Genomic DNA, 144,179 nt, shown 5'->3' with positions numbered 1-144,179 from the left:
CAGCAGTGAGTATCAAAACTACACCTTTAAGGGCAATGTAGCACCAACAGTTAAAAACCTCTTAAAAGGAGTCAAGCACCACCATTAAAGTGGCATTAAAGATAGAGAAAGTTGAAATACAAGACTTTGGAGAAATGCATATCAATTGCTGTGTAAAAGATGAAGGATGAAGACAATAGTTACAAACTCAGCACAGCAAATGAGAGATGTCGCAAACGAGAGAGTGCAAATGAGCATGTTCACAAGGTAATATGCAAATTGGATAATTTGTAATCATATCAGATTAGTAACTCAACACCAAAAAGCCACCTACAGTAAACAAAATAATCCCAAAAACATATCACTAAATAAGATAGCACCAGTTACCACAGGATACCTCCTAATCCACACATGCATGCTATCCTTTTTTTTTTTACATAAATGCCCCTTGGATTGATATTTTGAAATGCAATGACATTCATACATTTTTTAAGTGTGGTTTGTTTACACTGCACACAAATCGAGTCTGGTTTTCAAATCCAGTCTTTAGGACTGACTGTCATTTCGCAAGTGATGGATTCTGAACAACAGCTGCTATACTAATGATGTAAGCATCAGCACAATGATAAGAGACTCTCATACCAGGACAAAACTGGACATTTGCTGAACTCTGCTTACATTCATCATGTCACGGCTGTGCTGAACTCACAAGATGTACGAAGGAACATAAGCGGCAGAGACATTTTACCCATTCATGCATATACTTTGTCCAATACAGCTGACTCATGCAGTCTTTCAGTATTTGCTACATAGCGGATGTCATATGAAATATCATGTGGAATAAAATAAAATATAAAAAAATGAAAAAATCTTGTGCATACATGTCACATTCTGAGTCATAGAAAAAAAACTTGAAATATGCATTCCATTAAAAAAAATGATTTCAAATCTAATTTCATGCATTTTATTATTATTGTATTTATTTTCTGCTGCTGCTGCTCAGTCTGTAAGGAAACAAACAGATCTGACGGTTAAAGAAAAAAAAAAAAAAAAAAAAAAAAAAAAAAAAAAAAGTATTTTTGTGTCCAAACACTTTTTGTTGTCAGTGTCTTTTGAATCTGTGGACTTGATATTTCTATTTATTTAGAGTTATGAAAAAGCCTACAGACGGTGAAAGGCCAGTGTTTAGGGCACAGAGCCTGCAGGTTTGTGTGAGTGAGCTGACAGAGAAACCATGAAAGAGAGAAGAGAAAAGAGGTGGGTGAACATGGACTTTTCCTCTAAAAGGTAACAGCAGTAGGTGTATGACTAAAGTGGCAGGGGGTGAGTGAGCAAAGGTCGACAGTATGTTCAGGGGCGTCACGTCTCCTGAAGAACCAAGTCAAGTTTGTTTGCCAGCCTTGTGAGGCGAGAGCTTTCAGCAAGATCAAAGACATGTGAGAGAATACTTGTAGAGCAGAACACTAACATCTCCTTGAGGAGTAAGTGTGGAGTAATCATCGGGGAGTGGCTGAGAAGCACGACTTCATCCAGATAATTGCCCAGTGGACCTGAATGAGGGCACAAAACTACAATATTTTAGCTTAGAAAGGTGGGCTGGTAATTGAAAAGAGAGAATCAAAAGTTCAGATGAGTGTGAGACGAGTAAACCAGTGTTCTCTCGTGACTAGAAGGGCGTGAATGCAGTGAAGAATCTGTAAAGTAATTGAAGTCTCTGTGAGTGGCTGAAGATGAAGCTCTCAACCTGGGCTGTGAGTGATTCTATTGAGACATCCAATAACGTGACCTGTGATCAGATCACTAGCACGCAGAAAGGATGTCTGGACAATGGTTGAGAGATAACAAGAGAACAACGAATACATACTGTGTTTTGAGCAGTTAATTAAATAAATACATTTCTTGGAACAAAAAAAGTATGTTTTTTTTTGATTGACAGCTTCAAATGCATCTTTTGTCCAACAAGGAGACAAAAGAAAAGGCAACTGCTACAAATCACGCTTACCGTTTAATCACTAGCAGTACTAATTAGTTATTTTAAAGGCAGATGTGAGTCTTTTTGGCACATTTTTCTTTTTTTTCACTTACCAAGAAAAATTACTTTTCATTAAAAATACCAAAACATTTTAAGCAAAAACGTTAGCAAATAAAGCTAAACTAGCGTGTTCAAAAATGATAAACAGAGGTTTTTGATATCAACAGCACATCACTATGTTAAATGATATGAGAAACCTGAAAAACTCATCTTCATCTTATCAAATGCAGTGATCATTGTTTTTAAGAGGTTGAATCACTTTTCAAACAAAGAGAATTCATTTAAAAAGAATAATTGTATTGATTCATGGAGTGCTCATTTGAATTAAACACTCAATATGTGATGGGGGTTTTGTTTTCTCAGAACATCAAAAGATTTAGAAGAGCTTCTTTCATTTTCTGGAAGACATGCTTAAAATTAGTAATCAATTGTGTGTTGTGCCTTCTCTCAATCTAAACTTCTGAACAATCTTGAACAGTGTAGGAAAATTCCAAAAGCGCTAACATTTGGATTCTGCTGTTTTTATTCTCTAGGCTAATTAAAAATAATATTTATATAATATTATGTTGTCTTGAACACACTTTGGAGGATAACGTTATTTGACTCAAGGCAAAACATTCAAGATTAAAACTAAATTCTGTCCTCATTTATTCATCCCAATGGCTTTTCAAACCTTTACGATTTTCTGTCTTCAGTGGAATGAGCACTGAATTTTACTGCCATGCTCCAAAATGCCACAAGAGCATAGTTTTTGTGGTGCAAGATAAAAGTTGCTACGGTGAGCTTCCTTGAGATGGCCTTGCCCTGGTCAGAGATACAGTACGTGGGGTATTTTATCTCAATCTAGCGTGAGTCCGCGTAGTACGAGTGGGGTTAATAGAGTTCACTTTAATGATACATGCAATTCCAGCTGAAAAGGCACCGTGTCACATTCTGCAGGAAAAAAAATACATTATGCAGTTTATTGACTAAAACCAAAGCAAGATACATGTCACAAATTTAAAAGGATGAGCAGGCAAGGAAAGTGTAGTGTCAGTTTCACTTTACATTAAGAATGTTTAAAGCATCATTGGCATGCTTTTGGACCGAAAGAAACTTTTCCGCCTTCTAAAATGATTTGTTTTGGCTAAATTATGAAGCTGTTAAGCATGCATACTTATAAATATATATAGAGAGAGATAAGATGGTGGACGAAAGACAGGGAAGGCCTATAAAGATAAAGATATATTATATAATAATGTATTTCACTCATTGACAAATATTGTAATACCCTATATGTGTGTGCTATGCATTTTTGTTATTGTTAAAGTAATATATATTTAATTATTAAAGATTAGCAACATGTTAACATTTGTGTTTGTGCACAGAGTTGCCAGATAGGTAGAGTGTTAAAAATGGGGCACTTATGAGGTTCCACGACAGTGGACTATGAAGACAGCAGGCGATGTGATGTTTTGGAACAGAGCTGGCCTGAGATGGATGATTTAATTGGTGGAAAAAAACATTAACAATTAGCATTAAAATTACTCTTTAGGTGTCTATCTAGTAATTACACAAGAAGGCAAAACATAGTTTGCTCAAGTTGGCTAATGAGGTCAGAAATCTCAGCAAGACCACCCTGCTACCCCAAATTTGTCATGGAAATTAAAAAACACGAAGCAACATTCGGTTTCTGCCAACCGAATCAGGTTCAAGAAATTAGAGCATTAAATGACTTGATTAAGTTCATTCCAATACTCCGTGTGGGATGGCAGCTATCAAATTGATTCTGCCGACACAGAACATTAAACATCATGCATAACAAGCAATGGGTTTGATGTGTTGCATTAGCATTTAATTACTTCTGATTACAATAAAACAGAAACATTGCGACCAAAATGATTTCTCAGGACATTTTTCTAAACCTTTTCAGTTTTCCTATTAAATACACCGGTAGAGAAAAAAACATGGACTAAGAGGTAACTCACTTACCCATCGACGTGTAGACGACGTAGCAGAAACCGTGTAAAATTGATCATCCCATCTGTGTGGCACACCCTCAGGAATAGCACTTCTCTATCAGTGTCGCTGGCAGGCTGCAAGTGTTAAAATATGTGTGCCCAGAAGAGCATTCCATATGGTGTGTGTATATTGACAGAACTGTGACCTTAAACAGATGTGTCAGTTTTTCAGGTGTGCATGCTGGGTGGGTGGCAGTTTTCCATGACAATGCAAGCACAAGAACAGCAGTTTGTTAAATCTGAAACAATCACTGGCGTGCAACTGGTTTTGCTAAAGGACCCAGATTTTAAGATTCAACACAGAACAAAAGTTTTTCTTACAAAAGTGACAAAATCAAACATTAGGTTCAGTAATGGAACTTTGAACTGTATAGGCCCAACAACAATAGTTCAGCCAAATGTATGCTATAATTTACTAACCTTCAGCCATCAAAGATATAGATGAGTTTGTTTCTTCATCGGAACAGACTTGGAGAAATTTAGCAATACATCACTTGCTGACCAATGGATCCTCTGCAGTAAACGGGTGCCGTCAGAATGAGAATCCAAACAGCTGATAAAAACATTACAACATTCCACAAGGATTTTGAATAAATTATGGACTTTCTCATGGGGGAAGTGTTATTATGGATTATGGACACTGTTTAAAGTTAAAACGCCTTGATGGATTTGTTTCTTACAAACATGTAGTGTTTCGCTTCACAAGTCATTAAAGGGTTAGTTCACCCAACAATGAAAATTCGGTCATTAATTACTCACCCTCATGTCGTTCCAAACCCATAAGACCCTTGTTCATCTTCAGAACAAAAATTAAGATATTTTCGGTGGAATCTGAGAGCTCTCTGACCCTCCATAGACAGTAAGGATGTTACCACGATCAACGCACAGAAACGTACCAAGGACATCAGAAAAAACAGTCCATATAATGAGCGTTGCGCTCATTACGTTGATTACGTTCTGGGGTACTCTTCAAAATGACGGAAGCCGGTAACTCAGGGAGAAGAATTGCTGAATAAATTATGTTATTATTGTTTTCTTTGCACACAAAAAGTATTCAGAATCAGAATGAGCTTTATTGGCCAGGTATGTTTACACATACGAGGGATTTGTTATAGAAGCTCCACAGTGCGACAGGACACAGATAAAATAATAATATACAAATAGGCAATGTACAAAACAGCAAAAACACAATATATAATATAGACAATTATGTGTGTGCAGGTCTGATGTGTGTAAATTTGAAATAAAAAAATAAGTATGTGTGGTGAATAAATAATGTACCCTCGTAAAATTACGGTTGAACCCCTGATGTCACATGGACTATTTTACCAATCTCCTTGCAACGTTTCTGTGCATTGATTGTGGCAACATCCTTGCTGTCTATGGAGGTTCAGAAAGCGCTCAGATTCCATCAAAAATATCTTAATTTGTGTTCTGAAGATGAACGAAGGTCTTACGGGTTTGGAAAGACACGAGGGTGAGTAATTAATGACAGAATTTTCATTTTTGGGTGAACTAACCCTTTAACTGATAGACTGGAGTCGTGTGGCTTGCTTGTGGATTACTGTGATGTTTTTGTCAGCCATTTAGACTCTCGTTCTGGCGGCACCCATTCACTGCAGACAATCCATTGGTAAGCAATACTGAATTCCTTCAAATCATATATATTTGTTTAATTTTAACTTATTAATAAACAACAGAATTGTTATATACCAAATGAAAAAAAAAAAAAAAAAGGGAGTTCTCATATTTCAGTGTAAATTCATGGGATTTTTTTTTTTTGTTTGTAAATTTTATCATCTGCCAGGTGACATTTTTAAGTCTGATCATATAAAAGTAATAGTACATTACTCTTAATAAGTCACATAGTTAATACTTTGGTTTAGTGGTTCAAGTCCCTAATCCTATGAGCAGCAGTACTAGTAATTCAACCCACCACTAATAATACTGAATGATCATAACATTCACCACAGGGAGCATTTTGCCAACATTTACGGCTTGTGTATCAGTGATCTAGCATTTTGGTTCATGACTGCAGTATATTTTCCAGTAGACTAATGCTGTAAATTATGAAGCTTGTCAGTCTTGATTTAGTGCATTATCTCCATTTCTAACATAAGCATGTTAAAAAATTCATAGGGCAAACTGACTGCATATGACACTTTATTGATATTATACTGTGAAAGCTCACAACAGCGTGACTAGTATACTAATTTCTTGTAGATGTTTTTTTATTTAATTTAATTTTTTTTTTTTTAGTTCTTGACTGCATTAGGTATATGATGCTAACCACAGGATTAAAATGAGGAAGGGTTACATATGGTTATGGCCAATATTTGCCATAAAGGCCAAAAGCAACCCTGAGAAAATGTGTAGAGCTAAATTTACATAAAGCAGGGTGAAGACAAACAACACTGAATCCAATTCAGGAGAACTGTTTAAGAGAATAATCCTGCTTTTATGTAAACAAATAGCCATTTAATGTGCAATTGACCATTTTAATTGTTTCAATTTTTTTTTTTTTATAAATATATAAAAATACTACAAAAAAAAAAAAAAAAAAAAAAAAAAAAAACTTCATCTACAAATTATGTGTGATTGAATATTAAATGGTAAAAATATCTGAGCATATGTAAAACTCTAAGCTCTAATTTAACAGTGGCACACCAAGGCAAAGGTTTACCTCATGAATATTAATTACATTAGATTAGATTACCTGACTGGACAGCCTTTAAAAGCTGAACTGTTTTTAACTTGACACAGCATGTTAAATCCATAGTGCTCATTACCTGCAAAACAACCAAATACATTTATCTAGTGCATGTTTACATAGGATACATTCTTGTGCTGTTATTTAATTTGTCTATGTGAAAGACCCCTAGGAAGATTGCCTAGCATGTCAGTGCAGGCTAATTAATATTCATGAGCTCAACCAAACCGCCTACCTTTGGCTCCCCCACACTGAATCTCCTTCGAACACCATGGTTGTACCAAGGAAAATATGATTTCCATTCTCACCTACACTATATGCAGCCATACTGACAGCTGTCCACAGCACACACAAATTTCTCAAGAATTTAAAAGACTTTCTGAAGTAGCAGCTAACCTGCTCAAAGGCTTTTAATCCAGACCCATTGCATGCTTAAAACAAGCTTTACAGTTTGATACATCCACCATGAGAAGTCAGATAGGAGACACTGTGATGTGGATTCTACAGATCCATTGTGTATTCTGCGCACAAGTGTTGAGCATTGTGAACAGGTGTGAAGTACTCCGGGCTTCACAGCATAATTTGTCTCAATGACACATCTGTCATCCGCAGCTCTTTATTGAGGTGTGTCCGTTATACCTCAGAGTGCATCCAACAATTTTCCTAAAATCAGAGACAGAATCTGGAACCAGTTATGTGTGACGAAAACATGGGAGATAGATTAATAGCTCATTGAGAAATGAAGAAAATGGAAAATTAATGAGAGCACATACAGTTTTGTGCTGGGCCAAAAAAAGAAAAACAAATCTAATCAGCATTTCATATCTAAACATCTTTACAACAACATACATTTACTTGATTTTTATATATTTTAAAAAGGAATTAAAAAAAATGCAACCATAGCATAAAAATAAAACTATAAATATGCACTATCCAAAGTTTGGGGTAAGTAAGATTTTTTAAAGAAATTAATACTTTTATTTATCAAGGACAAATTACATTTATCAAAACATAATAAATGCTGTTCTTTTGAACTTTCTCATCAAATAATAATTAAAAATGTATCCCAGTTTCCACAAAAGTATTAAGCAGCACAACTGTTTCAAGATTTATAATCATGTTTCTTGGGAACCAAATAATATTATAGTCATCATCATAATTATTTTATTACAGTCTTTTGGCAGGTTTTATGAAGTCAGTTTTAAGACTTTTAAAGGGGTCATATGAGGTTGCTAAAAATAACATAATTGTGTATTTGGTGTAATGCAGTGTTTACGCGGCTCAAAAAAAAAAAATATATATATATATATATATATATATATATATATATATATATATATATTTTCCACATACTGTACATTATTGTTGCTCCTCTATGCTCCGACTTTCTGAAATGCGTCGATTTTTTAAAAAGATCATCGTTCTGAGAAGCGAAGTGTGCTCTGATTGACCAGCTTGTGAGTCAGAAGCACCAAACTATCCTTGCGACGTTGGAATTGCCCCACCCTTATAGTGTTCACAGCCATTCATTGTGTTCACATTGTAGGCTACTCTCTCCCAGGATCAGGAAACAGTCCTCCGTAAAATGCACTGCACACACTCGAAAATTTGAGTTGTACTGTTCTGGAACAGTGTTGTAAATATAACTTAACCTCTGATTTCTAGTTGTGTACTCATTTGGAAGGCCAAACTTTCGCTTTCATTATGAAACACACAGCCTCTCCACGACATGGCGGCGGCGGCAACAACAATACTACAGCAAGAGTTTGTTTTTGTTCCCCATTTGACAAATATTAGGACTTGTTTTAAGCATAAATTTAAAACAAAAAAAAGTTTCTTCTGCTTCTTTGAAAAGACTTTATGTTCAATTTGCATGTCAAGTACATGTATCTTGATTTAAGAATGTTTAGATATTTGTAATATTTATATAAAATTTATGTATTTGTAAACAAACACAAATAACAAAGACATTCATTTTGCAGTAACTACAACATTACCATGACTTTATGAATTCTGTGCTGATTTTTAAGATCGTTTTGGCCTTCCAGTAATGGTTTAAATACAAATACATATGAACTACCAAGAACCAATGTGTGCATGAAAACATAGCAAAGCCTGAGACCTACAGAGGGAATCGTACTGTATTTGAAAAATGAGGTAGCTTATATCACCTGTTGGGGATCACGGATAATGCCTTCAATTTGTGCTGTATCCAAGTTTTAAAAGAAGTAATGGAAATGACATTGATGCTGTCCTTAGATCAAATAGCCGTTCATCATATAACACTCTCCGGTGTGTTCCTCAACTTTTTCGAAATTAGGTGCATTCTGCCCTTTCTATATATTAGGAGGGGTTCCATATTTAAATCTTGTAATTAAAGTACAATTAAGGTCCACTAATAAAACCTCATCCGATTCCTTGATGATCGGCGAAGTCAATTACTTCGTATCTATGCATTTTATTTTCTCATTACAATTTCCAGCGCTCCCCTATTTGCCACTTTTAAATTAAAGCAAGCACTCAGTGCAACAAGCTCGGGTTTAATCAAGTGGAAACCTCCAAAGCCCCTCTGACTCTGCGGCATGCAATCAAATCCAGCCTCTCAACCTATCACCAGAAGCCCGAGCCTCATCAGGATCAGCCACACTGTGGCATATCTACATTACAGCGGGCGGAAATATCGGCGACTTGCTGAAAAGGCCCTCGCTGTGACTAATGTCCAAAAGTGAGCTGAAATCTTGCCTGACTTTCAGAAGAAGATGAGGTGGAGGAGAGGAGATGACCTCTCGACATTGTTTGAAAGCTATAATAACTTAAATGATGGCAGGCTGAAGTCTCATTGAATGAGTTATGGCTGGCAAAGAATAACATCTGTGGCGGGATGTCAGCTGTCAGCTGTCAAGAGATGAAAGCTTTCAGACGAAGCTTGCAGCATTTGCCAATATGCCACAGTATCCTGCAGCCCCAGGACAGAGTGAGGGTAACGGGGTGTCTCGAGCAGATGTCATGCTTGAACACAGCCTCCGTAACACATTATGATGTGAGACGAGGGAGGGAAAATGCTGGAGGATGCGAGCCAGACATGTTCTTGTAGAACATATCGCTTTTCCCAAAGGTATGGTAATCCCATACTCACAGGAGAGTCTGCAGGTCATAAAAATCGCTAAATGTGATCATGTTATGTATACACATTGGGATGCAAAAACACCAACTCTCCACATGCACATGTGATTAAAAGTGAGAGATAGCCTAATGATCTTCAGATAATCCTAGTCATAACCAAAACTTCTTTATTACTTAATACTGATGTTTTTGCAGCAGTTTTTCTTCAAGGGTTTCTATCTTTTGAAAGTACAAAGCTAAAAGGTGCACTAATTTATTATTGCTTATTCATCTTCCTAAACAAAAAAAATGCAATGTCATTAGGCTCTCTGTTGCCCCCATCAGCTCACCATGTCATAGCAGGTAGGCTGCTGGCTACTGTTCTAAGGAAAATAAGTTTGAATTAAGTTAATCTGAAGTTTTGCCGCTATTTATGGAATTTTCTGTCTTTCCGTGTTTTCACTGGAGTACGGTAGGATGCGTTATTATGCATCTTCTGAAAGAGTATTGAATGTCTGGATCAAGATACGGCAAAGAAGCAGAAACAAGTGATCCGTATGCAAGCAGATGCATATGTAAAATAGCACGATCATCAAACATTAATCATTATATAAATCAAAACTGCTTAACGTTACAGAATGAAATGTCGATCCAGGAAGTGGTATAGGATCGTGCAAGCTTTGGATGTGTTGATAAGAGCGATCTATTCCATCTATGTTTTAATTATCAATCTGAATCTGATCCGGATGTAGCCTAGTTCTTGCTTTTTTTATTAAAAATATTGAAGTGTTGATAAAAACCAAATGAATGAAGCTAGAATTCCATTTAAAGCAGTGGCTCTGTTCTTTATTTTAACATATTGCATACTGAAATATTCATACAAAAAAATATTCTGGGGGCTATGAAAATATTGTGAAAATGATCAAAAATACTAGTGGTGGTTGGTGGTGGCTAAATATATTTTCTGCCAATATATTTTTGGCCATTTTTGTATATTTTTGAAAATATATGTTTTATGAAAATATATTTTGCACTATAAATTTCAATCCAATAAAAGCATTCATGTCACATTTGAAGAAAAACAAAGAACTTAATTTACAATGTTCAAATATAGGTATACTGTACACTCTTTGGAAAAATAAAAAAAAAATAAAGTTCTTAATAGGCATCTATGGTTCATTGAATAACCTTTATCTTCCATTGAGGTCTTTGTTAAATGATCGTATGCTTCCTATAATCATAATTTGTTTGAAAATGAATAACTGGCACTAGTGTCCATTTCAGCTGAAAGTGGCAGTGAAATTAACGTATAGGTATGTTTGAGTAAATATCATCTCATGTTCTCTGTATGTAAATCTTTTTGAAATGTACCTTTGATGTGAGTGATATCTTGTGTGTATACCTGAGCTGTATCCTGAATTAAGTTTTTCCTTGAGTCTCATTTAAAAGATTCATCTGTAACTCTAAAGTCACAGTTGATATGTATTTCACAACACCCCTTTAATGACTTGTATTTGTGGCTTATGTAATGTCAGTATTCAGCAAAATTTCTGAATAGCAGATGGAGGACAAGCCCAATAAGACAGCACACATTCAATATAACACGCTTGTATACACTGACAAGTGAACATCAGATCAATATGACTGCAGACTTCAATCCAGACATTAATTGCGCCTTACATGAGACTCACAAAGACATATTGCAACAGCATCAAAATATCAGCTCTCCAACAGCAAAATGAAAAAGGGAAAGGACGTGAGGCCAAGTATGGTGTCCCATACTTGGAATTTGTGCTCTGCATTTAACCCATCCAAGTGCACAGACAGCAGTGAGAAGTAAACAAACATCCGGATCAGTGGGCAGTTGGGGGTTCAGTGCCTTGCTCAAGAGTCTCACCCCAGTTGTTGGACTGAGGGTGGAGAGAGCGCTGGACATTCACTCCCCACACCTACAAACCCTGCCAGACCTGAGACTCGAAGCCGCAACCTTTGGGTTTCAAGTTCAACTCTCTAAGAAACGTAATCAACTGCCCCTTGAAGAGAATATTTTTTATATATATATATATATATATATATACACACTTATATATGTTCCTAATCCTAGAGTGAGACTGGCTAGAGTTGCAGTTTTTATACAAAAGACATTCTTGCCCAAAGCATTCTTCATATTTGTTTCAGCTCTGGCACTGGAAATCAGTAATAGCATAGCAAGGTCGGTATTATCTAAAGGTTGAGAGGAGGTCAGGATGTGCACTACACTCTGTCTGAAACTACAAAGCATGTTGCCAATGCTATTTTTATGGAAGAAAATAACGGATTTTTAATTGTGAAGAGTCATTGCCTGGAGAGTTCTGTTCAAAAGGGGGCAAGCTGCTGAGGTCAGTTTTATTAGACGCAGAATACACAATGTGTTAATTTCAAGTGAGCGGTTTGCATGAAAAGGTCAAGGCAGTGTTCCTCTCATATTGCGCATTAATCTGTACGCTCTTGAATGTGAACAAGGAATATTTAAATTTTAAGGAGAGTGTGCCAGTGTTGGCAAACTATTCAAAATGTGTAGCTAGCGATGATACCAACTATGCCACAAATTAGTTGATGTTAGCTGAAAGCTAGCATTTTAGAGGAATACAAATACAAGCTAGAAAAAGCTAGCATTTAAAAAAAAAAAAAAAAAAAAAAAATTACTATACACTACAAACTACATGGAAGTGTGTGTGTGTGTGTATATATAAAATTTGTTGATAATTGATGAATTTTGCAACATCAATATTTTTATTGAACTGAATTGAATCAACATTGCAGCAGTGTTGTTCAGCTCATCAGTTCAAAGAACTTTGCTCAAATCCAGTGTTATTTCAGTATTATTTATAGGCAGCGGCTATTTGCATTAAGTGCAAATAGCATTTTTTCTTAGCGATATGCCATTTACACAGTGCAAATAGCTATAGATTCTATTTACACTGTTAAAATAGTCAATATTTTCTGCTATTTATACTAATTGCAAATAGTGGCAATTATCTGCACCCGAGTATTGTAGTACATTACAAAACAGTACACAATAATATCGTATTGAGTGCAAATTATTTTACTTCAAATTGTTAAATGGATGCCATCTTATTGGGACAATAAAGCCCTCCCTACACCTACCCTTACCCTACCCAATACTTTTCAACTTTTTGATTATTTCCTTCATTTTTATTGTAAATAAATGCCTTTCCGATGCGATATGAGATTTGTAACGGAAGAAAACAAGTTCGGCAAAAGGCGGGCTTGAACTCAAGTCGATCGCATCAATTAGCACGCGCCTTACCATCTCTGCCACTGAAAGTTTGATTTTAAAAAAAAAGGTATACAAAACGAGTGTCTTTTTTAGTGTTGACTAACCCAATCACGTGTTGGTTGGTGGAGTTAGTGTAAATAGCCTTTGCCAACAAGGCGAGCTATTTGCACTTAGTGTAAATAGACACTCCGTTATGGGCAATACTATTATCATTATAAAATATTTTGAGTTTATTTTAATTTTAGGTGGTTTTAGTAATTTTGCTATGCACTTCTTGGTTAGATTTTTGTTTTTTAAGTTTACCTTTATTTACCTTTTAGTACTTCAAAGTAAACATTTTCTGGTAACAATCTCTGGGACACTTTATTTCTGTCTTCAGTAGAGCTGTTCATTTAAGAACTAACTTTACACAGTTATTGAACAGGACTGAACTGACTGGAACTGAATAATGAAAATAATGCTTTGTTACCGCTGTAGAATTTGGATTTCTCTCATTTGTGAAGTTTGCATCGTTTCTTTCCTGTTGACTAACGATGCTTTGAAACAATCTCTATTGTATAAAGCACTATACAAATTATAAAGGTCTTGTTTTCACAAAATGCTGGCATAGAAATTATTACTTTATAATAATAATATTAATATTTGCTATGTTGCAACAATACCTCTAGTATGTACAGAAAGTCCTTCGAAAGTAGTGTCCTGAATCCAACATCTTCAATGGACTCAAGCTCCTTTCTAGGGCTTCTATAGATGGACGATTCTTAAGGGCCAGACCGGAGTATTCCTTCAGAAAAAAACCTTTGGAAGTGTCTCTCACGAGTCTGGCATCAGGTTCACTCTCCCATATAGAATCAACTGCAGAAATGTTTGATGCAAGCAGACATCCTGGTGCATAATTTAGTGATCTGATACAAAACGTCCAGCTTGTTAGGGGTCTGGTGTGTATACAACAAAGCGCACGACGAAGTAGCTTCTTTTAATAATCCAATGACTGAAAAGGACACAACCAAACGTAAATCCAAAATAATAGCAGACAAAGGAACATGGGAGAACACAGGCTTAAAATACTAAACATAATCAGGGAGGAACAGAAAACAGGTGTGTAACTAATTAATCAAAAACCATGGAAACAAACGAGGCAGGAAGACGGAGACATAGAAACTAAACTAAAACAGATCATACATGTAACACAGCTATTCCTTCTCACCAGTTTTCTCCCCACTCCAACTCACCAGACGAATTAATACGTTCATGATCTTCTCAAACCAAAACTAATATCAATATGCACAACATATAAGACTAGAGTAAATCATCTTACATCTTGATTACATTTTAATTATTTTTTTCAAATTTTTTATTCATAATAATATTTCACAGTATTACTGTGTTTACTCATTTTAATCAAATAAATATAGCCATGATGAGCATCGGAGACTTCTTTCAAGATTTTAAAAAAGAACTGTGCCACTCTTCCTACAGAACAATTTGCAGAAACATTTCTTGGCCTAACATTTAATTCAGATGCCTGTTTTATCATCGTAATGATTTCCAAGATCACACAACTTGATAAGCACTCATGCTTTATAAACCCGTCTGGGAGGAAACATCCTCTGGTCCAATGAAAGAGGAAGACTTGAGGTGTGTTCTTCCAGCTGACATTAATATTCCATATTAAACACTTCAAAATCAGTGCTAGATATCAGACGCCTTTTTAACACCTCTGAGAGATGTACTGGATAGGGACCTAAGCCTTCCGACCAAGAAACATGAAAAATACTGCCTGGCAGAAAATGGAAGGATTTAGCAAGGATTTGAAAATGAATCTTTGGTTCTGTTATCAGGCAGGATCAGCCGCAGCAGAGAGATGGAGAATCTCATCCTTCCCCTGTAACATGAGCCCTCACATTCTCTTAGCTCTTCTCTAGATCTGACGACACACGTGTCTACTCAGCAGTGTGTAGGGAACGTGTTCTGCAGAGCAGTGAGCCTGAAGAAATATATTGATCTGAAGAGAGGGGAATAAAACAGAGGAGTCCATCCACTAATTAGCTCCAATTAAATTCCTTTATTTCTCTGACATGTACATTTTAAACTATCTCTCTATTACTAGTATTATTTATATACTATTATCATTATTAATATTTCAAACTAGCTTTTATTTTTTTATATTTTGAGTTTTTATTTTAATTTTAGGTTGTTTTTTTGTATTTTGAGACCAGTGACCATCAGAAAGCAGGGTGGTGATGTTTATGTAACATTTTCATTATTTTGTTTGATGGTTTTGTCTCATATTGTATGAAATATATACAGCCTCTGTATTTGAACTGTGATTTGCTTGACAGGTTTGATGTAAGGGCAGCAGACATAAAGACAAGGCTAGAGTTTACATAGGCTTACATAACCTTTCTCATCAAATATCCACTATTAGCATGCACCAATAATCTCCAACAATATAACATGATGTGCCATCTAGAGTGTAATCACTAACATTAGAAAATTGCAGAATCATATCACTCAGTACACCGTCATTATCCTGATTAAAATGATGGTGCAATTTATGTGAGCTGTGAATGTCCTCTTGAGCCCTGTTAAATTGTATTGTTGTATTTTTACGGCAGTGGTTTTACCCCAGCTTTGAATCTACAAGGTCGAGCAATAGGTATGAAATGTTGTCAAAATTCAGTATGATTACAAATATCAGAGCAACACTGGCCTCATAACATAACCTTCTTGTTTCGTTGGAGTGTCTATCACAGGCTAAAAAACAAACAAACAAACATGTAGACCTTCACCAATGTTCATAAACAACATAACTTCATAAGCATCTGCAGGCATATACTTCTGGCTGGATACCAAACAGAGTCTTATCCTTGTGTTATTGTGGGCCAAGTAAGAATTAATAAATCAGACAAACCCATTTGGAGACCCCAAAGCTGGAAAGGAACTAAATTGGATCTTCAGTGAGATAAGAATGACCAGCTATCTAAAACAGCACCTTAAAAAGATTACCAGAGGTGCTCTTTTTGGGTGAGTAACTGGAGAAATTTGTAGTTCAAGTTGTGTTTTCTTGGCCACAGATCACAGTCTGTTAAAGTTTCTAATAAGAAAAAGATAGCATCCATTACATACAAACCAATCAGCCTAACAAGAAGACAAACACTGCAAAGAGACTGATGTAATATCAATACTGCAGTTCTCTGAGGTCAATTACAAATGATAATCACAATGGAAGAGTGAGTTTGTGTTATAAGAGATGTGAACTTTGCATGATTATTACGACACAGGTACAGCAGTGCCATGGATGACAACAGAAATTTGTAAATCTCTGACTGCTGAATATCATTGACCAATCAGGATTAAAGGGTTGCTCCACCCCAAAATGAAAATGTTGTCATTAATCGCTTACCCTCATGTTGTTCCAAACCCGTAAAAGCTTTGTTCTTAGGAACACAATTTAAGATATTTTGGATGAAATCCGGTAGGCTTGTGACTGTCGTTACAGTTGAACCACTGATGGCAGATGGACTATTTTGGCGATGTCTTACTTTTCTGGGCTTTGACAGTGGTATTTACTTGGCAGTCAATGGGACAGTCACAAGCCTCCCGGATTTCATCCAAAATATCTTAAATTGTGTTCCGAAGACGAACAAAGCTTTTACGGGTTTGGAACGACATGAGGGTAAGTGATTAATGACAAAATTTTCATTTTGGAGTGGAGTAACCCTTTAAAGCAATAGTTCACCCAAAAAATTTAAATAAACAAACAGTCTTTTTTTTTTTTTTTTTATTAACATTACATAATTTGCCCAACAATGGATCCTCTGCAGTGAATGGGTACCGTCAGAATGAGTGAGAATAATGTCTTGCAAAGTCAAAACCTGCGTGTTTGTAAGAAACAAATTCATCATTAAGGCATATTAAATATAGATTGTTGCATCTAGCCAAAACATGAGTCCATAACCCATAATAAGTAATTATCAGCATAGTAATTATCTACATCTTGAATTACCTAAGAATAGGAACATTTTCAGGAAATTTTCATTTCTGGGTGAATTATTGCTTTACGCATTCTAGAGAGTTATAATAAAACAACAATAATGGAGTTAGAATTAAAATGTGCATTCAAGTTCATGTTTTGAATGTTGTGCGTTGTTTAGTAAAATAATTATAAATGTGGAAATAAACAATAATTTTAACATTTAAATTATAAATATACTTATTTACTGATAAATATAAATATTTAGTAATGTACATAACGTTTGACACCTGCCCTGATGGCAGATTCCGTGAGTTTTACAAACAATATTAATATCCTTGATGTTTCAGTAAGCTTTTATGATAATGGGGGTGGTAAATAATGAATTAAATATTCATTTATGTATACATAAGGTCCTGCGTCTTTGTCTAGAACAATTTGACTCAATATTACACCATGCTGGATGCTTGTGAAGTGCTATAATAGTATACCAATCAGCACACTACTCATATATCAATGTAATCTTTCAGTTTTATATGTCACCCTAACCTTGAGCAAAAAAAAAAAAAAGCTTGAGTTCTGCCTTTGAATGAAAGTTTAACATCCTTGATTTCTTCTGAGCTTTCACACATTTGCCCTTGCATATGTTCAGCTCTTTCGTGCCTGTGGCTTTCGCACTAAAAACTGTGCGGTTCCCATTTGATGAAGAAAGTAAAAGGGTAGCCTAGTCCCTCATACAACTTCACCTGACAGGGTTTAATCCCTGCAACCAAGCCTTTTTTTTCACCCCTCAACTGGCATTTCCCTTCTGCACCTGACTCTCTGACTTGAAATGGAATTTCGTCTCGTCAGCCTTGAATGTATAATACAAAGGGATACCTTTGTCCTCTCTGTAAGTGCTGGGTAATGAACTGTATGGAATGCAATCTGGCACTAACTAAAAACCTCTTTTCAGCCCCATTTTAGAAGAACAGCACTTTAGACTGAAGAGCATGACTGGCTCCCAACCCACTATTTTTTTTTTATCTTCTTTACACCGAGAAATACTTACCAACATGAACTTCACTATAGGCGCTCATAGAAACATTCACAATTCTCATGAGGACATTTGAACAATCATCTGGTCTTGAGACTATTCCAATTATGTCCGCTCCTTCATAAAAGCCATTTTTGATAAATATTATACAATGGCTCAAGTAAAGGAGAAATAATTATTTGCTTGTGTCTTTTCAGAGTTTTCATGCCAAGTATGCCAAACGTTTTAATCAAAAAATCCTTTTATTCAACTTTTTTTGAGTTTTACTTTAGCTTTTAATGCTAAAATGATGACACATGAAATGACATTTCTTGCATTTACAGGTGAAAAAAATGGTAGGCCTTGACTGGATTGTGAAATATATGTGCTTGGAGAGGAGGGGCTTAAAAATATTAGGCCTTATATGTCACCCAAAAAGGAAAGTCGTTTCAGAGGTGAACCAAAATTACATTTTGATGAAATATTACTGCACAAAGGTGAATATTTTCAACTTTAATCGTATACACTAATAGGTTATTAGTAATCTTCTGATCATGGTTACCAAGCTAAAGAGATGAGGCTCTTTGAGCACAAGGCTTCATCCACCGAATATAGGCTGAAACAGGACTGCTAGGAGAAGGAAAGGACAGAGAGGGCCCTCCCTGATGAGTGATGCATGATTCTTCTTTGACAACCTGCTGATTACCCTCCCAGGGAACAAGCACATAAATCTAAAGCAACTGCCTGGAAGAGCAGATCAAGTGTTCTTATACTGCCCCCTTGTGGTTGCAATAAATACTTCTGGGCAATGGTTTGCATGGTTGGCATTCATTGAATATGTGTTGAACAATTGTTGAATTGCTAATTCAGTGCCTTAATTTGAACTGATGTGGGAAAGAGGATGCACAATTTAAATTAAATTTAAAGAATTTAAAATAGAATGGATATGTTCAACAGCTATAGTTAATGTTTTGTTGTTTTTTTACATTAAACTAATAATAACAATGGTTAATTTTATTCAAATTACAACTCATGAATTTACCAATATCCAAATCTTAAATTCTGATTTGCTCCCAACCTCGGTAAGGAAGGACACAAGCCTCAACCAAACCTAACTAATCTAATCCCATCAGTAAAGCCATATTTATTTAATCCCGGTTTGCCACATTACAACGGTAAATCAGATTCATCACACAAATATGGAAATGGTCAGTTATGGTCTTGTATAATATTGAAGACTGCAACTCAAATAAACAGAACTAACCTTCATTTATAGCGTGGAAACGAATTTTAACATTTAAACGGAAAATGTGGGGACTTGGGATTTCGTTAACCAGTCCCAGATGTGCTCGAGCAGCCCTGTCCAAACCAAAAGCTGCTGGAATGCATACAGTAGATGGTTGCAGAGAGGTTCTGCAGCACAGTGCAGTTCAGCTGAGGTTGAGAAGATTGTTAAGGGGGTTTCCTGAGGTGGCCCTACCTAAATGCTGAAAGGTCAAACATGATTCTGGAAGTGACCAGGCACAGGAGTGCTGTGAGCAGTTCACCAGAAGGGAGCGATATGACGCTGTAGATGTTCACGTGTTGGCCCTTTTTGCCATCATACTTGGAACAAAATTGTCCTCCATAATGTCTGACTGACTGCCCAGCCTTTAAGGGTTTGGGTTAAGGGTTCAATCAATTTGCGAGGGAACTTTTGCCAGTGGGTTTTTGCCATTTCTATCTAGGCCAACCAAATGAGACGGGGGCAATGAGCACTTCTAATAGTGCTTTAGTACTTGCTTTCGTTTGTTTGTTCTAATTTAGCTTTTTAAAGTACACCAGGCTTGTACAGAGCAAATCCGCCTTGATGTGAGAGATAAAAAAAACATGGTGAGTTTGGAAACAGAACAGAGGAACATTTACATGTCTAAATTTAACAATCTTGCACATTGATTATATATGTCATCTCTTTTTAATGAGGGCGGTTTAACACACACGCACACAAGCACGATCCCACAGATATACAAATATACCAATGCACACACACATTCTGACTCAGTAATAACCACCTTATAAATCTGACTGAGGTTGAGCATTCAGATGTCTTGGCCAAGGACACAATCCTAGCATAGACATTCATTTGACCCATGTGCTGATTAAAAGATTCATACTCTCCAATCTGGGGTGTCCTACCAAACTAAACATGCCCGCCCATTTTCATTAACTTCCAGAGGCCTATCAAAACACATTTGTGGCCAAAATATACTTAAAGGAGAGGAGAATTAAATCAAACTGCCTTCTTTCCATGGTCTTTATGAAAGAGAATCTGGAACTAAATTTGGTGGGTGATTTATCTTATTGGCTCCTAAAAATGTCGGCAGCCATATAGTGAACACTCTCTGTTTCCCTTTTTCTCTCCTTTTTTCCACTCTTATGCATTCAACAGGTGTTGTTTTGCTGACCTAGAATCCATTACAGCCCTTTACATTGCGACTTTCATCACACACACACAGAGAGAAGTGTATATTTGCAACCACTCATTTGTGGCTCGTGGCTATATCTGAAGCTTTTGGCACCAAGCAATAATATTTGATGCCTGTTATTTTGAGGTTAAATGTCAAAATTCGTTCAGTTAAATTGAGAACACGTTAAAAAAAGTTTAAATCCACTCTCGCAAATGTGCCATAAACATTAGTAAACTGTCCAAAGAACAAAAATAAAAACAACAACAACTACTTCGTTGGAATTTTGGGACAAATTTCAAACGATTATTTCCGCTGTTATTATTTGCTAAAGGTTAATATGCACTGTGTCTACTGACACCTAGAAGTGTGAACGCAGAATCATGCAAAAACAGAAACATTTTAGTTATCAATGCAATTTTAGAAATGTTATTTGTAGTCATTCTCAAATTTTCTCTCTTTTTTCTATGAGCAAAAATAATATATTTTTATTTAAAAATCTGGGGACTGTAAGATTTGTCTGTAAATTTTTGAAATTATGCTCACCAAGGCTGCATTTATTTTATTATAAATACAGTAATATTTAAAGTAATAATGTGAAGTATTATTAAAATTTAAAATAAGCATTGTATACTTGAATATATTTTACAGTGTCATTTATTCCTGTGATGGTAAAGCTGAATTTCCAGCAGTAATTACTCCAGCCTTCAGTGTCAGAAATCACTCTAATATGCAGATTTTCTGCTCAAGAAAATTATTATTATTTATTTTAGCAATGTTGTGCTGCTGTTAAACAACAATCATTTGAAATAGAAATCTTGTGGATTTACTGCTATTATTATTATTATTATACAGGCATTCAAATCCAAATCAATGCTCAACAAGCATTTCATAAAAATTACAAAACCTTTCAACAGAATTTCCAACTACGTTTTAATTTAGATTCGTTTTCAATCTACCCTTTGCCCTGTGAACTTTTTCGATAACTTCAATAAAGAACTCAGTTTCTCTCACATTCAATATTTCATGGGTCAAACTGAAGCTTCACTCTGTTTCAGCCAAGTCCAACACACGCACACACACACCTCATAGATGAATGTACTGCACCTGGTCTCCATCATCCAAAACCGACACAAAAGGCCAGATGACGCGTATCCTTTTAAGGGGTCATGTTTTAAGATATCTTTCCACCCTCTGCTTTTTTCCCTCCGCTTGTACATGTGGAGAGGTGCTCTAACACTTATGAAAAAAGTGGCAGTTAAGTGTTTGGGAGACAAAAACGGTTGTTGCATTTGAAGGGGTGGGTGGGGGGAGTTAGGAGTCTATTCACAGTAGGTGCGGTGTGAAAAGTGGAATGAGCAAGAAAAGAGAATGAGAGAGAGTTAGCTGAGGTAAATGGAGCGGCGGTTCTGTGAGGCTTAAACGTTATCTCTTTGGAATTATTCATGTATGCATGGTGAGAGACGCGAGGTGGAGAGCTGTGGCGTCAAGTATTCAGTTGATTACAGGAAACAGAAGTGGATGCGCTAAAGAAGGACCGCACTCCACAAACTTCTTTTAGTCTCTATTTGTTATGCTCACTTAATTTGTCTCCCAGTAAACTCCATGTATCTCTTCATGCTGCTCAATGCATGGTGCTGGGAACTTTCCTGATTCCCAGGAAACATATACAGATAAAATATATATAATTCATTTGAGCTGTGGCTTAGTTCATGCATTTGCTTTGACATTTCCTGTCCTCTATCTACTGTACCTATCAGTGATAAAAACGGTGTACAAATATAAAAAATATAAAAGCCTGCATGTGTTAACTCAAAATGTGACCCTGGACCACAAAAGCAGTCTTAAGTCACTGGGGCATATTTGTAGCAATAGCCAAAAATGCATTGTATGGGTCAAAAATATAGATTTTTTTTTTATGCCAAAAATCATTAGGACATTAAGTAAAGATCATGTTCCATGAAAATATTTTGTAAATTTCCCACTGTAAATATATCAAAACTTAATTTTTTGATTAATATGCATTGCTAAGAACTTCATTTCGACTAATTTAAAGGCGATTTTTTGCACCCTCAGATTCCAGATTTTCAAATAGTTGTATCTCGGCCGAATAATCATACATCAAACCATACAAACCATACATCAATGGAAAACTTATTTATTCAGCTTTCAGATGATGTATAAATCTCAATTTCGAACTGGATTTATGACTGGTTCTGTGGTCCAGGGTCACAAATTGTGTTGATATGCCACTGCTAGGCACAAATCTAGATGTGACACCAAAACCTTAGAAACCATAGAAATTGCTTTGATAACCTAACAGCAATAAGCTTTCTAAAGTTAATCAAAATTGAACACAATCTATAAGGGTGTAATGAATTTAAACGGACGGACGGACGGACGGATGGATGGACGGATGGATGGACGGATGGATGGACGGATGGATGGATGGATGGATGGATGGATGGATGGATCTACGGCATTAATTGATGGCTTTTAGTGATAATTTAAAAAGTAAAATATTCACTAAAACTAAACACTAAAAATTCATAAAACTTTAAAAGTAGCACACACAAATATCAGCTCTAAAATGTCATGCACTTCATGTCACTATGGCATATATTTGATCTGTATTAGATGTCTCACATCTCTCAAATAGGGAAACTATCTGTGTGACTTAAAATATATTTGGTCGAGCTGAATGCTAACTGTCGCTTCTGGGCTTTTCTGAAAATCTTCTGATACCTCCTTAAGTAAACAACATGTAATTCCAGAACATCACCCTGTGGCTAACCATTTCCCATGTGTTTTATTTTGTTTGTTAGTCTTTAATATTCAGCATATAAATTATATCATTATAGGTTAGACCCTGAAGCTACTGGGGAGTGATACTCAAGCCATGTACTTATTGGCTGGATGCTTCTTCCTACTTCTGTTCAGACATGCTTCCATTTCCTACTCAGATCTGAATCTGTGTATTCAACCACATTCTTTTCTCTCCAAAACCTGTGAAATTCCAGCATTCCACACAGTCATTTCTTTCCATCTCTATCTGTCTCTCCAGGATTGTTCATGCCAGTTTTAACACTGCAGAACAACTTTAGCCATACCTTAACTACCTCCTATGGTTTTATGAGGTGAAATGTGTGCTTTGCAACTCTGAAATCAGTCTTACATTATTATTTAAGGCAGAAATATTGTGTGTTCAATACAGGATAAGCTCATTTTGCATAATGTTGATTACCATTAACATTTTAAAAATATAATAATATATAACATAAAAATGTCCACTTGTTTTCAACCCTACATTTCTTAAAATCTGGGTTACAGTGGTGCATCTCAAATGGAAGCTACTAAAGCCAATCTGTAAAAATAAAATTATTATACTTCAGCCCGAAGACATTAACTTTACAACTGTATAGCCATGACAATGCAATGCCATAAACCTAAAATGACTGTAAAAATGGCAAGAACAACTGTATAGTTCAAAATAATGCTTAGCACACAAATATACATTTATAAATTTCATATTTCTGCTTTCACATCCAACAAAAATGTCCCCATTCTCTTCCATTGTTAAAGCCTCACCATAACATTTGTTTTTTTCCAAAAGTAGAGACACTTTAAAATTAATTTTTGTTGTAATTGTTCACAAAGAGCTTGATTGACAGGCGATCTGACCTGATCAGAGAAAATCTGTCATGTCCGGTACTGTATGGCTTGCAGCAATTAAATTAAATACTGAGTGTTAAATAATAAAATAATATGTTAAAACGTGTGCTCTTATCATACTGTGGACAAAATCCCGTGAACTTTGCCCCGATCAGGAGCTGTATATGCACATGTGCGCTCATCTGTTTTCAATGCAGGTTAACCGCGACGCTTCATGTCCCACTCATTAAACTATGACAGGTCCTTTACTGCAAAAAGACGGTCACCACGACACTCTAAAGCAGGGATAGGCAACTTCGGTGTCCTGAAGAGTTTAGCTCCAACCCTAATCAAACACACCTGAAGAAGCTCATGAATGTCTTCTTCAAGATCACTAGAAAGTTACAGGCAGGTGTGTTTGATTAGGGTTGGAACTAAACTCTGCAGGACACCGGCCCTCCAGGACCGAAGTTGCCTATCCCTGCTCTAAAGTGATGAAACTATGGCGCTATGTACTTTTTAAAACCATTTTATTAAAAAGTTTTTTTATTAAATTTTAGTTTTATTTAATTTGTGTTATTTTAATGTTTCAACAAACTAAATGGAAATTAAATACTATATATTGAATTAATAAATGCGTTTGTATGCATATATATATATATATGTGTGTGTGTGTGTATATATATATATATATATATGTATGTGTGTGTGTGGTTGTACATACACATGTGTAGTTGTTTTTTGGTGTTTGGCTTAATGTTATGTTAGAATCATACTCTTACACCTTTTGTTCTTTATTTTGAATTGTTTTTAGCTTTATTTAATTTATTTTTTTTTTCTTTTTAATATTACGTTTTGACATTTTTGTTGTATGCATTTGTCATTTTTATTTCTTTATTTTTAACAAGTGTATAGGTAGTATTTATACCCCTGGTTTCACAGACAAGGCTTAAGCCTAGTCCTAGACTAAAATGTAAGTCTTAGCTGTTTCAGCTGAAATAAAATGTTTTTTCTAAGCATGTTTATAAAAAATTACTTAAATGTCCTAATTGAACTATGCCCTTAATCCTGGTTTAGTCTAAGACCCGTCTGTGAAACCGGGCCATAAAGTTTTAGCTTTTAGTTTTGGATCAGTTTTTAGTTGTTTTAATACTACAATTGATTGCTTCTGTTGTCCTCATTTGTAAGTCGCTTTGGATAAAGCGTCTGCTAAATGACTAAATAATAATAATAATTTTCATAGGTTTCACGTGATATTGTTGGCTCAGAATATGTAAATACGCATGCCCAGTAGCTGCAGCTGTATCCCTTCCAGCAAATCAGATAGAAGATTAGATTAATTTAGGTGGACTTAAACTTGAAAAATGGTGTGTTCTACGGTTGAAATAAAGCACTTTCTGATGTTTATGTATGTTCATTTCGTGCTTTATGTAAATATGAAAAGACGATCGGTTCACGTGTTTGAACTGAGGCAATACAGTGATCTGTCACGACACACTGAAGAGCCACAAAACGGTATTTACTGATTGAATTTCTTTAAAAATGACTCGATTTAAAAACTGAGGCCTTGTTTCATATCAGTAGTAACCTACTCTGTCTTCTCTGTCGCTGTGTTGTTGTCAGTTTCCTCTTTGCTCTGCGATGTATTTTTCACTGTGTGAGAACTGAGAACATGTGTGTTGTTTGTTGGTCTTGGTAACAGTAACTAAGTGTGGGCGGGTTTTGCGAACGGTTAATTTAGCTTAGATTGTAACACAACATCAACACAACATCTTTAACTAAAGGATTTATCCACCTAGCAGAGAGTCTGGGCAAAGACATGACATCCAGCCCACATTTACAGGATTCAGTTGTGTTCCTTTTGTTACTCTTTATCTACATCACAACACAGACTTGTTTCCGAATCCTCCCGCTGTCATTTCGCAATTAACGTTACAGTTCTCAAGATTCCTCAACGCTAGCCGATATGATTCATCAGGAATACTTAGGCAGACTTTCAATGTTAAATCATTTATATCTATTTAGAAAGGAAAAGCTTTGTCAGGATAAGCCTGGCTACCGCAAGCCACCTAGACAAATAAGAGGACATCTTTCTACCAGATGTGTGTTCATTTCCCCATTTTGACATTATTGTTGTTTCATTTTGAGCCTAACTGACAGGTCTTGCTCATTCAATTGCATCTTAACGTTCAATTATTTGGTGCCGGAATGTCTCAGGCCTGCTTCTTTTTGCTGATTTTCACATTTAGTCATATCGAGCCGCCTGGCGGATGGCATATTAGCTGTATAATTTTGTGGTCTGTGGACTGATGGATTGAGTTATCTGATATCTCCAGAAAAGAGAGAGAATTTTCAGGTCAATAAATGTTTATTTTGAGAAACATCCAGATGGGATGAGAATAGAGAATGGTTGTGATGGAAAAGGATGATAGAGTGATCTTTGTTATTGAGAACGCTCGGTCTACGTCTCCTCGCTTCACCTCTCTCATATCTCTCTGGTTTCCATCATCCTACACCTCTCGCCTGCTTAGCTTACTGTTTCTGCTTCTGTCTCCCTCTCAGATTAATGTTTTATCTGCTAACTCGTTTCATAGACTTGTAAATCTTCTATAGACATTGTCAGACCCTCAGAGGAAAGTGCACTCTTTGAACGTGGTCCGCCTGCTTGTTCGGCAGTGCGACTGCTGACTTTATGAGACAGAAATATTTGCAGCGCATGATGGTGAGAGACAGAGAGACTCCTGTAGGTTATGATTTTGGTTACCCCGTCAATACCTTCTTGGTAACATCATGTAAGAAGCCAGGAGGTTGGAAACGATCTAGTTAGAAACTGTTAAATGCATTAACTGTTCAAATCTACTGCACTGGCTATGTTGACCTCTGCGCCACTCATTTGCGTCCAAGCTAACCACCAACTCCTCATTGCTCTTTTGTTGGAGAGGGAAAGTCCCCTCAATGATCTTTCAGTATGGCCTCAATGTTATCTGAAGTTTCTAATTAGTCTCAATGTAGTCCAGAGAGACGTTGGCGTAAAACAGACTTGGCTTGAATGTCTCTAAATGGCCTTTCAACATCAGAACACCAAAGCTTCTTTTAGTAAGCTTCTTTTTATTCTAAAACCTCTACAAAGGTTTCTTATACTTATTTGAGTAGAATGTAAAGAATGCAGCTGGTCTCACCAAACTTTATATGTTTCCAGCTATGCATGTTACGTGCATGGGCTGCACAGCTGTAAACGGACCCTAAACTTTCATCAGCTGCTTGGTTTCACAGTCATTGGGTCCAAGAGCTTTGTGGCAACTTCTGAGCAGGAGCGCCATGAGTCATTTAGCCCAGCTTTACCTCAATCTTGTAATTCTCAGGTCACTTTAGTTTAGGTTTTTGATGTGGACTTTAAAGGATGGATTTTTTTTCAAAGTCCAAGTCATTGTAATACTGTTCCATGATATGCAGTCTCTAATAGGATCCTAAAAAAATTATAATAATAAAATAATAAAAAATAAAACAAAAACACTTCAGATACAGTGGATTTCACTGGGCTTATTATTATTATTTCCTTTATTTTACCAGGAATTGCCCCATTGAGATATAGATCTCTTCTACCAGGGAGTCCTCGCCAAAATGGCAGCACAGAGAGTTTCACATACAGATATTAGACACACATAGAACAAGAAAAATAGTAAAGATAAAAAAAAACAAAAAAAAAAAACAGGGTGGTTATATTAAAAATATATGCCTGAAATCTTTTTTTTTTTTTAATAAAATGAGGAAAAAAGTGGTAGTGTTTTGGGGGAAAAAAAAAAATTATGAAAGTGAAGATAACAATAATGAAATTAATTAAATTACAGATAACAATTTGTAGCATTAGTTAATGCAACTAACAGTCTAAACAATTTTGTAGCATTTATCTAAAGGTTCATAATCTAACATTTATTTTAGTACATATAGCAATATATTTTTAACATTTTCAATTATTTAATATTTATATATGATGAAAATTTACTTAAGTTACTTAACAATTATATGATGAATGCACACAAATATTACGAAATTGACATTAACAGATCAAAATAAGATAATAAAAATAGTTTGTTAATTATACTTAATTAGCTAACTAATATTGATGTAACGTGTTACCAAATTTTTTCGGATTTGAATTAGGATTAGGATAATGAAGAAACCATAGGAGGAATAGGGCATAGGATAATAGTGTTAAAGAAAACCAAAGCCTTAACCTACATAAAAAAAATAACTTGCCTAAATATGATTACTAAGATAGAGCTCCTGATATTAAATGAACAAATGCTTCTTTAGGATTAGTTTTACTGTGGTCAAATGTTCAAGGTCAGTTTACTGCAGTTGGCTCAGTGAGGTGGACAGCTGCTCGACTGTGTTTTCACTCACCCTGTGTTCTGAGGTTAATCTGAGGGAAAACAGGACCTAGAAACATTCAACCAATACCTGTGCTCTGTCAGTATCTATCTGGTCCTTCAATTCAGCCTAACATTGTTCAAATGCAACCCCTGCGTGGAACAGAACACATGCTTTTATAAAAAGTGTCATCACCATACTCAAACAGGCGTGGAATGCCTTGCATTAGACTTTAACACAAGCATCTGTAAAGGGTTGTCACCTCAGGCTGCTGATTATAAATGGCACTTTTTCAAAATGGAAAGTGTGATCAAAAGGAACAGGGAAGCCCACGTGTTTACATTTAAAACATAGAGTCCGGCTAGTGTGTCACTGGCCCCTTGTTGTACAAGAGAGCCATCCAGCTGTTTCGGATCAGTCTGTATCACTCATTCTCTTTTGAAGGACACAGAGTTCTCTTCATGCTGAGGAGCTGCGTTTCAGTGCATTTGTTTTGGGTAAAGAGCGTAGGCTTTTTCTCTTTGCTTATGTAGTCATCCTGAAGATGAAGTGGGTGACATGTATAATAAAGTTTTATGACTCACCGTAGTAGTGGGAGATCCTTATTTTATCTTAAACAAAACTATGTAATAATTAATATGAAAAGGTTCAAAGAGCTGCAGTTATTCAAGTGAAATTGTATCAATTGCGCTGATTTATACTCTTACGCAGGGCATGGATGTGTAGCGCTGTGGATATTTCTCATGAGACGAGGGAGGTTTTCATACTTAACAAAACACAAGAACTTTCCCTATTGACCACAATGATTATGATTATAGGCCTCGTTTTTATTCTATGAAGTGTTAATAAAATCTTATTCCATGCATGCAACAGCAAGAATTATAAACTTTGGCACATGAAATGTTCTGAAGGTTTTTGTTACAGACATGAATGAAACCTCAAATAAAGAGGCTGGTTAAGGAGAGATATGATATAACTTTTTTATAAGAGATTGTATTTCACCCACTGGATGAAAAAACAGGCAAAATATCTCATAATCTTACAATAGCAGTGGGACCTGAGTCATATTTAGACACCACAGATACAAACTCCTATGAATTGGGCCAAAAAGTAAGCAATCATGCATGAAAAACCTTAGCATCTTTGTAACCAGTTTTGAAAAGGGAAGCCCCATAATGTAAACAAATTAAATATCTACTTCACAAATTAATATTGTATTGTTAAAACTGTACTTTTAGTTCCATTTAATGCATTCCAGTTATAATTCTAATCAACAGGATTTCCTCTAAAATCATGCAGAAAACATCTGCAGATTATGTGGTGATGGGTGAGAAATCTGTGCCACCTGTCTGATTAAACCATCTGCGACGAGCTTCAACCTGACAGACTTCTTGTCTTCTCAATCTCCGAGCTCCCTGATACAACCCTGATCCCTGAGCATGTCCCCGTTCCCCCGCATGCATTCCTGCATCTGTGTGCTTTTGTATGTGTGTGCTGCATTAAATATGAAGATAGGACGTTTGATTTCTGCACAAAGAACAAGAGATCACTGATGCTTCTCATAACTCAGGCCTGATGGGGACCGACGATAACGTCTTCTCATTCCTGGACGTCTTCCCAAAGCTCACTCTGAATTCTTCCACATGTCTGCTGCTCCGCTTTTTGGCTTGGCGGCATTTTTATTTTCTTTTGTTGCATTTTTCTAGGATTACATTCTATGATAGCATCACTGTCATCAATTCATATAAGCCTTATGACCAGAGTTTGTTTTTGAGGTCATTTAAATCGACAAAATCACCACTAAATTAGAAAAAAAAAAATACATTTATTATTAAACATCATCCAAAAGGCAAAAATCCAATATTTTATCATCTACACAACTCTCCTCAACAAGCCACATATGTTTGGGTATTATCCATACAAGTACCATAAACGGTGCAGGAAGTTCTTAGTTTAGTAGTGCCTTAGTTTAACATTTAGAACAAACCTCTTGTAAGCAACAAAAATAGTGATACTTGCCTCAGCAAACAACTATAATAAACATACAAAATATGGTGGCCATAATGCCTCTTACACTGAAACTCTCCATAAAAATACCACACTTAAAGTTTACATTCCACTATGCATGCTATCTCTCTGTCTTCACTTTAGTTTACATATCCCATGGTTGTTCCAGATGTTGCAAATGATTAGAAGTATGCATTCTGATAAATGACTTAAAAAGCATATGTGTTGAAAGCTTTCATCAGTGACACACATCATTACAGATGATGTCTACAACTGTGTCAACATCAAGTCATTCTCCATGGGATGCCGTAAACAGAAACAGCTAACTGCTGTGGAAAGTTTTACAAATGCAGTTGCTTTCATTTGTTAGTAATTTGCTATCAAAACAATGGTGTCACAGCGCATTAATAAATTTCCTGTCACATCGAACATCACTGTGTGTTACAGAATGTCAGAATACTCATGTTAACGTTTTAACTCTCAGTAGTTAAACCACAAAGTCAAAACATGGGCCAAAATAAGAACTATTTATCATCTAAAGGAATTAAAAATCCTCCACAAATCGTTAATCGTGGGTGGAAAGTGTTGCATGAAATAAAGAAGCTGTCTTGGGACATTTGCAAGCACACATTACTCTGCAGAAAAGGGTGCCTGGCATCTGCCACGTATTTAAATATTCCAGGCTTGTTTAAGACACAAATAATGATAATCGGACCACCCCGTAGTTTGGCGTGCTCTGTTTGTTGATATGCCTGATGCGGGACAGACTAAATGTCCTTACCAGATTTGGAAGGAGGCCACTTTGTTTGAAATGTCCTGATATGTTTGTCTGCTGCTGAAATGTATGTTAAAGATATGCTACTCTTTTCATATGGGGGAGGAGAAGTGTGATAAATTATATGAGAAATATTCAATAAACATTCTCTTTCTACTTACTTATATTTAACTTTATACGACTTTCCTGACTGAAGCTAACCAATCATACATTTATAATTTTTATTTCTTGTGCTGTTAATAGAAGGTTGGAGGAGATTTATAAGCCAAAAGAGAAGAAAAAGGCACTGAAAAATCACAATTTACAGTAAATGGCTATGTCATTAGAACATAAATTGCTTAGCCTCTTCTGGAATTGGTTTAAGATGCACGTGTAATTTGAGACCATGTGGTACCTCAGCCTTAACCAAGACGTTTCAACTGCCTCTTTTGAAAATGTTCACTTTGGTGGTAAATGATGATGGCTCCCTTTTTCTCTCTTCCTTCCACTGACAACTTTGATGGTCTATTATATTTAATAAACAGTTTTAGTGCTGAAATAAATCAATTTCAGGAGTGCCTAATCCTCAGCTCAAGCTGACTGTAAAGCCACAAGTTCTGGAGAAAAGTTTGAGACATCTAGTAATGGAACACATATGTCACAAGGAGAGGGCCTGTGGGAACCTTGTATCTTCCAATGTATAACTTCAGATGGTGGGGCTTTAAAAACAAACATTCAAAGTGTCTTAGATGTGAAGGAAGCCTCAAACAGACATCCCCTAGAAAAAAAGTAAAAAAAATAATTGAAACCAATTGGTCTTGAGATGGCATATGGTAATACCATGGAAATTAGTACCATATTCATAAATTAATGCATTATTATGCTCATTCAATTAACAAAATATATGCCAATTAAATAAATTAATAGAATACAGTTACATAATGTCTGTATTTGAATCTTGGTTCCAGGAGCAGACTGGGACAAAATTTCAGGCCAGGAAATCTCACACTCGTCCAGGTCATCCCATACACCCACAACAAATTCTGAAACATGACTAGTTTAAATCCTTAGGCTGGGGATATGCAGAATAATTTAAAGTTCTCTCCTGAACTGCATCTTCACTTACATTTTCCTTTTCAGTCTCTTCATTTCCCCTGATATCTCTATGTCTCTATGTATTTACCTATACTCCACCTGGGCACTTCCACTCCATTCTTGACTCTCTTGCATTGATTATTTAGATTGAATCCATTTGGCGGAGGCACGGAGCCAGTCATGTTACCAGTCACAACTAACCGATTCATGATTTATTAGAGATTTATTATCGAATGGCGAATTTGGAAATAATCACTTTAGCAGGATGAAGTCAGCTAAAATGGGCTATCAGATAAAATGGGCCAAATAAGGTTGTAGCGTCATATCTCTTAATTTTTTTACACACAATCACAATAACTGATCTTGCATTGTTGCTTCAACACTTGTTGACGTGTAACAATAATTTAGATTGGTTGGAGTTTTTTAAGGCGGGCAGGGCAGAGTGTTAGAGTAAGAAATTGTTAGGTAAGTGACCCTGACATAGTGAATTTCATTCACCACTAATACTAAAGCAATTATAAGTAAGCTTACCAACAAAGCAAATGTTTATGAACAATGTTTTGACATGCTCTTTCAAATAAAAAAAGTTTAATTTTGAAAAAGGTCTGGTTAAGCTAAAATGGGCCGCAATTTTCAGCTAAAATGGGCTGCATACACACACACACATTTCCACAGAAATTGAGGGTGAAAATAGGTTTATAGGCCTATATATGTCTCCATCCAAAATCTTAACAGTCTTTTAAAATATATATATAAAAAATATATAAATTATATCTGCAAAGACTGCCTTTGAAGGGAATGCAGCAAAAGATCTAACTGGCCTGACTAGGTGCAATGTAAAGACTGACAGAATACCGGAAATGTTAAAGTGTTTTTGTGTTTTGCTTTTTGTCAAAGATGTCCTAATCTTTAACAAAACGTTTGACAAATATTTGACAAGCATACACACATACATGTACACAAAAGACACCAATGCACAAAAACACACACCTATATAACATGATCAGTTTATTTTTAATTGCATTGTTTAATGAAATATTCCTTCAACTTTCTATTTAATGAAATACATTTATGGTGTTGTTGGTATGGCACACTAAAGACAATAGTGTCAATTTATGGTTAAAAATAAAATGATTTCAGCTGAAATTACCTGGCCCATTTTACCTGAATGTTGTGGCATGGCTCAAGAAGGTACCTGCTGATACTCTAACTCTTATAATTTTAAAACAATTATACTTTTTCACATTTAAAAAATATTTATATATTTAAGAGACCCATGCTAATTTATAAAACAATATCATTAGATCTCATGCATAGCTTGAGCCTGCTTGCTTCCCTTGCATGCTAGGGTACTGTGATCCATGTATGTTTCTATCTGTATCCAGGAAACTCATGAGTTTGGTCATATTCTGTTTCAGGCCTGTTGTATATACAGTAAGCATTGGGATTTCTGATTAACCATTCATCTCCTCACAGCCACCATTATGTTCCAGCTGCAAGTCTGAACTCATGTGGCAAGGACAGTTTACAAACTATTGGGTCAGAGGTTTACTCCTCACTGCCGCTTGGTTTAGCTGGAAAAACCCAAAGCTTCTTCTGGCACTTAGCTCAATCGACAGCAGAGTCACTTTGAAGAGTCTCAGTAGTTGCTCAGTACAGAGAGTGTATGATAAATACAGCAGGAAGGTCATCCAGACTTACTATATGATCATTTTTGGGACTTTCCTTTGTTACTGCTGAATGGCATCTTCCTCAGCTCATGATTACAGAAAACCAATAGAGTACAAACAAAATTTAGTATAACAATCTGTACTCAATGATGCCAATGGTTTCTATGATCTACTCACAATGCTTTCGAGAAACATAGCACAGGGTGATTGCTTGTATTATAAATAGCTGTTTTTTCTGGGTAGATCTGCAGATACTTGCAGAACTAGTTAAAGTTTCGAATAGAATGCAATATATTTGACTTATATCTGTTCCTTCACCAAGAGATTATATATTTCTTCTGTAATTAAACATATAGAAATTATATGTGAGCACAGCCACTTCCTGAACTGGCCTCATCATCCTCCCAAATGCCTTAATGATTTGACTGCTCTGTTTTGTATGGTTGGTTTTGCATTACTAAGCAACCATGGAAATGTTAAGTTATTGCTGGGGAGCATCCAGGAGGTTAATGAGAAAGGGGTTGACCACTGGGCTTTGCGATCTTTCCTGCTTATCCTTTGTGGTTTACTGTCAAATGTCTTTAGCATGCTAAAAATGGTGGAGGAGTGGGAATAAGATAATACTACTGCCAAACTGGAAGACACTAAAGATTTTCCTTCTACTGTACCAATCCTGGATAAATTATGATTCTAATTGGAAAGTTGTGCTGTAACAGAAAAAAAAGGCAAATTACAGATAGACAAGCCTAATTGGAAAATAATAAGTTAACCTTCCTGGAATCAAAGCTACAAAAACCAAGATTAACTACTACATAGAGCCCTGGCCAAATGTTTGCTTACCAAATGTGTAATCCATAAAAACACAGCTGGTCCTGCTTAAACATTTTGGGCTCTCGGAAGTGTCCTAAAAAAGGGTATTCCTTTTTAATCTGGAAAATATTTTTCTATCTGTTTGTACAGAATACAAAGAGGCTGCAGTCAGCATCCATGTAATTTTTGGACAAGCGTGCGACAATATGGAGAGTCAGTCGGCCATTATTGTAAAGTAAACCCCAAAAGGGTGCTCTTATTATACAGTCACTTAAATAAATGAACAAATAAATGAATGGACATGTCTACTGCTTTTGGGTTTACAGGTTTTAAAGGGTTAGTTCACCCAAAAAATGCCTCATGTCGTTCCAACCTTCGTTCATCTTCGGAACACAAATTAAGATATTTTTTATAAAATCATAGAGCTCTCAGACCCTGCATAGCCTGCAAGGTTACTACCATGATCAAGGTCCAGAAACGTAGCAAAGACATCGGTAAAATAGTCCATGTGCTGCTTACATTAACATGCACATGCGTCAGCACTAGCATGCATCATTTACATGAAGCGTAAGTAAGTGCATGCGTCATGATACTCTCTTCACAATGGTGGCATGCCACAGCATAAGGGATGAGGAAGAGAAGAATTGTTGAATTGTTATTTTTGTTTTCTTTGCGCACAAAAAGTATTCTCATAGCTTCGTAAAATTACGGTTGAACTCCTGATGTCACTATTTTATCGATGTCCTTCCTTGCTACGTTTCTTGACCTTGATCGTGGTAGTAACCTCGCTGTCTATGGGAGGGTCAAAGAGCTCTTGAATTTTATCAAAAATATCTTAATTTGTGTTCTGAAGATGAACAAAGGTCTTACGGGTTTGGAACGACATGAGGGTGAGTTATTTTCATTTTTGGGTGAACTATCTCTTTAAAGGGAAAGTCAAAAAAGTGTCATCATTTACTTTGCCTCAAATTGTTTTTAAACATATATGGACTTATATCTCCTGTAAAAGAAAAAAAAAAAAAAAAGATAATTTGAAGACCCCCTTTCACTGTATGTACTTATTATATATTTAAAAAAATATATTTCTGTTCTTGTGTTTCACAGAAGAAACATTCATGCAAGTTTGGAATTACATAAAGGGTAATTGATGACAGAATTTTCATATTTGGCTAAACTATTCCTAAATTTGACTGTTTTAGAATTTAGAATTTAGAGTTCCAAATAAAAAAAATGGAAATGTTACTCATAACTTCAATAGCAGATGGATAAATGGATGCATAATAAGGGATCAATGTAAGTAGAATTTCCCCCACTATAGAATCATAGTTCATTGTTATGGCCCACTGCATACAGCAAAAAACACTTATTTACACTCATTGACCATATGATCCCTTCTTTCAGCAGTGAGTCAAGAATGTATTGTGATCTGCCATGTTAACTGATTAGTGCAGCTTTTATCCTGTTACTAAACTCCAAGCCTTTGATGTTTCATGCCCCAGATATTATGTCCCTAACCCCTGACATAAATGCTTTAGCTGGGAGCTCAGCTGTTTTGCTTTTATTTTTATTGTCATCGTGAGGAAGACTTTAATTGAAGATTCATTAAAACCGGAAAACAGTGGTATTTAATTCTTAAATTACTTATTGTGGTCTCCATTTTACGTGCAGACAGTACAATATTTCGCAATATCACGCCCTACGACTTAATTAGAGATCTTAAAAAGCCTTTTTTATCTCTTAATTAGTCTTATTTAATCACTTGCGTTCACTCACAGCTGATGCTGTAGCAATTTTAATCCACCGCAGATGTTATGCTTGAGTTACTTTACCATATGTTGGTATGTTTACATTTAAAAGCATATGAGGCACATTAGTGGACAGAACTGTACGGGAGGAAAGCTTCCTGTAAGTATGAACACACTAAACCTGTCTGTTTTTAGTAAAACGTTTTTAACCTCATGTCACAGAATTATTAGTTTGTATTGCTACAATTTAGCCTTACGATAAACATTTTATAGCCGTTCACCTCAAAGCACCTGGCAGGAATGGCATTTCGCTACTCACTAAAATGAGTAAATAAAACTAGAAAATAAGACGTCAAGCAGGGAGGACATGCTTACATGCTGTTAATGTTTCCTGTTTATGTGGTCTGGAAAGGATGAACCACTTTCTATGAGCCCATATGCTCACCAGTGATTTGTAAAAGGTTATGAGATGTCTGGCACATATGATCAGAATATTAGTGTACTAGTGCATGCCAAGTCCATATGTCAGTCTGATTATCTGGAGGGGACATGAAGCTGTGTGACAGTATCATACTTACAGACAAGTGGAAAGTTCAGATAGGCCTACAGGTGAAATCGTCTCGGTTACGTATGTAACCCCGGTTCCCTGAAGGGAACGAGACGCTGCGTCGAAGCGCTAGGGGAACGCCCACAGCGTGACCGCGCTCTGAATCAAAGTGTAACGTGTCCAATGGAAGGGCGAGACGTCATAGGCGGGTGACGTCACTGACCGGAAAGCATATAAGCACGTGCGGTGGAGCCGGCGTTTGCTTCCAGGAATGAAGCAACCGCCCGCAGGGATACAGGAAGTATGGCTTCGAGACGCAGCGTCTCGTTCCCTTCAGGGAACCGGGGTTACATACGTAACCGAGACGTTCCCTTCCAGGAACTCGAGCTGCGTCGAAGCGCTAGGGGAACGAGATGCCCACGCCTCCAGACTTCCAAAATACCTGCCCTGTGTGTATCACTGGGAGCACAGCGAGGGCGAGAAAGAAGAGCCGGGAGTGGCCGTAAGATCAAGGTGATAGAACCGAACAAAGGTGAGGGGCGTGGACCAACCCGCAGCATTGCAGATATCCTGCATCGAAACCCCTGCCAGAAAGGCCTTGGAGGCCGCCATACTCCTAGTTGAATGGGCCTTAAGCCCCAGAGGTGAAGGGATGCCTGAAGATTCATAGGCCAAGTATCCACAATCCACCTGCTAAGGGTCTGCCTAGAAGCAGGCAGACCCCGCTTAGGAGGACCGAAGCAAACTAGCAATTGGTCCGTCCTTCTCCACAGGGCAGCTCTGTGGACGTATGCGTCCAGTGCTCGCACTGGACACACACAGTTATGCTTTCGCTGGTCAGGCTCCCGAAAGGGAGGAGGACTGAGGGCCTGCAGCACGACAGGCCGTGGTATAGAAGAGTGGATCTAGGAAATAACCCGCTCGAGGGTAGAAAAACACTTTGGCCAGACCAGGGGCAAAGACGAGATAAGAAGGGGCCATGAAGGGCCTACAAATGCCCACTCTCTTAAGAGACCACAGCCAGGTCCCCGTAGGGACACGTCGTACAGGAGGCCTCAGCCTCAGCGCACCGTGGAGGAAACATGTAACCAGGGGGTGTCGACCCACTGTAAGGCCACCGAGAAGGGCATGGTAGGCCGATAAAGCCGCCACGTAACCTTCAGGGTGGAGTGAGTTACCCCTGCGGAGAAACGGGCCTGCAGGACCTGCAGCACTGTACCAAACGGGCAGTTAACTGGGTCAAGGTGGCGGTCTCCGCACCAAGAAGTTAAATATTTTCACTTCAGGGCATACAGTTTCCTCGTAGAGGGAGCTCTGGATTGGAAGATGGTCTCAGTACCCTCGGTTGAGAGACCGGAAGCTATGAGCTGCGCCCCCTCAGAGGCCAGAACTTCCACACGTAATGCGCGCGTCGCCTCGGCAACGTGCGCTGCAACAGCGAGCACTCACTCAGAGGGGGAAGAACCGCACACGCGGGCTTCCACGAGCGAGAGCGCTAGATCTGGGGAATGCAGGAGGAGATAGGGCGAACCCGTCTCCAACCTGTTCACCAGATCCCTGTTGCCATCCAGAATTCCCGGGAGCAGAACAACCGGGGAAAAACCGTACAGACGAAGCCTCGGCCAGGTCTGTACCAAGCGTCCAGTCCAAAGGAGCTGGAGGAACTAGAGGGGCATAGCGCTGACTCTCGAGTCGCACAGCCAAAAACCTCCATATCTGCTTCACCACCTCGGGGTGAAGCATCCATTCCCCAGGCCTCGGCCCCTGCCTCGACAGGATGTCTGCTCCCACATTGAGATACCCAGGGATATCGATGGCTCTGAGCGAGCGAAGTTTGCCCTGGGACCACACAAGGATCTGGTGCGCCAGCTTGTACAAGGGGCGCGAACGCAGACCTCCCTGGTGGTTGATGTAAGAGACCACCGCTGTGCTGTCGGTGCGCACCAACACATGGTGATCTCTTAGGTCCGGGAGAAAGTGCTTGAGTGCACGAAACACGGCCAACATTTCCAAACAATTGATATGCCACGTTAGATGGCGACCGCTCCACAGACCGCGGGCAGGGTGGCCACTCATGACCGCTCCCCAACCAGTGAGGGATGCGTCCGTCGCTAGCATTACGCGGCGACAAGAGGCTCCCAGCACCGGGCCCTGAGACAAGAACCAAGCTTGGCTCCACATGTCTAAGGCACGTAGGCATCGCCGCGTGACCTTGATCATGCGAAGCGGGTTTCCCCTCGGGGAGAACCCCTTGGTCTTGAGCCACCACTGTAGAGGAGGCCAAAAGTAATCACTTTGGACGCAGCTACCATGAGCCCCAGCAGTTTCTGAAAAGACGCAGATCTACCATCCTTCCTTGGAACAATGAAGTACCGGCTGTAGAACCCGGACTCTCTTCCATGAGGAGGGACCACCTCGATGGCCTCCTTCCTCAACAGATTGTCTACTTCCTGTTCCATGATCAGAGCCTGCTGGGGGCCCACGCACGTGGGAATCACCCCGTTGAAAGGCGGTGGCGGAGCGCCGAACTGAATACAAAAGGCCTTTCTCTACAGTACGCAGGACCCAATGAGATCCATTTGGCAGTAGTTTCCACGCTGCCTAAATGGTCTACTAAGGGAACCAGTCTCTCGAGACTGGCCTCTGATGTACCCAGAGCTGCTGGCACGGCCCTGAAGCGGAAGACCGGCAGGAGACGGCCGAACCAGGAGCTCTAGGGACCCCCGCAGGGGTGGCGAGCTTCTCAGCGCCGCTACACTTCGGGGCGGAAGAAACTGAGAACATCGCTCGCTGGAGCCAGCTGCACCCTGGAACTCTGGCAGGGTTGGCAGACTGCTCTCCCGAGGGCACTGGGGGAGACGGACACCCGATCTGCCCCAGAGGGGTCTGCCCTCGTAAGTCCTGGGCACAGCACCAGGACTGCCTCAGCCTCAGCCTCCTAATGAACGACGGTCCTCAGACCCGCGTCATTCCAAGGCAGGACCCAAAGAGACACATCGGCAGTAGTTCCCACGCTGCCCGATGGTCTCCTAAGGGAACCAGTCTCTCGAGACTGGCCTCTGGCGTGCCTAGAGCTGCTGGCTCGGTGCCCTGAAGCGGAGGACCGGCAGGAGACGGCCGAACCAGAAGCTCTAGAGACCCCCGCAGGGGTGGCGAGCTTCTCAGCTCCGCTACACTTCGGGCCGGAAGAACTGAGAACATTGCTCGCTGGAGCCAGCTGCGCCCTGGAACTCTGGCAGGGTTGGCAGACTGATCTCCCACGCCCGTAGGCTTCTTGGCCGAGAACCCCCTTAGACTTAAGAACGGTCCGCAGATCCGGCTTAGCCTTAGAGGTCCCCGACCCAGAGCGTTAGCCGCCACGGCCCCACCTCGGTGGGGTGCGAGTAGCCACGCTCTGTTTTGCACCTCTCTAAAGAGGGGCTGGCACGCGGCGAGGGCTGCTCCCGCCCAGCAGCCCCCTGAGCTAGAGACAGGTGAGGGAGAAACCGCTGAAACGCCGCCGCTTGTCTACGAGCCTCCTGGTACCTGTTGACGACGTAATTGAACAGGCCAGAAGGCGCAAGCGGGGCGTCCATGAGGAAAACCCTATCTTCTCCTTTATGTCAGATAGGGTCGACCACAGACAGCGTTTCTAGGGAGCTCATAGATCAACTTATATTTCAATCAAGTTGAGCCCCAATCCCTCATCCAGCTCTCTAAGCAGGTACGTCAGCTTGGTGCGCCTGCAACACTCTCTTTTTTTTTTTTTTTTCGGTGTGCAGACACGCACCAGCCTGAACTGCAGCCGCGAGCCTTCAGAGACAACGCCACGCAAGGGGACAGATAGCTCGCGAGCGTCTGTTCCACCCGGGGCATCGCTCTGATATGAATGAGAATACGTACGCGCGCTGCGATCCCCGCACTCACACTCGCCGCCGTGCCTCAGCAGCGGCGGGAATGCGAGATGTATAGCGGAGAGAAACACAATCAGCCCCCTTTCTCCTTTTTTTTTTTTTTTTTTTTTTTAGAGCTGACTGCGCGCCGTTCTCATTCATAATATGCTTGTACAAGCACTGTTTCATTGACGCGTCCACCTCCTCGGAGGAAGACAGGTCTAGGGAAGGGAAGAGGATAGGGGCTCGCCCGCCTTCCTACAGCGCTAGTGAAACTCACTCCTCTCTTTTTTTTTTTTTTTTTTAAAAAGAGAGCCTTCAGAGAGCAGGCGTAAGAAATGAAAAAAGCTCACAAACGGGCAGTCAGCTCCCTCGAGAGCTGAATCTGCGCGCTCTGCTCTCAAGCAAACCACACACAGACTGCGTGTATCCCAAGCAGTAATATAATGTGTGCAGGGAGGAACACACAGCCCGAATGCGATCTGCTATCGCCCCAGTGCTTGCACATATTGCTGGAGCCTATTCAAGTTATTGTGCAGGACAAACAACACTAAATAAGACTCACAACATGCAAAGACAGTACACACAGACAGAGAAGCGGTTGCTGAATGACAAAAAGCAAACGCCGGCTCCACCGCACGTGCTTATATGCTTTCCGGTCAGTGACGTCACCCGCCTATGACGTCTCGCCCTTCCATTGGACACGTTACACTTTGATTCAGAGCGCGGTCACGCTGTGGGCGTTCCCCTAGCGCTTCGACGCAGCTCGAGTTCCTGGAAGGGAACTTCAAGCTGGGTTAAAAGTGAAAAGAGCTCTCAAAATTAAGTAAAGACAACAAAAAACGAGTTTCTGGCGAGTCAATTTTTGCATTATATTTTAACATCCCTATGCCATTTATTCACAATAATCATTCACAATTTATAGGTTTTCAAAGTAAATTATAGGTGTTCAAAGTATCATGCCGTACATCAAATTTTCAAACAGACCTTATCTTTAATAACAAACTGCATATTTGAAGCCTAAACAACTATTCTAGTCTAAAAAACTCTTAAAACTGCATTGTGTGACACGAAAAAATTTATTATTTATAAAATTATAGTGGATTTGGGCATTTGCAATGTCACATGCTCTGAAAAATGCTGCAAGCGGAGTGATACAAACAGTGAAACAGTTGGAGTTCCGATATTACTAGAATATTACACTCCTCTCAGTCAATCAGATTCAAGGACCAGAAAGAACTGTTATAAATATACAGTCATGGCCAGAATTATTGGCACCCTTATGATGTTGTGGGCCTATATTTCTGCTGGAGGTCCTGGACATCTTGTTTAGACACATGGCATCACTGATTCTATCAAATACCAACAGATAAAAAAATCAACAAGTGACTGACTCTGTTAGAAATCTTATAATGGGCCATGTTTGGATCTTCCAACCGGACAATAATCCAAACACAAACCTCAAAAACAACACAAAAATGGGTCACTGAGCACAAAACCAAGCTTCTGCTATGGCCATTCCAGTCCTCTGACCTGAATCCTATAGAAAATGAGTGAGGTGAACTGAAGAGAAGAAGCACCAACATGGAGCTGTGAATCTGAAGGATCTGGAGAGATTCTGGATGAAGGAATGGTCTCTGATCTCTTGTCAGGTGTTCTCTAACCTCATCAGACAATATAGGAGAAAATTTAGAGCTGTTTACTGGCAAATGGAGGTTTCAAAAAGTATTGAATAAAAGGGTAGCGTTAATTGTGGCCAATGTGTATTAGAGAAAAACATTTATTTCATAATGATATTTCCCCCCATTTTAAATTCGTATTATCCAATGAAAGGTTAGATTTTTGTGAATTCTTTAAATAAAAGATCAAAAGGATTAACAAAGCAGATTAATTTTCGCAGCCTTCTTTGATCATATTTACCAAGGGTGCCAATATTCTGACCACGACTGTACATCAAGCAAACTTTGCATGCAGACAGCAAATGGACATTTTCTTCATGTCTCGTATGTTGTTCGTTTTTGTACTTTGTGCTGCACATAGAGGAAAGTATCTCTATCTCTACTCTCATCTAGTTTAAAAGAAAATGGCAGAGGTATGGCAAGAGGAAAGCAGAAGATGGAGTCCAAGTATTTGCCTCTGAGTCATCTTCCTGTCATGAACCCTCCACTCACAGAGCCGATAGCTACTCCAAGCCACAATAAGACAAGAAGTACCCAGAATGCACCGTGCTGGTCACGACCTTGCAGTTTACCATAATTTTTTACAGAGTGTAGGAGGACACTGACCACACCTAAAAAGGAAAAGATTTACTTAAAGTGTGCTTTGAGAAAATAGAAATGTAGAGTTCAGATAATGACTAGAAAGGAAGAAAGTGGTAACCTTTGATGTGGTGTATGATACATACATTGCATAGGTCATTCTATGAAACAAGTGTGTGTGTTTGTTTGTTTTGTTTGTTTTTTCATTTTGAAAATGTAATTGTAAGCTTTTAAACATCCAGAAGTTTTTAAGCATTTTATCAGAAAAAGGATAAACTATATAGCTATTCCTTTATAATAAATTAAAATTTACTTATTCAAATATACATGACAAATTCTGTTTTAGCAACACATCTGTTGAGAAGTGTTATCAATCCAAAAACGTTTTTTCAGGTATCCTTATTACAAACAGATAGACGTATTGTAAAAAATATAGTGTCATTTATTTTGTTGCTATAGCCAATTTATATTTAGCCTGACCTGCCAAAGAATTTCCTGCAAGGGACAGTAACAATGGTCATGACTTCAGCTCGTTATTTTTGTAATGGATAATTAGAGCAGGGTTGTTTCCGATTAGATCCTCATGTTACTCAGGCAGACTGTTGCCTTGTTTCCGTTCTGATTAAATTATACTACTGTGAGCCACTACTGCAGCACTGCAGCTGAGCATTACGCTTAATATTGCCCACTAGGACTTTAGTTAACTGCATGCTTTTGTTTTCATCCACTCAGGAGCCTTTGAGCCTGATTGTTTATTCATGTTTGCTAACAGAATTTGTCTAAATTGTATAAATAGGACATTTATCTAAGCACTAAAAAATAAAGGAAAATATTCTCTTTTGTGAATAGTTGATAAAGATTCTTTGAGATGCTGCACCAGTCCTGAGCTATGTAAACATGATGAAAGAAGCTTTATGGCTCCTCAGAGCCGAATCACTTGTAAATACACATCTTTGACATCTCATTCCCTCCAGGACAAAACCAAGGACAACAAAGACAATGTTTGTGTTGTTTACATAAGATTGTTCTCGAATGCTCAATGTCCTTTAGGCAGTGGTCCAAGGCTCATTGTGGAAAACTGGTTCTACTTGACGCTGATCCTGTTCCTCCCTTTAACCCCCTTTGTGACTTAAGATTGAGCAATATTTGGACATACTAATTCACAGGAAGATGTTCAGGGTTTGACAGACTTGTACTCCCTGGATACCTTATTTTAGCACAATATTTAAACCTGGAATTCTGGTTGGATTCTTATATTTCTAACAGTCATTTAATGTAAATCTGGCCTGTTAAATGCATGAACTTTAACCAAGTAAAAAATACAGAATGCAAAGGTGCAAAAAAAGATGGATGAGTCTGTGAATAGGTCATTCCATCTGTTTCATAAGTTACAAGCCTTGGAGACACAGTGAACATATGCCAAACTATTTAATATCAGACCTAATGGTTTTTACATATAGATGAAGGTAGCCTTCCTGCCTTTAACAAAGGTGATCCCAAAGGGCAAAAAAATAAAATAAAAAATCTATGAAGACAAAATATAATGTTAGCTGATGAATGCTTTATGAAGGTGCTTTATGAAGGTATTCTGTCCCATAAGCACATTTAAGTATAATGGTTTCCTCCTATTCAACACAAGCTCACAGCACAATGCGAGAATGCTTTCCTGTTGACTCCTCATCAATTATAAAAGCTCAGCTACTTACTTTCACCGCTATTCTCATCAGGACGAGACACATGTCTAGTTCCAATGGTGTTATCCTCCTCTCAGGTCTCTGCTGTAGCCACCAAACATCAGAATCAGCTTCCAACTCACACATCTCCAAGTGCCTAAAGCAGATAGAAGAACATGGAGATGATAATATATCAAGAAACATAGTGAGGGGCAGATCTGAAGGCTGAATGGTTAAATAAAGCAATAAGACATGAGAATTTGTGAATTAGTGATTTTGTCAGATTAAAGGGTTGGTTTAATGTATGAAGTGGAATACAGTCTCTCGTGCTTTATTGATTTTATAAAATGTGGCAATAATAAATATTTTTTCACCCATTAATATAGTTACCATTAATATAGTTTTTTTTCTTTTTGCATAATTTATGAACAATTTACTTTACAAATTACATTAATCAACATAACTTGAAGTTCAGAATCTAATATGCTTCTTATTCATTTTAAGCCATAACCTTTCTTTGCTTTAAATTTTTCAAAACCCTAAAACTTTTTAAACTCTGTTTATTTCCAGGTTTAAATGAAAAGTACCACATTTTCAATGTGGTCTCAGACTTTCGGAACCCTTTGTATAATTTAAATCATGTGCAGTCACTGGCTATTCTATGACGCCATCAAATGTGGCTTGTCTAATCAGTTTTTAGAGTCAGAACTGTACTTTTTATAAAGGTTTTTAACAGCTGACTTCCAAAAAAGCATTGGAACATTACTGTAAGCTTTTGTAACAAACCTTATTTTGATTCAGGGTTAGCCTAGTGTTTTGAATAATAAGCTGAACTTTGAAATCAGTTAAAACAAAAAGAAGCAGATGGAAGACCACACAGTAAAACAAGCCTAATCAATTCTTTCTGTTTCGTGTCTCAGGGATGTACCAAAACAGTGTTGTTTAACACCACAGTCTTTAGTTGTTTTTCTTATTTTGCTCTGTTTTAAGCACTTGGGGTTGTCCGCTTTGTAAAAGAAGTCATCTGTTTCTAATATTACACACTTGTTATTTGTGAACCTCTATAGGCTAATGCCCTACGCTAGCTCAGTTGCCAAAAGCATTTAATACAAGATCGAATGCAGACCCACTCCGCCGATGAAAGATATTGTGGAGGAGGTCCCAGAGTTCCAGGACCTATTGTGTTCCTGCATTACATCAACACTGAAGTCAACCAACGTAAGACTTACTAAACCCTCTAAGGAATAAAGGATGCTATTCATCTTTTCCCCTCATTCTTATTCTCTAAAACACAGCTGTCTCCTAACCACCCTCTCCATCTGGTTAGTTTTGGATCAGGATTGGTCATTCCACAAAGAATATATTTTGAATTTAATTTCCCTATAAATTTGCACTGTCAGCAGAGTCCGTCAGCAAGTGGTTTGCCCAAAAAACAACGCCACGTGTTTTGATTCTTTCTATACAAAGTGGAAATTATTGTACCTGATCATTCACATTACTAGTGTTCTCAGCTATCCCCACATTGTTATTAGTGTGGACTGGTTCCTAAAACTAAATGAAGATATCCACAATATTTTGTAATGTGGAAGTAATATTTTCTGTGAATTTCTGTGCAAGACTTCCAATTAATTAGCTGCTATAAGTAACTACAAGAATAACAAATGCCAATTTGTAGTATCATGCAGCTAAAATAACTGAAAGCAAGTGACACCAGGAGCCTCGTACATTCAAGTTACAAATGGCCGCACATACTCTTACGTTAAAAATAAGGTGGACAAATGTACTGCATTTTCATAAGAGAGTGTTTATGAAAGTCAATTTCTGTATACAATAATTTGTTGGCCAACCACTCGTAATGTAAACTAAGATAAACAGTTTAATCTGCAATATTAAAAAAAAAAAAAAAAGTAGAAGTATTCAAGTAATGTCCCCCAACAGTACACTCCCCCATCTCCCATTGGCTGCACAATCAGAAAGCCCCACCCCAGACTCAGGTCATTGGTTGTGCCACTATTGCTGTGCAGGCTGCTTGGGATTCTCAAACAAACAGAGCAATATTTTGAAAACACCAAGGAATAACAGTGTTTACAATTTTTAAGGGAAATCAACCTTTGGCTTACTTATATATCCTAGCCTAATGTGTAGAGACAAGTATAAGCATTTTTAAACACTGAAAAAAATATATAATTTTTTTTCCTGACATTGCATTTATGTGCTGATTTTCTGCATTGCTCCATATATAAACACAGAAATATAAAGGTGAGCACTTTGCTGTCATAAGTTTTGCTTACACCATCTGTCATCGACATTTTCCAGGAGACAAGTGTGGCCTTGCATGTGTTGCATCAAGGCCCATTCCCTTACCAGTTCACAAGAACAAGATCACAAGGTCACCATAAGATCTGCATAGACTTGTCTAACTCCCACTGCAAAACAGAGTACACAACGTAAACATAAAGACCCTAAAAAGGTTCATGAAGAATGCAGGAACAGTGCTTCATTTTTGGGTGAACTACAGTAATCCTATAAGCCAGTTACTGTACTGGTTCCTCTCAAATGATTCTACGATGACCCGGGTGACTGAAAAACTTCACAGACAATTTCCAGACACTTTATTATAAACTGCAACTGGTACGAGAATATAAAGGAATGTCAAAGAAAAAGCAACAGACTATAGGAAACATCTGTGTTTCAACCTCAGGTGGACACAACATGGGCTCACCGCTAACAGTCTCTGATTGGGGTCAACGGCAAAGGGCTACAGACCTAATAAAATAAAACGAATGGATAACAGTTGCTTTCAACTAAATTTAACTGACTCATATGCATGTAGGCATGTGTAACAATGTGCACAAGTGAGCAAACGAATTCAAAGAAAATCTGAAAATGCATCAGTGCATATACAGTATAAGCAGATGCATTTCATAGCCCAGTGTTTACAACTGACTGCAATAAAGGTATGATGATAAAGAAAAAATGTCTCATTTCACTCATTGCCTTTGATAGCAACTCTGTCGCAATGCAGGATGAAAATGTATATCCAGAAAAGCAATTAGTCTTTACAAGATCTCACAATCCCACATCACCCTCATATTCTTGACATATCGTCACTATAGCAGAGTGGTGATGACTGCAGTATGGCTGGCATCCAAAGCTCCAAATGAAGCCCTCATCTAAAGAAAGGTAGACATTTCTGCATCCCTCTACATTATAAAGGCTTCAGAAATTACAAGCCTAGAACTTTCTACATAGGGAATCCATATGGATTTAGGAATTCCCAGTCTTTTCATGGATTTAAAAGCGGGAGATTTGTTTCTATAAGGAAATAAAGTCTTATACAAAATTGCACAATAACAGAAAAAAAGCTCAAGAAGTGGGTTAATTAGCAGCATGTGAATTTAGAAAATGATTGCAACTCATGACAATGCTTTAAGTCAAGTCACCTTTATGTATATAGCGCTTTTAACAATACAGATTGTGTCAAAGCAGCTTTCCAATATCAAAACAGGAAAATATTGTGTCAATAATGTAAAATGTAAAATGCCTAATGGATAGAGAGTTGGGTCCGTTAGGGATTGTAGGTGGGGAGTGAATAACCAACACTCTCAATACCATAACTGAGGTGAGACCCTTGAGCAAAGCATCGAACCCCCAACTGTTCCCCGGGCACCGCAGCATGGCTGCCCACTGCTCCAGGTGTATGTTCACTACTGTGTGTACACTTGGATGAGTTAAATGCAGAGCACAAATTCCGAGTATGGGTCACCATACTTGGCCACACACCACTTCCCTTTCCCTTAAAATTTTCAGTTAAAGGCATTTCATTAATGAATTCAGTGATGTAGTGATTTAATAAGCACTTTGCAGTGCAAACAACCAATGCATTGTTTTACTGAGCCTATTTTACCTCTTAATATAACAAAAAGCACTCTAAAAAGTTACACTCTGGCATGCCATCAAGCCACCAAAATATTTCTATACATTATGAAAAGATTCAACATATCTTACAATACTTTAAACTGTCAATGCAAAAGTCTGAGGGTCTCTTTGACTTAAATATTCGAGTTCATTAGATCCAAAAGGGTGGGGTGAAATACTCTAGACGTGAGCTAAGATGGAAGAAATGTAGAGCATGAGAAATGGTTCAGTAACATCCAATACAGCCCGGAGTCTAAGAGCTAGATCAAATCTTATCACAATTGATCTTTATTTTTAACCTTGCATTACTTGATCTAAGTCATCTGAGTTCTCTGCCACGGCCAACAAATAAACAAGACTCAAGTTCTTTCCTAATTTACAAGGATGATGTTTTTGGTAAGTGCACTTCAGTAACTATTGTTTATTTTGAATGTTTCGTATTACAACGTAATGATGTGTATCCAAACTGCATCTGTAATGTAATTATCTTTTTGCACATGATCATTTGAATAATAGCTTGGCAGGTGGTTAAATCAAGGCTGAGACTTTAATGATACTACAACATTATACTGATTTTGGAAAAAAAAATCTCTTATCGAAGATCTATTTGTTTTTCTGTCTGTATGGTACTTGACAATTTACCAGAACTTCTTGGTGGGGTGGGGGGGGGGCACATAAAATGGAAGATAATTCTTGGTGGGGTGGGGGGGGGGGCACATAAAATGGAAGATAAAATGGAAGATAATTAATGTTGGCTGTACATTTCGGAACGTAATATTCTATATCTTTGACTCCTTTGAAGTAATGATTGGATTACTTTTATCAGTGCCAGTATTAAATTACTGAGCCACTCCTCTGACATTTGTTTTTCTGAACTGCAGATTTCCATCTGAAGACCAGAAAAAGACACAAATTTATGCGTGATTGCAAATGTTACTTTTTTCTTTCATTTTCCCCCATACCCTGGAGTCAGTAATGAACTTGGGAGTTGTTATTTAATAATGCACATGTGGATTGAATCCCTATGTCACGGCAAAGCAATGAAATTTGATTTCACAGAATATTGATGAAAAGAATTTCCCATCTTCAGATCAGTCAATAGCAGGAGAGATGCACGCTGTTCACAAAGGATAGTTAAGCTGCAAAAGTAAAGGCCTTTCTTGTCCCCTCACTGCACATAGCTGCCAGTGACCCTGTCTGTGGCTCTCAGTCATTTACAATTCAAATGCTTTTATGACCATGCTACTTCCTACCGAGATGGAAAATGTCCTTATTTAAATGAGCTGTATTTAAACTCCAGGTTTCTCTATACACAAAACACACTGAACACAAATACACATTTTTAGACAAATCATATGCTCACAAGCTCCCATTTACTTATCAGAAAACAGTTCGGACAGATGATTATTTTCTGCCTAAGAGGCATAACTGGCCACTCATGCAAACCGAGAGGATGTGAAGCAGCATCTTTAGCTTTGGGGCTTTTAGAGTTTGAAATCTGTAATCTTGCTTGAGTTTCTCAGCTGCTCTGTATAAGCACACAAAACATGTTTCTAATGGCAGGTTTATTTAGTTATTTATGTTTGTTTGTGTGTGTGTGTTTCTTTAGTTATATTTCTGAATTATATCTGAAAGGTATATCTGATATGGTCCAAAAAAAAAAAGTATTTAGATACTTAAGCCACATTTAAAATGCATGAATGCATTGCATTAAATAACCAAACATCAAACTGGCATCTGCATACAAATAATGCTAAATATTTCACAAAACAAGAATAACGGGTACAAACAACTTATATAGTAAATGGTATAGAATAATACAATATAATGTTAGGTTCTGTGCAAATCATGTAAAAACAGAGTATAAACGTAATTATTTCTAATTTTTAAAAAATGATATAAAAGTTTTTTTCATTAATCATTTTAGCATTAAAAAATTGTAAATGCATCATTAACATGTTAATTTAATGACTTTCAGAAATAATCCCACTCTGATATATATATATATATATATATATCAATATATATATATATATATATATATAAACTGTTACAACTAGCCCTGGTATCTGTGTAAACCTTCTGTTTTATCATTTAGTCGTGACGTATTGTCAAGTATGGTGACCCATACTCGAAATTGGTGCTCTGCGTTTAACCCATCCAAGTGCACACACACAGCAGTGAGTAGTGAACAAATGCACACACACACACACACACACACACACCGTGAACACACACCCGGAGCAGTGGGCAGCCATGCTGCGGCGCCCGGGGAGCAATTGGGGGTTCGGTGCCTTGCTCAAGGGCACCTCAGTCATGGTATTGAGGGTGGAGAGAGCGCTGTACATTCACTCCCCCACCTACAATCCCTGCCGGCCGGGGACTCGAATCCGCAACCTTTCGATTACGAGTCCGACTCTCTAACCATTAGGCCACGACTTCCCAAAACTCATTTAAAATTCATTCAAAATTCTAAAGTGTTTCACTTGAAAAGTGTGCTTGCACTATATTTCTTTGTATGAATGTTATTTAGTGAACAACTTTCATACATTTTAAGTTTGGCTTAATTTTTTAGGCTAGTCTAAGCCCCTTGTTGAGTGCGCAGTTCTTCTGAACGTTACGGTACCCAAATCTGCAACACTTCTCTCCCCCATAGGAAGTCTCAGGCAATTAGTTCAGTCAGTAGAAGTGCTCGTACTAGTCTACTCAGTTTCTCTGAGCTCTTCTAATGACTTAGTCCGAAGAGCGATTAAACCCCTGTGCTATTCTGTGGGAGTCCCGGTTCCGTTTTGGATTGTCCCTTAAAAAAAAAAAAAAAAATGGGATTTGAGTTGGATCGTTTCAAGGGGGCTGTGGACCCAGACTTCAAATGCAACCTGTGTAATAAAGTTTTGGAGGATCCGCTCACTACCCCGTGCGGTCACGTCTTCTGCGCCGGCTGCGTGCTGCCGTGGGTCGTCCAGCAGAGCAGCTGCCCGGTCAAATGTCAAAGGATCTCCACCAAAGAGCTCAACCACGTCCTCCCTCTGAAAAACTTAATATTAAAGTTAGACATTAAATGTGACAATCACGCGCGGGGCTGCGAGAAGATCGTCAAACTCCAGCATCTGGCGGAGCACGCGGAGATGTGCGATTATTCCCCTGCCAAATGTAGGAATAAGGGCTGCAGCGAAGTGCTCAACCTTAAAGATATGGATGCTCACATGCGTGAATCGTGTGATTACAGAGCGGTCGGGATATGCGAGAGTGGATGCGGATTGATGCTCACTCACAAGGAGCAGAAGTTGGACAACCACTGCTGTTTGAAAGCCCTCAAAGCGCACAACGGCGCGCTGCAAGGGAAAGTTGTCAGCTTGGATAAGGAGCTGAAGAAACAAGCTCTCAAATCGACTAAAAGAGAGAAATCACTTTTGGCTCAACTGTCGGCGGTTCACAACGAGCTTCAGATGACAGCGCTGAAGTATCAGAAGAAATTCACTGAATACAGCGCCAGGATTGGCTCGCTGTCCAAGAGCCTCTCTCCACCGTGTAAGGTAATATTCAGCTTAATAACTCTTACAAACATTTACCATGGTAGTGTTCATTACTACATTAAAACTGTGGTAAAGCGTAGTATTGGCCACCACTGTCGTCAAATAAGCAAAATGACCCTAAAAGTAACTTGAATGAAATCTCATCATAATTTGCATGATTTTATGAGATCAATGCTTTATAACATGGAAGTTCTTTTTGTATTTTGCTTTGTTTTTTGCTCTAGTTTTCCCTCAGAATAAAAGTTTTAATGTGCTTTTGTTCTTTCCCCATATTTATTTAGATGTTTATAGTCAAGTTAAGCTTCAAACTCTGTTAATTTCTTCTTTTTTTTTTCATTTCAGCACTGTTGGCATAACTTGTCAATTGCAAGTGTGATATTGCTTTTTAGTTCTAGAAACAGGTTGAACAAGTAATTAATATCCAGTGACTTACATTTAAGGCAAAATTTGGAAAGTGACTTCTTGCCAAACCAAGCTTTGCGTGTAGTAGTTTAATGAGCTTGCATAAACTCTGGCCTGGAATAGCATTTATGAGTGGAGCGGAGCGACGGATGATAACGTCCTCGCTCAGAGTTCCAATCCGTCAACTACAGCTACACTCCGACTTTTCCATTTCACCAGGAGAGAACCCCGCTTCGAGCGAATTTGAAGGCAGAAAATCAGGGTCGCGCCGACTTTCAAAACTAACTCACTTTTGGCAAAGCTAAAAATTAGAATTTTAGAATTATTATTGATGTTTATATTCAGCAATTTTATGTTAATATTATTCAGACTCTATGGGAAATTCTATGTTGTTATTATTATTATTATTAGGGCTGTATATGCTTGCTTGTTTGTTTGTTGATATTAATGTCAGATTTCTATTTGTTGCAAGTTGCAAAAACAATGTTTTTTTTGATTGATCAGATTTTTTTATGTCAGAATTTCCTCCAACCCCCGAAATAGGCTACACTTTGCATATTTAAACCATGAGATTATAAGATTTAACAAACGTACAGTATTTTATTCATACCTAATTAGTACATCAGTACATGAGGTATGTACTTTAGTGTATACTTCAAAATGGCCAGATTTGAAGACTTTGCTATGGCACATTTTTCTTAGTGCAGTATCCTTGCCATGCCTTACATCAAGTGCTATGACATCTTCTGCCATGTGTGATGCCCTTCAGATTAGCTATAATATATTCTCACCTCAGGACACCATTAGAGCATGGAAAAATGTCAGTGAGTTACACTTGTGACAGATAACCTCCCTTGACCGCTCTATGAAGGAGCACAAGATCCTAAGGCAATCTCCCAGTGAGTGAACGCGTTTATGGGCTCTGAATGATGTCTTAGTGCCAGCGACTGCCTTCCTGCTGGGGAATGTAGTCTCTCTTGCTGTTCCCATCACATGCTTCATCAGTCAAGTGAGTTGAAGCAACGCAGGGCTGGGAAAAGGAGGGCGATGATGGGGAGCTGACATTTGCAGGATTGGGCCTGTCTGCTGAACGCTGTGCTGTTGATCTAGCTGCTCCAGAAGAAAAAAAAAGATATCACACAAGTTTTCAAATCATCACTGGAGCATTTCAGCATGTATTATGCAATAAATATGTATATGTTTGTTTGTTTTCACAATTCAAGAGAATGTATTCTTTAGATGAGTCGTGTTCTGACATCATTCCACACTTTTGTTATTTACCAAACTGACCTGTTCTTATACAGTAATCAAACTGAAACATATTAGCAGAAAACCACTAACAAAACCAAACAACAGTGATGTGCAATTATTTGACGTGGAGTCACTGCCTTCTACAGATGTTGTTTCCCATGGAATTATGGGATTTGTTCCCATGACCTGGTCCAGTGGGGTGCATTCCTCACTAGGAGGCATACACTCAGCAAAGATAGTAAAGAGGACACTGTACGTGCATGCCATTGATGTCTGTATTATATTTAGACACTGTATTCTGTGGCCCACAGAAATGACAGCTGCTTTAGTCGCTGATCCTATGCAGTGTCACCCCAAGCGAGGAATAAAATGCTGACACCACTAGTTTCTCCACGTTCCGTCGTTCATCTGTTGAGAGAGCCGTTTGCTGCAAATGTATTAATATACTCTACTGAATGAGCAGGGAACAAGGCATTAACCCTTAAAGCTGCCGGCAAGTTGACAGCTCCTTTTCCAAGATGCTTTAAGCTTAGAAGAATTATGTAGTTTGCAGAATATGATTTGCAGAATGACTCTAAGAGGTGTACCGCTTTACTTGTTTGGTCACACACCACTTTTGGTCACAGTCAATAAACCGTGATACCTGCAGATGATTTAAGAACTTGTACTATAAAAACACACCCTGAAGGGTTACATTTGACATATTACGTTTGGAAGCTCAAATGTTGCTATTTCCCAAATGGAAATGCTTAGTAATTTCATTGGTGTTTTTCGCTTTTCAAAGGCTTTAAATAGAATTATGTGTGAATTAATGGTTCATGGTTTCCTCTTTTAACAGGGTGGAGAGACCAAAAGTGTCACAGCTATACTCCATCGTGAGACTGGATCTTTAGGCTTCAATATCGTTGGGGGACGGCCATGTGCGGTAAGTTTAGAAATATTTGGACCTTCATCATATGTCATTAGCTATGGTTCTCTCACCCTGTTTTTTATGCGCATTTTGAAGTATCGCATTAGAAACGAGTATTGGAAGCCCCAAATTAAAAAAAAATAAAAATAACTAATTTGCAAAAAAATGTTTACGCTCGCTTAAGGTGGTTTTTGACTTGTCCGAAAAAGTGTTAATGCATATAATGGGAGATGGAAACTCATTTTATGAATAAATTCCTCCATGCAGAATCGTGTGACTTTGCGCTATGGGACTGCATAACCTGACTAACCAGCAGACTGATCTCGTTGCACAGCATCTGAAATGTTTTGATCATTCTTAAATGCCCGAGCAAAGTCTGTCGTCAAAGTAGTTCTCTATAATTGCCTTCTAGAACTGTATAGATGCCCAAACAGCAGGCATCCATCACCTCCAATTTTTTTGAAGACGATTTTGCTCTCTTTTGACTCGGATGAAAATGGTGCTTAATCACAAATTTTTTATGTGATATTCCAATTTTGCGCTTAAGTTACATTTGCAACTTTAGATGGAAACCCGACTGTTGGCTCATTCTATTTCCTGTTTCAGCCCCAGGTCTACTCCAGGGTTTCCCCAAACTGGGGTTTGTGAGTTTATGAAAAGCTAATAATTAATTAAATCCTAAAAATATCAAATGGAAAAAAAGGCTTAAAAATAAAAACAATTATAATAAACACTTTTTGTTTACCTGCATGTCATGTGACATTAAATGACAACAAGGAACCATGAACATGCAGATGTTTTGATAAATTATTAAAATAAGGATTTTAGCTCAGAGGTGTTTGGCTAATGTAAAAAAATTAGGAATCTCAGATCACGCATATATTAATAAACATATTTTAAGTCTCTAGATTACCTCATGCCATACGCACATGATCAGATTTTGAGCTAGTCTTAACCAACCCTCAATTATGATGATAAACAACAAAATATAACACCGTCCTTTAATATCTGTCAGGTTATTTCAGATTCTCAGTGTATCACTTGATAACTAACTTTTAAGTGGAAATGGCAACTCGGAAAATACAGACATAAATTATATCTAACATATAAAGTGCCACTTTGGTACGTCGGTCCTCCCTGAAGTGGTAGTTGTGGTATCCATATCAGTGTGAATAAGCACCAAACCCTTTAAGAAGTGTTTGTTTGTGGTTCGTATGAAATAGAAGTGTGACGCACTTTGGTCTGAACTGGACTTTTGCAGCAAAACCTTCCAAAGGGGAAAACTACTACTACAGCCAAGTTTCCAAGGCTTCTTCTAAAACCCAGATGTTGCCTCATCACAAAGACAAGGCTTTATTTATTTATAAAAATTCACTACTGTTATAACATATAGCACAAATTGCTATGGCTGAGTTTATGCTAAAGTGGAAGAGGTCAGTCACTAATGAGTGACACAAATGGCTGTGTCTCTTAGCAACTGTACAACTACTTCAACGTGGCCATGACCCCTCCCTAGCAAATGTTTGACATGCCAGCCGTCCTGTCTGCTTTTAAGTCCTTAGATCTGTTCTTAAAACTTCATGAGCTGCCTATTTAGAAAGCATTTTAAATGTCAAAGGTGCCAAGAATTATAGGAAGCAATGTTTATTTTTCTCTCTGGAATACTTGATTCTGATTAGTCAGTCACGGCATTTAGCGGGCAAATATTTTTGAATGTTATGCATATTTAAAATTGTATATTTTCTGTTTAAATTTAAAAAAAAAATAGTAGAGTACTGCATCTTTAGTGTAGGACATCAGGTCACTTAATTTCGTTAACAGAGTTCATGTAGCTTTATTTTATTCTACAACATATTTAAATTGGTTGGGAAAGGATCCTCTGGTAAATAAGGATGTTGTTGTTGTTGTAATGGGTAAGAGGGAAGGGCTTACAGTAATTAACTGCAGAGTTCACAGTTTAACTTCCTGCGGTTTCTCAAGTATTCCATTAAAAATTACAGCACAGTGTCACACAACATGGCACAGAGTTAATGTGGTTTGATGTGGTTGGGGGGTGGGTTTAGCAATATTTTGGCGGAGGTTTTGCTATAACCTTCCAGTCCAGGTTATAGTTTCATATAATGAATGGCGATCATCTTTTTTAGTCACCCCAATCCTCCTACGAACACTATAGGTCTTTCATTTGACAGTGCATTTGCCAAGAAGCTAAACAATGGAGCACATTGCTTGTACACCTGCAAACAATTATTTGTGTTTTGGATGTGTCTTAAAGGGAGTCTTTTGTTATTCATTTTATTTTTATTTTGCTATAAAAATTATTTTGCACCTATAACCCTACTAAAGAGGTTTATTGGATGGTATTTCAGATTTATTGATCTTTTTTAGCTAAATATTGCTGCCTTGTTTTTGAATTTCAGGATAATAAAGATGGCACTTCGAATGAAGGAATCTTTGTGTCGAAGATTGTGGAAAATGGACCAGCGGATAAAGAAGGGGGTTTGCAGATCCATGACAGGATAATGGAGGTAAATACCTCTGTTTTATGCCAGATACTCTGGCCTAACCAAGATTCACTGCAACAACTTGAGAGATTTATTGATGATTTCCTTTCCATGATAAAAATGAAATTGTTGTGCATAGTGGCGCAAATAGAGCCAATCATAACGTATATGATATGCATTCACAGTTATGGAGATTTTGGGCCAATTAGATGTGTAGTGCAATGTCGTTTGTTGCAGTCATGGCTGGTTGGGACAGAAACTTTAAACGTGTTGCACCATGTCGGGACAAAGTTTTAAATCTACGATTTTTGCCAATTACAGCTCATTCTGAAAGGAACATTTGTACAAGCAGGTGTTGAACATAAATACCTGTAAATAAAATATTTAATGCATGTTATACCCTACAAATGGCTGTTAAAAATCTTCCAGCCCTGACTATTTCAGAATATCTCCATTTGGTTGTTCATTGTAATTTATTAGAAGTTGTTTACTGACTTGTAAAGGAATCCTTCCTGGCTGACTTCGGGTCAGAAGGCTCTCTCTTACCTTGGAACAAAATCTGGACTGTTTACAAAGGCCAAAAGTTCCCAGTGGTCACTTTTAAGGGTGCATAGAAAGTCAGCCCTACAAAGGTTGCTTTTATAGCAGCATGAAACTCAAGTGTGGGACAACGATTGCATTGAGTTCTCTGTAGCATGTTATAAATATGGCCTGGGTCTGTGCAATTGTTTAGCTAAGTTAATGTAAATATTTTCACTCCGTGTAGTCGAATCATCATTCAACGAAATGGTAGCTTTCACCGCAAGATTTTTTCCCCTCAAGATTTAGTTGAAAACCTCACTTTTTGGTTGCGAGATTTATTCATTTGTGTTTGACATCAGTATATGCAATATGTAGGATGAGGAAGTTGTGCCTGCTCTTGTACTAACTTTTAAGTGCGGTCTCATGCAGTGTGCTAACCGTAAGTGTCTTAAACTCTCCTGTTCGTTTAGATATGCCGTAAGCCCTTGAGACAATGGATAGATTGAGCCACCTAAGGCGACAGTAATGCACTCGGCGCCTGGTGACTTAAGACCACTAAACTGGGGGGCGCTTGGGTCCCAGATTGGTTAATGCATTGGGCGGAAATGTGCTAGTATGACTTACGTGGAGGAAGGGGCCAGAGTGAGGGGAAAAGCTTTGGATTGTGCTTAGCATGCCAACTGCTTTGCCGTGATATCCGAGAGTGTTCCTTGTGGATGTCACCTACATCTCTGTTTTTTTTTTGTTTTTTTGTTTTTAAAAAGGACATCAACTTAACAATGCATAGATATTTGAGAAGGGTTATCGGTGACTGGTTTAGTATTTTCATTGTACTGTAAACTTTTTCAAGATATTTTGCTCTAGGATGGCACTAGACCTAGAAAGTCACTTTTTGTCTTTGTCTTTTGAATAATTAAGGTGAGTCAGCATGCGTGCCAGAGCATGTAAATACATAAGGAACATGAAGCACAAAGCCCTAGGTCAGTCTATTGAGTAGACCTTTAAAATTTATAGTCAGAAACTCTCTCCCACAATGCAAAGCTGTTCCCACCCTGTGCAGTCAGTTTGGATCATGTGTACATTGTAATAACATCTTCTGCGTCCTTCAGGAGATTTATTGATGGTTTTAAAACTACTTTAATAATGTTTCCACCATTCAAAAAGGATGCAATAATGCTTTCCTTGCTATCGTTGACACCTGAGGTAATGTGGTCTCTGAGATCAAAAAGCGTTAAATTACTTTCTGTAGAAATACAATCACAGGGGAAGAATTAATGCAAAATTGCTTACAGCAGTTTTGTTTCCATTGAAATTTCACTTGTACGTTTTTAAACTAACACCCTGTAGTCCTATCCTTTATAGCCCATGAGAGTTAGACTCAGCTGGAGTTTGCTGTTTAAAATATCTTCCTCCAGGCCCCAGTACTCCTCAGTCTCTCTTGCTACATCAGCATTTTATCATCCATCATACGGATTCTCCATTTATTTCCTTTTTTCCCCCACAGCTCATTTGGATACACATGTATTATTTGGCAATTGTGCATAGGTGCTAATATGTTACTGTCATTTTGAGGTTTAGCACCTTGCTGCATGTTGTTGATGTAAAATTATGAAATCCTTTTAAGTTGTTTCTTTAACGTCATTTTTCCTTTTTTTTCAAAAGGGTTTAAAGTAAGTCGTGACGTATTGTATTGTCAAGTATGGTGACCCATACTCGAAATTGGTGCTCTGCGTTTAACCCATCCAAGTGCACACACACAGCAGTGAGTAGTGAACAATTGCACACACACACACACACACACACACACACACACCGGGAGCAGTGGGCAGCCATGCTGCGGCGCCCGGGGAGCAATTGGGGGTTCGGTGCCTTGCTCAAGGGCACCTCAGTCGTGGTATTGAGGGTGGAGAGAGCGCTGTGCATTCACTCCCCCCACCTACAATCCCTGCCGGCCGGGGACTCGAACCCGCAACCTTTCTATTACGAGTCCGACTCTCTAACCATTAGGCCACGACTTCCCACAAATTTAATTAAGTATGCCCAATATATAAGTTTCATCTTAGTGGCCAAAATTCACCAAGTTATTTTTTAAAAACCCATCAGTATTGTGAATGCCATTTTATCCTAATTTTTACCGTTATTTGCGGTAACGTCGTCTTTTAGTAATGCTGTTAAATTTAATCTTTTGCAAATCTAAAAATTTAATTTCACTTTATACTATAATGTTGTGATTCCTCAATTCACTTGTAACATGTAAACAACTAATTTTGTACTTAATGCACTTTAATTGTTCAGAAGAAGTCCAACTAAAATATACTGAAGTATATCTGATTGTGCAAAAGTGGAACTATCGCAAGTATACTTCAGGTACACTTTAAATACATATCTTGCATTTAAGGAATTATATTTATCAAGGATCATACTAATCAATAGTGGAATCAAAACACATTTTAAGCTTAATTTTAAGAAATGAGCATTGTACGTAAGTAGTACGCTCAATAATGTTTAATTATACTTTTTTATCAGTAAGTCTTAATTTAATAGATTTGAACTATACTTAGTTTGAAATAAGTGTATTTTAAATATATTGCTAAGCATTACATGAAAATAAGTATCAGCTTATTATCAGGATCCATTTTTTAAACTTTGGTCAGTAAGCAACCAGCAACATCATAGAACACGTTAGCAATATGCATCATAACATTCGTGACTCATTTAAACCTACTTTAATAATGTTTCTGCTGTTTGAAAGGGGTGTTATAATGCTATTTTTTTTTTATATGTTTGCCATTCAAGCGAGAGACTGTTGGGTGACTGGTATTCACTGATCAGTACAATGCATTCTGGAGTTCCGAATTTTTCATAGGGTGAGCAGGGCCATCACGGTATTCAGCGGGCTTTGTGCACATGTTCCTGACAGTAGTATGGGTGACTCACTGAGCGAACATGAGAAATTTCAGTCAGGATCCCACTGCACAGATCATCTGGCCCTTATGAACAAGCTCAAATAAATTTCACTGCCCGACTTTATAGAAAGTGAAGGAATGTTTAATTGCTCACATCTTATAGGGAGGGAATTGGGAAAATCATGAGAAATCCCCTTATTCTTCATCTTCTTTTGGCCTCAGAGATGTTATGTGCACGTACATGACATGCCCATAAAGATCTAGAATCTCCCACGGCTGTCCGATGGAGGAGTATCATGGCAGATGTCCCTGTTAAGCACCAGCAGATGAATAGCGCCTTGTTCGCTGTAGACATTTATTTTCTCATAAAAAAAGATGTAAAAAGGGAAGAAAAAAAAAATGGTGCTGTGTTTGAAACTTTTCACACATAGTAGTCGTGTTTGCCTGCGACAGTTTGATTTATGCATGATTGGATTTAACACAGCGCTTGTGTTTGGAAAAACCTGTTTATTCCAGACCTCAGCTTTAAATTGTAATTGTTTGTATATCACACAGGGATGCCTAGAAAAAGATTGCAGTCAGTTGCCTTCGCATTAGAATAAAAAATTATGTACTTGTTAACATTTTTTAAACTAATTTGTGCTATTCTACATTTTCAACATAGTTGATGTGCACTAGCATCACCAAATGGAGTAGCGCAAAAAAAAAAAAAGTTTTCCAAACATGGACCCCAGTCCGCCATTGTACGGTAAAACAGGTAGTCTTGCGCCATTCGCCATTGGTTGAGCCAGAATTTACATTTCAGACCACTCCAATAAACAAGAGCTATGTTAAAGTGCTGCAGAGTCACAGTGTTTACACTTGTCTGGGAAATCAACCCACAAATAAATGGCTTACTCATAGATGTCTCTAAACATTTAGCTGGGATAGAATGTATTTTAACCTCAACAAAATGGCACACACCACCTTTAAACGCATTTCATCTCAACATAAGGGGTGTTAGGAGTACAGTATTTGGCTGTAGTACCTTTAGCTGCTTGTGTTTTAATGTGTTTTCGTCATAAAACCATGTTTTGTTTAGTTTTTTTAATCCAAGTGTAGGTCAGGGCTATTTTCAGGAGCATTGGATGTGTTGGGGTAGAAAGAGGTCATGGAGATAGACTTGGTTGTAAATGTCACCTTGTAAAAGCCTGCAAACAGACAAAGGTCAGAGGTTGAACAACAACCAGACTTTAAAAAGCAGCTCCACTGAGAAGCCAGTGTTTGCCATCTGAAAGAAGCAAGAGCCCCAACATAACAGAAGATTGGTTGTTTTCAAACAAGAGTTGAGTATAGCTGGGAATATTTGAGAAACATTTGCCATGATTTTGTCATTATACTATAGTATATATTGATTATCGCTTTTAATTAGCATTTTATTTGGCCTATTACATTTCCTAAAGGTCATGCCATGCTAGTTTTCATCCTCCTCAAATATAAGAGCACTTGGACAGATGTTTTAATAGCAAAATAACTGTCTTGTTAAAAATTTGCTTCAAATACGTATAATGCATGTGCAGCCTTCTAGAAACAACAGTGGTTCTTTATCTTTTTCTGACTCCATATAGCTGTAAGGTTACCCACAGTGTGTGTTTAGTGTGTGTTCGCTGTCAGATGTGGCGTTAAATGGCGTGAGGGGTGAGTGGCAACATGAAAAGAGTGGCAGCTTGAATAGATATGTTAAGAGTCTGGAGAGGATGGGGCACATTGCTAGCATGCAGATGAGTCCTCAGTCCTTTGAACTCAGGTTGTTAGCATTCTTGTCCACTGATGATTAAGAAGAACCTTGTAGATCACCGCTGTAATGAAGGACAGAAGAGGAAAACATGTATGAAATGTGCAGTTGGTTTTATAAAAAAGGAGATTCGGGATGCCCTGAGTCTTTGAGGGAAATTTATTTCAACTTCAGATGATATAGGCTTGATAGTCCCCTAGGATCTTTCTTTGGTTTTGTTTTGGGTGGAGTGGTTTAGAAAGGGCTTGGATTCAAAGTGTTCTTTATTCACCTGTCATTCTTTGATCACAATTCTTTGTGAAATGCTGTTTGGGTGAATCTCATAAAAACATGCAAAATTTTAACCTAATAAAAAAATAAAAATGCAGAAGCATTTAAGACTATTTTGTAACATTTCAATTTTTTAAGTGTGCAAAATTAAATTTTCAAAACACTAAAGCAAATTTTCCAACACGTTTATCATTACTGCATCTGGAGTCTAAACACTGATTTTTTTTTTGTTTGTTTGTTTTGTAGTTCTGTCCTTAGTGACAATTCTTAGTAATATTAATACAAAATTTTGAATTGCATTAGAGGAAAAAAATTAACAGTACTCCATCTCATCCCGTATACTCTCTACTGAAACAGGCATTAACCTTAATCTATCCCACTATTGACTTTATGACCAGTATGCACATTTTTGAATCAGGAGAACATGTTCTTAGTTTCCTCAGGGACACAAAGTCAGGTCAACCCAGCATGGGGCCGATCGGGCGCCCTGCAGTGTCCAGTTTCCACCCTTCTTCCTTGACAACTAAGATATCACAGCACATGTCATCTTTAGCGTGGAATGTGTCACAAGGTTCTCTTGTGTTATTTCTGACCGAGTCCAACCGAGCTAATCAGAGGTGGCTGCTAGTTGACAGTGGGCAGTATCACATGTTATTTGGCATCTGATGGCAAGAAGAAAGCCTTTGTCAAAGACATTATTGGATTTGTGCCTCTGTTTTTTTTTTCTAGATGGAAGTTAGCAGGGAGAAGGAGAATAGGCAAGTAAGACTGTTAGTCCCAGCGGAGAGCTGCTTTCCAGTTGACTGGAATGGCTGACTTGGCTTATTACAGGACATTGAATCCATTGGAAGTCTTAAAAGGGATATAATAGGCTCCTGGTCTTGGATTCTGTTATAGCAGAGCATGCGTGAATGAAATGGACAGTCCTGTGGTACATGTATGATTGTGTGTATACAATGGTGGCCAATATTATTAGAACAGTAGTATTTTCTCCAGCTAAAAAAAATGGTTTTAAGTCAGTTATTTTTATCTTTTGCTGTAGTGTGTCAATAGAAAATATCAGTTTACATTTCCAAACATTCATAATACAGTGAGATTTTTGTTTGCACAAATTTTAGGCACTTGTGTAAAAATGCTGTAAAATCAGGATGGTGTCAAAAATAATATCATAAATAGATTTTCTTTATCAATTAACTTCTATTAACTAAATTAAATCAACATTTGGTGTGACCATCCTTTGCGTTTAAAGCAGCTTTTGCACTAGATGCAAGTAGATTTCTTGAAGCATCTTGGAGACTGAAATTTCCTACTGACACAGAACAGCAAAAGACAGAAATAACTGACTGAAAACCAATTTTTTAGCTGGCAATAATACTAGTGTTCTAATAATGTTGGCCACCACCGGTGAAGCCAATGGGCATTGCTAGAGAGACAGAGCATTGTCATGTCTTTAATATTATAATGATTAATAGCTCGCATTAATTGTGAGAAGAAGAATGATGATGAAAATAACATTTTTGTTGTTAGTAGTAGTAGTAGTTGTATTGTAACAATTTCTACAGCATTTGTTAACTGGCCACATCAATTTTATCATGGACCAATGCTGTTAATTTCAGATGAGACAAGACATTGGCAGTTAAAAAAAGACTTTTGGATATCAGTTTATCACTATTCCTTTCAGACCAATATATGACTTCTTGAAAGGAGTCGCTATCAATGAGTCGCTAAATATGGCTTAGCCTACTGTAAATGCGTTGTGAATTCTGTTCAGCAGGCTTTTTCTCTATTTTAAGAAGTTGTGGGAATTTATAGCTTCTAAAAGGTTTAGAGAGGGGGAATATGTATGTATGATTAAGGCTAATTGTCTTTCCAATCAATCACCAGGCTTGTGTGAACATATCAGTAACAATAGTCTCAGGTTGCCTTCCCAGCTGCTTTCACGGTCAGACTCCGTTAACCCCCACCCTCCATACAAGCCGCCCACCCCCATAGCCTCTCTAATTAACTACCCTCAGTTAAACGCTAATAGGCTGATTAACAGACCCTCGGTCGTGAAGTAATAGGCAGTTGTTTCCTTCTTGTTGCCCTCAGTAATGCAGGCCAGGCCCCAGGCCTGTTAATTACAGCCCACATTGAATGGCCTCAGCAGGACCTGAGAAATGTAGCCTGTCCAAGTCAGGAAAGTGTGGTAGATGTTGAAAAAGAGCATGTCTGCATTATGGATTGTTTCAGCCATCTGTAATGCAAAAGAAGAAGAGAAGGCTACCACAAAATGCTCTCTGCGGTAAGGCCACTTGTTGACTTTTGCTGGGCTTTCAACTCGTGGCTCTGTATATTACAGTAAATCAATAAGAATGGACAAATCATTATTTAATTTTGTTCATATAAGGAAACTCGTAATTTTTTGGTGGCTGGGTATCTGAGTCAAGACGTCTTATCGTCTGTGATTTTCACCAAATATGGTATCAAGGAGTCAGATCATTTATGAATCCATCTACTTTTATGAGTACACATGAACACAGTCTTCCTGTTTTAAGACTTGGATATAAAGGTAATTTTCTGCTCACTCCCTCTTTTTATGGACGCAGAACCACAGTGAACTTGTAAATGTACTTATTGAATTCTGTTCTGTAATTTAAGCTTGGTTTTCACCATATTTCAGCAACTAGCTCATGATTAAAGTAAGCACGTAAGCCCAAGCTGAGAACTGAAGTCCTATTTCCTGTCATAACTCACCAAAGTACAAGACTACACTTCTCTGTCCCTCCTCCCAACAGAAATATAGTTTTACTGTACTCAACATGACTATTGCAATGCCAGAAGCATATGCAGACTTGAATACTTGCCCAGTGCAATGCAAACATGTGGCCTAGCTGTTGTTGTTGCATTACTGCACAAGTAACATTCACTAATAGGGGGCTATAGATTTTATTTCCAATGTCCTAGTCTTTAAACCAGGTGTGTTACAATTCTGGTAGCTAGCATAGAGAAATGCAGCAATGCTGAAAATGTAGTGGGTAACCTACTTGCTTTACATTGCAAATTGCATTTGTACATGTTTTCTTAAAAATAACTGGCATAGCTAAAACTCTGCTCTTACTTGCATAGTATGTTTTGGACCTAAGAAGACTCTATTTGCAGTTGTTGTATGTCTCACATATGGTAACACATCCTAACCTACTACTACAATATTTCTTGTCATTTTTGGGTGTTCCTGGTCTAGTGTTTCAGCTCAGGGACAAGTGAAGTCAATAATAGTCCAGTTGAGTCTTCTATTTGGCTACAATTGAAACATAAGTTGGTCTGAGTTTGATGGTTTAGGTCTTCGTGTTGGCAGGCCTCAATAATCAAACTCCTTTTAAATCCAGACAACATGAGTTGGTGTAGAATTCCTTCGTTCTTAGCCTGACAAGCTTTCTTTTCAAGAGCCGTTTAAGAAAGCAGTCTTTCACACACCAAACAATGTGGAACCAGCAACCGTTGTGCACCCTTATCATGTAAATGAGTGAAAACACTATTCCCAAGTCATGTTATTGTCCTTGTGGACCTACCGTGTGCGTCCCTCTTCCACTGAAAGAGATGGACTCCTTTCACACGTACCTTCTCCATTTGATTGTAGACTTCCTGCGTCTTTCAGTTTAGCAACAGAGAAATTAGTTTGACTTATATTAGTGGGATACTCCACCCCAAAATGAACATTTTGACATTAATCACTTACCCCCATGTCGTTCCAAACCCGTAAAAGCTTCGTTCGTCCTCGGAACACAATTTGAAATATTTAGGATGAAAATATGGCTTGTGACTGTCCCATTGACTGCATAGTAAATTGCACTGTCAAGGTCCATAAAAGTATGAAAAGCATTGTCAGAATAGTCCATCTGCCATCAGTGGTTCAATCTGAATTTTATGAAGCGACGAGAGTACTTTTTGTACGCAAAAAAAAACATTTTAAATAGCGTCATTTATTCAACAATTCGTCTCCTCTCTGTGTCAGCGTAGCGCCATTTTGGACTGCATCCGATGGATGCAAAGTGCGTAGAACGAAGCTTTTACGGGTTTGGAATGACTTCTTGCAAATTAAAATGTGACACATTTGCACATTTAATGTGACAAAGTGGGAACTGGATAGTCCAATATATTGTCCTGTTGTATCAGTAGGTACTTTTTTGTGCTTTGTAAATACCCTATGTTCTCAATTCTCAATAGCTGTTCAAACTTTTGCTTGAAATCCCCAACAAGAGAGTTGCAATGTCAAACAGAGTTTCTAATGTCAAGAGCAACTAGGGTTGGGCCAATAGACGATGCGATCGTCCATCACCGATGGCTGACAGACCTCACGATGTTGAGCCGGCATCGTGATCATCGCCCCCCAAACCCACCCCACCCTCCTTTCCGCAATCCGCCGCATCCCAATAGTGTTTGGAAAGGAAATTAAGTATACTACAGAACCCCTAAGGGGAATAAATAACCTACAAGATGGGAGGAAAAAAAATTATAAATAATATGTTGGGTAATTATACTGTATATAAATTGCGTGTATCAGGGAACCGCTACTAATATGCAGGGCACTAAAGCTGCTTTTGAATGCGCTCTCTTATTTTACTTTCACTTTCACTTTTGAGATTCGCGACTACGGAGCAGCAGTACCATACATTTTACAAGATTAGATATTTGTCAGTGGTGCTCAGTATCTGCAAATCATTCGCCATTGTCCTATCAGTCATCTCTCCTTACTCCGTGTATTTGGTAAGAACTTTCATGTACTGTAAATAATAGGCTGCAAGCAAGCGGCTAACCATGTCCCTTTAGTGTAGCGGTTCTCAATTCCAGCTCTGTACATTTTGTATGTTTCTCTTATCGCTTCAGACGTTGTTCTATTCGACTGTAAGTGCCCTACGAAGTGGACATCACAGGATATTCGGCCATGATTCCAGTTCGTAGTGAACGTATATGTTCCATTCAAAGGGCATTGAAGTGTGCGAGACATGAATTTAAATTGTATTTATTTACAGAGGTATATTTTATAACACCAAATGTTTCACACTTCACTCTTCTCTAGTAAGTTTCGTCTGTGTGTGAAGACGCTGCAAGCTGTTGCGCAGTGCAAATCCATGAATTAATGTTCCGAAGTGAAGTAAACTTCAATGGATTTCCCCTGCTCAGTGAGTAGTGAGCAATGAACTGTGTAGGGACCATGTCACTCAGAACACAGTTCATGCACGGAGCTCTCTTCTAATGATCTGAATCAGGTGCGTTAACAAAGAGAGACATGCAAAATATGTGTGGGGGTACGCGAGGACTGGAATTGAGGACCGCTGCTTTAGTGGCTCCGTAGAACGCGTTATTTGTTTTCCGTGCATTTCTGCATACTGATTCACGCTTCGGGCACACCCCTAACCCCCCAGCCCCCCCGATGTCATCGTCCATCACGATGTTTCACTGTAGACATCGTCCGATGCCAATTTGGTAGACATAGCCCAACCCTAAGAGCAACTATCAAATTTTTAACACTCAGATTTTGACCAGGGTTCAGCAAGAAACTAGGCAAGCAATCGGAGGCTTGGGCAACTGCATTGTCCTGTTGTATATTATCAATGATGTGCCATTGACTGCATAGTAAATTGCACTTCTTGTGTTACTTTACACCTTCAAATGCAGGGGTGTGCTGATCCTGGATGGCTACCGTGCTGCATAGGACCGGCTAATCCAGGTTTTCTAGACTCTAGAAGCTTTCAGGCAGTTATGTTGGAGCAGAAGCTGAACTGAGGAAGATGGCCATTCAGGAGCAGGATTGACATTTGATTCAGTTAGCTAGCTGTAAACATGTTTACAGTTACTTTGTATTGATGGCAGTTGTCCTGGCAGTGAAAACTGGCAGAAGAATACACTAAGAAGAATACATTAATACTTTCTATATTGGCCCTTGCACTGAGATTGTAAAACTTGCTTGCATTTCATTGCAAATTGTGTTGTGATGTTTTTCGAAATGCAACAATCCATGTAGTTGCTTAGAGTGTCTCTCGATACTTGGGACACTTACTTCTGGCTTTTAAGATTGTTGAAGACTTTTATTTGGTTAGCTGGTTGAAGTCTGGATACTGTGCTTAATTGTGATGTACAGCCTGGTGACAGAGTGCATGTTTCTTGTGAACTGGATATTTTAACTGTTTTTGATTGTTCTGGAAATTAAAACATGGTGCAACCCAAGTGCAATACTGTCCTCCAAGACAGACAACTCATTTCAGACAATGAGTCACTGTGGACCACAGTTTAAACTTTCACCTGACCGCAGGCGAGTTTTAATTTATTGGTTTTCCGACAGAAATTTAGCCAAATCATTTCACTTTTATTCATACTTTTCCATTTGTCATAAACCTCGTCTGTTAGTCTTACTGTGTGAAAATAATCATTGCCGTGTTTGAGTTGGCAGCACCTTAGAGCGATGTGGAACTGGATAAAGTACAGGAGAACTTCTGGACACACTGTGAGTGGTTTGTGAGGGTCAAAAAGAGGCAAACAACAGAGGCTTCGGTCAAAGTCTTACACTCTTGGGGCAAAGCTTTCTGACTTCACACGGAAACTTCAGACGGGCCCTTGCAGTGCGGAGTTCGGCAGCATTACGGGGAGTCATATTGAGGGCTAGACCTTGGAGATGTCGAGGAAACGTTGGGTCAGACATGAAACTGATGGATGGATAGCATGGCCGTTGATCACCATGGTGGGTTTAGTAGCTATAGAAGAGGTGGTTTAGGGTGGGGTATTATGAGAATGGATATAGTGGGCCCTTTTGGACTAGGTAAGTGGTGTTAAATAAACCTGGCCACATCTGAAGCGAGGCATCAGGTTTCTCACACGCCGGGCAGCTTGACAAGCACTCCTTTGTAGACTCTCTCTCCTCACCTCACACTCTCTCCGCACCACTGTCCTTTTCTTCCTCACTTTCTCCTGCACTGTACTTCTCTCCTCCTTACCTCTCTTTTTATCCTCAGTATCCTAATCCAACTTGAGAGATGCCCACCTTAAATACAGAATGAGACAGTGTGGAGCTAAGCCATGAACACCATAAACATGAATAGAAGAAATGCAGGCAAAATCCCTTTTTTAGACATGCCAAAATTGTGTCTTGCAAGGTATGTATATGGCACATGTATATGTCGATGTGTTCTTATAATGCCAATATTGTTACATGATACGAGATACCTTATAATAGATAGAGTTGGAGTTATGTAAAACTTTGACTCTAAAATCAGTAATTCCTGTGTATTTCGTGTTAATAATCTTGTTTTAGATGAGTTGAACATTTTAAAAAGTTTGTTACCAAACTATGTGATACTGCTTCTAAATTCCTTGGTTTGGTGCCAGAAATACACAAATCATCTTCCAGCTGTCTTCCAGCTCTATGTCTGCTCTGGATCTAAGACCGAGCCGAAAAGCACAGGAAACAGGACCATGGAATTTTTTCTAATGGCGTGAGAAAGATTAGAATCTACTGTTGTTGGTCTTAATGTACTTAACCTTAATGTTAAGGTGCTAGTTCACTACACATTTCTTCAGTTTGCACTTCATGGTTACGAGCCTTTTGATTTGTTAGCGATGTTAATATAACAAATGCTTGTCCGTGCTTTGCCATCACATTTAATTCCCCTTAAATTTCCTGTTTTATTTTTAAAGCGATTGGAATCCATCACTGTTATATTTTTGAACATTATCACTTTAACAAAGCTTAGAAAATGAGAACCACATGTTTGGCCACATTCTGAAGGTAAAAGATATGCGTTTTAAAGAAAAAAGAGAGACCAAGACCGTCATTCTAAACAAACTTGTACGCTTCCTAAGCAGATGTGTCCACATTCCTCTCTGAAGGCCCATGTTTGTGGTGTGATGTTTTTTAATTTGTACAACCAAGGATTAAATAATAATCTGTATGTGTCCATGCTTAGACTTTCATGTTTTAACACGCAAATCACATTTTTAATCCAGAAGCAGTGACCTCGGGTGAATGTCAGGGCTTTGATTATTTTTTTTCTTGTTAAACAAATCCAATATATGTTGTGACCTTTTCAGTCAAAGCCAAATGGAAGGTGTTGAAAGTATGTACAGCCATCTTGATGGGATTGTTGGCTTGCTCCTTTGTCAGCTCTTGTAGGAATATTCATCTAATAAGTCTTGCATATTTATCCATAACTTCTCTGTTTTGACAGATTGACTTTGATTATTTTCAGAGCATAATTTTGTTTGTAGTCAGCAGGTATTCTCCATCTAAACCCAGATGTCAATTGCTTTTAAAATCCAAGGTCCAAGATCTATTATGAACGTTTTTTTGTCTTTGCGTATTTTTACAGAGTAGCTTCTCTTACATAATTTCAGATTATGTTAACCAATAGCCTAATAGCTTTTTACAGATTGTTTTGAAAAACTCACATTCACTTGTAGCTCCACTTTTCATGATCAAATCCATTCCTGATGGAAAAAATCAAGGTCTGCCCTACATTTTCCCCTGTGTTGTTGGATATTCTGTTTCATTTGGAAACATTAGAATTAAAAAGAGTTACAAAGACAGTTTTAAGTTGATTTTATTAGCATGCATTGATTTCTTTTTGATATTTAGAACTTGAGAACAGCTGTTAAAGTACCTGGTCTCACAGTTGCAAATTTTTTTGTTGACAAACAGTTGTTTTTGATTTGCCAGAAGTACGTGCATGACGATATGAATCATTTAATGAGAGCAATTTAAGAGTTAAACCATCCCCCCACTTATTGCATTCCTCTCACTTAAATAATCATAAATATTAATATTTTAACATTTTTCATTAGAAAATAAGCATTTTAAATGTTACCAAGGTGCATTTGAAAACATTTATACATGCTTTTCCCATATTTAGGTTAGACAGGATGACATAGATGCTTAAAAATTGCCAAAACATTTAGGAACATCTGCTCTATTTGATAATGTTGATAATTAATTTATTTACCATTATTACATATCATTAGTGTACTATAGACTACCTCAAATAGGCAAGTACGTTTTGGATGCAGCCCAGACATTCTCCAAGAATCATTGTCAGCATTTTCAAAGACCATAACATCTTGCATGTTCTGACTATCTCCATATCTTCTGTTTTGGGAACAATTTGCTTGGTCCTTGGTCAATATTTTTGTAATCATTTGTAGTAGGAATGAGCAGACTGCTCTGTGATCAAATGGCGCTTTCATGTGTGACCTTCGGACGACTCTGCTCTACAGGAAATCCTAACGAAGCTGAGGGTAATCAGATGACAAGGCGGGCAGCTGGCCTCCGAATCACCAGCCTTTCCGATGGAGCTCTGGTTGAATGGGACAAACAACAATTTTTAGTCTCGCCTGTATGCCAGGTTTCTGGAGTCTATGCAGGAACATGTCCCAAATGTTGGCTTATGTTTGATGTCCTTGAATGGGTTTCGTGAATTTTTTTTTTTAGCCAGATATTCACTTTATAGTAGAGAACTCATGTTAAGTAGAAATGTGTTATATAAATGTGAGTATTTTTACAAATTCATCCTCAAAGGGTTCTTCAGTTTCGTACTTCATATGAGCATATCAAACTTGGACCGTGGCACGTTTAAAGCCACAGGTTGGTTTGCGAATTTTGTGGTGTTTCTGCGAGTTTCACTTATTCCACTGTGGCAAAGTCGCTCTCCAAGACGTGTAATCTACCAGGTCATATATTTTCAGAGAATGGCTTAGGAGGACCACTGAAGTCCTTTAGAAATGATCGGCAACCAAAAGGAGGGTGAAACATGCTCTTGCAACTCCTGGAAATGTTTTGCTTGTGGTTGGATGGGTTCATTTATCATGAAGTCAATTAGATAGAAGGCCACAGACTGGCTTGGTAAGTAGAAGAGGCTGTAATTTAGGAATATGAGAGGCAGTTCTTTGTGAAATGCTTGCGTTTAAGTAATGCTAGTCTAACTCTCTGGCCGCACAGTAGTATGTGGGTGCTGGCGGTGACGTGTGGTCGATGAATGAGATGACGTGATTCACGAGCTGTGGGGATCCAGACTCCTGACTCCAGTTGGGACCTAGTTCAGTGCGTTGCAGCCATAAAAGAGGCCAGTGCATATTTCATTTTGCTATACATTTTTGTTTTTGTGTCTTTGTGTGTCTTTGCATTCCACCCTCTGATATGGCCAGAGAATTCACTGACTCACTCGAAATGTCTTTCTTTCTCTCTCTCGCTCTTTCTTTTTTTCCTTTTTGGAAACTGTACTTTTGATTAATGAGGTATGATTCTGGAAGGAAATGTGCAACCTTGGGGTTCTCGGAGTGAAAAGACCAAAACAGAACAACCTAAATGCTACGTCTACAGAAACGGCTGCCAGAAACCTTAAGGACCTCTAAAGTGTTTTGACGAACACAGTTTCCGTTCCTGTGTTGATGTATTTCCTTTTGAACCAAGAAGTTGGGTATCAACCCAAAATCCTTTTTTAAATAGCCAATAGATTTTAGTAGACATATTATCCAATGAGATTTTTTATATTTATACGATTTTTCACGTGTTTATAAGATCTTAAGTGATTCATGAGAGTTTAATTTATTCCCTCATTAAAGTTAAGTATACTGTCTTTTTTCCTGATTTCCATATACTTTTTAACAAACCATTTATAATGTCATGTTTCATCTCAGAGCTGTTTGGACAATTACCCGAGAATAGAAAGAGTCTAGATTTTAAATGAGTATATATGCTAAAAGTTTGTCATGAAGGGTTGCAAAGGGGCAGAGAATTTCTGGAAAATTTCCAAAAGTTCCCTAAAGTTCAAAGTTTTCTGAACTCTAATGAATCAATGTGAAAAGAATAAACTAAAAACTTCAAACTGGGTTCTGTGAGGTGCAACAGTTCACTGCAGAACGTGCATCCAGGACAATTAATTTATCTAAATTATTTGACTACCTGGAAGACTTACTCCCAAAATACTAACCTCTACATCCTGACTTAGCACAGGGCTCAGCATGCAGCATCGCAAAAGGATGAACATGTTGCAGTGTAAATGCACATTACTTACGCTTACACATGCTCATTGAGTTGTTACATGATGAATTTCACATGTGGCTGCACTTCTGATGTGAAGAGATCGCTGTACTCGGGATCAGACTGGGCATTTCTGTCATAACTGGACTTTTGTGGAAGGAAAGATTATTAGCCTGTTCTCAGGTCGGCTTGTAGTGAGATGTTTGTGAATGCTTGTTTGTGTTCTCGCCACAGCTGTGTACAGCCCATATGTGCTTGTTGGCATTGGCACGGGGCAGTTGTGTAACTTCTGAGCAGGACTGCATGTGCCGTTCTGTTTCTGTTGGCACTGCTGTTGTTTTGGTGAAATTAGGTGGCACTTTGCGTTCCCAGGTGACTGTACATCTCTTCCTTATTCACTTACAGACTTCGTTTTATGGCTTCTCTTAAGGTGTTTACACTGCAAGAGAGTAGTGCGGCACAGCACAACTAAATAAAACTACTTGATAAAACTTTTGTCACCATGAGCTGCCTGCTCATCTTAACTAGTTCTTCCTCGTTTTTACTGTCTTGGGACATATCTTGCTCTATTTTTCTTGTTTCTTTGTTGCTCCCTTTTGAAAACATATAAGTGCTCACTTCCCTTATTTAAAAATTTGCATTACCTTATTAATTACGGAGTGTCTATTTACACTAAGTGCAAATAGCCCATCTTGTTGGCAAAGGCTATTTACACTAACTCCGCCCACTAACGTGTGATTGGGTTAGTCAAGATTAAAAAAAATCTTGCCACATATAAAATTTTACATTTTTTTAAGTGTTACTTTTGTATTTTTTATTAAATATTTCATACTGCACTTTTTTTTAACTCTCTTCATGTCAATATTCACTAGTAGAACGTGAATATATTTTAATGTTTTATTTTTTATGTATTAGGCCATACATTTAAAATAAAAACCTTAATAATAAAGATATTGATTAAAAATATAAATAATTAATTTACATATACAATGTTTGAGTACCATATTGATAATCAGCTGATATAGGCCTAAGAGTTTTTTTCATCCATTGTTTTTCTATTCCTTCTGTCTCTCAGTACATGTCGTTATACTGCCCAGCACAACCATTTATGCATAGTTCTTATAAAAAAATATTTGTTTTTTTTTGTTTGTTTTTTTTAGTCCATATTATTCACTTTCGTTATGTTAGCATAGAAAAGGTCTAGAGTTTAGCAGCAGCAGCAGCTGGTCAGAAAACACATGACGCACTGACTTAGTTAAGTCCTTATAAGTGCTTCTTTTTCTATCCCTCCCCATGATGCCTTCATTCCTCATTCATACCAGAGACAAGCTAATAGACAGGGTTGATGAACACACAGGTCCCAAGGCTGCTGATCTCTGGGTACACACAAGAGTGGAAATAGAGGGGAGAAGAGTTAGGAACAAGCAAAAATGGAGCGAACAAACCCTTGGGGTAGAAGTTCCAGTGAACCAGTTACAACATCCTGACATTGGGATCATTTGGAGGGAGTTAATTAATTAAACACATTTACAATACATCACACATATACACATACACACAATTAAACTTTCTCTCCATTGTGAAGTACCTAAGGCATAGACTTGTACCTAATGAGGCAGAATTCCCCCAGCTTCAACAGTGAGATGAAACAAAGCTTCTTAAAGCCCTTGAACTGCTGCTGGTGATTAGCTCAGTACATTACACTTAATCAGAAATTTGTCCTATGCTTTCCCCATGGTGGCAGAAGGTGAAACCATGTGTAGTAGATTTATTTAAAGACATTATATCAGAGGAACGTGCACTAGAAAATCAGAGGATGTTTATCAGCTTGTTTTATGGGATTTTAAACAGAGGATTGGATGATGCAAGTGTTCCCTTTCTCTGAATTTTATTCAACAAAAAATAACCAAAATAATTATTCATAGAAATTTACATTAAATTTCCATGTAGTGTAGGCCAGCACAAATTAACGTAGAGCTTGTGGTCTGCACCATTTTCTAATTGTTCAAAAGCCGTTCTTTTAAACTCTCCACTCATTAAAAAACTTGAAAACTGTTTTGAACATTCATAATAAATAGGAATGTTTCATGAGTACCAAATCTGCATATTAGAATGATTTCTGAAGGATTGTATGACACTGAAGACTAGAGTAATAACGGAAGTGCATCACAGAAATAAATGACATTTTAAATTATACTAAAATAGAAAACAGTTAAATTGTAATAGTCTTTCTCAGTATTAGCATTTTACTGCATTTTAATCAAATACATGAAGCTGTGGTGAGAATTTTCAAAAACATAAAAAATGATACCACAGATGGATGCGTCTAGTGTTACAAGACCCTTTTATATCATTCTAAGCGCTCCATCTCTCTGAATGCAAGAAAATCTCCAGTGTGTATGACAGTGTTGAGCACTGATGCAAACTGAAAGTCACCATGTACAGTTGCTGTCCTGATGCTAACCAGACCAAACGTTACTGCCCAAAATGCCATTGTTTTAAATTAGAATAAAAGTCAATTTTTTCCCCTTTTTTCCTGATTGATCATTGATGCCACTTGCTAATACATACAGTATTTACCTTCCTACAGAATTGTGATGAAACCTTGTGGTTTGGTAAGGATTGTGAAACTGATGGGAAAATCATTCAGGAATCCAAACTGAACACTGGAAAATTGACTGGAAACTCTTTCTCATAGTTGGGTAAACGATGAGTCAAACTGCCAACAGGGCAACTTTTCTTTAAAGTGGATGGAATAGAACCACAAGAATAGAGGAGAAAGAGAGAAAATGAAAAGCAAAAAGCAAGTGTCATAGTTACTTTTCAAGTCTTAGGCTTGAAGTCAAGAAAAAGGGGTGCAGGGTAAGACCAAAGTCATTCCACTTGATGGTGATCTTGGAGATTCTTCTGGGCATCTGTTTAGGTATTCATGTACAACTCATGTATAAGTAAACCATTTGTTAGCATTTTATAGTGCAGTAATGTAATTTACTACTGGGTCTCTTTTAGAAACACGATTGGCTGTTTAAAATAAAAGGTAGGACTTCAATTCCTAAAGTCGCAATACAAGTGTTATTTTTCCCATTTATTTTTATAATATCATGTGTTTATGTTTTGGTTTTGTTGCGCAAAGCTGCCTGCTGCATAAACAGTTTGAGCAAAAACTGAAAACCTTACAGTTGTCTTTTTGCATTAACCGTCTCTCTCCCTCTGTCCTAGTTTCAACTGTTAATCATGTTCGAAATATGCCTTTGTCCTTCAGCTTTGAGTGAAGCACAAGAATTCCTTCCAGTTGTTTCATTACTGTCAGATGTTTATCTCTAAAGACATCACCACACGCAAAAATTCACATCAAAATGTAGCAACTTTATAATGGAACACAATGGGTGTGATTGAGTCACAGTGAGGGTTAAAGCTGCTCAGAACTGGATAAATCATCATAATCACACCAGATGTCCTGCTTCAGCCTCTACTGAACTCCAGCCCAGCATTCTCCTCAGCTGTTCCACTCAACCCGGCCAAACTCTTCGTGCTTTGCTTATCTGCTCATATCGGATTCAGTTTTGAATCACTGCTCACTTGAAGCCAAGCTCAGCTGCTATTCAGATGGCTGTGTGGTCCACGGTTACCACATCGACACGCAGCACAAGGAACCACCAGTGACGAGGAAAGATGCCCAATTTGCTGCCAGCTAGTTGATCCAACAGACAAATGTAGTGTTTGTAGGATTGACTGTTTCTTTAGATAGATTTGTTGATTTGCATAACCCCTATAGTCAGTCTAACTTTAATATGTATGTGCAAATAAATGGCACTATCAGCAAGGTACAATTAATTCTTAGTGAATTCTGTGATTTGGATTTAGATATCACTAATTTATCTCTTACAAAGGAAAATGCTATTTTGCTGTTTTTTCCCACTACTCTGGCACAGAAACAGCTGGCACAGTGATAACATTTCCCCACACAGCTGTGCTTCTCATATAACAAGGGTTTGTTTTTGAGTTGTTGTAAGGGAAAGTCAATAGAGAGTTTCTGCAAAATGAATTTGTCATTTGGTGCCTTGCACTGCACGTGGAATGTTAGGAGGAATTAATGCAAATATGCATGTGTATTGTGTGTGTGTGTGTATACTGTAGATATATTGTAGGCCTATATGAATATATGTTCAGTGAATTGCTATCTTTCTTTTCCTTGCAAGTAGTAGTACTCAGAAGTACTCACCTTCAACACCCTAGCATTTTTCCGACAGGTTTTGCATGGGTAAGCCCGACTCGCCAGTTCCCTTAGTGTACAAATCTAGTTAATAATTCTAATTAGTAATGAGCAGGAGTTTTTGGTCAAAGCAGATTGCTAAACAGCTTTTAGTCAGCTTATAGTCAGGCTACACAATAAGTTTCCAATTTCTCTGTCTGGTTTTTATTTTATTTCCCTTGACTGAGTATGACATTTGATTCCTTTTGCCTTTGTTGTTTTGGATTTATTATTGTTTGTTTGCCTTTGGTAGGATTAAACGTGCGAAATATGCTTACATAAATGGCTCAGACCAATGTGGAAAATTAGACATCAGAAGTCCCTAACTGAACACTCCTCCACCTCTGTGGAAGATGATGGGCCCCTTAACACCACATCAGATGTCTTCAGCACGTCAGACACATGACATTTCAGACACACAGGCCCTTGTGCCAGCCATGTGTTGATTCACAGATAGCCTTTCTGTCCGACAGCTCAAAAAAGGGTCATACTTTGCATTCTTGCCCGGAGCCTCTGTTCTCCGAGGATGACCTTCACGCTATCTGTCTATCAGAAGAGGCCTGAGTGCCAGTGATGGACGGGAGGGAGGTTGGGGGATGAAGGGGTAACTCGCTTACCTATGATTCTTACGCATATCTCAGCCATGAGCTTGTCACAGATATTTGGAACAAGAGAAGAAAGGCTAAATGTCATTGATGTAAGGCAAAATCTTGGGCGTTATTGAGTCTTGTCCCAATGGACTGGGCAGACGTTCTCCAAGCCAAAGAGGAAGTGGTTTGAGGGGAAGGGAAAGCCTAGTGGGGCTGGGTCCACTTCAGAGCCAAGCCTGGCCCCAATGGGATGTAGCAAGTCCGTTTGATGTGCTGCCACAAACGCAGGTTCTCATGATCTTCGCTGCAAGCGCACACTCATGCAAACAGCTGGACGGAAAATAAAGCAAACGGAAAGGTTTCGAGCCATCAAGCGTAAAGCTTCCACATAAGTGCTCAACATGTCAGGTCCGGTTTATTAAATCAGGCTCTTATCATCATGCAAATAAAACAAAAAAAACTTGAGGGATTATGCTTCATCATACAGGTACAAAGCCGAGGGACTCGCCTCCAAATGACTTAATGTGATGTTATCACATCTATACAGAAGGAGTGGGAACTGAGCTTTCATGAAGACTGTCTATCTCTCTTAGGAATCAAACTTCATTCACTTTCAAGAGGTTTGAGCCTAGAGCAGTGAAAACAACATTGGAATCTGACATAGGAGGGGGAAGACATTAGTTAGTCACTATTTCAGCTGCATGATTTTGCAGATATTCATCAAAAACTGATTCAACAGATCAGCAACAGTTTCTATCTAGAAAATCATTGATGTTTAGAGTCTTCGAGTTTATTAAAACTCATTATTCCCGCCAAAGCCTTAGGTGTTCCTGGAGGTCTTGTAAACCCTGATTTGCTAACATGCTGGAGCTAATTGAGAGGGGCTTCTCTCCTTGTACACAATAACAGCTGAGGTCCAGAGATGTCATGCCTGCACTAATCAACATCAACTGCCTGCAAATTACCAACACATGCTGCCCACTTAGTGCTGGAGGTGGGACCAGGCAAGTGGCTGTAAGTCACACAAAAGGCTGTAAGACACCATAAAGTACTTGGAACTGGAAAAGTGTGATATCCGAGTTGGCTAGGCCCTGAATTAGGCCAAGAAGTTTCCTTCATGTAGTTTTTTGTGAGTTAACAACATGGCCTTTTTAAAAATGTACTTGTGCTGCTCTCACAGCAGCAAAAAAACTGCTGGTCAACCGTTGGAATCCTCCTCACACAATGGACAGACAAACCTGGACTGTGTATTTGTTGGACATTATCTCGATGGAGCTCTCTACTTCTCATATACATGGATCTAACGTGAAAACTGTTAATTCATGGCATTCGGCTTTTGATGATGTATCTTCTTCTTTTCTAAAGTCTTTGTAGAAGTTATTTTGTTGTTTGTTTATCTATTGATATTAATATATTTTTATTATTATTATTTATTTTATTTTATTTATTTGTTTATTTTATTTTATTTTATTTTATTTTGTCTTGTTTTTTGGGGGGGTCTGCCAGGGGGCGGGATGGGTTGGGGTGGGTTCTGGATTTGTACGGCTGCTTTTTGTTTTGTACTGCTGTTCCATAGAGTCAAGTTCAATAAACAGCTGTTAACAAAAGGAAAAAAAAAACGTACTTGTGTCTAAAAGTGTGTGCTTCTCATTTTTATTTCAACTGTAGTCTAGTTCCCATCCACAAGCATCGAAATGTGAATAAAATCAAAAAGCACATCAAAAAGTCAAGAGACTGAATGATTTGTTCAGATAATTATTTATTTTTAAATATTTTAGATTTTTTTTTTTTTTTTTTACATTTTCAGGTTTCTAGTGCTATCAAACGATTAATCCCATCCAAAATAAAAGTTTTTGTTTATGTAATATATGTGTGTGTACAGTGTATATCTGTTATGTTTATATAAATACACACACATACAATATATATTTTGAAAATATTTACATGTATTTAGATTTATAGAATTTAGATTCTATAAATATATTTAATATTCCAATATAACATATTTTTCTTAAATATATACATGCATGTGAGTGTATTTATATATACATAATAAATATACAGAGTGCACACACATATATGTAAAAAAAAAAAAACTTTTATTTGATTAATCGTTTGACCACTAATTAATACATTTTGAAACATTTATAAATGTAGTATTTAATATTATATAATTACTATTACTGTATTTGGCTCTGATCATGGACCAGATGAGAATAGTCCAGTCATCTTCAATACGTAATTCCTCCACATTTGGCCAAATGTTTGGGACTTTCAGCTTACATTAGTGGCCGCAAAGCTGTACACAGTTAGAAAAAAAACATCCATTTCCGTTTTCCCAATTAGCAACTTGCTGTTACAGACATGATTTAGATTAATGCAAAAATTCCCCCATTCCCCCCTCAAAAACCCATAAATCTTGCTGAACAGCCCGGCCATCAGTTTGAGGAAAAGAACATGAAGCATCGACTACTTCACACGCACAGATTACTGCCTTTAATTTCATTAGCAGATCAGCCTCCGCTCCGTCTGTTGCAGGCAGTCACAGCATGGACTGGAAACATAACATTTAAATGAAATATTCTGACTTTTTTTTCTTATTTAACAATTTTTACTTTTCTGATTTATGTATCTGCTGAGTTGACATCTCATGTGGTCCGACTTTGCCAGGCTCAGTGGAAGGCCTGAATTATGACTGTAGTAGTTTACGTCCAGCTGGAGCTAAGACAGCTCTTTGCTTAGTCATTTTTAATAGAAGAAGCAGATGATCTTATTTTTGGCTTTGCTGTAGGTACATTAACATCATTTATTCCAGGCTGGTTTCTGGTGGGTGGCCTCTGTGTTTGAGGCTCAGTCATCTTGGACACTTAGAAATTGACCGACCACTCCACCCAGCAACGTGATTTATATGAATTACATGCTAATGGGTCAGAGGATTCATTCCGTATTATCCATGAAATATTTTTTATGTTTACATTCTTTTGTGTTATTGTTGCTCTGTTTCTTGACCTACATTAAGGGACACTTACATCGACTTTAGTTTACTGAGTTTACAGCTGTAGGGGAAATCAGAGTTATTTTGTTTCCTTCCTGTTTTTTTTTTTTTTTCCTGTTCATATTGCAGTCACTTTTGCTAGCACATCCACACTGGTTGTCCAAAGGTTCACCATACATCACACTTCAGCAGTGCATGTTGAGCCATTAATAATTTTTCTCATGACTGCACTATGCAAATCTGAAAACCAGACGTGAGCCATTCAGAATTGGTTTGAGAATGCCTTTAAAATAAATTAAAATTGAAATTCATGAGGCTAATTAGCAACTAGAAAGCAAAGTCTGTCAAAACTAACTTGACAAAAATTGCCTGAACATTGGCTTGACAATTTTAATTGCTGTGTAATGAAAAAAGACCTCAAAATTTGATGGTTTATAGGGAGTGGATTCATGGATGGATAGAGAGGTGGATAGATGGGTGTTTGAAAGGCTGTTTTTTTTTTTGTTTAGATACTTTATCAGAGTAAATATATTAACTTTTGTAAACCAGGGAGGAAGAACTTTGGATCGGCCTTGAGAAAATCACCTTTTTTTTCTTTTGGGGTACAGGGGCACTTGACAATGTATTTTGTATTTTTTTTTTTTTTTTGCTTGTCTGAACAAGGCCTAACTATGTTGTCTGTCATGTTCTTGAGATGTTTGGGTAGAGATGACATTTGAACTGATGTTACAAGGTCAGTGTTCAACAGACACTGACGTTTAGTTTCTTACTTTGCGTTTTCTCTTGTTGCTGTTGCATTTCAAATATTCAAACCTATCCATTGTAAATTAAATGAGTTAATTTGTCACTTGCTAGTGTTGACATGAATACTCAACTCCCAAGAGTAGTGTTTCTGAACTTTAAAAACATCAATTATTATTATTTTTTTTATTTCTATGAAATTTGATTGACTAATTACATTCAACGGCTTTTTAGTCCAGACATTAATATCCTGTTCTTTACTAAAAGAGATTAACTGTGGTTTGATGAAAGGCTAGCTTGCTAGGACCAGTTCCCATGAGTATCAGTGTTCAAAATGAGCTTGATATTTGTTCGATCTAACCTATGATCCGTTGCACTAGATTTCTCAGTGCCATCATGCACTTTGATTCTCCGCCTGGCATGCACGCTATTTCATCTACATTAACATATCAAGGTTCTGAGATGTGTAATTTATCAGGCTTCAGGTCTTGTCATGGAAAACAAGCTACTTTACCTTCAAGTCTCCCAGTAGCAGTCACCAATGCTAGAAAGCCAATACGGTTGAAGAGGGCACACTGGCACGCCGTGTAATTTTATCTACATGCATGCCTTACTTTGTAGATTTATGCTGATAACCACCAATGATACGGTTCAGTCTTTTGGCATGACTGACGCTCATGAACATCTGAGAAGCCTGCTGACTGCTCATTAACAGATTTTATTATTAGCCGACCTCAGTTACTGGCACGTCTTCGGTGGGTCTGCGCTTCTGACATGTCTAACAAATCGCTATCCGTTGTTCTAGCGAATCCAATCACTTTGACTTGGAATGCATCAGCACACATGCTTAACTACAGCTGTTTTCGGAAAGTTTATAATAGCGCAGTCTTCTGGGAAGGGCTTAACAACGGTATAATGCGAAGAGCAGAGCGTCCACATGTTGTGTTTGTCACTTTTCTGAACCCTGAGCTTCATTCTATGTGGTTAGCAGACCCTAGCTCAATGGCTTTTTGACTTGGGTTCTTGTGTTTGTTTACAACATGTGTTCCTCACCAATGGCAGGCTGCTGCAAACACCCAGCTTGCTGCTTGTGACATGGGGTTTTAATTATGAGTCTGTGAATATTTTTTTTTTTTTTAAATGTCCACATTCATGCTAGCCTTGAGCCTAGCAGACCCTAGCTCCTCACAGAGGCCCCGAACAGAGACGCTCTTGTGCAGCCCCTGTGTGAGTGCGTCAGCTCTCATGGGAAAAAATTTGAGAAATGTCTCAGACTCACAGTTAAGACTGTTTTCTGCAAAGGACGTTATGTTACACTGTCAGAAATGTGCAAAAAGTGTACATTGTCACTGGCACAAGACCTTTGTACCTAAGGGTAGTGGTAAAGTTGGGTCTTTGAAAGGCGGTTCAATTGCAGTAATTATCTTTTATTCCTGATGTTCAGCTATTACATATCATATTTTTAAAAGCTCAAAAGACAAGCCAAATTACACAACCCATGTGGACCAAATGTGTTAGACATTCCGTCCACAGGCATTCTGTCCTTTGGCTGGTCTTTAGAGCTTTTCCAATGTTTAAAAAGCCAATAATGTATGTAATATGCTGTGCGATTTAGATATTTACAAGTGTCAACAGGATTCTTTCTGGGGACATTTGATTCGTTTCCTTTTGGACAGATGTCTTCTTCACCTCATCAATGTCACACTGTTTTTAAGTCCTGTGTCGTGCTTTGGAATGGCGCTAATCGGAGGCAGGTTAGTTTTATAGCTCTATTTCCCTGTGGTCTGCAAAAGTGATCAACATGATCCCTCCCCACCAAATCCGCAGCTCCAGAGCACACATAATTCACCATAATGGCCGCATTTTACCCAAATCCATTGTCCGAATAGGATATTTTGTTAACTGACTGCTTGGACAGACCTGAAAAGAGCAGGCAAGGACTGAACGGAAGAGATGGAGGGAGGGGTTTGGGGTAAAAATGAGAAGGATCAGCACAGCTGTATTTGCAGCTGAACGTTGCGCCGCAGCAGTCTACGGACTTGATTGGCTACATCTGGCAACATTACGACCACATTTAGACCACGAAAAGCAGACATTCTTTTCAGATTTCTCCTTTAGCCAGTGTGTGAATCTAGTTCTCTTGTATCCATCAGAGCAGCTTGATAATTTCTGACCCTTCATTCTGAGGTCAACCATGCTGGTTATATGATCAAGATGGAGATAGTGGCCCTTTGCTAGCAATGCTAGATTTAACCAACGTGACCTTCTCTTGACTTTTGGGACCTGGTTTTCATTGCCCTTCACCCCTGTAGGCAAGCACAAGTGTGAAATGTGATACCTCACAGACAAAGCTTTTTTGGCCTGAACCCTAGACCTGGAAAGTCTGAGAAGATACAGAGACCGCTTGATGGACTGTGGTCTTGACCTGGAGAGAATGGGAATGAAGGAGATACATAGAGGCTTTTGAAAGAGGAAGAAGTGGAGGTGTTTTGAGAGTAGATTTTGGGAGTGCGCCATGGCTGTGGATCTGAACCCCTCCCCCCAGAGGAGCGGCGTTTCCTGCTGCAGCTCTCGGCTGAAATCAGATTCCCAACCTTGCTCGGGCCTTGTTTTTCTTGGCACGAGCCACGCACAGACACTCACAGAGAACTGCTGTCAGAGTCTTCATCCCTCGTTTTCTCTTTCTCCCTTTCCTCTTTTTCATCGCCGTCTCCTCCTCACCCACCTCCATTTTTCTCATTCGTTCGAAAGAAACCGCATCCCCAGTACTGTCTCACCAGGTTTTGTTTGGACGTAACCTGATCTGTCCTCTCCCTGCACACATTTTAATAACATTTAAACATCTCCAGATGCAATTCGAAAATAAAGCGGCACGAACGTTTGCTGGAGGCTTTGCGGTTTCACGCTCTTGTTTTTTTTAACATCGACTTTTGAGCCATGTGAGATCTTTCCTCGTTCTCTGCCAGCAGTTATCTTGATTCGCTCCATTATTTCGATACAGGACCTAAAGGAAAACACAGTTCGCTAACAAATATTCACCATAATCTAAACACATTGTAATGTTTTAATTCTCCTAGTTTACCTTCCTCATTGTTAAGGTGAGGTTGGATGTTACTTAGGAGCGTCTTAAAGGAACACTTCACTTTTTTTGAAAATAGGCTCATTTAAACAGTTGAGTTTTACCATTTTTGAATCCATTCAGCCGATCTCCGGGTCTGGCGGTAGCACTTTTAGCTTAGCTTAGCTTAGCATAGATCATTGATTCTGATTAGACCATTAGCATCTCGCTCAAAAATGACCAAAGCGTTTCGATAATTTTCTTATTTAAAGCTTGACTCTTCTGTAGTTACATCGTGTACTGAGACCGACGAAAAATTAAAAGTTGCGATTTTCTAGGCCGATATGGCTAGGAACTATACTCTCATTCCGGCGTAATAATTCAATATGGCAGCAGTTCAAGGAACTTTGCTACCGTAAAATGGGTGCAGCAGACGCAATGATATTACGTAGCGCCTGCTGCACCCATGGTACGGCAGCAAAGTTCCTTGAACTGCTATTCATAATTAGCTTCTATATTAATATAAGGTTCTATATTATATTATATAATATTATATATTTAACAATATTATACTAATACTCTTATATTTATAATATTTACGATTTACAATTTTTGTACAATTTTAATTAATTTTTATATTAATATTATAGTTCCAGTATAAAACTGACTATGCTTTACTAGCAACTGTGTTTTTTTGGATTTTTTTTTTACATTTTCTGTCTGCTGTGGAAGCTTAAGAACTTGGGACTGTGAGCATTCTTATGCTGCCTTCAGCCAAACTGCATTGTCAAGACATAATTTTTCCATGGTTCCAGAGTGATTAGTCACATGGCCTTTTACGAATCAGATGGTAGGTTCAAAGTCATGTGGTTCCCATGAACACAGATGGCAGATATGAGATGGATCGGAGTAGATCTTCATCAACAATGTCCGTTGAGATGAATAAAAATTATAGCTTTATCCTGAATTTGTGCCAGTACATTTTGTAAATCTGAAAATCTTTTGCCAGTTTCATGCATTTATGCATTGCAGACTGCAGTTGGCATACCAATGGCTGCCTCTCAGCCTCTGGCTACAAAATATGACCACCTTTGTGTTTGAAGGGCTATAAAAAGGGTCTCTGTCTCTAGTTCCCTGTCAATGGCTCTGACACTGAGGGTGTCTTATTTATACTAAAGACTATGGGTGTGCGATATTGAAAAAAAATTATATCAATATATTTGGGGGATTTTTTCGATAACGAGTGTTATTGTGCTGATATCTGACTAGCGTGGACACTAGTCAGGTTTTTGATATCCTACATATTCTGTGTGGTCAGTTCACATCAGTGATAAAAAAAAATTATCTTTTCACATGTTTAAATAGATTTTTACCTTTTATGGGGAATTTTACCTTTTAATAAAGCCATTTTTTTTTCTAAATGCGTGCATCTTTTGAGTCAAATTGTTACATTTAATCAGTCAATTAGAATAATAAGACATTTAGGCTGTTACCAAACAAATGAAACCAGTATCAACAAAATGAATCTTTGCAGACGTTGCATCTGAAGTGGCATTTAGATGTATTTATTTAATGCAGCTCAGAGGGACATGGAGTGCTTTAACCTGCAGTTACAAATGCATCATTTGTTCATATTTTAAAGACAAAACATTGAATACTGATATTTGAAATAATTTTTTTAAATGAAAAGATACTTTGAATGTGAAATTAAAATCGCCAGTAGGTGGCAACAAGTCATTGTTTATAAGTGAGTCATTGCGACTGAACTGAATCATTTATTTTGAACGGTTGATTCATTCAGGAATGAAACAACATTGTGATGTTGCTCAGAGACGCAAAACAGTGCTGTTTGGAATTATTTTTTTGTTATGGAAAGGGAACAAAAACAGGCAATATGGTATCTAAAACATAAGTCTCTTAATATTAACTTATTGTTTATTGAACTGTTGTATAAAATCAATATCACAATCATGCTTATTTTTGAAGAAAAATCTGCACTCTTCGTGTGATTTTTAACTATATGAAATGTTCTGCCCCCATATCTTGAATTTTGTGATCATTCATCATGCAGTGAAAGAACACACTCTAAATGCGCACGTGTTCTAGTCTAGACTTCATCATGTAATGTAAGCGTGCACTCCGTAGGTGCACTCCGTAGGTGTTTTTTTTTTAAATACTTGATAATGTCAGAATACATATCGTTAAAACAACAATTACGATATTATTGCAGACGATTTATATATCACACCCCTACTAAAGACTAAGTCCAGTCCTGCAAGTGTGTGTGTGTGTGTGTGTGTGTGTTACTTTCTCAAGGGGAGGGGCTATTGAAACAGACTGAGCTCATCAGGACAGTTAAACAGTCCCACATTTGAGGGAGTCAGAAGAGAGAGAGACTTCTGGGCTACGTTTAGTGTGTGCTTGAATGCGGCTAACATGCTGCTGAGCTCCTAAAACAACTTTTATCACATCACTGGATATCTCTTCTTCTTTAAATTAAAAAGCCTTAAATTAACTCCATATGATGTTTGACGACATTACCGAATCACAAAATTACACCAGTGTTTGCCTTTCCGTGTCATACGCATGAAAAGTTTCCCATTGTTTTCCAGCAGTTTGTGTTTCAATGGAGGGATGTTGTGGGGGGGGGGGGGGTAATATTACATCACATCGTCCATTTAACCACCTGACTGAGTGATTATACTATTATGGCTGTTTATAAATAGACAACAAAACCTTGTTAAACTATTAACAGAATACATTACTATCCCAAAGAATAGTCAGAAAACGAAGACATTTTGGATGGATAGGAAACCAGAATCAGTTGCTGCATGCACAGCTGTCTGGTTTGGCTTTAACAGCGCTCATTTTAAAATCCCTAAAACATACAGCACAATTATTAACCACTGCACTGGTTGAAATTGTTGTTGTTTTGTTGTGCATGACTGCTATAACTAGTATGCGTAGGGTAGGGGGTCTCAAGGCTTTGTGGGGGATTGTAGTAAGTTATATGAGAAGGTACGACAGTAACAAAACAAAACATGCACACACAGCAAGCAGAGTGCGTGTCTCTACAGCCCTGGCCAAATTGAAAGCCTCTGTCCTTGCATTCAGTAACAATTAAATGCTCCCCTTTGTGGCCGGGCGGAAAACAGCTGCAATGACTCCACTGAGTCTGTTAAGACCAGGCTAGAACCAGGCCCCCTCTGCGCTCCAAAACACACATGCTCACACGCTGCGAGACCATGAGAGAGAGTGAAAAGAGTGTCAACCGCAACAGTTAGATAAGAGGCAAAAATCACATCCAAATGTTTACGCAAAAGGCAGCATCGCTACTTGCCTCACCTTTATCTCGTCTATATAATAACGTACAATTATAAAAGAGATAGTGGCGCACGGACAACAGGACGGTGCCGCAGGAAATGAGAAATGACTAGTAAACAAACACTTCGGAGAGTGTGCTTTGATGTAAAACACGAACCTCATAAAGGCTGGGAGACGTCTATCGTTTAAAATGACTTGGATTTCTCATATAAAAAGATGTTATCGCTTGGTGGGCGTCTTGGCATGTTTATACATATTTTTACATTTTATATGAAGCTTTCTTTGCCATTTGAAATGTGCATGTCTGGACGACATAACTGGATTTCTTCTCTTTTGCAGAGGCGATGTTTGAAGTATAATTTGTCCAGTAGCGTCTCATCCAGTAGAGATGATAATACTCCTTTCAAAAGTCTGAGATAGTCTGATCCAGGCTAAATTTAAACCCGTGGACAGACATGGCGCGCCAGTGGTGCATGTCTCCATTCCACTCTCAGCTTGCTATGTGACTCTGTACGTCTCTATAGGCTTATGGTGCACTGCTCAGTGTAATATTGCAGCAAGTTAAAGGTTCTTTTGGTGCATTTCAACACTGTTACGTAATACGCTTAGAATGTGGGAAAAGAGGCAAAGACTTTTCACATCTCCAGACCTTTGCAGATAGTAACTGAAGTAGTAGATAGTAACAAATGAAGTAGGGGACAGGTTTGAAAAGAGGGATTCTAATTAATAAAATATCATATTACATTACATTATATTATATAATAATTGCAATTAATTAATTTTTCAGAGCAGTTTGTTTCAAAATATATTAATTTTTAAAAAGATATATTTTTAAATAAAATAATTTAAGTATTATATTCTATTCTCTGTGCTCTATTTACTAATAAATGATTTTCGCATATTATTGTATTTAAAGTGAAAATGATTTAATATATTTAGTCATATCCCTCTAGCTATATTTTACTTAAAAATCTTAAAAATGTAATTTGCTGGAAATTGCTTTTTGTGAGTGTATACATGTATTTATATAAGTACAATTTTGCATGTTTTTGTCCATATGTGATCTATGTTCTCATGTGCTGGAATAGTGTTGAAATGCAGCCAAAGAGTTCAGTCAGTTCAGTCATAGTATAACTAAAGAACATAAACTGCTCATCAGCTTTTCTGTCCGTCTCTGTCTCTGTCTCTATCTCTCTCTGTCTCTGTCTCTTCATTACGAGACCCCTAATCTGTCTTTGAAGATGACGGCAGGGATTAAAACAGAACCCTGTGGTTATAACATCATTCACTGGGGTGTGTGTGTGTGTGTGTGTGTGTGCGTATGCGTAGATGGGGGTGAGCGGGACCGAAATCCAGACAGACAGTAAATGTCACATTTATTGGGCACAATTTGTTCTCAAGTTTGTTCTCTGGTTTTATGTTTTTAGTAATACACCTAGAAATAAAAGTGACATTCAGTTCCTTTTGGTGAAGCAATTGCACACTTCACTTTTACGAAAGTCCTACACTCTCTTTCTACATTATTTGACTATGGAAAAAATCTATTTTACTAACAGAGAAAACAACAGTTTAAGAGAGTACTGATAACCTTAATATCTGTTAAACAGAAAGCTCAATAGTAATCTGCAGTCACCGCATTGACCCGAACGCAGAGTGTTACAGTGCCTTTATCGTCCTCATAGAGTTAGCTGTTAATGTGACATCTGCTGACATGCTCCATTACATGTGCAGTCACCTGCCTCAGTGTGTGTGTGTGCACTGGAATGCTAATAGTAGATCTGCAAATTAATATAAGATTCCACAATGCCTGTTGTTAAACAGTGTTGATTGCCACAGCAAAGTTTTGTGGCTTAAAAAAACTGAGAATTCTCCTGAGTCTTAAAAGAGCAACATCAAAGTATCATATTTTCCTCAGATGTTTCTTCTGCAATTCTTCAGGAGAAATAATACTGCACACAGTTAAGACATTTGTTGACATGCAGTAAGAGCATAGAGCTAGAAATTAAATGTAGACACCGTAGATTAGATTATTTGGTCTTTTATATATCAAATATATAAATTGGAATCTGAGCACAGTTTGAGATCTCCTGTGAAACTGTAAAGGGTCTTTTACTCAGGAGAAAAGTCTGAGTAACAGGACACTTGATTAAAGCCTCTATTTGCTCTCTGTCGTTTTATTGCTGCGTTAGAGAAATAGTTGAGACATTAAAGAGATCTCTTGAGATTTTTTTTCTTTTCTGTGGGATGTTGCGTGGCATGTATATGTTATATTTTACTGTGAAAGCAAAATAATTTCAGTATAAGATTTAGAGTTGACAAATAGAAAACCTAAAAATCTCTGTGTATGTGCATGCCTTTTCAGTGTAGTTTCCCCCGGCCAACTCTGGAAAGGCCAGTGTCCTTCATTAAACACAGCCAGTCATCCCCAAATAAGGCAAACACTGTGCCCTTCATACTCTTCCAGCCCCCTGCTGTACTGCCAACAAGCGTGCATTTAACACCAACATAAAACCAGACCCTCCAAATACTGCAGCACACTAATGCTTTACAGTCAAACTTCATCGAGAGAAAAGTGCTATGGTTAGTGGCATTTGCCAAGGCAAGATTTGCTAATATTATTGCTAAAATCTTCGAGAAATTTATATCCCTAAGAAGTAGGTATGCTGTTGCTTTGGGGATTTTTTTGTTGTTGTTTTTTTAAACAATGATTTTTGCTTCGCTGATTTGAGCACTGAGACAAAACAAAAAACAAAACAAAAGAAAGAAATGAATCAGAAAAAAAAAAAATCAGTCAAGTCACGTAAATGAATGAATAAAAGAATGAATAGAGACTACAAGATGTTTTCAGCTCCATATATTGATTGTCATCATCAGATTGAAACAATCCTGGTGTTGAGAAAATAATCATATTTTGCCCATGTATTAAATGCATTCTTTTCTGGTGTTGCTAATAATAGTAATTATGGAAATTATGGACAGTTTCTTTAAATATTGTGTGATGGGAGTTGACATATCATTACTTAAATTACATAGTTATTCTTAATAAATCTATATAATAATAAAACTATAATTTAAGAAATATATAAAAATGGAAATATAATTTAAGAAATAAATAATATAAAATATATTTATATATAATAAAAAACTGAAATTCAGAGTATGATGCTGAGAAGTGAGAATGTGTGAGTGAACCTGCTATACGTAATATATGTATGTATACATAAAAAAGGTATGTTTTGGGGCCAACAGACTTGGAAATTTTACAGTCTGTCAGCCAATCAGAATCAGGCATTCAACAGCACTGTGATATAATATGCAGTAATGCTTTGTCACTTGTATATTAATCTCTTTATTTTTCTCTCTCTTTCTGTTTTTCTCTCCCCAGGTAAGACTTGAAATCTGAATCTTCTCACCTATAAAGTGTGCAGTCCTTCATGTAAGTAGCTGTGGAGTTTCTGTTGTGCTTTATTCATCCTGCAGACGTGTAATATACCCTGGATAATGTTGTTTTGACAAACCCTTGGGCAGTTAAGTCTTTTGAAACATCGGGAGCTAAGCTTTCCCTCCCACCTCTCCACTATCTTGTAATCCCACTGTCAGGCAAACAAAGCCCCTTTGCGGACGTGAGTTGATACCATCTTTTCTCTCTGTTCCTCTGCTTTTTGCAAAATAGAGCCATTTAACGACTTGTAATCTCCCGACCACCACTGGCATAGCCATAATAGATCCTTAACCTGGGTTGACCATCTTGTTAGCATTATCGGCAGTTAAACAGCAACTTCCCATGGTTTTTTTGTAATTGCCGTCAAAGCGATACAGTGGAGGTAAACCGTCAGGGGAATACTCAGGCTCAATGAAAACGATGTGTCAGGATTTACGGGATAAAAGAAAGAGAGTGAGCCTTTTAGTCAGGGCTTTGAGAGGGTAAGTGCACTTCTCGCTTCTAGGGCCAAAAGGGAGAGAGTGAAAGCCGTAGTTGTGTGAGTCTGAGAGGCCGGCGAGCAACAGGTCATGAGGAGCATTATGTTGAGCACTTAACCTCAGACTCAGAAACCCTCGCCTCTGCACGCAGCTGCACACGCGCTCACGGCCTGGCTAGCGTTATCTCAACCAGACTCTACCTGGGAAGACATGCTTGGCTGGGAAGCAAGACAGATAAGAAACCTGCAGAGCAGGGAGGACAAAAAACACACCGTTCTGCTGTCTGGAGGTAGACAGGAGAAAGGCAGGAAGGAGATGAGAGTGAAACTTAAAGATTTTTTTTTTTTGATCCTTTGTTGATCCAGCTACAACTCACCCATTCCGACTTTAATTCAATTAAAAGCCAAGAGACAGGCAAACCGAGACGGTGAAATTAAGAGTTGCAGGGGGTGCAAAAGGATCTGCTAATCCCAGACGTGCCTTATCAGCCCTTGAGTCAGGTCTAGAGTCAGGCTCCAGCCTCCCTGGATCTCCTCCATCAGTGGGAATGCCTTTTATTCCACCCCACTGATCTGACTTCAAAGGCAGTATGGGGCCCGTGGTCCACCCCTGCTGTATACCCTAGCTTTCATTAGAAAGCAGATTACCGCTAATCTGCTGGAGTACACCTGACGTTCACCCTGCATTGCCGAATGGGAAGCGGCTGTAGTATGGGTGTAAAGGTGGATTACTGTGATTGCGGAGGTTGCGTCATTAACTGTGCACTAGACCCGATCAGAGATCAAGGTGCCTAGTGGCTAATTTGTTAATTGGACACATGGGAAATTAGATAACGGAGAAGAAGGGATAAGTAGCATAGTAAGATGCTGATAAGTACAGTATTAAGGTATCACTTTTAACAGCTATCTATTGAGCATTACGCGGATTACCTCGCTTGTCCTTTCACATTGCAGTAGTTCTTTGCAGGAATGCTTGATATAACAGGCATATTGATATTGGTAGATAAACGTGACTTTAGTATTATTTTATTCATTTATTTATTTATTTATTTATTTATTTATATTTGTTTGTTCAGAGCCTGTAAGATTTTTTTTTAACTGTGGTAAACATACCTTTGTTTATTCTTTCTTATATATGTGCAAGTTATATTATCAGTTTTACGAAAGAAATTAGGTGAACTACAAATTTCACATGAAGTTCTTTTGACCTTTAAACAATAAAAATAAATAAATAAATGAAAATAAAAAATAGGTTTCTGCCATATGTGCCATTATATTGGTTATGTGCTTCTAAATATAATTAATTATCATCTATTTTTCATTTTCCAAAAAAAATTAATTTAAGCAAATTAGAAATGTTTTTTATTTTTTGGGATTTTTGAATCGCAGGAAGACATCACTGTGCTTATTTTAAACAAATATAACAAATTATATACTGTATATATACAGTTTAGGCCTATATGAATGTGTGTGTGTGTGTGTGTATATATTTATATTACTGTTCCTTATACCTAAGAATTTTTCAAAATAACGAAATACAAAAATGAATCTTCAGTGTGTAAATCGTCTCGCGTGAATTTGTTTGTGTAGTCTGGTGACTAGATAACTTTTAACAAGAGTCTAATCATTTTGAGCTTACATGTTCACAAAGGTTAGCCTGCATGACTAGAATCATTAGTGTCCACTAGGGGTGACCCCGAATAGTCGACGATTCGATGCTTCGATAGGATCTCACAGTCGAGTATTCGCGGGGTGTTATAATCATGCCATTTTGGCTATATGGGGGTGCTGAATGTCTGATTTCACATAGAGCTACTGGTTTTCTCGCAATAAGTTAATACTTAATACAGCCTATTAAGATAATGCTGTAAATTAGAATCTGAAAAGAAAGAAGCTTTAAATAAATATTTTAAAGTGCGTGAATAAATCCAACCACCCCGATAGATTTAAGTTTCACTTTCCATAATCCTTGACCAACAGAGGAGCATCTTGGCGGCAGAGATTTAAATCTTTAACAAGACTCAAATTGACACAGGCAGAGCGAAAGACTTTCGAAATAATTTTTTTCGATCAGGAAGGGTACAAGTGATTTCAAAACATTTCAGCAGGTTTATATATCGTGTATATTATTTATCTCGTAGGGTCTATAAGATGCATTTGGTTGAGTTGCGCTGTAGTAAAGCAGTACATTGTTGTATATCTTCAGGGCAGATAGCCTATAAGTTGTAATATTAATGTTATGTTGTATAAATAACAAAGCGTATATGAGATAAATTAGTTAAATCCCATTGATTAATGCTTCATTCTACTGGTCATCTTCAGCGCACGCAGCTCAAAACAGAAATGCAGAACTGTCTTATAGGCTATATAACGTTATAATGAGAGCACTATTGTAAAAGATGTTGTGAATTCTTAGGGTTTCACTGACGTTTAATGTTAACTATCTTTTAATCAAAACATAAAACATTATTTACCCCGTTTGTAGAGCCCGTTCACATTTTCCCTGTGTGTTAATGTCAGTATTTATGACTGTCGAATGTCTGACTTGACTCTTGCTCATGTAATTTGCCCCGCCCCCAAACATATGATTCAACTATCAATCGACTATCAGTAAGATTCGAAAATTTGGATTCGACTATGAAAATCCTTAGTCGGGGACTTTACTTACTTACTTTTACTTTTAGTCATTTAGCAGACGCTTTTATCCAAAGCAACTTACAAATAAGAAAAAGTAAAACTAAAAGTTAACACTCTGTAAATACTCGATGCACACCCATTTAAGAAAATACAGAAATTAAATAAAATTGACAAATGCATACAACAACATTTCAATAGTAAACATATAAAGGAAAAATATAAATAAAATAAAAATAAAAAGCGATACTAATATCCGTTGCCGGTGTCCTAGCCCGGTGGAGTCGCACGGTAGAGTCGATGGTCTTTAGGGACACCCCTAGTGTCCGCACATTTCCTGTTTCATGTCTCTGGGGTGATTTAGATCTGCGCTCTTCTTCACCGCAGCAGGCGCACTGGGCATAATCTTGTGTTAAGATGTAACAGACTCATCTGGATCAGACATTGATCTTTGCCTCTTGCTCGTTGCACTCGTATGTGCTCACACATGTAATGATCCACACCGACCTTTGACCCATGTTAGCGAGGGGCGATATAATCACTCACAGCTGATAGACGTATATAAGGTGACTGCTGAAGTTTTGTGATTATTGCACTATCCAATGTTAAATCAATCATCGCAGCAAGTAAAAAGCGTTTCCCTTTGAGAAACATTTGGCTCTCAAATTCTTGACTTTACCAAGAATGTGTCTTACTGAACTCAATTTTTCCACAATAAAGTGGACAGGATTGTGATGTTTTAATTGTGATTTTTATTTTATCCAAACAAAAATCCATTGTACTCATCAACCATTGGTCGATGTCTAGCATTTTATAGCTCTCTTCAGGTTTAGAGGGAGGTCTGTTGTCAGGTTACTCATGTGCTGCCCGTATTAACCTCCATCACTGTGAGGAATGACTAACATCAGAGCTTTTCTAGTTAGAGAAGTTATTATTCCAAGTTAAAATGTAACCTAGTCCAAAGCAAAACATATAGGTAAAATGCAAGGAATTACAATGTAAAACATATGACGTATGCAGCCTTGTTTAGGCTAAAATATTGAAGTAGATCTTTATATTTTATGAAGATAATGTGTTTTTTCCAATGCAAATGTCCAGATTTTGTGGTTTGGATGTGAGGTTGTTCTCCGAGTCTTCATGATATTGTCATCTCCTTCCTTTAATGTCTATGAGATTTTAATGTTCATGAGGTGAAAGTATAATTGCTAAGAAAAGTAATAGCATACCTCTTTTACACAAGCCGGCTAATTTAAGGTATCATTTATGTCTAAAGCACAAAAGTGAAACATTAAAGTCAGCATGAAATGGAAATTCACCCCATCTATTTTCTAAATGTATCTCAATGGTGTTATTGTGAATGATTCATCCGTGCATATGGTTCTTTTTTTATTGACCTCAGAATTTTTAATCAAGTTGTCATAACTTGATCTTCTGGTAAAACAAAACTTCTATCTAGTTGATGTATGCCAGACTTCTCAAATAATTTAATTCTGCTTAAACCTTGTCTCTTTCTTACAATTGACTGCAGACTCACGGTTGACTCTGCCTCCATCTAGTCCCGCCCTACTTTTTTTTTTTTTTGCAGATATGCAAGAAATGATCTGTTGCTACTTCCTGTACTTCATCATTTTAATACTTAAGCTTAGACATATGTTTAGATCTCTAACTCTATGCATGAAGAATGGCAGTAGCAAGCACTGCTAATAAAAATAGTCTCAAAGGAGGTAATGATGTCACTGTGTGTGGACCTAAATTTAGTTAAAGAAAACAGTTTTTCCGAACAGTCTTCATAGCACTTGGCTTCATCCTAGTGCCTCACACATGAGAGGTATTTTCAGAGTGTGTGGTACCGAATGTTCTTCCAAGAAAGAGAAGTTTAGTCATGTATACTTAGCCTCCCTCCTCATATAAGCATGCAGAAACACTCACACAGCTCCGGTTATCGTTGTGGACGCTGTTTTTTCTATGCCACAGATGGCCTGTCTTCGAGGTGGTGGGGATTACTGGTGTTTAGGCAGGCCGGTTTGGGAAAGAGCTGTTTACTGTAGGCTGCTGGACTCCATGCTGCCGCGGCCACATTCGGTTCCCTTTCCTGTCTCCGTGAGGCCAAGCCACACACCATACGGCAAGTAGGACACACTTACGCACAGACCCACACTTGTGCAGCGGCTGAGTTCTAATGCCACACAGACTTTAATAGGCTTTATTTAGCCTATTAAAGGAATAGTTCATGCAGAAATTAACATTTTGTTATCATTAATCCTTACAGACCTGCATTCATTGGGTTTTTTTCTCCAAGTTATTTAGCAGAATGTTAAGGCTGCTCTTTTCAAAGGTATTAAGTCTTCTAAAGCTTACTTTGGCTGTTTTAAAGACTCATACACTGTGTTCCAAGTCTTTTTGGATAGATTGCTTCCTTAAATCATCGTTTGCTGAAAGCTTCCCCTCCTTTATAGCTCTCAAATTTAGTTTGTGCTTATTTAAACATCATGTCTGAAACATCGTTGGTTTTGATGTGTTGTGATTGATGTCTGAATGTTCTGAACTGAATGAAAGAATGAATTACCTCTTTGGTGGACCTTAGTACCTCTTTGAGTACCTCTTTGGTGGACCTTAGTTGTATCAGTCTTCTGAGTATTGACAAAGTATCTATCCCACTTCTTCATTAAAGGTATAGTTTACACAAAAATGAAAACTCTGTCATCATTTGCTCAGCCTTATATTGTGGCAAAACTGTATGATTTCCTTCTATATAACAAAAGAAGATTTTGAGAAATGTCTCTATTATCTGTTACCAGCATTGTTCAAAATGATCTTCTTTTGTGTTTCGCAGATGAAAGAAAGTCATACAGGTTTGGTGAGTAAATAATTACAGAATCTTCAGTTTTGTGTGAACTATCCCTTTAAAAGGGTAATATGATGTTGTTAAAAATAACATTATTTTGTGTATTTGGTCATGTGATGTGTTTACGTGGTGGTTTAAGGTTCAAAAAACACATTATATTCCACATACCGTACATTATTGTTGCTCCTCTCTGCCCTGCCTTTTTTACAAATTTTTTACAAAGCTCATCGTTCGGAAAAGCGTGGTGTGCTCTGATTGGCCAGCTATCCAGTGCGTTGTGATTGGCCGAATACATCAAGCGTTTGACACAATTACCATATTTGGAAACGCACAGCGTCTCCACGACATGGCGGCAGCGGCAACAATACTACAGCGAGAATAAAAGTTACGCCTTCTTTCTTTGCGTATAAATTTGGGCGGTGTTATGCAAATGTTCCAGATTTGTGGAGGTGTGTTTGAATGAAGCATTTATAGGAAGGTGTGGATGAGTCTTAACTTTTTGAAAGAATATCTCTTTGGGTTTGAGACTTTAATCTTTGTGACTTTACTGATCTTATATATGCGCAAACAGTTTGCGCATATATATCCAATCCAAAGACAAAGGAAAACATATGACCTCTTTATTACCTTACAATGACTATACAGGCCAAGTTTTTGAACTCTGAATAGGTGTTGCTGATGTCTGAATGTGGGCGGACGTGTGAATGTTTTTATGTTGTGACGTAGTACTGCGATGTTTTTGCAACTTAGCTTCAATAAAATGGTCTTTCTCCATTGGCTAGAAGGCTTTGAACTATAACCCAGTTTTTGTGGTACAAATTTGCATAATCTTTCATAACTTCAAACTTTCAAAAGATGACAGAAAATGTAATGTTTTGATGTTTAAATTAGTTTTTTAGTTTGAGCTATTTCATGGATACACATGCAAACTCACAAACTGCTCTGCATATGCTAAGCTCCATTGGAGACAAAGGTGTCTCTGTCCTGCATGATGGGAGAGAGATGTCTGTGTGGCATGGCATGGCTGGGTAACTGTACACATGCACACAAACATTCCAGCTGAACTCATGCTAGAGCCTCTGCACCCAGGCTCTTCCTGTCTTTAGTTAGTCGTAAGAAAGAATGTAATAAACCTGAAATTAACTGATATATAAGCTAGACACTCTTACACTCTCGTAGTCTCCCATATGTTTTGGATATATTTATAAGTAAGCATATTCATATTTATTTATACAGCTATTCATAATTTTGGGGTCAGTAAGATTTGTAATTTTTTTCTCCAGTAAGAAGATCAAAATTGACAAAAACATTTATAATGACTATCAATGGCTATCAATTAAAGATTTATATTTGTATTACATTTTAAAACCTATTATTTAATATATTTACTTGTATATGATATAAATATGTAATGTATGCATTTTCAGAATATTAATGTTTTTTATTTTATTTTTGGTGAAATAATTGCAGCTTTTTATTTAAAAAACACGCATCTTTCAAACCCCAAACTTTTAAACAGTAGTGTAAATATATAATATCCTATGCCATTGCTTGCTGTTCTGAATTAATTTCACTGTTTAATGTAGAATGGATTGAAAATAAGACCTTTATTAAGTTATTGACATTAATAACAGTTTTTTCTTGGACTTGTGTGCATTTTTTTGCTTGCACTCTCGAATGTTGGCAACCTGTTGTGAATTGAATTGTTTTGAATTGATTACAAGCATGAATGAGATTTGAGAGCTTCTCTCTCTCTCTCTCTCTCTCTCTCTCTCTCTCTCTCTCTCTCCATATGTTGTGTCAAATCATTGACATCAGAATTGTTACTCGTTTATGTGTCTGGGTTCATGGTCTTAAAATGCTCAAAGAATGTTTGTATCCTTGAACGCAGCCTACTTTTTCTGACCAACAGTGAAACTTCAATCAAAACTGCTCATGCTTCCTTCATTCCAGATCTGTTTGCCTCATCTGTGTCAAAACACAAACACTGTTAGTTTAAGCATTATGGTGGCAAATATTACATTACCATGTGTATTTTCCAGCAAAGTACACTCAACTCTACATTACACAACTGTTTCTGTCAGGGCGCGAGGATTTACGGGCTGTTAGGTGCCAGGTGTACAGTTACTGCAAAATATTTACAGTGCCCTCCATAAGTATTGGAACAGTAAAGACAAAATTGCTCTGTTGGCTGTGGAGTCAAGACATTTGCAAATATGATTAAAAGATGAATATGAGACAAAAGTACAGAATATCACATTTTATTATTAGCCGTTTCAACACATACATGTTTTACCAAATAAAAAGAACAGCACTTTTAGAGTTCATCCCACTCATTGTGAGCATAAGTATTGGGACAGTTGAACATAAGGCAGATATAAAAGATTAAAAGCTATTATTTAGTTGCAGAGCCCTTGCGCACAATCACAGCAGTGAGTCTGTGACCCATAGACATCACCAGACTCTTGGTCTCATCCTTTGAAATGCTTTTCCCAGCCTTTAATGCAGTCAGTTCCAATTGTTGCTTGTTTTGGGGAGTTTCTGCCTTTACTCTCCTCTCCAGCTGGTGAAATTCATGTTCAATCGGATTTAAATCTGGAGATTGACTTGGGCAGTCTAAGACTTTCCATTTCTTTGCCCTTATAAATTCCTTGACTGAACTGGCAGGGTGTTTTGGGTCATTGTCCTGATGCAATATGAAGCACTTCCCAGTGAATCTGGTGGCATTTTCTTGAATATTGGTAGGCAAGATGGTTTGTACCCTTCCAAATTCATTCTGCTACTGTCATCATACATGAAGTCATCAGTAAAGTTGAGAGGGCCTGTTCCAAAGGCGGCCATGCATGCCCATGCCACGACACCACCTCCACCATGCTTTACAGATGAGGCTGTCTGCTTGGGATCATTTGCAGTTCCCTTTTTTCTCCACATTTTTTGCTTACCTTTAACTTAGATAAAGGGTCATCTTTGTCTCATCGGTCCATAAACACAGTTCCAAAACTCTTCTGGCTCACCTTTGTGCTTTTTTGCAAACTCTAATCTTGCCTTTCTATTTTTGGTGCTGGTCAGAGGTTTGCATCTTGCTGTGTAGCATCTGTAATTCTGTGTCAAAGTCTCCTGAGGACAGAAAATTGTCAGAGCATCACCCCAGCTTTCTGGAAGTTGTTGATGATTTTACAGACACGTCTTTTAGGGTTCATTTTCACAGCTTTTATGATTTGTCTGTCATCAACTACTGTTGTGTTCTCAGCCGATCAGGTCGTTGTTGGTTGCTGGTGTGGCTGGTGGTTTCCAAACTCTTGATTTCTCCATGCCCTTTGTTTTTGCTATAGCTCTAATTGACTTCCTCTTTTCTTTTAGCATTCAGATTGCTTGCTTTTCTCTCAAAGTCAGCTCCCTCATCTTCATCCTGGTTTGTGTGTGTCATCATCGAATGCAAGATTCAGTATACAGAAGTAATGGATATAACTGATACGACACATTCCCTGCTTTTAATATCTGAAGAATTAATGCAACAGGACACAGCTGATCACTTAGAAAGACCTGTGAGGCAACTGCTCCAATACTTATGCTCACATCAGATAGAGGGATGAACCTCTAAAAGTGCTGAACTTCTTAGCTGGCAAAACATCTATGTGTTGAATCACCCAATAATAAAATGTGACATTCTGTAGTTTTGTCTCATATTCATCTTTTAATCATATTTGTAAATGTCTTGACTCCACAGCCAACAGAGCAATTTTGTCTTTACTGTTCCAATACTTTTGGAGGGCACTGTATGTGCTCACTGAAAAATGTGCTTTGGCGCGTAAGTTGGGCTGTTGTCTGTTGAAGCAGGTTTCTGTTGACCTGTTACAATGTCTTGTTTTTAAGAGACTGAGGGAATGTGATGTTGTTTGCCCTGCCTTCGGGACCAGCTGGATTCAACCATTGCAGTGGAGGTAAATTAGGCAGGAGGAGAGGAGATCCCTCTAGTGGACAAGTCAGTGCAAATTATTTTCCAAAAACATTCAGAGCACCCCTTCTTTGCAGAATGTATTATATTTGGGGTATAGATATTTCTATGCCTGAATTTCTATGCCTGATTTAATGATGGATTCTTGCTTGAATAATCATATTGTAACAATTAATTCCAGTTTTTACTTAAGTATACATTTACAAAAGTAAAAAAAACCTTTGGTACTATTATTATTTTTATTAATTCATTAATTTATTTTAGTGAGAATTTGAAAGAGATAGGACCTTAAGTTTGTACTTACACGTGCTAATTTGTCTTTTTGCCATTGTATGTATGCCATTGGAAGGTTTGCATTTGTCAACACTCATAATCACCTCCCAAACAATTACTGTGGTGTTGCCATGTTTTTCGGGGCAATGCCATAATAGTAGTCTTTTGAAGTATATTGAAGTGCCGTATAAATACCATAAATGCACAGTATCATGATGATCTTACCAGTATTGAATTATAGTACCACTATAACTACTAACATTAAAGTGGCAGAAAGATAATGGAAGCTATGTGCAATTATTCTCTTTAATTTACTCATGCATGAGCAATAATTGTATAACTGAAGTAACAATTCAGTTCACTGATGAACAAAGCTCATCATCAGTACATACTTGAGGAAAAAAGCAGAACATTTTTTGTGCAGCTGTCATTGTAGTGGCTTTACGCTGTGTGATTCACAGGCTTTTATCTCTGTAGTCTCTGACTTTCTTTTCTCAGAGCCATTGTGTTTAATATAGGCTCTGTCTGTGTTTGAAGAGCTTGGATTGTAAGGCAGACTGTTGCGGTTTCTGACAGTGTTAAGTTGAAATGTACTATTGTATGGCTTAAGGAATCTGAGGGTCAAGCTCAGAGCAGACAGTGACATTTGTTCTGTATCTGACCCCAAACGACCAGCAGACATCACATAATGCTCTTTTGGTTGCCTCGAGGGCTGTTTAACTCAACAAACAGTTAATAGAAAGTTCAGCCGTGCTTTTGTTGAGAGAAGCCCATCTGTCTTTGTCTAAAGATGTTTTGAGAAGAATGCAGTCAGAAGTGATAGAAAATGGTCTTACGGATGTTTCTCCATACATGAAATTTTAGAACAAGAAAGCAATTTAATGATTTATTCCTGATATAATTTAAATGTAATCCTGTTTAAGGTGATTCAGTATAATTGACCACATACAGTGGAATTGCTTTTTCTTCACTCACAGTAGTGCAGATTTTGAGTGCAAAAAGATGCTGCAAGGAGAAATTGTGGATAAACTAAAGAGTTAATTGAATTTAGTAGAAATAATTTAGTTTCTTTAGGATGCGACGAGACAGATTCAGTACCGGCATGGTCAGACAGAGGGTTAATGGTCACACAATATTTAATTTTATTTTATTTTTGTATATATTAAAATGCATTGATACATTTTTATTATTAATATTATTTGTAGTAGTATCACTAAATGAAAATAAAAATGTATTCCTTTTTATGACTACGTGCTCTTGATGTTTTAAGACATGCTGTTGAATCATTGTGAACTATGAAACACTCTTGCATGTCATTTCTAGCACAATCCAAGCTTATTGCACCTTTTATCCTTTTTAGCTCTAAATGCTGGTGATGACACAGCAATTTGTCTTTGCGCTTATGTTGCTCCTGGTTGCCTCATAAAGACATTCTGTGTTTGCAGACACACAGACACACTCACAGATTCTTATTGTTCTTGCCGAGAAAGGTACAGTAGCTTTTGGGAAAATGAGCATTGATGGGAGGGAGATGTGTTTGGATATTTGGCGGTCTGACATCTGATGAGGGCAGAGTTACACGCTGGATGATTCACACACACTGTATGTCCAGATGGACTCAGAGGGGGTTCATGAGAATGAAATCTGAGAGGGATTCAGAGGGAGTGGAGTGGGTAGAGATGAGAAAAATCCTCCTAGTGAGGGAAGAAAGCAGAACAGAAGAGCATAGAAAGAAAGAGTGTGAGAAAGACAGAAGTTCACAGACTTAGAGACAGGTAAAGAAAGAACCTTCAACCGAAGATAAAGAGGGAATCGCATGGGAGAGCAGGGAATAACAGAGACATCCCAAGGAGTGCTGTGTGTGTTGTGATGAGTTCCGGGAAGATTTATGAGATGCTGTTGAATGTAGCAAGCAAACAGTAGACCTCCTCCACCTGCTCTCTCTTTCTTTCTTTCCCTCTCTATCGGTCTTGCTATGTCTGGGATTTGCTCTCTTGTTGAAACTGTTTGCACAGATTCTCAGTTTGCTATAAACTCCCAGACACTGTCAACTTTCCACTCTGTTTTCACACACATACATTTTCCCCCCTTCTCTTGCCTTTTTCACACTCTCGACATATTCACACCCATGATTCACCTTGGTTCGAAGAGGTTTGTCAAATATCGAATTTTCTTTTTTTCTTTTCTTTTTTTTTTTTACAAGAAGCAGGATGCCGTAAGATGATGAAAGTTCAGTGATTCAACAGCATGTCTTAAAGCACCAAGAGCACAAAAATGTATTTTAGTTTAGTGATACTACTACTAATAATAGGAATAAAATATAGTAAAAAATAGTAATATTCTATAAATACTTTTATTATTATTTTATGTATAAAATAAAACATTGTTCATTGTTATTTATTAAAGACAATGAATGATATGAGAAAGCAGCAAATACCAATAACATGATCATTTTTTTTCCTGAAAAATATAAAGAATTGCTAATCATTTTTTAGTTAAATTGTATAAATGTAAAATAATATAAATAAAACATCTAATATAAAATCTGATGTAATATTACTTATTATTTTTTTTTATTTATTTTTTTTGGGGGAGTTGTGCTGTTTGAGTTGTAACCTCCAGAGTCCATAGTTCCCCCTTCACAGTATTCAGAGCAGTGGGTTTTTAATGGCTCTTTACCCCCCCAATCATGAATATGTGGTTACAGTACTCTGTCAAAGCTTGTTACCAATAGGGGGAGCTAAAACTTCAAAAATCATGTCTCCTATCACTGCTATCTCTAAAAATCTAGTCTTAACACTTTAAGTGATATATTAATAAGTGTTTGATTATATTCTCATGTACTCTGCAGTAGCTTCTGTGTGTATAGACATTTCATAGATAAGTATCAATGCCATGCTCATTCATCTTTTTTGTATTACAGGTAATTCACAGTATGCGAAGTCTTGTGATTCCAAGATTTTTGTTAGGATGAGAGTATAACTGTGACATTTCAAGTCAAGTCAGTTCTTGAGTTTTATGCAACCTGAAAACTAATTCTGAGATTACAGTGGACAGAGATCAATGCATAAGGTTTATGTAAATCTGTGCATTAAACCAGTTCACTGATTGGATTTGTGACATAACCTTAAGATAATCTCTCTTATTTAGCTACACTGAACCTCTTGTTTGCTGACGCACTGGTCAGTTTATGATGGCTGAAACTTCCATTCTGCCTAACCTGGTTCTACAGTGAAGCCTTTATGATAATCGCATTACAGAACAACAAAAGGCGCACTTCACATGGAGTCAGTCTCCCCATATACCCATCGACATAAAGGCTGCTCTGAGGGAATATCTAGACTCTACTGCATAACAACCACAGCAGCAATCTAATTTTCTTTAGTTAGGTTAGAGGTACATGTTAGTTTGATTGATGCCCTTATCGTGTAATTTCTTTGGTTTTATCTCACTTTTTGGGTTGTTAATGAACAGTTGGATATGATGAACAGGTTCGCAAGCAAGTCTATAGCTCTTTTAGGTTCTTTGACATTGTGCACTTGTAAATTGTTCATATGAGTGTGTGTGTGTGGCTCCCGGCTCACCTGTTTGCCTCATTAGGGTGCTGGTGTTTGGTGAGCTGTGAAGAAACATCAAAGTAGAGTTGTGGGTAATGAATCTCCATCATCGTCGAGACACTAATACTACTGAACATAATAGCACTCTTCACTCCCCACTGAGAGAAAACTAGACAAAAAGCAAAGAAAGGAAGAGAGGATGTGGGTTATAGATTTTGTTTGCTTGTTCTTTGATCTTTAGTTATTATGATTTGATCACTTTTTATTTATATTCATGCATTAACTATGGCATTTGCCTTAAACAACTAATTACTGCTTAGTATCGTAGTTATTGGGTAAGATTAGGGATGTAGAATATGGTCATAGAATATGTGGTTTATAAGTACAAATACATAGCCAATATACTAGTAATATGCATGCTAATAAGCAACTAGTTAATAGTAAGAATTAGTCCCTATATAAAGGTGTTATGCTTTTTCCCCCTCAAGACAAGGTCCATCTGCTGATGTTCTTGCTGATCAACCAGTTTAGATGAGCTAATGTCTCTAAAGGACCAAATGTGACCCATTAGAAACCATATTAAACTGGCTAGCACCTTAAGCCGGTTCTGCATGCACACTGTGGTTTATTTCTGCACATTACATTCTGAGTTAAAGGATTGGTTTAGTAATAGCTTTAATTCATAAATGCACCCTGGAGATAAATATACATGAAGGAGCAAATTTGATTTGGGCAATTTCACATGAAATACGAATGATTTCAAATGTAGAGCTTCATGTAATATTGCTGTTATACACCAATTATTGTGTTTGCCTTATTTTGTTTCTGTTCTGCTTATGTCTATGTGAGAGCTGTGGATCAGCTGCCAAGTGTGTGCTTTTTTTTTTTTTTTTTTTTTTTTAAAAGGTGGCTGTTTTAGAGGGCCATGGTGGTTGAAGACCCTTTCTCTCCGCCCCATCACACATCTACACACACCCTCACGTATAACACAAGCCCTGAAGGCCCTGCGGGGTCCTGGTGTCAACATTTGAATGGCGGGTACAAAGTTAGAATTCATTGTTATGGTTTCTGGGAGAAAGATGCAGAACGGCCTCTGTCACTCACCCGTTACGCTGACAATGAAGGGGGCTCCTCCTGCCCTCTTCCCTTTGTGTCCTTTATTGAATTATGGCACTGGTTCTCTTTGTGTGTTCTGGCAATAGTAATTGAAAACATGTGACAGAAAAAGCAGTCAGGAGCGCGAGGATATGCCTCACTGAATATGACTCCATTAGAGAAGCCAAAGTCAGAGAAGAGAAGCAGTGATTAATATTACAGAGAGAGGCTGAGTTGCGTGAGTATAGGGTTGAGTCATAAACCTGATGCTTATGGGTAAAAGTTTTCTAACTTTCAGTATTAATTTCCATAATTTTAGTTTTAGCGTGTTTTATATTAGTTAAAAAATTGCATTGCCAATAACAAAATTGCAACTATATACTAGAAAAGGTATTATAAATCCAGTAACAGTATATGTACATGGCCTCAATCATTTTTGGTGACGCAATATATCGCCCATTATATTTACTTTAAAATTAATGTCACCATGTTTTTACATTCCACTTGCGCCTGTTTCTTTTGCAGCTTCTCGTACATAACATGGTGTAGTCACGAGTTGAATTTAAAAAATGCTTCTACAAAAAAGTTTCATCTGCAGATATGGTCTTGTTTCGGAATCTATGCCTTTGTGCATACGGACATCTGACTGCTAAGTAGTGATTGTGTTTTTCAGCAATAGTGTGCACCCTTTAATTTACAGAGAAAAGAAGGTTTTTATTTTTGTCATTTATTTTTATCACATGTCATTTTGACATTATTTTGTGTCTTTGTTGTAACAGAATGTTTGCATGCTTTAATGTTAAAAAACACATTATTTTTCAAATGCTGTACATTATTGTAGGTCCTCTATGCCCCGCCGCTCTTAAACGCGTAGTTTTCTACAAAGTCCCTCCTTCCGAAAAGCGCAGTCTGCTCTGATTGGCCAACTGACCCAGTGCATTGTGATTGGCCGAACACCACACATGCGCCGGAAATGTAACGCCCCTTACCATAATCGCAAGCTTCAGCTTTCAAAATAAATGTAAAGATCGTTAGTAATGTCGTTAATTTTACCATCAGTTCAAGCCCGAAAGGGAACAGTCACGTGACAGACACAGTGATGAAGCTTGTATGTGTTTGCAGTACACAAGCCGCGATTAAGACCGCTGACTCCACTGTGATGTGACCCTGTCTCTCTCTCACACACACACGCGTGCGTGCACACACACACACACACACACAATGCTCAAAACTCCTCATTTGAACAGTCAATAGCAAAAACTTAAACTAATAACAAAACATGCTTACAGTCGCTGATTCAGAAGCGCCAGATTGTCATAGCAAAGTCAGAATTACCTCCTCTTCTAGGTTTACGATATGGTCGTCCATAAAATGCGTTGCTGTTCTGTTGTAAGTAATCTTAATGATTCCTAAATGCATCTACTTTCTGAAGGCCAAATAAAGTACTTTTGCTTTCGCCTAGAAACACACAGCGTCTCCCTGACATGGCTGCATCAACACTACTGCGGTTACTGAAACCACGCCTTCTTTCTTTGCATGAACATTTGGGCAGCATTATGCAAATATTTCCACATCGTGACGTAGACATGTGATGGCGTGTTTGAATGCGCTGTTTTAGGGGGTGTGGCATAGTCTTAACTTTGAAGAATATCTCTTTGGTTTTGAGACTTTAGTCTTTGCAACTTCAAGGGTCTTATCTATACACAAACAGCTTGTAACACTCCAAAGAGAAAGGATTGAAAATCGCATCATATGACCTCTTTAAGAGGAGTTCAGGTTTTTGCCAAGTGTGCATATACCAGCATTTCACATAAACTGTTCCCTTTGATATCTTAGGCAGCATTAAAAGTTTTTAACTATAGACTTAGTTATAGTTTAATGCATTAACACACTGATTAGGAAATATCAGCCCTGTAGCGCACAAACAGTAAGGGTTTTCTCCCCTTAGGCGTTGAACTATTTGTGTATGTTTTGACAATTGTGTAGCAAATATTGGTATAGAGGCATTGGTTGAGATGCTCATTTTTCTATTTGCAAAACACTTTCTCTCTCTCTTTTGCTCACTCACTCTCCTTCTTTCTTTGTCAGGCAGCCGACGATGGTTAAGACACTCCTTCGTTCCCCTGCTTAATGGAGTCTGATGCCCCTCTAACTGAGCCGTAGTATTGTATGTCATAATGACAGCATTTGCAGAGTACTTCAGCACAAATGAAGTTTGAATTGGATTAAAATTATAGGACCTGGGGTCTTTTTAAAAGCCTCAGACAACCATTTTCCACCCCATTCTCAGCCCTGGAAAGAGGGGCTATGGGAAGACTAGGGTAAAATTATCTTCAAACAAACAGGCAGCTCGCTGTGGCTGTGTGGGGACAACAGCTCTTAGGGAATTAGGGCCACGCTAATAACCCTGGAGTAAGAGAACACTGTGGCGTTCGCTAATGGGGAAACCGCCTCTTTGTGGCTGGTGGTTCTCTTTTAAAGACATTTGAAAGAAACAACAAATACACTCAAAAGCTCCCAAATTACAGTCTTGATTAGCATTTGTCGCTTTTCTTCTGCTTTTGAAAACCGTCCTCAAAGCGCTTGTTAGTTTTTACCACACATAATTTTGCATCATTAGCACTGGTGTAGTAATAAGGCTGTTTAATCTGAATGTTTTTAACAAAAATCTAGCTGTGTTTGATGGTATAGTTGACTCGACAGAACTCCTTCCATGCACGAATCAACCAGAACCTTTTTATGCATGTTCTTAAGTCAATATAAAATTGGATAACCTTTTTGAAAATGAGACGTTAAATGATGGCAATTGTTACAAATGAATTTTTTTCATGCAAGCTAAAATGATTAGAGACTGCAGTCTGAACCCCAAGACAACGGGGTTTAAATACAGAGAGGCAAAACCGAAGTGAAGATTTGATAAATTGCACTTTGATTGTTATCTGATTATACTTGGACATGTTATCCAATTTAAAACGTCTTGCTAACAAGATTTGTATTGTCTGGAGTGGATCTGTCTGGAGACAAACAGGCAGGAAGTGTGATGGCACAAGAGCAGTTCTAGATATGAAATTCAGATTGGCTGTGTAAATGTCATATTGTGCATATTTTTGTTTTCAGTGTAGACAAAAGAAAATAAATGCAAATTTTCAGCATATTTCAATGCAACAGAACAGTTTTTTGTTGTTTTTAATGCAAAAAAAACCTCTAACACTAGTGTTCTCTATTTTTTCTATTTTATCTACTTGTTTTGTTTTTATTTATTATAAATTGTTAAAAAATGTATATATGTATATATATTGTGGCGGGAGGAGCAAACGACAGACACAGTGGGTGTGGCGTCAAGCCTCGGAGAGATTTTTATTAAACAATAAAAAGGTAAAATAAAGTGTCCAAGGGGAAAAGTGTCCAAATAAACAGGGAATCTGGTGTCCTCGTTGTGCTGCGGGGCTTGTGCAGGAAGGTAGTGTTCAGAAGGGAAGGGTCCAGGGAAGGGGCGGAGTCCGGTGGCCGCACGCGCTCCCCTCTCGGGGCCGGGAGCGAGTGGCGGCGGCGTCTCTTGCGCGGCTCCTTCCATCTCCTGGGCCCCCGGCGCTTCTGGGGGACTCGACGGCCCGGCATCCTGGCCCGTCAGCCGCCTAACGGGTGCGGCAGTCCTCCTCGACGCACCCTTCCTGGACCCACGAGGACACCAGCGTGCATGCACGGGGAAGAGACCGGTCCCCCGAGGAGAGGCGCGCTCGGCGTTTAAACAGCGGCGGTGATGAGGCTATATTCACATCAGGTGTGCCTCATCACACGCCGCCAGCCCTAGGTGTTCAGCACCCCTCCTCTCTCACACACCCACTCCCGTCGGGAGCCTGGTGAAGGGCGGCGAATACGGGACGGGGTGGTGATGATGGACAGACTCGTCACAATATGTATATATATATGTATATGTATATGTATTTATTTAAAATATGCAGAATATGTTGTTGAACCACCAACACTTTTATGCTTAGGTAGAGATACTTCAGATTTGATTTCATGGTGCCCTCAAAGGCAAATAAAAGTGAAAACGGTTAAGGATATATTATTGTCATGGTTCAGTGCCACTCCATACACTCTTGTACAGCTCATATAGACAGCATCTGGCATCTGGCATTTATTTTATTTTTTCAAATCCTATAAAGTAATCAGAGTAGAAATGTACAGGGTGTGTCAGAGGTAATCCCAAAAGCCTGTAGTAGAGAACGTATCTCCTAGAAATTCCCTGATCGGCTTGCAGTGCATAAAATGCTTGGAAGACTAAACTAAGAAGAAGATTATTTTCTTCTTCTTTTTTTCCATGTAATCATCTCTGACTGGGATTGTTCAGATGTTGACAAGGTTTTTGTGTAACCTCAATGGCCCCTGCTGTCCTGTTTGTGATATTTCAACCATTATCAATGGCTTACTTGTGTTTTTGAATATTTGTTCGTCACTTTGCATATGCTAAATGAAGCTAGCAAAATCTAATGAGGACTCCTGATTGGCACACCAGGGTCTAAATTGTAAATCACCTCATTCGACATCTACAAGTCAAAAATCATGATTGTACTAATTTAAGATCAGGCGTTGTTGATTCTGTTGTATAATCAGATTAAGTGATTCTGAAACAGGGCAAAACTGATCGAGAAGCAGCTGTGCTTTTGTAAAATGCTTGATAAAACTCACTCTCTGCGCATTAAGAGCCATGGGCTGAATATGAAATCTTTTAATATCCCGTCTAATAGCAGTGGTGACAAGCACTGGGAGTTAGCTCCGTAAAGGAATGTCATGGCATTTAGATAATGAACCGTAAATATTGTTTTATTAGGCTTGGGTTTGCGAGTGAGGAGGTTTTATTGTGGCAAAGGTTAGGCCCTGATTTTAATGCCCTTATTATAGTCGTTAATTCCACTTTGTACTGGCGAGGGCAGATGACTGCTCGCTGGAACCCAGCCAGGGCCGAAGAAGACATATTAGATGTGCCAGTCAGAGGCTGAGAATGAACTTACCTCAGTTAAGACCCACCTCTGTCATCACCTCTGCCAGTTTATTCACATCTAAATCCGTTTTTATCCTCTCAGCGTGGAGTCTGACAGCTTTTCACTATCAGTTGTTCATTTACTATGAGTCCCCGACCCCATTTTAGGACTCTTTCTGGCTTTGTCACTAGAAAAATCCTTCCAAATGGTTGGTGGTGTGTAATAGTTTCAGGTGTGTACTTTTGTGGCCGTGTTGTGAGATTTCTTGATGGCTTTTGAAGACAGGATTTGCATTCTCTCTCTGTCTCTCTCTCTCTCGTTTCAAAGCATCAGCAAGGATCATTTTTGCATTCCATGCCACTGTTTTTCAACAAATATTATGAATTTATGGAGTTACATTTATTGCACATAAGCATAGATGAAGGCTTTGAGGGGTAGAAGTATCCGTTCAATGTCATATCTTAAATGTAATATAACGGCTGACTGCACATTATCGCTCATTCCACATATTGCACAAGCTTTTGTCATTCAAACATTTAGAGACAGTTAAAAATGCTCCCAGAGTTTCCCCTCATCATCTGGTGTCTGTCCATCTGCAGTGTCCTCTTTTCCCCCACCGTGTCTAACAGTCTCTTGCTCTTTACCCTGCTATAAAAGTGTGATGAGCACCTTTGAATTTCTCTCTCTCTTTCTTGCAGAGCTGAAACTGTCCGATAGAGAGAGTGATAGTGTGACATTTAGCCTAGCGGTACATCAGAAATGCCGGGGCACGGCTCCATTAACTCCCAACCACACCTGGACTGAACTCTGATCTCTAGCGCAAGGTGCAGGAGATACAGCTTGTCAAGTACAGTCCCTGAGAATAAAAAAAACGGGTGTTTCAGACTAGTTTATTACACTTTTTGAGTTTAAAAGATATAAATGACTTTGAATCCATGTAAAAACATGTTAGACCAACTATATTCCAGAGTGTGTACATATTGAATTTTGTTGCTAATTTGTTAAGGGTTTGAAAGTTCCAAGCATGAATTACATCATGAATAAGCTACACGGTTACTGTTAAAGGGGTCATCGGATAATGACCCCCACAAAAATAGATTGACAAGACTGTCTTACTTTAGTAAGTGAGGTGAGAGCTGTCCGCCATTGTGTCGGCTCCGGTGCAGGGGAAGACAAGATGTCTCAGATTAAGCGATTGAGGTGTTCTATTGTTGGATGTAATAATGAATAAAGCAGTCGTCATTTACTCCCGGCATCTGAGCCGCTGAAGACACAGAGGAGTACGTTTGTTTTTGAAGGGAATGCGCCCCCTGATCTGCCTAAATGCATCTATAGAAGAAGTGAGTATAAGGGTTTTTAATGAATCTTTGCAAGTTGCCTTTCCTGATAATGTGCTAATTAGCAAGTTTCACGATGAATGCGGCTAAAGTAAACAGTCCTTCAGAGAGCGGCTCGGAAGAGTCAGGAGAGCTCATTAACATTTAAAGGAGAATGACACAAAACTGCTTGCTCTGACAAGAGCTGTTTTTGACAGGTTTAAAAAGGTGTTTTTTACACTACCATTGAGAAATTTAACCAAATTGTTACATACTTTTCATTAAAACCCTAAAGAATCATATCAACTTGTGGAAAATAGGGGAGTCACGTGACGTGCTCATGAACCTAGTCGCACTTGAGTAGAGCTCCGTACGTTTGGCCCCTTTTTGCAGTGTTTTTTCGTTTTATTTAAAGTTTTATTCATTGATAATACTTTCACTGATGGCATACAATCGTAAACAGCAGGAGTTGTCTCCGTCGGCTTCTCCAATTAAGAAGAAATCCAAGCCACCGCACTTTGAGGACATTCTAAGAACCGAGTTGACGGCGATGCGGAACGAGTTCGCTTCTCACATGTCAGTTGTTCAGTCGCTATGCTCTAAACTGGATCTTCTTACAGGGGAGATGAGAGAACAAAAGAAAATCGTCGGAGATCACGATAGGCGCGTTGCCGCAGGTTGTGGATTTACAGCATCGCAATAGGCGCAGCAATCTGCATCTGGTTGGATTGCTGATGTGGCTCCCGTCTCTGGCGGGCATCGCGTGTACACAAGGCTCTCCTCAGATCGCGCTAAACCATGGGTTTTCATCTTTAAACTGCTGCGGTACACGGACAGGGAGCTCATTCTGCGGGCCGCTAGACTTCATGCCCCAGTGAAAACTTCAGACGGAGCAACGCTGTCTTTCTTTCCAGATTTTTCTCTAGTCACCTCAAAAAGAAGTGCATTTGCGCCAATTAGGAAGGAAATGAGAGAAGCTGGCATCCAGAATTTTCTTCTCTATCCTGCAACGCTGAAGGTCATTCTCAATCAAGGTGAACCTAAAATGCTATATTCCCCAGAAGAAGCAAGAGTTTTACTCAGATCCCTTTCATCCACCAACTCTCAGTGAACTTCAGCTGGACATTTGCTGTCTAATCGGAGAAGAGATGCTCTAAAGCTTTCATTGTGCATACAGTATCACTTACTGATTATGATGTTATTTTATTTATGTTTCTAGTTGTATTATTTCTCTCTCCCCTTTTTTATTTATATATTTATTTATTTTAATTTTTTTTTAAATAGAAATACTAGCTAGTCAATATGTGATTATGGGGCCAATGTTGGTGCTTCAGTAATGTGCAGGGTTTTGTTGACGCCACGGACCATATTAAGGGGTGCTGGCAGATCAAGGTTTGTTCTTGGTTTGATCTGCCATAGTTCATGGGAATTCATTTGTTTGTTTTTAATGGTAACGGGGAGGGTGGGGGTGGTTTAATGGCAGACTCAACTGGTTTTATTTTCAAACTTGTATTTCGTCTTATTATGCAGTAATTTTGTTTGATACCTATGACCTTAATATTCTGAGTTGTAATATTAATGGCCTAAATGGCCCTCACAAACGTACAGGTTTTCTGGATTTTTTTGTGAAGAAGAATGAATGATATAGTGTTAGTTCAAGAATCCCTTTTGAAAGAGGAGGATATACACAGGTGTAATAATACGTTTTATGGAGTGGTATCTCACTCATCTTCGGATATTAAAACCAAGGGTATCCTAATATTGGTGCGGAGGACTTTAAATATTACTATTTTAGAGAAAGGTTGTGATATAGATGGTAGAATAACACATAAAAACAATAGTGGAGAATAGGAATATTGTATTTCTCTCAGTTTATGCCCCTTGTACTCCTGATCTCTTGAAATTTTCGGATTTTGAAATTGTATTGGATGCAGATACGAATTCTGTAATGTTGCATATCCTAGATAGATTTGGACCAAAGGAATCACACTCTCAAGGTTTTTTTTTTTGTTTTTTTTCTGAATATGAATCTGTCATCTTCTCCTAAGTGTAATCTATGTTTGCAAGGATCTTTAGGCACGTTGTTTTTTTTGGGGGGAGTGCCCTTCTCTCTCATCTTTTTGGATTAAGCTCTCACAGGACCTGTTATATTTGTTGGGTACTGAGATATGTTTGACTCCGCGACATTTTTTGATGAATGAATTTAGGGACTTCACCTTGTCCTTCCAACAAAGATGTTTACTGTTAGCTGCTCTCACAGCAGTAAAAACTTGCTAGTCAACTGTCCTCCTCACACAATGGATGGACGAACCTGGACTGTGTGTTTGCTGGACATTGTCTCGATGGAACTCTCAACTTCTCGTGTGCATGGGTCTAGTGTGGAAACTATAAGTTTGTGTCATTCAGCGTTTGATGTTGTGTCATCTTTTCTGGAATCCATGTGAAAATGATTTTACTGTGAGTTGGGGTGGGTTCTGAATTTGCACAGTTGTTTTTGGAAATTTGATAAAAAGTTAACAAAAAAAATCTTGTGGAAAATGGGCATCCGATGACCCCTTTAAATGATCAATGTTTTGCTATTCGCTGACTTATGCCCATGTTATTGATTTTATCACTTTCTGGTAGTTATTGAAGTTTGCATGTTGAAATTTGTGTGCAACCGTATACAATTATTGCTTATGTATCTTGGCTTATAAGATAATTTCTCCTTCAGAGGTAAATATTGCAGAGCTCATTTCATATTAAGTGTCATAAAAAAGATAAATAAATAAATATAAAAGAATGCAACAACTACTAAATAAAATGCATGTGTTAATTTAAAAATTACTGAACAAATATATATAATGTGTGTATATATATACAGTATATATCAATCAATCAATCAAAATGTATTTATAAAGCACAATAAAAACAACAGTAGTTGACCACTGTGCAGTACAACCTTATATAAAAGACAAATAAATATGAACAGTTTTTGACCGCAATACACCAAAAAAAAAAAAAAAAACCTCTAAGGACAATTATAAGCCCTTGAAAAAAGGTAGGTTTTTAACTTGGATTTAAATTCAGATTCAGAAGAAACTAATCGAAGGGAGACTGGAAGACTATTCCATCATTTTGGCCCAGCAATTGAAAAGGCACGGTCCCCCTCAACTTCAATCTAGATCTAGGGACCATCAACACTCTTTTCTCCGAAGACCTCAGTGGTCTAGAAGATGTATTTGGATTTAAAAGATCACTGAGATATTCAGGAGCCGTTCCACTCAGAGCTTTAAAAACAAACCATAAAATTTTAAACTCGATTCTGTAACAGATCGGCAACCAGTGCAAAGAGCATAATACAGGAGAGATATGATCAAATCTGCGGGTGCCAGTCAAAAGTCTGGCAGCCGGACAGCCGAATTTTGAACCATCTGGAGTCGATTTATATTTGATTGACTTATTCCCATAAAAAGGGAATTACAATAATACAATAATCACACACACATATACATATATAATGTATATGTATGTGTGTGTGTGTATATGTATCAGCAACATGAAATTCAGTCTGAAATGAATGCAAGTACCTCCTTAGATTGGATTCAAAGTGTTGTTTTTAACAAAGAATTCATGCGACTGAGATCTCCTCAGCCCCCTGTTGTGGCTGTTAAAACATCAACAGAGACAACTGTTAAACCGGTCCAATGGGGCCACAGCGAGACATCTGGAGGAGCAGGCGATGAATATGAATGTTTGCATCAGAGCTTAGACCCTGAGCAGGAGGACACTGCTCTCCCAGTGCCGGTGTTGTCTTAATTAAAGTGGGGATGATGTAGCCGCCACCCCCCCTCCTGTCAGCTCACCTCCTCTCTGGCCCTTCCTCCACCTCCCATGTGGCTCGTGACACCCCAAGAAACATCATTATCTGTGACTTGGGCTGCTTCTTTTGTTTGGCTCAGGCAACAGGAGTCCTACTTTCACTAATGGCCATTTTTATCTTTTTCTTTCATCTTTTTCTTTATTTTTCTTTCTTTCTTATTTTTCCAGAATTTAAAGATCAGTAGTCTGGAAAAAAATTAGTTCCCCAGGAAAGGAGGCAAGATACACTGTTGGCACAACAACAAATAATTACCATGACAAATATATTTACAACATATTAATTTGTACATAGCTGTGTGGTCAGCAGATTAGAATAATGATTAATAAAGAAGCTTTGTTGGCATTAAAGCTATTAAATTCTGAATATGTTGAAATTTGCATCTTAATGTAGCACTGAGAATAAAAGAAGTGAAGTAAAATTACTAAATGTGTGAAGTAAAAGTAGTTTAACAATCTAAAATATTAAAATATTTAACCTAAATAATTTGTTTTACCTATTTAACTTTATTATTATATTAAATATGTAAAGATTTTTTTAAATATCAAAGTTATAAAATAAAAATAACATTTATTCATTTAGCAGACACTTTTATCCAAAGCGACTTACAATTGGCAAATACAACATGCAATTCATCATAAAGAGCAAATAAACACAGGGAATGCTCGTAATACAGTTTCAGATATAAAAAAAGAGGGATTAAGGAAAAGTGTATTAAAAACAAGAGTATATTAAAAAATTTATAAAAAATTTTTTAAAATAAAATATTATTACTTTTATTGGCATTCTTCTTATTATCATTGTTATTCTATGTGAGTGTGTGCAAGTGTTTGTAAAGTTTAAATGTATGAGAGTCGTGCCTGTATTGTAATCTTCAGGCTGGAGGTGAGATCAGTTAGAGTCTGTAAATCTCTTCGATCATTTCAGCCTTAAGCAGGTCAGAGGCTAATCCATACACACATGCACTCTCCTATCAATACCTCTAGGGACCGAAGATAGAAACATGAAGATGATGAAAAGAATGAAAGATGTCCAAATTATGATACCATGTCTTCAAATAAACCATACCCTCATCATCTCCTCGGCATGATGCTTCTTGCAGTCCTTTGTTTTCTCCAGGAGATTTGACACCATCATTTGATCTCAAACGTTCAGGTCTGTCAATCATTTCAAAAGCAGAGATGCCGGGAAGGGATTATGCTTCCATAGAGGACATCAGGACTGTCCAGGAATGATGTGAACATTGGGAATTATCCTATAGAGCCAGACTGGGAAACGGCAGGAAACTGGGACAGTTATATATCATATGGAAACATCTGGTCAGAGGAAATCCCTCCTCTGCCGCCAGATTAAAATGTAAACATGCATACAAATACACTTCATTTCTCATCATAGCCTTTCTCACAGAGGCTGGTAGGAAAGGATGGTCCATGCCAACTACCTTCCTGTGCTGCTCCCTGATGGCACATTCCCGGTCAATGAGATGATAGCTCACACAGGGCAGAGGCAGTTTAAACAAACGTCTGAAATAATATTTTCTCATGATAACCCTGAATATACAACAAGACAAGCCATTCACATTCCTCTGATATCTTTGGAGTGCAAAACGTGTTTATGAAAATACAGAGACGTGTATGGAATGTTGACAGACATTCAGCTGTCATGCCACAAAGAAATAACACACCGTACTCTATATTTTCAGATGGGCATTTGAAATCCTCATTCGATATCATCTCCTTTTGTGTAGTTGACATGTATGTTGTATTACCACTAGAGATGCATGATACATTGGCCAATGATACTCACTCAAAAATGAAAATTGTCATTAATTACTCACCCTCATGTTGTTCCAAACCTCTGAGACCTTTGTTCATCTTTGGAACACAAATTAAGATATTTTTGATGAAATCCAAGAGCTTTCTGACCCTGCATAGACGGCAAGGGATCTACCACTTTCAAGGCCCAGGAACATAGTAGAGACATTGTTAAAATAGTCATACATCAAAAAATAATATAATATATATTTAGTTATTTTTGACTGATTTGTATTTTTAAATGTGTATGTGATAAAAGGCACACACTGGCAGCAGTCATTAATTTCTGAGGTAAAATTATTCTAGTTGTTTCACTTAATGCAAGTGAGTCTTTACAATGGTTGAGTAAGAGTGCCTACTAGCAACCTGTTGTACAGCGATTTGCAAAATGCCCCATTAGTTTATGAAATTATATCATAGTTCCCCTTGCATGAATAAGAAACACTGCTCCAGCATGGTTCGACATCCTTCTAATTGGCACTTATGTTTGGTTGGCTAAGTGGCACCACAGTGGTGGACATGGCCAATGCCAGGTCTGCACTGCCCTATTGTCAGCTATGGTGCCGTAAAGGGCAACTCACGCATTAGAGGGAAACCAAGAGCAAAGTGTCATTTTGCATCAGTCACCTCGGCCTGATCCATGAGGCGAAAAAAGCAACGTTCGGTCTGTAGATTTGTTTGCTTGGCTGTCTACTTATTAGTAGAGAAAAAGCCCCAATGATTGCCCTGATTATTCTTTTGTCATTTTGCATGCTATATACCAAAGGTCAGCGAATTAAAGACAAAACTGAATGTTATTGGTTTTAGAATTCTTTCAAATTCAATTATCCTTCAATATTAGTGGAGAAAAGAAAACATATTTTGTTGCAATAACAATTATTTGAATGACGTGTCACAAATTATTGCAATTTGCATAATTATCAGACCCCATTCAGCAGTCACTGCTGTTGGTATAATGCTTTTGTGTTTACACATCAGGTGGAACGAGTAATGAATTCATCTTCAGCAGACTGAAATGCACCCACAATGAACACACAGCAGCACTGTAGGACAGCCCCCTAATGAATATGCAATAAGGTTGTGCTTAATATGCATGAGTGGGTGTGCATAAGTAGTAGAGGGTTGCCGGTGTAAGCAGACAGATCCAGAGAGGGGGACTGGCTCAGACCTTCATGCACATACTCATACTGAATGATAGTTCATGCTGCAGAGCTTGTGTGAAGCTTTCAGAAGAAAGAAAGTGAGAAACACTGAAGAAGGAGGAGGAAGAGAAAAGGCAAGGTGTATGGTGAAGAGGGCAGCCACATGTGAAGGAGCGAGAAAGAGACAGACAGAGGGAGGGAGCACACTGAGTTCCTACTCTCCTCCAAGAGTAAGACTAGATGGTGTGATCTGTCCATGATGGGGTGCAGAGTTTGTACTCTACAGAAGCCTCAAGAGCAATACAAACTCCTGTATGAAGTATGCCAGGTAACTGATCTCTTTTTTTTTTTTTCTTATTTCTTTGGAAGGTGTGTGTGCGCGCGTGAGTGTGTGAGTGCGTGTGAGCGCGTGAGTGTATGTGTGTGTAAAATTGAGGTTGGGATATCTTATATTGAGTTTGACAGATTTTACAGGGTTGGATAGATCTCAGTCCCTCTTCTCTCATTAGAACAGCTAACTTTTCCATTCTGATGCTGTCATTGTTGTGTATTTACAGCTAACCGTGTATTTGGCATGGCTAGATATTTAGTTTGTTGTTAATGTATTTGATGTAATACATTCTGAATCTAGACTGGTGGTTTGTAAAAAGTGAATTATTGAGATGGAAAATTCTATTTTGATATTCAGAAATAATGCATTTGGAGTTTTAATACATGCAAAAGTGTAAAAATTGTGGTTAAAGTACCTTTTTTATACCTTTGAAAATGAATCTATCTATCATATTTGTGTATGTATATGTTGTATTTATGCATTTATATATACATTAGTATTTTATAATAGTATGTGCTTTGGTTTATTTATTTCTCTGTTTAACAGATATTTTTGGTTATAGCCATCAGATATTTCTGATCTTATGCCCTGTCATGTAGCATGTACTATATGAACAATGTCCTTGTGAGCAGTATGTATAGTCAGCTCTTTTGTCAGACATTGTTGTCAGCTCTGATTTAATTTCCTGTGGGTTTTGTGATCCTGATGCTTACGGCTTTGGGATGTCTGACACAATATCGCTGGGAGGCTGTAGATGAAAGCCAGTAGGGGGCCTCTGAGAACACGGCCAGAAACATGCTTGCACGTATATTTATGCAAATATGCATGTAAACACATTATCACAGATATCGACAGTTGTTAACATAAATTATCCATTAATTGTTCTAGTGTTGGGGCTTTTTGTTGATTTGACTTACACAAACTAAAAGATGCTAATTTATTCAATTCCTGATAAAAGGAATCGCTATTTCTTGGCATGAATGCTTCTGGAAAGATTGTACGACCACATTGTTAGCCCTTCCTCACCTACTAAGGGATGCATACTTCATGTGGTAGGGTGTGGAGGGTGCTTTCAGTAAACCTAATGAGTGGCCACTTCGTCTGCTCCTTTCACTATATTCCATAGCGGCCGTTTCTCTCCATTAGCCGTTGATGGCAGTGCAGTCGCTATTGTGAAACACTGCGCTTTGATCGTACAGACTGTGTGAAAGCGGGACTAAAAGCTTTTTATCCCTTCTATATATCTGTGTATTTGTGTGTGCACTACTACAGTAAATGGTCTCTGTTTGTTAACAACCCAACAGCCGATGTTGGGTTTCAAAGGAAGCATCAGCCTTTTCAAATCAATCCCTGTTGGAAAAAAAAACTGAATGAAACACGAAAAGAGACAAAGACATATTGGCCCATCATATGAGCTCTTTATCCAACCCACTCCTCAGTCCAACAGCATCTGTCATGATGCTGTCAATTACTATTGATTGGCAGGCTGTTAGGGAAGGGAACCTTGCTGGTTTATCTAACAGCGTGCTTATTTTGCCAGTTATTCGAAGCTGTGTCATTGAATGCCTAAGAAGAGATTTGGCAGACAAAGAAACTCATCCATGTTGAACATCAAATGGCATTCATCACACCTCGCGTGATTTTCATGTCAATCGAGAAGCTTTGAAATTGCTGTTTTCTGTGGGGATTGCAGAAGATGCAGCTGTTTGCACCATTTTTGTGTGGGGTAATACATCATAGAGAGACACCATTCATCTGTGCTGAATGAGACAATGTGACATTGCCAAAATTAGACATGAGCAGTTGACTTTTACCAATAAAACAAGTTTTAAACAGAGCACTTTCAGAAGAGAAAAGAATGTGTTTTTCATTCCTAACACTTCATTCCTTATGTTTAAATGTTTAATAACTGTTATGCAAAACTAATTTTCAGTTTTATATATATATGTATATGTGTATATATATATTAGGGCTGTATACCTTGGAGAACCTGGCGATACGATACATACCTCGATACACAGGTCACGATTCGATACGTACCTCGATACAGAGCTGTCTCGATACGATTTGATACAATGTGACACGATTCGATACGATTCAATAAAAATACATGGGCCAGAGCCAATTAGTTAATGCTGAACACATTTACTCAACAAACAGAACTCTGCATTTTTCTTCAATTTATTGAAGACAAAAGTGCATTATAACAAAGTGCATTTTGCTTAAATATTTGTAACTTTAAGTGCTCTGATTAATTGTACACAAATTGTATTAATCTGGAAATGACCACAAGTCAACATTTAACTTTCCAAGGGTACAGTCTGAGCTCACACAAGCACAAAATCTTCTTCTTATTATTCTTAACTTCTTATTAAATCTTCTTATAATTCTTTTTTTGTGACACCATGTACTGCCATAACATATTTCACTATGAAATCACTTAAATGCTACATCTTGCTTTAACATTTTCCATGAGTTTTTTTGAAACTCGCGGGCGCCGCTGCGCCCCCTAATGGCTGGGCGGAGTATCGATACTAAGGGCTAGAATATCGATACTGTATCTGTTTTTATTATATCGGTATGTATCTAAGAATCGATATTTTGAGCACACCCCTAATATATATGTGTATGTGTATATGTGTGTGTATATATATATATATGTGTGTGATTGTACTTAATATTAATAAAAATATTAAATATTTATTAATGCTATTTTTTATGATGTTGTAGTTATACAAAGTTGTATTGCAGTCTAAATTACAACTTATTAATTAACTTTAGTTTTTTTTAGATCAGTTTCTTATTTGGAAATTACAACATATTTCAAAAGTGTGCTTTTTTCAGACATGGAAAGGCCATGAAAATGTTCATAGACAATATATTTATATGATTTGTACTTAATTCTAATAAATACTTTGGTTAAAAATTACTCTTTTAGAGTGTAATTACCATTTAAATTATTTTTGCGGTTTCCAATATATATATATATATATATATATATATATATATATATATATATATATATTTTAAACAACTGGAAAGTCAAGCCAAGACATAGAAATTGTTCAGAAAATGCAGCAACCACAAACAGAATGACGTCATTAAATTGTATCATGTATATATTCTGTATGTTATTGTATTGTATATTATTATATGATGTATTATATCTGTGTTAATAGATAGTATTATAAAATCATCAGTCATGATGGAAAAGTATTTTGTTCATGTATAGCACAGATTTAAATACCACAGACAGATAATGGAGTCTTTGTGATGTCCGATCGGTCCGGCTCACACAGACAGTAGGTGCCTGGAGAAGTATGCGGCAGACGGGGTTGTTGTTTCATGGGGGTAATGTTCAGAGTGCTTTTGGCTGGCGTCGGGGTCACTCACAATTAAGGCCTGTGAGTGGCGGCAGGATGTCGCAGGGCTTTAATGAATATAGTGAAAGACTCGTTTGAAGTGTGAAAGTGATCTGTTGACTCATCCTTTCCCAGGCGCCCGCTTACCCATGTGTCCAGCTGGACCCCGCTGACCTCTTTAAAGCATGTGCGTAAACACGTGTGTTGCAATTGCAATATGGAATTGCGTTATTACAATGGATTGATTATTGGTCTTGGGGATTTACAGCTGAAACTGATGCATTATTGGAAAGATCTGGAGGTCTGTCGGAATGCGTATGGTTCATTGGATGGCATATACAGGGGATCAGGCTTCCGACCGGCCTGTCCCTAGATAATACACACAGATCCTCTTCATTAGGGTGTCTGGCATTACCTCTACCCCATCTCTCTTTCTCTTTCTGTCCCTCTCTCTCTTTTAGAGCTCCCCAGAGACTGACTGATACAGAGAGATGCCTCCTCCTCCTCACATAAACTCACCTAGAGAGGTTCATGGGCACAAAGAAATGTTTTCACAAGCCCATGTGCTGCAGGACACAATGCTTATAACTCTAGAAGTAAAATATGAAATTAGTGCATTTAATCATGCTATTTGACTTTTGATATCATAGGACCAACTTAATTGATATGGTTAATATCCTTACGTTTTTATCTATATGTGGCTACATGTGACTTTTCACAGCACATGTGGATATATGTGAATCATGTGAATTAATTCAAAATAGTAATTTCATCAGAGTCATTTATTTGTGACTCAGATGACAGTGGTTGCTGTATTTTTATTAGAGGCCAAGCCCCTATTGTATCTGTATGTGTTCTTTCTTCTTCTTCTCCTCCTTCTTCTTCTTCCCCAATTGGGGTCTATGGCAGCCCTATGAACGGAACATAGGAAAATGATGAAAATTGGCACACTTGTAGTGATGGCCATGAACAGTGATCTGACCAACTTTAGGGTCTCTAGGACCAACTCTATAGCGCCACCTGCAGTTCAAAGATTCTACATTAAAATGGTCATAGCTCTTGAACCCCTTGTTCTAGAAAAATAAAACTTAGTACACCTAATGCTGATCACATTCAATAGCTTACATTAAGACTCCACGCATTACAGTAGCGGCCAATTTGAAAAGTATAGTATTCTGTCTTTTTGCTGCTTCTCCTTCAAAATTGATCCGATTCTTCCCAAAATTGGCTCAGATTATCTTTGGACTGAGCCACACAGAAATCACTGAAGATAATTTTTTAACTACTGGTGAAAAAAAAGTTATGATGTTGTGAACTTAACAAGGTTGACCCAAAATTGGTTCAGAGGCTGTATCTCGGCCAAACTTTGATCAATCAAAACAAAACTTGGTACACTTCAATCTGAGGGTCCATGCCAAAGTTGGGAACAGCGCCACCTATTGGTCGTAAGATACCAAAAATGCACCTTTTCGCATATAACTTTTGAACAGTTTGTCAGAAAATTATCTTGGTGTCTATTGATTCCTTGTGTCATCCCGAATCTGACGATATCAAATCTTCTGTAGCACTGCACTACAGCCCCGAATCGCTGCTTGCAGCTATATTTGTCATTGTTTTTGGCCTTTGTATTATTTTATGTTTCTCCATGGATTGAAGGAACCTGTGATTTGAGTATTTGATGTTCTGGCTTTTTTTGGAAGGAAATTAAATCTTTTATTCAGCAAGGACATAATAAATTGATCAAAAGTGACAGCGAAGACATTTATTATGTTCTAATTCAAAAAAATTTTTTTTTGACATTTCTAAACATCAAAGAATCTTGAAAAAAAAGTATCATAGTTTCCACAAAATATTATGCGGGAAGAAGAAACATTGATCATACGACTGTTTCATGTTGGCACCAAATCAGAATATTAGTACTGTAATAGTAGAATATTATTAATTGTGATCATGTAAAGGCAGTCTTTGTCAGCATAAAATGCAAAAATCCTGCAAAAACCTTTGAATGGTAGTGATTCATTTTATTTTTTTTTAGTGCCAAGCATTCGTTGTGGAAGAGCTGCTTAGCTTCCACTGTGCTTTTGTATTGCATTCTGGCAACATTTGCCAAAATCCTCTGTTTAAAACAGCGGTTCAGCTGGCCTATTGATTTCAATGTAGCAGCCCCATTTAACAAAACCTCTCACAGGAAAAGAGAATTAGTCCCTGTAAAGCTATAGGTCGAGAGAAGGTCATTTTCCCCTTTAGTTAAGATAATTAGAACGGAGAGAGGACGCAGCGAACATGCCTCGCCATCCCAGAGTAAACTTGATCTCTCTCTAACTGTGCTGAACTGTGTGCTTCAAAGCAGGAAAGGTATGCACCATGTGGAGATCTAGTCTCTTTTGTCCCTGATGGGCCCATGTTGGCCGACTGGTGGAGACTGTGTTTGAAAGCTTCGTGGCTCCTAATCTCACTAGAAGTGGCCTGTAATGGCCATGGCGCCTGTCTGCACCTCATGTAAAACCTTCATTTTAATTAGAGTATCAAAACAGTCAGGCTGTTGAAGCACGGACTCAGATTAGCTTTGTGCTGGATGAGTGTTAGCTTAATGCATTTTTGCTAGTATATTTACACACTTTGGCAGTCTTTTCACATTCTTTAATTTGTTTGCAGAAGTGAAATGTCCCCCAATGTTTTATCCAGTATGACAATTATTTAGACTATCTATCTAGATAATAATATAATAATTATATAATAATATTTTTAAATGCTTTTAAATATATATAATATCAATCAGTTGTTTTTTTTATTTATATTGTTTGATCTTAATGATAAACAAATAGCAATAGGCTATAGGGAAGATTTGGTAACACAATACTACATAACATTGATTAAAGTTGCAGTCTGTAAGTTTTGCCTCTTTGTTGCCATCTCTGTTTGAAAACCTGGAATTGCAGCTTTTTGCGGAATTATCTTCCATGCGTGGGGTTGTGAGTCGGCACGGCTCCAGCACAGATGAATCTAATGGTTTGAGGAGTATGTGTGTCAGTCTGTCTTGTGTGGATATTTACTTCGCAATCACAGATTCTAGCCTACGTCTTGGAATATATGGCCCAAATAAGAATTTTCACCGGATATTGCCATCTGAACAAGTAAGTAACAAGTCTGCCACGTTTGTTCTGACCAACTGAGGAAAAAAGCATTACCATAAATCGCGCTACCAATGGTGATTTAAATCTAACGATCGGTTAGCTCATATCATATCAAACCGTGCAAATTATTATTATTGTTATACTTTATTCTCAAATTATTAATGTTAACAACATCAGCATTGCGTGACTAAGTATAGTGTGTATTAGCATGTAGATTTCAATTTATGTACAGTCTAATCTAATTGTCATTCCATTCGAATACAATTTCATATTTAGAAATCATTTTAACCCAAAAAGCAAACTATGCTCCCTTCGAACTGTTTTTTTTTCAAACACAAACTTTGTGTAATCCCAGGCTATCTGTAATCAGAAGCATATTTAAAACTGGAATATAATTTAATTTCATTCACATGTGTTTCATAAACAAATAATTCTTTCTGGATCACAATCCGCCATCAAAAATGATACATTTAATTATTCTAGCTGCTGTGAGAAAAGGCTATAAACGAGCCACCACCTGCAGGATCCTCACATGCGATAGCCTAGTAGCCGGGACAACTTCTTTATGTTTACAGACGTGACGTAATGACTCGTGAGTGCCATGCTCGAATTTCCCGCGAAAACCTACCCGTACCAATCAAATTAGAAAACATTAAGCTAACCGTTGTGAATCGGGCTAAAGTAAGATGATAGTTTTGAACACCGGCTGGTTATGTACTTGCTCAAATATTGATTTCAGATCATTTTTAACCAAAAAAAGTTACAGACTGCAGCTTTAATTAATTCATAAATAAATAAATTATATCATATATATTAAATATATGATGCAATTAATATTCTTATTATTATTATTCCATATTACATTTAAAGTATAATACAAATCTTTATTTTGATCTCAGTATCAATCAACCAATAAGATATTTTCAGATTTACTACAAATATTTTTAATATTTCTGTGTCGTTTAGTTGCATTGCCTTTTCCGAACTGCTTCCACACTCACAATCCTTCTCGCTATCTCACTCTTCCCCTAATTAGTCTTTACTGCGATGTGAAGCAAAAAGAAAACGGTTTGCTGGTTACTGTTGGGAAATCGACTGAGCGCAGTCTAGTTAACTTAATCAGGGGCAGGACCTCCCCACAGCGCCTCCACAGCTGCTTCATGCTGTAGCAGGTGGCCAGCAGCCATTCGGGAGAGATCGCTACCCTCCAGTCTGCAACACTCTCCTCCACTGCCACTGATGGGTAGACAAAGCACAGAACATGACAAAGCCATACACAAAGCGACATGATACAGATGGAATGAGACAAATGGGCAGAAGAAATCCAGACATAACATGTCAATATTGACATGTCATTGACAATGTTATAGACATTGATTTACCGTAGCAAAGTAAAGACATAACTGTTTAAGTTGCTCATAGACCCAGTTCGACAAAACATGTTAAGGTATAGACAAAACATATTGAGCATGAAGAAACATAGTGTCCATTTGCAGCAAAAATGTCCATGTCTGTATAAATATATCCATGTTCATATTCTCAGTGGAGAATATGAATAGATTGTATTGTTTTGTCATTAGCCTCCATAAGTCTGGCGCAGTTGTGATAGACAAACACAGGTGTGCCTGCACGATTTATGGACAGCTTTATTTGCACAGATGCATCAGATTCTTCGCAATTAAAATGAAATAAGACCAGATTAAGTGTCCCAACTGTCTTTGTTTTTCACTCGTGATATAACGTCTGCCATTTGTTCTGTCTAATGATAGGGGTCAACTGTTTTTGCTGTCTGTTTCATAATTACGTGAAAGGAAATAGTAAAAGCAAATCATGCCAGCCTTTATCCATTCTAACCAAAGTGATGACTTGATTATGAATCATTTATATTAATAGACCCATTTCTGAGAAGCTAAACCATTATTAGCATTTCCATCAGAGACTTTTCCACTCCAGAGACTTGTTATTCTTTTAGAATGTGACAAGACAGTTGAACAGCATAAAGTATCGAGTGTATGCATGTTGGGGAGGGTGAATGGTGACATGCTTCCCTGGTGTCCATGCTGAGTCATGAATTAAACATGCTAACAGAGAAGTTTGAACTCTCTAGGCTGGAGCAGTTGGCTGATTTTGAATGCTGATGATGAGCCTGTTATATCTCATTTATATTCAGAATGAACTCTCTTATAGTGGTTAAATAGCGCTTGCTGTGCTGCTCACTTTAAAAAATACTGAGCTGTTGTGTCTGAAAGAACTGCTTTAAACATTCATGGGTGCTAAAGGCTTTATGTGCAAGTGTATGATGACAGCATTGTCAGCATTTCCAGTGGTAGCTTGCCCAGATGGATTTTTATATGGTATGTCATCATTTGTCAAATATATGTTTAGTAACTAATCGGCCTGGAACACGTGACTGGAACAATGAGTGCGTTTGAGGTAAAATGTCAGCAACTTTGCATACATCTCATTTGCCTACATTATATTAAATAAATTTTTTATTTTTTTTTCATTATGCCTATTATAGGGTTGTGGTGATGCTGTAGGTAGGGAAAAACAGTGGGTGTATGGCCAGTCCATATTTTTTATTCTATTTTATTTAGTTTTTATTTTTTTTACATCACTTAATAAAAAATATGTTAGTTGCCATTGCTCTATATCACTACAGCTTACAGTAAAACGGTGTAAGAGTTTCATTTTATGCAAATAGAATAAAATACTTTAATCCTTGGTTGTAACCTCCATAAACACTGAGTGGGACAAATTTTAATATTTTAATTTATTTTTCGATTTTCCTCACCAATGGTATATATTTGGTTACATGTTTCTTACATAAACAGTTTTAACTTAATCTTAGACAAGCACGAACTTACGAGTTATGAAAAAAGCAAAACAACTGTAAAAATGTTTTTTAGAGGCAGTAACTATTAACAGGTGTCCTCTTTAAAAATAATTCACTTGAAATGTGGTTCATGCAAATGCCACGGATACAGATGAATCTGAAGTTCTCACTACTCTTCATTCTCACATACTCTGGATGCTAAAAACTAAACACTTTTTACTGTATTTTTCCTTAGGAATTCACCTCATGTTTACCAGACTAGCTTAGGACCAGGCCCAGACGGAATCTGCAGATTTTTTTCCCCAATGATTTTAGTGGGAATATGAATACTTCTGCTAACATATTAAAGTTAAAGTAAATGAAATATGGCTCAAATTCTGTGTAACTCTAGAGTTCTGTGAGTGCTGGACTTGTTTGGGCCTGGTTATAACCTCAAAAGCTGCTAAGGAAAAAAATAAAAATGCATCTTTTTATTTGGTAGAGTGTGGGAAACTGTACTTTCTTCAAACAGAAAGTGACGGACAACTCATTAATAAAAAATAAAAAAAAGCAAGAAAGCAAGGACAGAGGAAGCTTGAAGGAAGTGATTTAGCCTCCCACTATTGATCCTCTGTGGATAACAGAAGGTCTCATGCTTAAACAGGATTAAGAGCAAGTAAACAGCGGCGTCTTTTAGCAGGCGTCCATGCTTATCAGAGGCATTAGTTTCCCTCTGTTTGCTGCTTAATCCACACTGAGACGGCATGCCGCAGCGTATAAAGGTTGCTGTGTTTCAAGTCAGCCAGAACAGTAAGGAGGTTTCCTGCTTCTGAATGAAATAACACACATACATACACATTGAAAGACCAAATCCATCCCTGCCAAATTGCACCCATTTTTTTCTTCAGGACTGTTATGTTTGGAAGAAAAGAGGAATTAAGTCTCTAGACGGGACTCACACATAGTGAATATTTTCTTTGAGGGATTCTGGGAATAAAGCCTTAAGCTTAAACTTCATCTGTCAAGTTTGAAAGATGCTTGGTTTTTATGTTTTTCTTAAACTCATAATGTTTGGAGTATAAAATATGTGCCTAACTGAAGACAATATATATAATGGGAAAGTCAAGCTTCTGATATTTCTATTGTTGTGTCTCCCAATTTTGACTTTTTATTGAGTTTATTGATATTGACAAGTGGTGTGAAAAAGGTCCGATCTATCTCACATAAGAAAGGATTAACAGGCAGATTTTGCCTTGACTTCTGATAATTCTGATACAAACGAGTTAGAATAATGACTTTAAGGCCTTCAGAGCCATGAAGTTCTTGAAATTATCTATAATGGTCAAGATAGCATACTAACTTGTGATTGAGGTGAATATCACATTAACTACATTGGAAATAGATAGCAGACTTGTTGAAGGCCATAAACCAAGACCCAGATCTAGATTTAGAGCAAGGCTATGTGTTCGTGTGTCACGGTTTTCACAAATCAGCATATTAGAATGATATCTGAAGGATCATGGAACACTGAAGACTGGATTAAAGGCTGCTGAAAATTCAGCGCTGCCATCACATGAATAAATTACATTACCGACAATAGTTGTTTTAAATTAGAATATATATAATATACAAATATTACTATATATTATATATATATATAAATACATAAAGCATTACTGTATACACACTCAATATTTAATTAAAATGTATATTACTGATAATTCTCGCATGGAGTGGATTCCTATTGAAATGACAGAATTTCGCCAAACAATGATAAATGTGACTAGACCTTTAGTGTGAGGTTTCTATATTACAATTGACATTTCATAGTGTGTGTATGAATATTGTTTCTGTTCATTGACTCAGTCAGTAGACATCTAATGGAATAACATGTGTCAGCTGTGAATAGCCGTTCCAGCGGCTCTGTGTTAAACAGAGGGTGAAGAGGCTCAGTTTGCACCGTTCTGCTGTGTGTACTCCTCAGAGAGATGTGTCAGCGGTGAGCTGTGTGAATGGGGGTCTCGTTTCCCCCCCTCCTCCTTGCTGGAGAGGCAGTGAGGCAGAACGTTTCCAGGGTTGAGGCTTTGTCTCGGGGTCATGGGCTACGAGGAGGAGAGGGATTCCTATGCACTTAAGTCCTACTGAGAACCAGAAAGGGATGATTCTACACACAGAAAGGGATGATTGTGTTATTGACCTGGCTGACAGAAAGAGAGAGGAAATTAAAATCTACACAGAGGAAGTAAAGGTAAAAATAAAGAAAAGAAAAAGAACTGTTATCTACAGTAATGGCAAAAATAGTACATTGGTATTTCATGTTTTTTATACATATGTTGTAAAACGGTGATTTTTAGAAACCGTACTACCTCCAGAGTACCATGGTTTTGGACCCTTGCCATGGTAATGCCGTGATTATCTGAAGGACATTTCAGTGTAAATACCATGATTTAAGCAATTAACTTTTGTTCAGTTTTAAATTATATACAGATTTATTTGTTTATTTAATATCACCCTACCCTCTATACAAGGACTTTTGAGTACCATGTACATACCTTGACGATGTCACGATGTTTTGTAAGGACATGTTTTTTGCACATGTAAAATGGTAACACCATGATATTATTAAAGTACCATGGACATATAGTAAAAATAATATAGTACTGCTACTATGTCGTTTTGGACACGCACCATGATTTCTGATGGTAATACTCCGGTACTTTGAAATATACCCTAGTACTACAATTCAATAATTGTGGTAGTGTCATATTATCATCACATAAATACAATGATATATAAATTTTCAAGACCATACTACCTATAATGAATGCACCATGGTTTTACCATCTTATACTGTACCATTAAACTGCAATTGAACATCAATTTGGCAAACATTCTCTAAAAGGCTTCCACAGAGTTCCATTAGAGATGGTGAATCTTTGTTTCGGTTTGAAAGTTACAGAATTTGGATTCATATTGGATGTTCCAATTATCTCTCAGGCAAGGATTAGGTTTAATCCTCTTGGTTACTAACATATTCTCTCTTCAAAGCTGAAGTGCTCTGATCCTGCCTGTTTGGAAATTCGAGAATGGGATCCAGCAGCTTGTGAATTAGACTATGTATATTTCTCACAAGTGATTGATTTATTTATTTATAGTGAAAATATAGAATCCTCAGATAATTTCAGTGGATGCATTTCTAAAAGCTGTTTGAGAGGTTCGATTCTGTGATAAAGGTGTGGAAATATTTGACAAAAAATATGGCATACAACTGAAGAAAATCATCAATGCTGCTCAGAAAATTAATTGCTAAACTATTATTTTCAGTATTTCTATGTAAAAATATGTGTGCACGCATTTGGATGTATTCACTTTGTGTGCACTAATAAGGCGTTTGTGTGTTCTCAAGCATTGCATCACCCAATTTCTTGTGTTTTTTGCATGAATTTCATCACACCCTTACTACTGTAAGCCTGTGTGTGTGTGTGTGTGTGTACGAGCAGGTTTGCATAAGTGGATGTGAATGCCTCAAGCACAGATCCTATCAAAGCTGTCTCTCGTCTAGAAATCAAAAATGAACAAATGGGGAATGCTTTGTTTGTTGAGACGAGCACATGGGGAAAAGCTCTATAAGCTCTGAGATAAGAGAGACGGTTCACCCAAGGTCAAACACCCTGTTAGCAGACACGCAAACAAAAACTGTCATGCTTTTGCATCCTAATGAATGTGTGTTAGCTGTTGGCTTTAGCTTGACATCAGCCTAACCAAAACCTTTTGTAGTGAATATTTCTTTTTTACAAATAATTTTACACAGCAACAATTTGGACATGTGTTCATTTAATTTAATTTAAGCAAGTTATTTATTTTTAGTTATGGTGTTACAGTGCATTTATTTATTGTTACCTCCATATTACTTTTTTGTAAGGGTAGCAACAATTCTGATTTTTGCATGCAGCTCAGACCCCATCTGGCCTTGGTTCTTTGCACTAAAGATTGCTTTGAACCTCTTCTTTTTAATTTCTTTCAGCCCGCATCAGCAGAGCACTGCTCTTGATTGGTGTGTCGTGCTTCGGCCCTGAACCTCACATTAATTTCCTCATGTACAGCGCCCACATCATCTTCCAGGGAGGCCCTCGTCTTCAAATTACTTGGCTAAATACATTTCCCCGGTTCAGTTTGTTTAATGACCCCGATTAATTAGCAAGAGAACGCTTTCTAATTTATGTTGTTGTTTTTCTGAGTCTAGCTTTGACCCCTGAAAGCAGCGAGAGGCACTACAGATGCTTTGTTCTATTGTAATGGTTGTTTTTAATGGTTTGCTCCCTTGGTTTTCAATTTCAATGGATTTGTCATATTGGTGCAGCTTTACAGTTTACAGTGGAGTAGTTTTTGGCTGCTCAGTTGTATGCAAAACTCCTCATGCATTAATGCTAATACCATTTTTAATGTTAGTGTTGTTATGTTTGTGTGTTTCAACAGGTCAATGGAAAGGACTTGTCAAAGGCAACACATGACCAGGCCGTGGAGGCCTTCCGTATGGCTAAAGAGCCAATTATGGTCCAGGTTCTACGCCGGGCTCCCAGGCCCAAACCTACGGGCCCAAGTGGGGAAGCACAGGTAGTGGACATCAGCACCCAGACAGACATCACCTTCCAGCATATCATGGCCCTCAGCAAGCTGCCTACGTCCTCCCCGCCTGTGGATGTGCTTGAGCAGTACCTGCTGCCAGAGGGGTGAGTGACAGCTCCCTGGACCAGTCACAATGCAAATCACAGATTTCAGTTATGATTGACACCTAGCCAGTGCAGATTATGCTGGCAGAGAGAGTAAAACACGTTCTAGCAATTACGTGCCATTGCACATAATTCAAAAGTTGTTCTACCAGACCATCTAAACTTTAATATACTTGTAAAACTAACAATGTTTTGGCCCAAGGCACAAGATGAAATTAAGTTGCTTTCATTTATTTGGATTTGCATTTTCTCCTCTCACAATATCTGTCCTCTCACATCTCACTTCGTGTATCCTCAGGGTTTGTCTCTCACATGTTATTGACAGGAACTTAGTAACCAAGAGAGGAGGATTTAATTATTTTCATAACACACTAAAATTAAGCTTTCTAATATTTCATTTCTGCAGAAGCTTGTTTTTACCTTAAGTCTTATACTTTGTTAAAGAGTTATTAAATACATTATGACTTGCTCTGTACAAGAATAAAAAAAGATCACATATATTTATAAAAATTGGAGTCATATAAATTTATAAAATTGATAGTTGCAGCTCTGAAATTGCTTTTTCATTATATTTTTTTAAATCTGAAGATTATTTCAATTTAATAATAATAATAATAATAATAATTTAAAATATTTCGTATTAAATATTGCTGTCGTTTGTCATATAATTATTCTGTCATCAATAAGAAAAGCACAAATTTGAGTGATTATAAGAGTAAAAAATCTCACACACAGAAGCATATAAGATGTGATCAAATTGGCAGTTCAGCCAAACTGGTAACATTTCATAGAATGTATTAATCAGTCCTCTAAAGCTTGAATACAGCAGTCATTTGTCAAGCACTGTTCCTCTATAATGTTGTTCTTTATGGTATAATATGGTTTTGTTTTCATGTTTTCTAGACACTCTCCTGCTCATGAATACTTTGACCCCAATGATTTCCTAGAGGGCATGCAGCATGAGATAGAAAGAGAAGAGCTGGAATATGAGGTAATGCCACACAGAATCTCTCTCTTTTCTTCTGACTTCTGTCATCCCTGAAACGTGAATTAAAACATGCTGACGCCAGGCCTGATGCAAACTGTCTCCACTGATCTATTGGTGAATTGACCAACCACACCATCCATAACCTCACATAGGCACTGAAGCAATCAGCTGTACTGATATCAAGTAGCCTTTTTAGCCCTGTTCCCTTGAACAGATGCGAGACGAGGATATCATTATTTACTTTTGTCATTGACTTATATCGATGAAAAGAGATAATCGGATGGGTTGGAATTAGACTAGAAGTGGTGTGATGGATCTAAGTGTACAATAAGCATAGACAGATTGTGCTGTAATGATAGTGGTGGGCAGGGAGTCATGAGGGGTCAACAACGAGTCCATAAAGAGATGAAGTTCAGAGACTTATAGCAGCAGATGCTCTGCACGCAGCACTCTCGACGACCTCTCATTGGCCCCTGAGGGCCTCCAGGTGCCGCAGTGGGAGCCCTGCAGACAGAGATCAATGACCAGGATGGGGCCAATCTGAATGCCCAACAACTCCACCACCCTCCTGCCTTGTTTACCTTGATTAATGCTCTCCTTTTCACTTCAAGGACAAAGGAAAGAGAGTTTTAGATGCTGTAAGGTAGAAATGCACTAATATGCAGTGTTTTCTTACCGTAGTGCAATGTTGGCAGACATGTCGTAATCATATTATGTAAGGAACTAACCAGCTTATCAAATACTTCTTCAAGCATAAGCATAAGGTCATAAGCAAATTCACACTCAAAGAAAGGATCAAGGTCTGAGACATTTATGAAAATTACTGCTTGGATCAATCTCATGATAACTGCCAAGCATGTTAGCATTTATATTTCACCCCAACATCAAAGGAAATAATAAGCAATAGTATTTTTCAGTTATATGTAAAAACAGTTGATGTGTATGTTTAGGGTAATTTAGATGTTATACATTTGGACATCATTTTTGTCACAATTAGGCACATTTCCACCACCAGTTCTCTTTACCACAATACAAAACATCATCTCAAATCTCAATACTGTCATGCGAAAAAATGGCAAAAATATATTATTTAATCATGTAGTATTTGTTGTACTGCCTTGAATTTATGCTGATTAAAATAAAAAAGTATCACAGTTTTACAAAAAATATTATCCAGCACAACTGTCTTCAACTAAATATAAGAAATGTTACTTGAGTGCCAAATCAGCATAAAAGAATGATTTCTGAAGTGATACTGAAGACTTAAGATTGCTGAAAATTCAGATTTGCCATCACAGGAATAAATTATATTTTAAAATTGTAAACATAGATTAAAATAGAAAACAGTTATTTTCAAATTGTAATTGTTTTACAATATCACTGTTTAAACAGATCCTAACATTTTAAATAGTATATATATAATATTAAGTACTTCCTTACTTGGACATGTATTCATGATATTCGCCTGTTTATATTGACTAAGATTGATGGCAGAGCATTTGTTGGTTGTTTTAGATTATGCCAGGTTTTTCAGTAAACTGTTTGATTGTTCAATAACAGCTTCATTCGTGGCTTCTGTGATACCAGCCCCGTGAGAGCTGTGATCTCCATATGTATCTTGTAGATTACAGGTGTTGACAAGACCAAATGAGACTCGACTCATGTGTATGTTTGTGGCAGCGTGTAGCTCTGTCGCAGCACTCTTTAATCTGTGAAAATTATTCAAACATGTAGCTCAAGACAACCGATTGTGTACAATGTTATGATTAAGCTGCTGTGTTTGCACTGTTCAGCAAGTCTACTTACAAATGACTTCAGTCAGTGCTGTGCATTAAAATATCACACTCTTCTTTCAGGAAGTGGATTTATACAGAACTAATATCCAGGATAAACTGGGGTTAACTGTGTGCTACAGGACCGATGATGAAGATGAGACTGGGATCTATGTCAGTGAGGTGAGATTTATTATAAAAGTAGCCATTTTTGTGCATGCTAATGTCCGAGGTGTGTTCTTTAAAACCCTTGTGGTTTCAGTTATAATTTACAAGCCATTTAGATTCATTGTGTTTATTGTTGGTCACCAATTTTCCTCATTGTGCAGATTGATCCGAACAGCATTGCTGCAAAAGATGGACGAATTCGAGAGGGAGATCGAATCATCCAGGTTTGCTGCATATCAATGATGTCATTTGTCTTATTCTGTCACATTTAGGCATTTTTCTAAACAAATCTCTATTCCACATCTCAGATCAATGGCATTGAGATTCAGAACTGTGAAGAAGCAGTGGCTCTTTTAACGAGTGAAGAACACCCAAATGTGTGCCTGCTATTGGCTCGACCAGAGATACAGGTGAGAGACCCAAGCCACAATCACACCATTCATGCTGTTCACCTGCTTTGAAGAACAGCTGATAGCTTTTCTCCTTTTTTCACTGGTTGTTTTAGCTGGATGAAGGCTGGATGGATGATGACAGAAACGACTACCTGGATGACCTCCACATGGATATGTTAGAGCAACAACACCATCAGGCTATGCAGTTCACAGCAAGCATGCTCCAGCAGGTACAGCAAATCCATCAGAAAGTCACTCGTGGAGTCGGTCAGGAGGCATATCAGTCAGTCATAGCTCAGCCTGTCATGGCTTGACATCCTACACATCAATCATAAATTCTGTGTCCATCACTGAGCAGGAGGTAAAGCAGTCAAGATGGGACTTTAGTTTAAAAGAAAGCATGACTTGTTGAGGTCCCATTTGCATCTGGTATTAACATCCATTTCAGGTGATCAGATTTGAAGTGGACTGTGCAATGTACATGTGTAAACAGGGTCCAATGCTTCTTGGCATCTAATTGAACCAATTTGGAGGTGGTCAGATCTCATATGGCTGCTCTGAATTTGTAATATAAATGCTAATGTGTTCAGATTCGTCCTAGACGGTATTGAATAATTGCTTATTTATTCATTATGCCAAAGCTAGAAACTTTGCCATCTAGTTTTCAAAAACATCCTCTATGGGCTCATCCACACTAAGCCAGAGCTTTCCCATTCCAATCTTTTTTTTTCCTCATACTAAACACAAATTAAGTATCATCTCAAGGAATATCTGCGTACACACAAAACCACTGAACTCCGACTCAAAATGATGTAGTATTCATGCCAGACCAGTATGTGGCACTGTAATTCTGCCACAGAGATACACTAAAAATGGAGAAGACGACTTGGAGCATGTGCATAAACCTTATGTGCTGTATACAAACCCAACACAACAGCAAGACAACTTTTGCTTTTGTAAATCTAATAGGCTCAGTAGCTTCTGCACCATGAACACAAGCATGTAGTCCGCCATTGTTGTTGCTGTTACGTGATGTAGCAGTGTCTGACTAGGGTGGAGACGTGGGGTGATGACATCATCGTTTTACAAAATATACGGATTGGCTGTACACACAAAAACGCAAGGGTGTAGTTTTCAGATTTATCCACTCCGGAACCTGGCTTCAAGAAATAGCGGTTTCAGGCTCCCAAAACGCTGATACGATACAAAATTTTTACGTATACAGCTTAACGTGTCTCTGTGTCTCAGAGAAACTTTGGGAAAGCCTGTACAAATATCCACCTCCACACCCTTAAACCAATGCACCTACACACGTGAACTTGTGAGCTTGTGAGTGGCTTGCCTCCTAATCTAGTTGTCAAATAAACATAGCATTGTATATTAAGAATATTGTTGACTCCTTGACAAATTGCTATTGTTCCTCTTTTGTAAGTCAGTTGGATATGCTTTTTTTGACATTCACTGACTTATTTTGTTTTAGAAGAAGCACGAGGAGGATGGAGGTACAACAGACACTGCTACGCTGCTCTCCCACCACCATGAGAAGGACAGTGGAGTGGGCCGCACAGACGACAGCACTCGTAACGATGAGAGTTCTGAGCAGGAGAATCTTGCAGATGATCAGACCAGCGCCTCCACCACACTAGGCAGCCGGCGCAGACTCGCCTACAGTCAGGACACCCTAGGCAGTGGTGACCTCCCGTTCAGCAGCGAGTCCTTCATTTCTGCAGACTATGCGGATGCGGATTTCTTGGGTGACTTTCCTTCTGACGAATGCGAGCGGTTTCGTGAGCTTTTGGAGCTCAAGTGCCAGATGCGGAGCACGGGCAGCAGTTGTACCCCAGAGCAGAGCTTGTTCTGGCCAAGTGGCGGCGTAGGTGGTGGACAGGGCAGCGCTGGCGAGGAGGGCGTAGACAAAGAGCTGGAGCTTCTGAATGAGGAGCTCCGCAGCATTGAGCTTGAGTGCCTGAGCATAGTCCGAGCACACCGCATGCAGCAGTTGCGTGAGCAGTGCCGTGAACAGTCCTGGATGCTCCATAACAGCGGCTTCCGCAACTACAACACAAGTGTGGATGCAAGACGGCACGAGCTAGCAGACATCAGCGAACTCCCAGAAAAGTCAGACAAGGACAGCTCAAGCGCGTACAACACAGGCGAAAGTTGTCGTAGCACGCCGCTCACGCTAGAGCTCTCCCCAGACAACTCCTTGCGACGTGGAAATGAAAATCAGGCTGAAGCAGGGGCGAGTAGTGGTACCTCGGGTGCCTGCAGAATTCTCAAACCTCTGCTCTCTCCCGTCCAAGAGGCTTGCAGCCCTAACAGAGGTCTTCCGACCTTGTCAAAAGAGTCAGAGGCTGGAACCCAGCCTGAAATCCGAGAACGCAAAGCTGGTCGCCATGCCCAGCCCCAGTCGCCCTACAAACACGCCCACATCCCAGCCCATGCCCAGCACTACCAGAGCTATATGCAACTGATCCAGCAAAAGTCGGTGGAGTACGCCCAAAGCCAAATGAGCCTAGTCAGCATGTGCCGGGACCCCGTCGCTTCTGCTGACTTGGGACCCAAGATGGAATGGAAAGTGAAGATCCGCAGCGACGGTACGCGTTACATTACCAAGCGGCCTGTCCGGGACAAGCTCCTGAAAGAGCGAGCCCTACGGATCCGAGAGGAGCGCAGCGGGATGACTACAGACGACGATGCCATCAGCGAGATGAAGATGGGACGCTACTGGAGCAAAGAGGAGCGCAAGCAACACGCCGTCCGTGCCAAAGAACAGCGTCAGCGCAGGGAATTTATGAAGCAGAGCCGTATGGACTGTCTGAAGGAGCAAGTGGGCATCACTGAAGACAAGAAGGAGGTCAATATCATTGAACTGAGTCACAAAAAGATGATGAAGAAGCGGAACAAGAAAATCTTTGACAACTGGATGACTATCCAGGAACTGTTGACCCATGGTACAAAGTCCCCCGATGGGACACGAGTGTACAACTCCCTACTGTCAGTGACCACGGTGTAGGCTCTGTAATGTTCTGTATAGGACACTACCGATTGGGGTAGACAATCCTGCCTCGTTCAATGCGGCAACATTTGTAAATAGGAAATATGAATGCCTTGTCTGAAGGAACTTTGACATTTGCCAAGAGAAGGTACAATGAGAGTCTCAAAGATTGAATAGAATGGATTTATACATGTGATGAGAAGGTGTTTTCTTATTTGCTCTGTTCATTTCTATGTTGTGCTTGTGGTTTTGAATATTCTATTAAGTAAATGATGAATGACCAATCGGCCTCTTTACAAGGTTTTGGAAAAAAATACAAAGACCATCAAGCATCACAACCATCAGCATTTTTATTTTCTTTCAAGTAACTAACAGTCAGCAGTATTGTACTTTTTATGCATACATATTGCTTATTAAAGTAACAGATATTTAGCTTAATGGTCATCACACAGATGTTATTATATACTTTTCAGACAGGGTTTTACAACAAAAATAAATTTGCTTTACAGAATTTAAAGAAAAGGTGCTGTTTTTCCCTGAAGTTCATATTTCACACAGCTACTGTTACATTAGACATGCATCAAAGTGCAGCCATTTATTGAAATCTAAATCTGTTTGTATTATTGTTGATATTAATGTCTGTTGTAAACAAAAAACCTTTTGTATAGGTCTCCATTGTATTACAGCAAGATAATACAGTTTAACAAGTCATTAGCTAGAAACGCAATTTGATGTCTTGTAAAATGAGAGAAATAATAAATTATTGTTTTATATTTGATGAGCTTTCAAAATATTGTGGTGAGCTTTTATTTTCAGTACACTTTTACTAACAAGAGGTTTCAGTTTGCAACTGCAGTGGATGGGAATTTCTTCAAACCAATTTAAAAGCACAAAGGGTTCTGCAGGTATGTATCTGTTCCTGTCTAAGTCTGTTAGGGGTTGTGGGTGGATAGTGTCCACACTTCAGTGACCACTCGACCTCAGGGCCACTGACCCAGCCAGGCCCCTGTTTCTGCTTATCTATCCCCAGCTGTGTGTAGCTCTGAAACATAGAGCTCAGGTCAGTGAACCGACCTTTATCTCATTACAATCACACTGAAAGGTCTGCAATGCCACAGCTGCAATAAACGACGCAGCCAGCTGCATGCAGAAAAGACTTCTGTTCCCAGCACACACACTAGCACAGTATTATTCTGGCAAACTGCTTTGCATTTGATAACAGAACATCAAATCAAGAGCAAACAAATGATGCTAGAAATTTTTTCTTAGTAATTTTTGCAGTTTGTTTTAACCAACTGTTGTCTATTTTAGTGGTTCACACAGGTTTCTTAGCAGAGTAATCCCAGTTGCAGTTCATCATATGCAGTTCAGCAATATGTGACCCTGGAGCACAAACCAGTCATAAGTAGCACAGGTATATTTGTAACAATAGCCAACAATACATTGTATGGGTCAAAATTATCGATTTTTCTTTTATGCAAAAAATCATTTGAATATTAAGTAAAGATCATGTTCCATGAAGATATTTTGTAAATTTTCTACCGTAAATATATCAAAACTTAATTTTTTATTTTTTTGCACCCTCAAATTCCACATTTTCAAATAGTTGTATCTCTATTTGTTGTATATTGTCCTATCAAACTATACATCAAAAAGCTTATTTATTTAGCTTTCAGATGTATAAATCTCAATTTCACAAAATTGACCCTTATGACTGATTTTGTGGTCCAAGGTCACATATATGTTCTACAAGCTTTGACAACCAGATGGTGTCCAAATAGCCTTTTTTTCCCTCATTTATGTAGCAAATCTTTTTTTTTTCTTTTTTTTTGAAATATTTAGCTTGAAGGGTGTGCAATATTTCTTTAAAATAAATGCCGCTTGGTTTTATATTTTATTATCTAATGACCTTCATACATTTTTAAACATAAGGGTCCAGATATTTTGTGTGGTTTATGTAAATAAGCTTTTTGAGCATTTATCACTGTATGATCTAAAGACTTTTTCAGTACAAATATAACTATTTCACAAAGACCTGTTTAACACCTTGTCACCCCAAAAACGAAATAACCGCATTCATGGGGATATGAAGTAGGCTACCAAAGCTATCTGACACTTTATGTAAAAAATCTGAGAAAAAAAAAAAAAAGCTTTAACATTGTGTAGCTATGTGCAAATGTTAAGGGAATAATTGTTAATAACGGAGGAGAGGTAACATGCTGTCACCCTCCTCCTCTCTGTCTGCTTGTATGTAATTGATTGCTTTTCTGCTTGCCTGAAGGAGGACTGTTGTGTGATTTATGTCCACAGAGATCTCTTCACGCACACTCTTTTAATAGGAGATAACAGCGTTCCATGCAAAGGCAAACAAAAAGAAGCAACAGCAATCAATTCTGAGTTGTTCCTTTTCCGTGCGAGGAAGAGAGGCGAAGTGGAGATTGCTTTGATCACACTCTCAGGTTTATTTTTATATTGGTAATGAATGAAGGTGGTCAGCGTGTGATACGGCTGGCCATCCTCCAGTGTTAGTTTTGGAGCTCCTCTCATTTGTCTAAATGCCACAGCAGAAGAAAAGGAAAAGCTCTAGAGTAAATCGGCTGTTGACCGATAAGACCACTGTTTGCGTCCTTGGCTGTTGTGCAGCTTTGTGAGAGGAAATGGGCTGACAAGGGATGGTTTTATTGTTTAGAATGAGAATGAACTCCAGTGGGCCATCCTTGTAAGAGAAATGGGCAGTAGTGAGCATAGTTTTCAGTTGTTTTGTAATTATTACCCCATTGTACCATTTTTCTTATGGATCCTGTGTCAATTGATTCAGCATTTTTTAAAACGTAAAACCCCCTTAACTGGTAAAAGGCAGGTCTTTTGAGTGGCGTGAGCAATATGATGAAAGTCATCGTTGTGTATGCTATATATTTACATTTAGCAGACACTTTTATCCAAAGCGACTTACAAATGATGACAATAGAAGCAATCAATAATAAATTATATACTATACAATTACATAACTATATACAACAAAAAGTTCCAATAGTAAACCCATAAAAACATGTCCTCTACTGCAGCATCACGGAAGTCATGTAGGCCTAGTGTTCTGATTGGCTGTTTTATGATTGACTATGTGTGTAACGGCCAATTTTCGTGCTCAACG

General features: G+C 38.1%; 1 protein-coding gene across 1 annotated transcript; it reads left to right on the top strand.

The window, feature by feature from the left end:
- The first annotated feature begins 51,581 nt into the window (after positions 1-51,581).
- Positions 51,582-141,815, top strand: pdzrn3b (PDZ domain containing RING finger 3b). The gene is made up of 10 exons (XM_079432621.1): positions 51,582-52,442; positions 54,934-55,020; positions 57,423-57,530; positions 134,457-134,710; positions 135,614-135,701; positions 137,555-137,653; positions 137,800-137,862; positions 137,947-138,048; positions 138,144-138,260; positions 139,511-141,815. Exons 1-10 carry the CDS (start codon positions 51,729-51,731, stop codon positions 141,044-141,046), a joined length of 3,168 nt encoding a protein of 1,055 aa, XP_079288747.1. The 5' UTR covers positions 51,582-51,728; the 3' UTR covers positions 141,047-141,815.
- Positions 141,816-144,179: the final 2,364 nt, after the last annotated feature.

This window comes from Barbus barbus, assembly GCF_936440315.1.
Source record: "Barbus barbus genome assembly, chromosome: 13".
Lineage (NCBI taxonomy): Eukaryota > Metazoa > Chordata > Actinopteri > Cypriniformes > Cyprinidae > Barbus > Barbus barbus.
This window is presented reverse-complemented; position numbering and strand designations above follow the sequence as displayed.

Coding starts and splice junctions, on each gene's coding strand:
- pdzrn3b (XM_079432621.1), top strand. CDS start 51,729: ATGGGATTTGAGTTGGATCGTTTCAAGGGGGCTGTGGACCCAGACTTC. Junction 55,021..57,422: donor TTGGGGGACGGCCATGTGCG/GTAAGTTTAGAA, acceptor TTTGAATTTCAG/GATAATAAAGATGGCACTTC. Junction 134,711..135,613: donor CAGTACCTGCTGCCAGAGGG/GTGAGTGACAGC, acceptor CATGTTTTCTAG/ACACTCTCCTGCTCATGAAT.